Below are 119,787 nucleotides of genomic sequence, written 5' to 3' on the forward strand. Positions count from 1 at the left end.
CAGTGAGCCAATCTGAGGACAGCAACTGAAACTGAAAGGAGCCCCGCCCAGTCCAGGAGCAGATGCATGGAATGGGTACCTTTGAGTTCTGAAGGGAATGGAGCACTTTGAGGCCCATCAGCTCTCAGAGCTAACTAACCCTAACTCCATTCCCAAACTGAAGAGAAAGTGCTGAGAAAATGCAAATAGTGCAGATTAGAAAAAGAGGAAAGAGACGATCCAGAATTGAAGAGAGGAAGGAGCCAGGAGATCTCAGAAAGTAAACCAGGATCCTGGTGAACATAACATTAAGAAAAGAAAAGAATGAGCAGTAAAGCCTGAAGTTGAAAAGGTATCTTAACCCACCCATCCTTCAGCTCCTGATCAAACCTCTAGATTGGGTCCCAAACTAGCAGGGCATAACAGAGGACAGAGAAACATCTCTCATCTCTCATCTCATAATGCAATTTAAGCATTATGGGATGCACTCAACAAAATCCAGACATAAGACAAATGACCTGATTTCTTCAAGATTAAATCACACAGCAAAACAGGGATGGGAAAGGTATGTGGGGGGGATATTTTTAAAGTCTTTAACCTGCAGATTAACATTTCCCTCCAGGAGGAAGAAATCTCTATAGAACCAGGAGCACCAAGGGCAAGAGAAGACTGATACTCAGCTCAAGCAGTCACAAAGAGAGAAAGCAAATTCTTCTTCCCCCATCTTTTTGTTATATTCAGTCCTCAAAAGATTGGATAATGCCCAGCCACATTTCGGGGTTGGGGCAATTCACTTTACTCAGTCTACTGACTTGAATGATAATATCTTCCAAAAACACCCTCGAGATACCCTGAAATAATGTTTTGTTTTGTTTTTTAAGATTTTATTTATTTATTTGACACACAGAGAGAGAACACAAAGAGGTTAAGCATTAGGCAGAGGGAAAGGGAGAAGCAGACTCCCTGCTGAGCAGAAAGCACAACATGGGGCTCCATCCCAGGATCCTGGGTCCAAGGCAGATGCTTAACCAATAATGTTTCAACCAGATAGGTAGACATCTCATGATCCAGCCAAGTCGACACATAAAATTAATAATCACACCATGTGATATAATGAATGCTGTTTTAAATTGTTAAATTGGTTAATTTGTTAAGCAAAGATAACCAATATAGGCCTGCTCCCTTTTAAGAATTTTGTAAAAATATGTATATGTAAATGCTATATGTAAAATGTAATATGTAAATATATTTATATATGTTATATATGTTATATATATATATATATATATATATATACACACACAGACACACACACCCTCTTTTTTGGTGTTGTTTTCTTGCCTATTCTTTGCTGTTTATACTTCCTGACTAGTGATAGAATCACATTGTCAAATTAAAAAAAAAAACCATTGGGATTTTAATCCAAATTGCATCAAACTATTAATTAATTAGTTAATAATTAATTTAAGGAGAAGTTAAAATTTTACATCATTCTCTTCCTAGCCATTCTACAATGATTCAAGGCTTGTATGCCCTTCACTAAGGTCTTGTGATTTTTTTTTAATCATAGGTACATTATTTTATGTATTATTATAATTATTGAAATAAATAAAATATACATTTTGTTTTACTGAATGAAATCTATTTTCTCTTTTTAAAATTTTATTTATTTATTTGACAGAGAGAAAGAGAGCATAAGCAGGCAGAGTAGCAGGCAGAGGGACAGGGAGAAGCAGGCTCCCTGCTGAGTAAGGAGCCTGACATAGGGCTCAATCCCAAGACCCTGGGATCATGACCTGGGCCGAAGGCAGTTGCTTAACCAACTGAGCCACCCAAAGTCTATTTTCTTTTAAGTAATTATTGCTGGCATGTGGGAAAATTACCAAAGCCTTGCATTATACTCAAGTATTTAAGTAACTTTATTATCTGCTTGTGCTATCACTGGAGTTGAACATCCTGCCTTGTGGGCAGATTTATCAATATACAAGACAGAAAAATGAATACTTTAAATATCATGGCAATCATATTTCTTTTCTGTATCCTGTGAATTTTAAGATTATCAATTTTAGGGTCACCTGGGTGGCTCAGTGGGTTAAAGCCTCTGCCTTCAGCTCAGGTCATGATCCCAGGGTCCTGGGATCGAGCCCCACATCAGATTCTCTGCTCAGCGGGGAGCCTGATTCCCCCTCTCTCTCTCTGCTGGCCTCTCTGTCTACTTGTGATCTCTGTCAAATAAATAAATAAATAAAATCTTAAAAAAAAAAAAAGATTATCAAATTTAGTTCTTAAGGTCTACAAGCAGCAGAAATAATGACTACTTTTGTAAAAACTCCATATTTCTTCCCTGACCTAATATCCTTCTCCTTTCACAATCTACAAAACTTACCATGTCAATTCTAAAACATACTTGAGTTAACTTTTGTTTTAAAAATACTTCCTACACTGTTGGTGGGAATGCAAGCTGGTGCAGCCACTCTGGAAAACAGCATGAAATTTCCTCAAAATGTTGAAAATAGAACTACCCTATGACCCAGCAATCACATTACTGAGTATTTACCCTAAAGATACAAATGTAGTGATCCGAAGGGGCACATGCACCCAAATGTTTACAGCAGCAATGTCCACGATAGCCAAACTATGGAAAGAACCTAGATGTCCATCAACAAAGGAGACGGACAAAGAAGATGTGGTATATATATAATACAATGGAATACTATGCAGCCATCAAAAGAAATGAAATCTCGCCATTTGCAATGACGTGGATGGAACTAGAGGGTATTATGCTGAGCAAAATAAGTCAATCAGAGAAAGACAATTATCATATTATCTCTCTGATATGAGAAATTTCAGAGGCAGGGCAGGGGGTTGTGGGGGTAGGGAGGGAAAAAATGAAACAAGATGGGATCGGGAGGGAGACAAACCATAAGAGACTCTTAATCTCACAAAACAAACTGAGGGTTGCTGGGGGGTGAGGGGGTAGGGATAGGGAGGCTGGGTTATGGACATTGGGGAGGGTATGTGCTATGGTGAGTGCTATGAAATGTGTAAGCCTGATGATTCACAGACCTGTACCCCTGGGGCAAATAATATATTATATGTTAATAAAAATTTTTTAAAAATAAAAATAAATAAAAAATAAAAGATTCCCCCATGCTGTAGATCACCTTTATTATTCTTGAGCATTCCATTGTTCAAATGAAATGCAGTGTATTTTCTGTTTTACTGTTGATTACTTTGGTGTGTCTAGCTTTTGAATATTAACATTGCCACTATGAAAAAAAGAAAAAATGAAAATAAAAATAAAAATACCTCTCTAGGGACACCTGCTTAAGCATCTGCCTTCAGCTCACGTCATGATCCCAGGATCCTGGAATCGAATCCTGCATCAGGCTCCCTGCTCAGCGGGGAGTCTTCTTCTACCTCTCCCTCTGCCTGCTGCTCCCCCTGGTTGTGCCCTCTTGTGTGTGTGCTTGCTCTCTCTCTTTGTCAAATAAATAAACAAAATCTTTTAATTAATTAGTTAATTAAAATGCCTTTCTTATTCAGACCAGTTAGTCTCCATCTGTTTCTTTGTCACTGACATCACTAATGTGATCTCAATTTTGCACACCAGTTATGAAAAAACCAAACCATACTTTTTCCTGACCCTTCACCCTTGCAGCCACTATTCTGTTTGGGAAAAATCATTGTGCATCCACATATTCCTATCCGTACCATTTTGTGTATATGCTTATCAATGATATCCAAAATGGCAAGAATGAAAAATTTATTTAATATTAGAAAGGAAGAGCCTATGGGAAATAAGAGCCTACCATGTCAGGCCCTGTACTGGTGGCTTTATGATCCTTACAACAACTCCAGTGAGGTAGGTATTCATTTATCCATTTTATAGATGAGGAAAATGATTCTGAAACCATGGGTTCTAGTTCAAGGTTGTTCAACCTAGATCTCTTGGACCCCAAAGAGGTTTCCACTCAATCAGAGCTCCTCAAACTCTAAATATGCACACAAGTCACATGAAGATCTTGTTCAAATACAGATAAGTTTCTTTAGGTCTGAGATAAGGACTGAGATTCTACATTTCCAACAAGTTCCCAGGTGATGCCAACACTGGTAGTCTCTATATCACACTATGAGTAGCAAAGCATATTGCACAGAATTTAAGACAATCTGACTCATTGGAAGGAGCACAGGCTTTGGAATTTGATCATCTAAATTCAAATTCCAAAGCAGTTACTTAGCAGCCTTCTAGCCTAGCATAGATTCTTTCTGAACCTCAGTTCGTTAGTACGAAATATGGAGGAAAATAAGACCTGCTTCACAGTATTTTCAGGATAAAAAGATACTGTATGTCCAGCATGTGACACATAACAGAGGCTTCTCCTTGATTTGCCTCTTCTTGGGAATTTAGAATACTGCTGTAAAATTTATAGCTGTTCAATATGTGTACTTCTTGGTGGCAATGACAGAGAACAACTAAAAGTGATTTGGGCAGAAGGAATGGAAGGATATTGGGGATTTCCTTGTAGCCCAGCTATGAGAAAGGCAGCTGGACTCCTGGAACCAAGGACTCAGATGCTGCTGGGAATCTCTCTCAAGGACCTGTTTGTCTCCTAGTGCAAATTCGATTCACACTGTTACACTGCAGTCTTGTTTCTCACTGGTAGGAGACTTGGATGCCAGTAGTTCCCAAACATTACAGCTTAAGGTTTCCACCATCAGAGAAAACTGAATCTAGGCTCTATCTTTCTGGTCCAAATTTTAAAACCCTTGAAACAGAATTTTCTTGTCCACCCTTTAATCCAGCATCACTGGTCTGAAGGTCAGGGGCGCAGAGAAAAGGGTACTGCTAGTGAAGTACCAGCTACGTCATTGAGTCAATTGGTAATGACTACAGTGAAAAACCTTAGTGCCAAAGGAAAGAATTGGAAGAAACCTCAGTGCTTGTCCTAGTTGTGACACTAGTTTTCTAAGTGACTGTGGGTGAATCACTTGATTCATCGTCTTCCTTATTTGCATAATAAGTGCTTTGGATTAGAGATCTGAGCTCATATCCAAATATGAAATTTTATGAGCCTATACATATATGTGATAAAAATGTATAATTCCTTCCAGTTTAACTGTTAACTTTTTTGGGGGAAAAAAATCTCTCAAATGGCACCATCTCCCGTTAGCATTTTCCAAACAATTGAAGAATGGCAGGCACACCTGTTGAGGTCCCAGTGCTCCGTTCCAGGGCTAGCGTTCTTTAACATTGGTCAGTGTGGCCCACAAGTCACTTTTTGTAAATTTTTTTTAAAGATTTTATTTATTTCTTTGACAGAGATCACAAGTAGGCACAGAGGCAGGCAGAGAGAGAGAAGAGGAAGCAGGCTCCCTGCTGAGCAGAGAGCCCCATGTGGGGCTCGATCCCAGGACACTGGGACCATGACCTGAGCCGAAGGCAGAGGCTTTAACCCACTGAGCCACCCAGGCACCCCCTGACAACACTCAAAGTTGACAGAACTATTTGTGGTTTGTTATCACCTGTCCCTGGCCTATACTGTAAAATTTGTTTTTATTTTTGAGCAGGACAACCCCACCCTCCCTTTGCTTTAAATCACCACAAGTAATAAAAATATATCCATGGTTGAAGGTTTAGCTGAGAAAGTATGAGTAGAAAAGACCCTCCTGACTAGCTTCCAAGAAAGTTGTTATTACTTTATAGGATTCTGTCACCTCATTCATGTATTCATTCAACAAATATCCATCAAAGTCTGCTACGTTTCAGTTTTGCAGGTGCTGGGGATACAGCAGAGAAGGCAAACAAGATCCCAGAGTTCCTGGTACTTATTTCCTAATTAAGAAGATAAATAATAAATGTAAAATAAAGACATGGATAAAATAATATCAAAGAGCCATAGTGCTATGAGGAAAATTTGTCTTTAAAAAAAGTGACTGGTGGGGCGCCTGGATGGCTTAGTCGTTAAGCATCTGCCTTCGGCTCAGGTCATGATCCTGGGGTCCTGGGATTGAACCCTGTATCAGGCTCCCCACTCAATGAGGAGCCTGCTTCTCCCTCTCCTACTCCCCCTGCTTGTATTCCCTCTCACCGTGTCTCTCTCTCTCTGTCAAATAAATGAAAATCTTAAAAAAAAAAAAAAGTGACAGAGAATGCATAACAGAAGAGACCTGAGAGAAGGGCCAGTAGGGAAGGTATTTCTTTTTTTTTTTTTTAATTATTTTATTTTATTTTTTCAGTGTTCCAAGATTCATTGTTTATGCACCACACCCAGTGCTCCATGAAATACGTGCCCTCCTTAATATCCACCACCAGGTATACCTAACCCCCCACCCCTCCTCTCCAAAACCCTCAGTTTGTTTCAGAGTCCACAGTCTCTCATGTTCGTCTCCCCCTCCAATTTCCCCCAATTCAGTTTTCTTTTCCTTCTCCTAATGTCCTCCATGTTATTCCTTATGCTCCACAAGTAAGTGAAACCACATGATAATTGACCCTCTCTGCTTGAATTATTTCACTCAGCATAATCTCCAGTCCCATCCATATTAATACAAAAGTTGAGTATTCATCCTTTCTGATGGAGGCGTAGTTTTCTGTTGCATATATGGACCATATCTTCTTTATCCATTCGTCCATTTAAGGGCATCTTGGTTCTTTCCACAGTTTGGCAATTGTGGCTATTGCTGCTATGAACATTGGGGTACAGATGGCCCTTCTTTTCACTCCTTCTGTATCTTTGGGGTAAATACCCAGTAGTCTGGATGCAGAGATTTAACTCTTGATCAGCAGGACACTTGAAGACAGAGCCTATGATTAGGAGCGGTCGAGTTGATTCTGCCAGTGGGATGCACTGAGGCCTCTAGATTGCAAACTACTATCTAAATTCAGCAAATGACAATTCTGTGCTTAGCGGGTATAAGGGTGTTGGTGATGATGTCACTCTAAAATAGAGAAGAGCTAAAAAAATATAAGACAAGAGGAGTAAAAGAAAGATGAGATCCCTTCTAAGTTGGGATTTAATATTAAGTGACTTTGACCATCTCTACTGAGCCAACTATCACAGTACAGAAGCCTGAATGAGCAGAAGTCTTTCACCTGAAGATTTAAAAGAAAAACATTAGATGTTCCTGAGGCAGGAATTAGTATTGTGTGGTGGAGAAAAAGAAAAAAGTTCAATATGAGTTAAAAGGGGAGTGATAGAAGATGACGTTGGAAAAAGAGGCAAGACCAGATCATGAAAGCCAGCAAAAGAATTTGAGTTTTATGCTAAGTGCAATAAGAAGGTTGAATTCTTTTGAACATAGAGTAACACGATATGATTCTTACTTTTATGATCACTTTATGAACTGTGTGAAAAATGGCTTGGGGGTGCCTGGCTGGCTCAGTTAGCAGAGCATGTGACTCTTGACCTTAGTATCATGAGTTCAAGCCCCACGTTGGTTGTAGAGATCACTTTAAAAATTAAAAATGAAAAAAAAAGTTCTGCCACATTGGATTGATTCCAAATATATATTACCTTAACTTTAGAAAACCAATTATGTAATTAAGCATGTTAGCAGACTAAAGGAGGAAATCTGTGATCCTTTCAATTAGACGCAGGAAAAGCATTTGATTAAAAATGCAAGATCTGTTAATGATTTTAAAAATTAACACATTCTGTCTGGCACGTAAGAAGCTGGGAAGTCATCACTTCACCCTAACAACAAGTTAAAAACTGATAAACTGAAAAATCAACAACTCTCCTTAGAGTTGAAGATAAATGAGGTCAAGGGTAAATCGCTGTCCCTATAATTAGAGAGGCCAACAAGAGAACATAGAGAATCACAGCTTAGTGGAGATAAAAACCATAATCAGAAACCTCCTTGGGAGCTAGTGGCTGGAGGAAAAACCGAACTGTAATTGACAAATTACTGGAAGTTCACTACAGACCATTCTGAGAGTTAAAAACTTCAGTACATAGTTAATGGGTGGGGGGAGGGTCACACTTTTGTTAGTTTTAGTTCCTGGAGTTCTACCGGGTTCTCAAAGTGAGTATCAGAGAAAAATCTTCTTGCACTTCTATGAGCTGGGAGGTAGAAGGAACTATTTTTGAAATATGCAAGAGCTAGGGCACCTAGGCGGCTCAGTGGGTGAAAGACTCTGCCTTCGGCTCTGGTCATGATCCCGAGGTCCTGGGATCCAGCCCCACATCAGGCTCTCTGCTCAGCAGGGAGCCTGCTTCCCCCTCTCTCTCTGCCTGCCTCTCTGCCTACTTGTGATCTCTGTCTGTCAAATAAATAAATAAAATCTTTAAAAAAAAATAAAAGAAAAGAAATATGCAAGATTATTCTGTTCTTGATAAGATCTGCACTCAGGAGATACTATTTAACCAGAGACTAAGCTGTGAGGGTCTTAACAAAGCCTCACTGACCTGGGAGAAGAGAAGAACCTAACTCCAGCCCACTCTAGCCAACTTGTTCCTTGTAAGAAAGTGGGGGTGACTAAGAAGCATGTGTGAAGTTCACAGTCCAAAGGCACAGGCTCACTAAAAGACTAAGACCTACTCAGAGGGCTATAAAATACTTCCCCTGCAACCTGCACCTTCCACCACATCATTAAAGGCCTACTTATAGCAGTTCACTCTGCCCAGGATATCATGATTGGATATTAAGACAAAAAAATTACAAGGCAAGGCATAAAAAAATTACAAGACAAAAAAACACAATTTGGAGAGAAAGAGCAAGCATCAGAACCAGACTCAGATATGACAGGATGTTGGAATTATCAGACTGGGAACAACTTTGAGTAATGTGCTAAGGGATCTAATGGATCAAAACACTGTAACAGAAATGAAGAATGCCATTATGTGTTTATTAGGAAACTGGACATACCAAAGAAAAGGATGTCTGAGCTTGAGGATATCTCAACTGAAACCTCCAAAACTAAAAAGCAAAGAGAAAAAAAGACTGCAGGGAGAAAAACAAAAATCTGAACAGAATGTCCTAGAACTATAGAACAACAACAAAAGATGTTATAGTCTCATATAACAATGCAGATCTAATAAGTCTCATCATCCAACCCAATGAGAAAGTTGAAGGCAGAGATTGCTCAACACAAGTAGGCAGGACAAAAATCCAACCAGTACCCCCATACACTTAGTCATAGGCTAAAGAGTGTGGCATTGTCTCAAATGCTGGAGTAGATTCCAAAGTTGCTATAGTAGAGGCTGTCAGCTAACGGCACACCTCACAGTTCAATGGCAAGTTCTTTCTTAAAGGGAGATCTGAGTAGCCCAACTCCAAGGCTGCCACAGTCCTCTCTTGCACCAAATATATCCACTATTTCACTCATATAGGGAGTAACTTCTCCTCTCTTGCTAATGGAGAAAATCAGTAGAAGGAAGAAATGACAGCCCCATTCTTTTAGGTGATCTCCAGACTGCAACTTGTCCTCATCCTCTAATCTCTGCTATTCTCCCTCACTCTCAACTGTCATCCCTGCAGGTCTTGATGGCTTACCTTTAGGTGTGAACTACACCTTCATTCCAGAGGGGTCTGAGCCCCAGGTAACCATTCACTTTTCAGGCTATGGTTGCTGTACTTTTCCAGCTACAGCTCCAATTGGGCAAGGGACAACCAAGAAGCACCCAAATTGAGTTGAGTTGAGTTCCACATTGTTCTTCCCATATTGTTCCCCATTATATAACAGTGTCCTACTGGTTTGAGATAATTACGCATGTCAAGATGGTGATTCCTCTTCTCATCTGCAGATTCCTAAGTAAGCATCATCTAAAGTGCCCAGGAAATAGTCATATCTTGTAATTCAATGAGTTTATAGCTGTGTCCCCTGGATAGTGCATCCCCTTTAGGGACCAGGACCTCTATCCCACAGTTGCAGGGGTATTTCAGGGATAGGAAACACTATGTCCTCCAATGGATCATTATGAATAATGATAGGTGAGGCTTAGTCCTATCTCAATCCCTTGGATCCAGGGCCCATGTGTATTTCCAATTGAGAACACAGTGTCCTATGGAGGTATCTAAATCATATGCATCAAGCAAGCTTCAGCATCAAGCAAGATGATGTTTCAATCTCACAAAACACTACATTTGTCCCTAGAGATACCCCTCTATTAACCATCTCCTCAATTCTCTGTAGCTCAAGACTGCTGCTATCAATTGAATGTTTGTGTCCCCCCAAAAGCTATGTGTTGAAAGCCTTAAAACCCAATATGATGGTATTTGGTAGAGCTTTTGAGAGGTAATTAGGTTTAGATGAAGTCATGAGAGAAAGCCCCATAATGGGATTAGTGTTCTTATAAGAAGAGAACACCAGAGCTTCCTCTCTCTACCATGTAAGGATACAGCAAGAAAAAGACTGTCTACAAACCAAAAAAGAGGGCCTCACCAGAAACCACCACCCATACTGAACTGATTGTAGATTTCTAGCCTCCAGAACTGTGAGAAAAAAAATTCTGTTGTTTAAGCCAGTCAATATATGGTATTTGGTATAGTAACCCAAACTGAGCAAGACAGCTGCCATTCAGCCTCTCTGGACAGTACAATAATTGGAACTCCCTGGCTTTTGGCATATAAGCATTACTCCCTGAGCTCTATAGCTTTAAGATCCAATTATCCCCATTGCTACCAAGCCTCTCCTACCATTAGGAGAGCCTCTCCTATATTAATCATAGACTGTAAAGTAGAACCACCACTGACCTAATTAGTGATGTCCCTCTCACTTGTGCATTCAGGATGGCCTTCATAAATAGTATATACTCTGGATCTTGGACCTTAATTCCCTGGTGGGTTTTCTGGCAGCATATAATATGAACATTTTGGCAAACTCCATCTCCAAATCTTTTAATCTCTTCCTCCACCATTAGCCACGGTATTTCAGGCATTTTGATTTCATTCAGCATGGGCACTTGTCTTCTTCAAGCTTTTTAAAGTCACTCTAGCAATGACTTTACATCATGCTCTGGGGTCCTTGTCCTGATGTTAAATCTCATTTTCCAAGACAGTGGTCCCAAGTCAATAACCTCTTCCACATCCAGTCTTAAATTTTAGCCATTTTGATCAAGAACTTTCCCTAGGTCCTGCCAGCACATGCTGACCAATTCTCACAGCTCTTTTGTGGTATGGTCTTTCTTCCCCTTTTTGGTCAAGTCTAGTATGTCATTGGATTGGCTATACTGTGATTTAATCTTTGTTATTGGCCTGAAAGCCAGGAGAGTAAGCAAGGGCACATCTTGAGAGAGCCTCTGCTGCCTTGCAGAGGAGAGGCCATGAGAATAGGAGATGGAAGTGCTAGCTTTTAATAGGGAGGGTGACCCAAGCTCTGAGGGTTCAGAGGAATCTGGGATTCAAAATCTTTGGGCTTATCTACACAAACGTCCCAATCCCATGTGTCAGAGCCCTAAACTTCCCAACCACAGCCCCAATCTTAGCATAGCAGGCCTGTCTTAGCTGAATAGGCAATTATCTTTGTAGCTTGGTGACTCAAAATGTTAAATCCCCAGTATGGGGATTTAATCTCTGCTCTCTCAGTTCAGGAAATAAAGGCCTTTAGGAGTTACCAAAAAGGCCCTATGACCTTCACACCTAGTTTTCAGTTGTTTGTTAAATGCCCTCAACATTCCATTATCCCTCTGTTGTTGGGACATCAGTGCAACTTAATAACAGTCAGCTAGTTTCAGTACACATTTCCACCCAACACCAGGCACTTTTCAAAAGCCTGAATTATTGCACCATTGAAGGTTCTCACCTCCACAAGAACATTTTCCCAAATCACACTGGTGGAAATGTTAGCAATTTGGCTGCCAACTTGAATATACATTCTCTTTGCCTCATATTCCACCTAGGATGGGACTGTCATTGCCAGCCAATTGGTGAATGATCCAATCCCCAGGCTTCACAGCTGGTTCCTTACTGCATTACTTCAGATACTTGAGTAGGTAGGCACAAGGTAATATTAGGAGGTTTACTGGAGGTTAATGTCTACAAAAATTAAAGGGAATGAAACAGGCTGGACAGGCAAGCCTTCAAGAAACAATGCCGATCTGACCATCTTAATCAGCCCAGTGGGGAGTGGCAGGATGAAAAATGCTGTTAGAACTCTTGTATCCTATTTTATAATATGTCTGTCTGAATATAGAAACAATGTTTTATATTAATTACTGCCAGGGGCAAAATGAGTAACAGCATGTCCTGTGGTAAATAGACAAAATGTTATGACACTGAAGGCATCGATTTTATAAAATTGGATTGAAGCCAGCTCCTACCAAACATGTTTTTTATTTCTTGTCAATTTTCTCTTCTTTCTTGAAGTAACGATATTTTGGAGGCCCTAGAATCCCATAAATCTGTGGATAGAGCCTGACAAGATGTTTATTTGTATGTTTGTTTGTTTTCACTACATCACAAGCTATGAAGGGAAATCATCAAAAGAAGAAACTCAGAATGCAGCTACAAAGATAATAGGGTACAAGCAGAAATTCAGGCTAACGTCAGGCCTCCTGTGAGAATGTGTCCCTAGGGACATAAGAAAGACAATCCAGGGTCAGCACCTTTTACAACTTTGGGATTAATTTTCAAAAGACATTTTCAATGAAGAAAGTGAGTTTTACCATTAAGTCTATAGCTTTTATCACATGTAAATTAGAAGTCTCAAATGGGTCATGATCCTCAAGATCAACTTTCTTCACACACCCTCAAAAATCATTTTTCATTGGAGCAATGCTATTGTTTTCGATAAAAAATGTTCACAGCCTGTCATTTCTGCCATCTTGTTAAACATGCTAAGTAGAGAGGCAAATTTTTTCAGATGACATGTTCTCAGTAAAAGATACAGGATTAGTTAATAAATTCAGGAGATAAGCACTCTTACAGCTTTATATGTGATACCCATTTATTCATTTTTTTCAGTTGTTCCTCTGTTCACTTAAAATTCACGTATCTTATTGAAAATATTTTTGTTTGCCCTTGGCAAACAAAGATGATTTCACAAGTATTCTCATGGCAAACAATAGTAAAGAAAAATCAATGAAAAGTAGATCAGTGACTTATCCTCAACATGATAGTGTTATGTTTGTTTGACTACATGTTTTAACCATATCAGAGTGTGTCTTTTGATGGTATAGTTCAAAAAGTTCTATTTTTTCAGCTTGGATACTAATTTTGGAAGCAAAACCTTTTGACCACATATACAGTACCAAATCTTCACCAAATTTTCTTCTATTTGGCAGCTTCACTGCCAACAAGAATTCTGAAACTGATTTTAAATTTTGGTTTTGTTTAACTCTTCTAGTTATTTAGATGCCAACAGGCTCGGTGTGTGGTGAGAGCCCCTTTCCAAGTTGGCAGATAGCCATCTTCTTGTTGTATCCTCACTTGGCTGATAGAGTTCTCTAGTCTCTTCTTATGAGGACACAATTCCCATTGTGAAGGGCTCATCCCTATGATCTTCTCTAAACCTAATTAGTTCCTCAAAACCTCATCTCAATATCATCACATTGAGGGTTAGAATTTCAACATATTCATTTTGGGAGGACACAATCATTCAGTTCCCAACAAGAGGACATATAAAAAACATTCATATGCAACTCATACTAGAGTTCTTTTAGATTGTTGAGACCATCTTTTATAATTTCACCTAACATCCCCCTTATGTTGTTCCATGAAATAAATTTCTTTCATATCTCAGTCCAGGGAGGGGGGGACAACTTTTTCCCACAATACTGTTTTGTTTCTTAAATGAATAACATTGAATCCTTTAATTTGATAATTGTGGAACCAATCACCAAGTTAACCCAATGAGCCCCATCTCCTGATACATTCTTATGTAGCTACATCCACAATGTAATAGAGTTGGTCTGTGTCACCAAAGAAAGTATCATAGAAGTAATAGTATGTTATTTCCAAGATTAAGTCATTAAAGGTAATAGGTCTCCTGACTTTCTTGAATCACTCACTCTGGAAAATCCAGTTCCATGCTGTAATGGCACCTAGGGAACCCTGTGGAGAGACATGGTGAGGAATTAATGCCTTCTGCTACCAGCCATTGAGCAACTAAGACCATCAGTCTCAGCCAATAGCCATGTGTTGAGCTATATTGGAAGAATATCCTGCAGCCCCAGTCAAGCCTTCAACCAACTGCAGCCCCATCTATCATCTTAACTTCAGCCTCATGAAAAAACCAAGCCAACCCTCAAGCTATACCACTCCTGGATTCCAGAGATAACAACAACAAAAAAAAAATTTAAGCAGATAAATTTTGAGGTAATCTGTTATACAATAATAGTTTATCACTCTGCTTCCCTTTTTCTTTTGGCTGTTAGAAATCCTAAATTCAAATATGAGGCTCACCTCTAAAATTTAGGAATTAGACTAAGCATTTTTTTTTTTGACAAAATGAAGAACTATAAGCAGGGTAAGTTAACAGAATAAGGCCAAAAATAAACATTGCAGCTAGACCCAAGCTTGAAGCTTTTTTCAACATGGAAGTGACAAAGTTAATATCCGAGTCTTTCTTAAAGGATTTGAACATAAGGTCTGGGAAAAAATAAAAATATTCACAAAATTATAAGTTACCTAAACAAAGATTATACTTTTATCCTCTGCATAATGATTCCAAACAACCAGTCTATAAGAGATATTTTCACCAGTTCACTAGAAACAAGAAAAATGAGGGTAATGCAGTCATTTTCATTAAATTGAGTTTATTCAATTTAAATTTATTTGTTGATAAGTAGACGTTTTTCCAAAGAAGACATCCAGATGGCCAACAGATACATGAAAAGATGCTCAACATCACTCATCATCAGGGAAATACAACTCAAAACTACAGTGAGCTATCACCTTACACCTGTCAAAAAGGCTAAAATTAACAACACAGGAAACAACAGGTGTTGGCAAGAATGCAGAGGAAAGGGGAACCCTCTTACACTGTTGGTGGGAATGTCAACTGGTGCAGTCACTCTGGAAAATAATATGGAGTTTCCTCAAAAAGTTAAAAATAGAACTACAATCCAGCAATTGCACTACTAGGTATTTACCTAAAAAATACAAAAATACTGATTCAAAGGGGCACATGTTTTTAACATGTTTATAACCCCAATGTTTATAACAGCATTATCAACAATAGCCAAATTATGGAAAGTGCCCAAATGTCCATCGACTGATGAATGGATAAAAAAAAGGTGGTGTGTATGTATGTGTATATGGCAAGAATGAAATCTTGCCATTTACAGTGATGTTGATGGAGCTAGAGAGCACTATGCTAAGCAAATAAATTAGCCAGAGAAAGACAAATACTATATTATTTCACTTATATGTGGAATTTAAGAAATAAAACAGATGAACATAGGGAAAAAGAGAAAGCAAACCAGGAAACAGACTCTTAACTACAGACAATAAACCGATGGTTACTGGAGGGTACATGGGTTGGGGATGGGTTAAATAGGTGATGGGGATTAAGGAGGAAAATCATGATGATCACTGTGTGTTGTATATAAGTGATAAATCATTAAGTTCCACACCTGAAATTAATATTACACTGCTGGTTAACTAGATGAAATTTAAATAAAATCTTGAAAAAAATAAATTTGTTTATGTTGAGATTATGTTCTTTCTTTTTTTTTTTTTAAGACTATATCTATTTGAGAGAGAAGCAGAGATAGTGACAGAGATATCAGAGAGAGCATGAGCAGGGAGAAGAGTGGGCAAAAGGCAGAAGCTTAACCCGGTGAACCACCCAGGTGCCCCAAGGTTATGTTCTGTCTATTCTTGATGCATCTTCTTTTAAAGTATAATAATGATAGTGTATTGTGGTGTGGGGTTTTTTTTTTTATATTCTTAATCATACAATTTTCTCATTTCTCCTAGCATTTATGTGTTTTTGTTTGGTTTTGCCTTATTAAATGTTTTTGGGGTCTGAAACCGCTCTGCAGGAACCTGGGTTACTAGGGATGCTGAGGAAGTTGGAAAAGCAGTGCACAAATCTCAAGGCAGGGGAACATCTGAGAGGGAAGAACATATATACTTTCAATACACGCTTTGTTTTCATAACACTAACTACACAAGCAAAAGCTTAATCAGCTTGCATCTCAGAGCTTCTCCTCCCCAACCTGGTTGAGTTTCATTGTTTCAAAGCAGTAGACAGATTCCTACCTTTGGACCTTAGAGACAGTACAAGAGATTATCTAATCCTTTTGCTCACTTAACATGATCTGTAGTCCGAAGAGTATCTCCAGGTAACATATATACTATGTTTCAAATGTGTAGAATTGGAAGGCACAATTAATCAAATTTCATTAAAGTGGTCTAAATTCATGGCATGTTTTTACACATTGTGTCATCTTCTCATTACTAGACACAAAAATATCATTACTATGAGAGGAACATCCCATATTTGTTTTAGAGGTTTTTTAAAATATTTTATTTATTTATTTGAGAGAGAGAGAGAGAGAGCACAGAGGGAGAGGGAGAAACACACTCCCCGCTGAGCAGAGAGCCCAATTCCGGGCTCTGTCCCAAGACCCTGAGATCGTGACCTGAGCCGAAGGCAGACACTTAACCAAATGAGCTACCCAGGCGCCCCCCCATCTTATAATTGTTCTAATTTTTTTTTAAAGGGGCCCTTGAAATAATGGAGAACCACTTGTACTAAATAAATGTTTTTGGATAGATTATAGAAGCCAGGAAGAAGAAAACAGAAAAGAAAGAGTGAAGGGCTTGTATCTTCTTTTCCATAATACAAACTCCTGAGAAAGGTTCTTAACGGTGATAGACTTTCAGTCGGACACATAATTCTTTATTTTCTTAATAAGGTCAAGTGGCTCCATGCTGCTATCTCCAAATGAAGTAAAATTGCCTCACTTTAAAAGGTAAAATTCCTTCTGTTCTCAGATAATCTGAAGAATGTGTTCATTAAGTCTAATATCCCACTTATGAGTTGATAATAAGTCCAATTTTCATAAACTACTCCAGAAAATTAGTAATTACTTCATAAAAAAGAGCTCCAGTTTCCACAAGTAACGCAAGTACATGGGTACAGCCTGCAACTTATCAGTGAGGAGTCCGGATATTCTGCGTCTCCTGTGGTGTTTTGAATGTTTCAACATGCCTCCAGGACTGTCCAGTGCCTCCCATTCCAGTTTATCTCACCTGAGCGTTGGGCTCCCTGTGATAAACTGCATAGTGTGAACTCACATCTTTCCCAACACTGCGTGTCGTATCCTTTTACTAACAGAAACACATGTACAGACTTCATCCAACCAGCTTTTGAAATTGTGAGATGATCTCTGATACTCTTCTGCTCCATTTTAGCAGATAGACCTGAGAGAGAATGGCAACCAGTTAACTTTCTCCAACAGCTCTTCCACCGCTGATCCCTCCCTCTTCAGGAATTGTTTTCTGATCAAGGTTTGCATTCCTTTCAAATCCAGAAAATATATAAATGGTAAGAAAAATCACTGCATCTTGGGGCACCTGGGTGGCTCAGTCATTAAGCGTCTGCCTTCAGCTCAGGTCATGATCCCAGGGTCCTGGGATTGAGCCCTTCGAGCCCATAGAGCCCCGCATTGGGATCAGCAGGAAGCCTGCTTCCCCCTCTCCCACACCGGTGGCTTGCATTCCCTCTCTTGCTGGGTCTCTCTCTGTCAAATAAATAAGTAAATAAAATCTTTTAAAAAAAGAAAGAAAAAGAAAAATCACTGCATCTTGAAGATGGAAAGGATCCCCCCTGACAAAAAAAAGTCTAAACTAGTGCTCGCTTCGGCAGCACATATACTAAAAAGTCTAAACTAATTGCTTGAATTTCTACAAGAGGAAAGTGGGGCCCAGAGTGGCCTATGTGTCTTAACTAATGTGCTACCACCACTCACTACAGGAGCCAGGATTAGAATTCCAGATCTCCTGGCATCAACTTAAGAGTTTCTCCTGTGTAGAAATCCATGATATTAATGATACAACTGAAGAGAGAATTGGGAAAAAGAAGGAAGATGAAATATTCAAATAAAGCTTTCCCTGTCTAATTTAGTACCTCTCAGGAAACTCTGAGGAGCCCTGAGCCTGGAAGGCAGGAAGTCCTCCTTCCGGAGTCTCTTCCATCACAGCAAATGCTGGCTTCAAAAACAACTTAATTTTACACTTGCCTTGAAAGTCTAGTAATGATGTCATGGCAGACTTACCCAGCCAACATTTCCTTCAGAGCCACAGTTTTCTAAAAGTGAGATAAAAACCAAAACGGTATTTTCATTTGCACAGAATGCAAAAAGAAAGGAGAGGGGATGGAGGCAGAAATAGAAAATGACAGTGTAATAGGTATATGACAATTAAAGCCAGGGAATAAATTAAATTATATTTTCTGACCTTAATTTACTTAGGATTTTTTTCAGTTATTAAAAAAATTATACGATCTACCTAATTTTTAAATATTAAAATAATCGGGCACCTGGGTGGCTCAGTTGGTTCAGCATCCAAGTTTGGATTTCGGCTCAGGTCATGATCTCAGAGTCATGAGTTTGAGCCCTGCCCTGGGCTCTGCACTGAATGTGGAGCCTGCTTGGGATTGTCTCTCCTTCTCCCTCTGCCTCTCCTTGCTCATGCTTTCTCTCTCTAAAAACAAACAAACAAAAACATTTAAAATGATCATTAGGAAAACATTAACAAACTTTGAACAGACAAGGTATGGGAACACAGGGGACAGCAACACAGGACAGAAGGTTACTCCAAATTGCATCAAATTCCATGATATTACTTTAGAGTGTTCTTATTTTTAAATATATTAGTTTTTCTGTACCCACCATCCCTTGAATTTTATATCGAGCTCTTCCACTGACTTTGCTTTAATACAAAGACTCTAATCTGAAAAATCATTACACAGTATTAAATAATACCATCATTTATGATACTTTCCTGCTTTTTTTCAAATTTTAATTATGGCTTAAATTTTTAAATGAATTATGAAGGGTAGTACTTCTCAAAAACCAACAGAGAATCATGTTGATTAAAAACAACATTACAAACAAGATATACAAAGACCAACAGGTACATGAAAAGATGTGCAACATCACTGATTACTAGAGAAATGCAAATTAAAACCACAATGAGATATCACCTCATACCTGCTAGAATGACCACCATCAAAAAGACAAGAAACAACAAGTGTTGGCATGAATATGGAGAAAAGGGAGCCCTTGTGCACTCTTGGTTGGATTGTAAATTAGTGCAGCCACAAAGGAAAACAATATAGAGAATACTCAAAAAATTAAAAATAGAACTACCATATAAGCCAGCAGTTCCACTTCTGAGAATATACCCAAAGGAAACAAAAACACTAATGCAAAAAGATATCTGACATCCATGTTCATAGCAATATTATTTACAATAGCCAAGACATGGAAATAACCTAAGTGTCTACTGATGGATTAATGAAGAAGTTGTACACATACACACACACACACACACACACACACACACGCACACACAGTGAAATACTATGCAGCCATAAAAAATAATGAGGAAATCCTACTATTGGGGACAACATAGGTGGAACTTCTTGAAGGTATCATTCTGAATGAAATAAATCAGACAGAGAAAGACAAATACTGTATAATCTCACTTACGTGTGGAATCTAAAAAAAAAAGTTCATAGAAAAAAATCAGACTTGGGGTTCCCAGAGGCAGAGTGGGGCAAGGGAATGAAGGAAGGTGGTCAAAAGGTACAAACTTATGATTATATGATAAATAAGTACCAGGGATGTAACATACAACATGATTACCATAGCTAACACCGATGCATGTTACATAGAAAAGTCGTTAAAAGAGCAAGTCCTAAGAGTTCTCACCAAAAGGAGAACATATTTTCCCTTTTTTTCTTTTCTTTTTATTGCATCTATATGGGAAGATGGATGTTAGCTGAACCAATGGTAATCATTTCACAATATATGTAAATCAAACTATCTTGCTGTATGCCTTAAACTTATACAATGATGTACGTCAAGTATTTTGCAATAAAACTGGAAAAAATGACAACATCAATTTTATTACACTAGGTGGCAGCAAATAATTAGAAGGACCAAATAAAACATTTGGGTATCACATAAATATTGAAGCACTAGAATGAATAAAGAAATAATGATAATATTTGAGAAAGACAAGTATAGTTTCTACCTGATCCTGAACATTAAGATTTACCCTTTATTTATTCCTTCACTCAACAAACACTAACACATACTTTGACTATTACAAAGGGCAATGGCAGTACTTCATGCTGATTTTATAATCCTCAAACAGCACATGAGGACTTAATCTGATGCTCTTGTACAGGCAAGAACAAGGTTTTGGTCTTTGAATACTCCTTGTTTACTACATAACTGATACATAGTAGGTTCTCAGATTTCACATTCAGTTACTTGCTAATTTCCAATCACAACACTAGAGTTCATACCTCTGTAGTTTGCGTATGAGGTTCTATATCTGGAATTAGGTGCAACTCCCCACACACACACCCCACTCTCACCCCTTTCAAGTGCTCTCTCTTTGCCAAGGCTTCAGTGACCATCAGAAGCAAAGCAGAGCTCCATCTTCTATGTTGTCACAGGCTTCTGAGAATGCCTATGTTATATTTGACTGTCTCCTCCACTAGACTATGAGCAGTGTTTTTATATAGCTGCTATCCAGCACAGTTTCTTTCACAGAGTAGGCCTTCTGTAAAATGTTGTTGAAAGGTTTAAGTGTGTTATAGGAAATCAAGCCTCTATGTTAAAAGTTTGATTATAACTTGCAAATATAGGTACCAATATTTTAAAATGTGATGTGGTAACATATGTATAAGACTTGTGAAAGTGTCCAAAAAGCCAGAAGTGCCTTCAAGACAGATTCAAAGTTCATAATAATACATTGTCTCATAATATTAACACTTAAGAGAAATATGAGGTCAAGGAGGAGAAGGAGAAATGGAGAAGAAGAAAGAATAGGAGGAAAAGAAAGAAGAGAGTAAGGGGAAGCAAAAGGAGAAGAAGAGGGAAACAGACAGGCACAGAACACTGCCAGACACTATTCTAAGGATCTTATTTAATTAAATCTTTATAACACCCCTAAGGTAGATACTATTAATATTCCCATTTTACAAAAGAGGCTCTTAAAATTTAGGAAACTTACTCAAACTCCTAGGCAATGAGTGATTCCACTGACCTTTAGCTTTGTCTGGAAACCACTGTCATACTAATTCAACACTCAATCTATTATACAAATAACATTTAGGTTTTCTTAACACGGCCATATAACTTCTTGGTTTTTCCATCATACAGTTTAGGAACAGGAGAATTCAAGTAAAATAGTGTAAAATCACCATTGAGTACTCTTAACTTATGCTATAATAAAAATCTTTGCCAAAGATGGTGTGGATTATGGAATTTGAAGGCGGTGATAGTTGATAAAATTATGAGCAAAACAAACAGACAAAAAGCTCCTAGAATCTATTCATAGACCTCTTTCTCTTATAGGATATTCAATCTTTTCCTAGAACTTTACTTTCCTCCAAGTTTACATTTACCATTTGCTTGCCTTCTCTCCCCCCCACCCCACTACCTACTTCACTCCCAGAATCTGTATTCCCTTCCATTTCTTTGGCTTTTGTCAACTATCCTGAATTAAAAAAAAAAAAGGCAAAGGAATTAGAGACAATGCAGTTTTCTATACACCAGTAAGGAAGCAGCAGAAAGAGAAATCAAGAAATTGATCCCATTTACAGTTTTGCCAAAAAACATAAGACACGTAGGAATAAACCTAACTAAAGAGGTGAAAGATCTATACTCTGAAAACTGTAAAATACTGATGAAGGAAATTGAAGATGACTCAAAGAAATGGAATTTCTTTCTTTAAAATTTGTATGGAACCACAAAAGACCCTGAATAGCCAAAGCAATTTTGAAAAAGGAAAGCAAGGCTAGAGGCATCACAATTCCAGACTGCAAGCTACAGTACAAAACTGCACGTATCAAGACAGTACAGTACTGGCACAAAAATAGACACATAGATCAATGGAACAGAATAGAAAACCCCAAAATGGACCCACAAGTTTATGGTCAAATAATTTTCGGCAAAACAGAAAAGAATATCCAATGGGTAAAAGACTCTTCAACAAATGATGCTGGGAAAACTGGACAGCAACATGCAAAAGAATTAAACTGTACCACTTTATTATACCATACACAAAAATAAATTCAAAATGGATTAAGGACTTAATGTGAAACAGAAAACCATTAAAATCCTAGAGGAGAACACAGGCAGGTCACCTCTTTGACACAGTTGGAGCAACTTCTTACTAGATATGTCTCCCGAAGCAAGGGAAACAAAAGCAAATATTGGAATTTCACCTAGATAAAAAGCTTCTGCCCAGCAAAGGAAACAATCAACAAAACTAAAAGGCAATCTATGGAATGGGAGATGACATATGCAAATGACATTTTTGCAAATGACATATCCAATAAAGGGTTAGTAACCAAAATACATAAAAGACTTATCAAACTCAGTACCCAAAAAACAAATAATCCAATTAAAAGATGGGAAGAAGACATGAATAGACATTTCTCCAAAGAAGACATCAAGATGGCCAACAGATATACGAAAAGTGCTCAACATCACTCATCTCAGGGAAATACAAATCAAAACTACAATGAAATACACCTCACACCTGTCAGAATGGCCAAAATGAACAACCCAGGAGGGGTGCTAGGTGGCTCAGTCAGTTGAGCCTCGGACTCCTGATTTCAGTTCAGGTCACATTCTCGGGGTCCTGAGATCAAGCCCTGCCTCGGAATCCATCCTCAATGTTTAATCTGCTTAAGATTCTCTTTCCCTCTGCCCCTCCCCCTGTGCTTTCTCTCTCTCTCTCTCTTTAAAATCGTTTAAAAAATAAATAAATAAAATTAACAACACAGGAAATGACAGGTGTTGGCGAGGATGCAGAGAAAGGGGAACCCTCTTTACAGTCAGAGGGAATGCAAACTGGTGCAGCCACTCTGGAAAACAGTATGGAGTGTCCTCAAAAATTTGAAAATAGTACTACCCTACAACCCAGCAATTGTACTACTAGGTAGTTAGCCAAAGGATACAAAAATACTGATCTTGGGGGTGCCTGGGTGGCTCAGTGGGTTAAGCCTCTGCCTTCGGCTCGGGTCATGATCTCAGGGTCCTGGGATCGAGTCCCGCATCGGGCTCTCTGCTCAGCAGGGGGCCTGCTTCCCTCTCTCTCTCTGCCTGCCTCTCTGCCTACTTGTGATCTCTCTCTGTCAAATCAATAAATAAAATCTTTAAAAAAAAAAAATACTGATCTTAACAGATACATGTACCCCAATGTTTAAAGCAGCATTATCAACAATAACAAAATTATGGAAAGAGCCCAAATGTCCATCAACCTATGAATGCATAAAGAAGAGGTGGTATATGTGTGTGTGTAAATATATATAAATATATAAATTTGTATATAAATGAATATATATGCAATGGAATATTAGTCATAAAAAAGAATGAAACCTTGCCATTTGCAACAACATGGATGGAGTTAGAGAGTCTTATGATAAGTGAAATCAGTCAGTCAGAGAAGGCCAAATACTATATGATTTCACTCATATGTGGAATTTAAGAAATAAAACAAATGATTAAAGAGAAAAAGAGGAAAAAGAGAGAAAAAAAAACTGAAGAAATAGACTCTTAATTATAGAGAAGAAACTAATGGTTACCAGAGGGGAGGTGGGTAGGGAGATGGGCTAAATGGGTGATGGGTATTAAGGAGTGCACTTGCCATGATGAGCACTGGGTGATGTATATAAGCATTGAACCAGTAAATTCTTCACCTGAAACTAATATTACACTGTGTGTTAACTAACTGGAATTTAAACAAAAATCTGAAGGAAAAAGCGACAATGAAGTGAGGAAAAGAAATTTAAAATAAACAAATAAAAATTATTAATGTCCTGAAAAATTATAGAAGATAAGAATTTATGAAACAAGAATAGGATGTTATAGAGACAAGGTATGTTATTTATCTATTGCCGCATGACAAATTACTCCAAAACTTAGCAACTTGCAACAAATATTTACTATCTCACACAGTTTCTGTAGGTCAAAAATCTGGAAACAATTTAGCTGGATGGTTCTGGCTCAGGGTTCCATGTGAGAGTGCAGTCAAGCTCAAAGCTGGGACTGCAATTCTCTGAGGACTTGACAAGGGAGAGAGGATCCTCTTTAACATGGCTCACTACATGGCTGTTGGCAGAAGACCTCAGTTTCTCACTATACAGAACTTTCCATAACACTATGTGTGTTCATAGCAACTGGATTCTCCCAGAGCAAGTAATCCAGAGAAAGAACAATAAGAAAACCATAGTATCCTCGTGACCTAGTATCCAAAAGTCACCCACTGTCACTTGTACTTTTTTCCTATTCATCAGAAGCAAGTCACTAAGTGCAGCCCATACTCACAGGTAGTATTATTTGGCTCTACTTTCTGATGGGAGCATCAAAGAATTTATGGAATACTTTAAATCACCACACAAGAAGAATAGCTTTAGGAAATTAAATATGATCAAAGTATGACCATCAAAATAAAAATTCAATAGAAGCATTAGAAGGTAAAGTTGAAAAAAAACTGACAAAAATCAGAGATGGCTACCACATGAAAAATGGAAAGAAAAATAGAGCTTTAATCCAAAAGCTCAAATTCCCAACTTGCTGGAATTTCAGAAAGAGAAAACAAAAAAAAGGGGGGGGGAATAATTAAAGACAAAATTTTTCCAGACCCAAAGGATATAAATCTCCAACTTTGTAAAAAGTCTTCCTTACCGCCTAGTACAAAGTATAAAAAATGACCCAAACCAAAACATGATTACACTAGAAATAAAGAGGAGATCATAAAAGCTTCTAGAGTAGTTTTTTTTTAATTACAAGTTTTTAAGCACCACCCATCTGGTATTCAAATTCAATATGTTTGCAATGGAGACTATAAATCTTTATATCTATTAAGATCTCCAGGCATTTTTAAAGATTAGCCAAGCTTAGAATCATTGGTTTAAAGAGTTCTGAGGAGAATAAGATAAACATCTTCATATTTAAGTATCTCCTTTCTCTAAAATTGTTGGACATATTTTTATAATATCCTGCTATAAATTAATCCATTATTTATTTATTTATTTATTTATTTATTTGACAGACAGAGATCGCAAGAAGGCAGAGAAAGAGGGGGAAGTGGCTCCCCGCTGACAGAGAGCCCGATGCGGGGCTCCATCCCAGGACCCTGAGATCATAACCTGAGCCGAAGTCAGAGGCTTAACCCACTGAGCCACCCAGGTGCCCCTTAAATTAATCCATTTTTTTAAATGTGTGACAGAATTTTCCCAATTTTATAGAATTATGGTAGCGGGAGGAGAAAAGAGTCTTTAAAGCACATCTTAAACTAAATTTTAGTTCCATGTAACATTCTTCTGAGATTTATACACAGGATTGGTAACCTGTTCTCTAACAGCACTAAAGGAAGAATAAAAGGAAATGACTTAAACTACAGCAAAATAGCATTAGGGTAAGGAAATTTCCTGACATTGAGGTTTGTTAAACACTAACATAGGTTCTAGGGATATTATAAAATTTTCACCTTGGAGAGTTTTTAGAAAACATTTCCCATCTGTCTGAGTTTAGAGAATAAGCCTGAAGGAAAGAAAGATGGTTAGGAAGACCAAATACATTCATTTATACAATAAGTTCTTATTGAGCTACTGCTAAGTGCATTGCACTATGCTAGGTGTTGAGTATTTCAAGAAAGTATTTTTCAAATTTATTTGACTACAGATTATTTCTCAAATGAGGGTGTGTTAATATATTTCCATCAAGAGGAACTTCCAACACATAATGCTTATTTTCATAAAAAGGAAATAGAAAAAAAAACTTTCACCGATTAATTGCTCCAAGAAAAAATATTTATTGACAAAATTTATCAAGCCTAGTAAAACAGCTTTTATCTCAAATTTGTGTTGTAAAACATGATACACATTTAAAATTAGGTTTATACACATTAAAATAAAACAATCAACTCTATTTTTTTTAACTTTTCCTAGTGTCACCCACACTCAGTAGAAGGGTATTATGCAAGTCATGTACATCAAGGAGAAGAAATCTTGAGGGCCACCTTAGAATTCTGCCTATCACATCCAATCAAACCTTCATCTCTAGTTTGAGGCAATCTGGTTCTCAACTCTGGTATCACATTAGGATCTCCTTGAAAACTTTAAGATCCTAATATCAGACTCATTTAGTTGGTCTGAGGCAAGGCCCAAGAAGGTTTTTTTTGTTTTGTTGTTGTGGTTGTGGTTGTTTTTAAAGCTCTCCTTTGTAATTCCAATATTCCACCAGGGTTGAAAACCACTGGCACAGAATAAAAATCTTTCAGATATCCAAAATCTCAAAAAATTTACTTCCAATTCACCCTTTCTCAAGAAGCTGCTAGAGGAGTACTCCTCTGAAATGAGGAAGTTTTCCTCTGAAAAGAGGAAAACAGAGCACTCAAGAAATAAGGACAGTAAAATCGGAAATAGCAGTCCCAGATGATAGGCAGGGGGAGCTTAGAAAGTAACTAGTCCAGACTGGAGCAAGAAAGTTGAAGGGTCCAGGGAGAGGTCTCAGACCAACAACTGGAACTGATGGATTATCTGATATATCTGAGCAATGAGGAAGAGAACTAATATTAGGAATATGACATACTGGTTGTGTAAGTGGGGGGCGGGGAGTAAGAATAGTTACATAGGAAAGTTATACATATGATAAATGATGCAAAATTAAAAGCTGCTTATCAAGACAGAAAAACATGTACTATTTAGCTATTAAGTTAATATTAATATAGTCATAGCATAAATATTAATTCTTAACTGAAAATTATAATTATACTGAGAGTATAGAATAAGGGAAGAATGTATTTGTGTCTACCTAAAGGAGCTAAAACAAGAAATTGCAAAGTGGTTCTATAATATGAATTTCTGAAATAACTAAAGAGTTTAATGGGTTTGTCTTCAAAAGTAAAATAGAAGGTGTGGGGAACTGTTTTTTTATGCAATCTTTTTACTATTTATTATATTCTTTTGAACTATGTGCATGTGTTACTGCATTAGAAGTTTTTATAAAAAAGAACAGAAGGAAACTCAACAGCAATAACGTTAAAAGAAAACAAATTGGTGATGGGATGTCAGTTTTCACTTGATAATCAGCAAAAGTTTAAAACTCTAACATTATCAATAATTGGGAAAGATAAGGGGAAATTCACAACTGATAGAAGAGTAAATTTGTGTAGCATTATGGAAAGCAATTTAACAATCTAGTAAAATTGAAAATATGCACACACTGCCACCTAGAAATTTATATTCATACATGAGAAATAGAAGGATAGCTGACATAGCATTGCTTGTATTATGGAAATTTTTAAACAATATGGAAATTGAAAATAACTTAATTGTCTATTGAATGGCATATTACTAAAATTCATTTCTTCATTCAACAAATATTTACGGAATGGCTACTATGCATCAAGTACTGTTCTGAAAGCCGGAAACAACAGTTAATAATACAGACAAAAATCTTTGCCTTTATGTAGCTTACATACTCATGGGAGACATGATAAATTAAGAAGTAAATAATATTGGTAATATAAGGGGATGGTAATATAAGCTATTGAGAAAAACAAGGCTGGGAAGGGATAAAAGGAGCCCTGGGAAAGTGTGTGTACAATTTTTAAAAGGATGGAGAGGAAAATCCATACTGACATTTGGAATAAAGACTTGAAAAAAACAAGTGAGCAAGCCAAGTGAATATAGGAGTTGGGGTGAGAAGGTAAGTGTACCAGGCTTTTAAAAAGGTAAACTAGATCAACATATATGTGAAAAAGATAATGTTGAGTAAAAATGGTTGTAAAAGTAAAAGGATCACATGACATTATTTTAAAAATTAATTTAAAAATGATAATACTGGGGCGCCTGGGTGGCTCATTGGGTTAAAGCCTCTGCCTTCGGCTCAAGTCGTGATCCCAGGGTCCTGGGGTCGAACCCTGCATTGGGCTCTCTGCTCAGCGGGGAGCCTGCCTCTCTTCCTCTCTCTCTGCCTGCCTCTCTGCCTACTTGCATTCTCTGTCTGTCAAATAAATAAATAAAATCTTTAAATAATTAATAATAATACTATTTCTTATTCCTAGGTATAGGTGGGTAAAAGTTGAAAAATACAGGTAAAACTAAGAAAGAAAAATACCAAATTAAAAACAGTGTTTGGTTCTGGGGAAGAGAAATTGGAATGGAACTTGGGTAGGGGTCAAATGGTACTTCAGCTTTACTGCAATGTCTCATTTCTTTGATATAAAACAATAAATTTCACTCAAGTATAACAGACTGTTAAACAATTGTTAGTTCTGAGTAGTAGGAAAATGGGTTTTGTTATATCATTTTTTTTTTGGTACTTTCCTGAATTTAAAATTTCTCAAAAAGGTTAGCCAATACATTTTTAATAGTGAGAACAGACTTGAACTATCAGATATCAAAATGAATAATAAAGCTACCATAATTCAAATACTGCCATACTAGCATAGACAGAGATTAACGGAACAGAGTAAAGTCCAGAAACAGATTCAGCTGTATATAGGAATTTATTACATGAAAAACACAGCACTTCAAATAAATGAGGCAACCAGGAAAATGGCAAAGAGGCACAATAAATCATTTACAAAAGATGAGTATCTGGAGAGTCATCCAAATTGCTGCATGTATCAGTAGTTTGCTCCTCTTTATTGCTGATTACTATTTAAGTTGGTTATAATTTTTGGTTACTTATTTTGTAAAACAATTGTTACATATCTACATTGGGAAATAAAACTAGGAAGATGTACACAAAAGTAAAAATAACCATCTTTTATCTTTTAGGAATACTTTTTCCCCCCTCTAAACATTTCTTTATTGTTATGTATTATTTTTAAAGGAATAAAAATATCATTTGAGTGAGGAAGCTCTTATAAAATTACATTTGTCAAAACCCAACACTTTAATAAGAACAGAGGTTTCTGCCTTATTATCATATAACACCCACTCACCGCCAGGAATGATGTTTGTTGAAGTGGACACTCTCAATTCACTGCAAACTCAAGTCCATCTCTACAATTTGTTTTTATTGTCACACAATATAAAAAATCTGTTTCACATGAGAATATTTCACCAAAGGGAAGAAGAAGAAAAACTGGTGGTTTTTCAATATTCAGGTATTTATGAGTTAGAGAACACTAAAAATTACTTGGCTAAATTAAGATTTGTTTTACCTGACATTGAAATAGCCCTTCTATCAGAACCTCCAAATCCTACCCTTCTCACACAGCTGGTATGACTAACTACAAGGGTAGCACAAATACACATATTCTTCTTGTTTCCTAGGTAGAAATGCTTTAGCAGAGTAGTGTGCAAATCCTTAGACTATACAATGACATTGAAAACATCTTTAGCAACTGAAGAATTAATTTTAACCACAGTTATTGAGTACAAGAAAATTGTTCTCTGTTGTGGTCAAGGTGCAAAACTTGTTCTCTTAGTTATGTTTGCTTTTTTAAAGCAGTGAAATTCACTATTCTTTCTTAAAAGCTGTTTCTCTCACTGAACCTCATAAAAATATCTGCAGTGTTTTACTAACTGTACTCCCTGAGGTAAGGACAAATAAATTTATGAATAGGATACTACAGGTTCTTAGCAGAGATATAGAAACCATAGCCAGTTAGAAAATTAAGAATTGAAAAATATAATATCTGAAATATTAAAATTTCCTGGGTGGGCTCAGTAACAGAAATGGATATAAAAGAGACAAAAGTTAGTGAACTAGAAGGCAGATCAATAGAAATTATCTGGTATGAGAGATAAATAAGATTAAAAACAATGGACAAAGCCTTAAAGACAGGTAGGACAATATCAAAATGTCTGACATTCTTGTCATTGGATTCCCAGAAAAGGAGAAAGAAATTGGGATACAAAAATATTTGAAGAAATAATTGCTGAAAACTTCCCAAACTTAGCAAAATATATACAGTTTCAAATTCAAGAACTCAACATACCTAGGTAGAATAAACTCAGAAAAAATACCTACACACATCATAAATCACTGAAAGAAAAAACGTTAAATATGGAAGTAATCTAGAGAAAAATGACAAATTACATATGGGGGGAATCTATTTGAATGACCATAGGTGGAGCCTAAGGAGAGCAGAAAAGCATCTCTAAAATCATAGTGAAAAAAACTTATTAACCCAGAATTCTGTAACCAGCTAACATATCCCTTAGGAACAAAAACAAAATAAAAATACCCTCAAAGGAAGAGACGCTAAGAGAATCTGTCACCAGCAGACCTGCTCTAAAAGAAATGCTAAAGGAAGTTATAAAGGAAGGATAAAGGGAAATAATACCAGAAGGAAATATGAATTTTTAGGAATGAAAGAAAAGGAATAGAAATGTGTGAGTAAATATAAAAGACTGTTCTTCCACTTAAATTCTCTAAAATACATAGAACGGTTGAAAGCAAATATTAAAAAATTATCTGAAGGGGTTTCCATATATATAAACATAATATATATACCAATTATGACATAAAAGTCAATGAGTGGGGAGAGAGGACCTATATGACTGCAAAGTGTCTTTCTACAATTTACCTGAAGTGATATATTACTAACACTCAGTAGACTGTGAAAGTTTGTGTAGGTATATTATAAGCCATAGAGCAAATACAAAAGAGAGAAAAATGACCAAAAAGACAATATATAAATTAAAATGTAAAATTAAAAATATTCAAATAATTCAAAAGAATGCAGAAAAGTAGAAACAGAAAAAAACATAAAGGAACCAACAGAAAACAATAAAATGGCAGGCCAAATCCAACCATATCTATAATTACATTAAATGTAAATCACCTAAACATAGCAACTGAAAAAAGATATAGTCAGATTGAAACAATTTTAAAAAGAAAAAAAATAGCCCCAACTATGTGTTGTCTACAAATATAACAACATAGATGAATAAAAAGAGAGACCCAACATATATCATGGGAACACTAATGAAAAGAAAGCTGGAGTGACTGTATTAATATCAGACAAAATAGATTTCAGAACAAGGCTATTACGAGGGACAAAGAGACATAGTACATACAGTTAAAAAGAGTCAATTCATCAAAAAAACATAATTCTAATTGTGTGTCCTAACAATTCATCAAAAAAACATAATTCTAATTGTGTGTCCTAACAGCAGAGCTTCAAAATATGCAATATACAGCAAAAATACATAGAAGTGAAAGGAGAAATAGACAAATCCACAATTGTGCCAGGAGACATCAATGCTCCTCTCCCTGGTAGTCAGGATAGAACTGGTAGAGTCAGGATACAGAAGATCTAACAGCATTATAAACCAACCTGATATAATTGATGTTTATAGAACATTCCACCCAATGACACACATAAAATGATCTTTTATAAGTGCAAATGGCACACTCAGTAAGATATTTGAGGGCAAAACAAACTTATCAAATTGAAAAGAACTTAAATTTTGTTTTCTGACCATAATTGAATCAAAAAGTGCTATACAGTAGATCACTTTGTTATCCCTTGGTGTATTTTCACTGTTGAACTTGGCAATTTTATACATTCAGGGTACATTGATGCATGCCAAACTGATTCTTCTTTTCAAGTGACTTCAAAGCTCAGCAATGACTTAAGTGCTGTTAGAGAATATTTTGGTCCACATTGCACATTTGAATATTAGTTATCTTTATTTTCAATGGAAATAAATCCAAAAGGTAAGTAGCTGTTACCATATTTTCAATGTGTTAGGATAGAATAATTGTTTCATCTTGGACATTTCACCTCCTAACTTTGAAAAACTTAGAATACAATTCTTAAATTCTGAAGAATTCCATTTTTCACTTGATTGACAGTCTGAGAACTACTATTTCAACTTTTCCTTTAAAACATTCTTTCTACAGCCACAGGACACTTGAGCAATGAGTTTTGTCATACAGATGTCTAATATACTGTATACACTGAAAAACAATGCAAATGCTTTTAAAAGCAAGATAAAACACATGATAGATCAGTGGTCATCAAATAAATCAAATGCATCAACTGAGAATTGGGCAATAAATGCTACTCCTGCAAAGTGAATAGTCACGCATTCAAGTACCAGGTATGGCATTTTCTGCTATGATACATGATTTCTTAAGTGCCGATCATCACATAAAAATTATACATTGCAATTTACATTTTCTTATTTAAACAAATTTTAGAAGGAAAAATATACCTAGCAAAGATTACCTATTAATATTTCACAAAACTCTGTGTCTGGAAACATAGTTTTGGAAATGCTGCCTTAAGGTTTACTTTGACTCCTGATTCAACGTTGTTTGCTTCCTCTCCCCGTCCCCTTGCCCCCTCCCTTAAATTCCCTGCTCTGGAGTAAATAACATCATGTCCTGAAACTACCGGGAAAAAACCCTGGTTCAAGAGAAATATTTAGAAACATACACCTCTGGAATGTGAGATGAAAACCAGAGCTTAAGAAAAGAGAAAGAAAACAAGAAATAGTCAAATGAAAGTATGAAAACATAAAGGAATGAATCTCATTTACGATTGCGTACGGACGTGTGATGTTAGAGCAAAAATTGGTTATTGGTCAGGTTTTTGCCCTTGGATGACAAATGAGACTATAACCTCTCTAGGGTGGGTCACTTCCAAGACCTAAAAATTCAAGAAAGAACGAATGTTTGAGGGCTTGTATTGCAGACTTCAATGACTTTCCGAGCCTTTTCAATACAATGAAAGACCACCAGGGGGAGAAACGCGAAGAACACTGGACCTTTATAAGAACCGTGATCTCAAAAGGCAACAGATCCCATTATTCTTAAGGAAAGGGGTGGGGGGAGTGGGAGGGTGGATAGCAAACTGCACCAAAGCTTGAATCTCATCTATAGCTAAGAGAGCTTTTCTGAAGTCTCCGTGGGCACCACGCGAAAAAAGGTCTTCTTCTCAAGTCAGAACTGAATCCTACAAGCTGACTCAAATCTGAATTTTAAAACATTGCAAAAGGTCTCCCCGGAGTGAGTCAGGATTGCAGAGGGGGGTGGCAGTGTATTACTCTTCCGATTTGGGATATAACTTAACTTTACATTGGCAGAATGACACGCACCAACGCTTCCTAAAGTGCCTTCTTTCTAGTACCCATAACCATTTCGGGTTCGCCACTGACAACAGCGGTGAACCAAGGCCCCTTCTCTCGCCCCCACACAAGAGGAAATCACATTTCCTCTGTGGGCGTATAAGTGAAAGAACTTACTCGATCCCAATACTCCTGTATCTCTACCCTAGCCGGCTAGTGCCCGTGGAAACAGATACACAACACATATGCCATCCTAGGATGACACAACATCCTCACTGCTGCAAAACACGGAGCATAAACACACCCGCTCCAGAAAAGAACCCCTCCACCACACGAACTTCGGGCGGAAAAACAAGGCGCAAGCGCACTGCCAAACTGTTACCCGATTTGCCCACTTCCCCCTCCCGGTCTCAGCAATTTCACTTCCCCTCCTTTGCGCATCTGCTTCCGGGGTATTGTAGGCTCAGCCCCTCCTCAGTTCTTACCCTCCTCTACCCGAGGAGGGGGGGGGAGTCGAGGGGGTGGGGAAGAGTTCGTTGTTTGTTTACACGATGTGAGCGGAAAAAGAGACCAATAAAGTTTATTCTGGAAACAAAAGGAAAAAAAACAGGGTGACAGAGAAAGGAGACGGGGGCGGGGGCGTGTGGCGAGGGCTAGAGAGAAGAGGGAGCTAGAAGGAGAAAGCGGCAGTTCCGGTGCCGCCGCTGCGGCCGCTGAGGTCTTGGGCTGCTGCTGCCGCGGCCGCTGGGGCTGGGGCCGCCGGCGAGGCAGGGCTCGGGCCCGGCCGGGCAGCTCCGGAGCGGCGGGGGAGAGGGGCCGGGAGGCGGGGGCCGTGCCGCCCGCTCTCCTCTCCCTCGGCGCCGCCGCCGCCGCCGCCGCCGCCCGCGGGGCTGGGACCCGATGCGGTTAGAGCCGCGGAACCTGGAGGAGACCCGAGCGTGAGTAGAGCGCGGACTGGCCGGGAGCGGGCGCGGCCGGGCTGGGAATGGGGTGGGTGTGGGGGCCTCTCCGGCGCGCCCGTGGTTATTGGGCGGGGGCTACCCACGGGTCGTCTCTCAGGGTCGGCCCGCTGCAGACTTCGGCTATGATCGCCGCTCCCTGTTCCCCGCCTGCCGCTGGCCTCACCCAGATGCAGAGGCGAGAGCTAGCCGTTTACTCTCCTTTCCCCCTGGCCGCCGCCTCGCTCCTGGTTTCCTTCCTCTCTCATTTTTGGGGATGGGGTGGCTGGAATCTGAGGAAGTGCACCCAGGGCCGCCGCCCCGGTGGCAGTAGCTCGGTGCCCCGCACCCTTGCACGCCCACCGGGCCCGCGGGTGGCCGGGCTGCCGCGACCACCGCGGCGTGAGGGATCCTGACGGAGCCGCGGGCTGTTCCATAGGGGCTGTCATGCCCCAGGACTCCTGCCCTGCCAGCCCGACGACCCTGCGTTTGTCTCACGCTGAGTTTAAATCGCCCGGCTGGGGCAGGGAAGGAAGACCGCTCCCCCCACCCCGCAGTTCCCCTCCCACCCTTCCTCTCTAGGGTTTTTGTTTTGTTTTGTTTTGTTTTTCCCCTTTTAACCGAGACAGTCAAACATATTGGATCTTTCATTCATAGACCCTAGACATTGTCTCGTGATTTGTGTCTTTACTAAGTCTATTATGTGATGCCCGTTTCCTAGCTCCTAAGTGGTTCAGAAAGGTAGGGTACGCCCAGCATTGGACTATGTAAACACCAGACGTTCAGCCTGTGTTTTGACCGCGGCTTGAGGGGTTTATTTTAGGATGCTAAAGGAATAGTGGTGATGGTGGCTAGTTCCCAGACTTAGGAATCGAAAGCTATTTCTTAGATGAGGAACTGTTTACATAGTTCTACGAAGGGTAAGGGAGCGCAACAAGAGGGGGGCTTTGAGGAAAACAGCTCGTGTATTCTTTAATGAATTAGAGTTGTGATTTCGTTTTAGAAAAAGCTTCCTCATTCCAGCGCCTTTGTGCACATTCGGCACATGAGTTTGCAATATAATGTTTTGAATCTATTTTGTGAGGCCCTGGAGAACCCCTCGAAAACTTGGGTAGATAAACTGCTGGTAACTCAAGTCGGATGATTTCAGTGGCCCCATTTGAACCACTGCAGGCAGTATTGGTCGCAGGCTCTCCTCCTTAGATAATAGATTCTTGGGGGCATTTGCTTACAAATTTGCTTTTATGATGGATTGTGTGATGTTGAGAAGAGAAAAAACCTTAAGATACCATGTTGCTAATTTAAATTGGATAAATCAATATTTTATGTCTTTATTAAGAGGCCCTTGAAGCAACTGCAGTGTAAGAATTTGTTAGTATGTCTGTGTATTCAAGTTTTAAGATTTTTTAACTGAAGTGTTGAATTCTGGTTGACAGCATAGATCTCTAGATAAACATCACATGTTATGGAAAATTTTAATTATCAGATTAACTGTTCTGCAGTGTCATCAACCAAAATTATCTGAGGAGGGCCCAGTAGGGTGTGTGTGTGTGTGTGTGTGTGTGTGTGTTGGTGCTTGTTTTGTTTTTTTTTTTTTTCTTGTCTCATGTTTTGGGATAAAATTAAATAAAATGACATCTATAACTTTTTTCAAAAGTTTCTTGTGCATTTTTCATCTCTGTAAAATAGAGTCCTTTTCTTCACAAACTAGGTGGTTGAAAGAAATGATAGCACATCGTAATAGTAATAACTCCATGGAGGAAATACCAAGAAAGTAAATGAATATTAACTTAATATTCAATTGACTGTGAGAATAAAGTTTGAAAGGCATTTCTGTCAGTTTTAATTGAAGAATTAAAAATGAACCACATGTAAATGCAGAATGTGTTTTATATAAAGTTTTTAAATTTTAAGTAAATTGGATATAGCATGAAAGATGTCACTGGATACAGTACTGTACTTGAACTGAAAGATTACTGCAGGAATGTGTCATGGGGCTGGATATATGTAAAAGGGAGACTAAAAGAACAGTGACTTTGCCTGGCTCTGTGTATGGAACAGTCCTTCTGGAGGCAGAGCTTCCTTCCTGTCAGGATAAGATCCTCTCCATCCCAAATAAGTATTCCCTTTGAAAAAAAAAAAAAAAAAACAAAAAAAAAAAACTAAACTAAACTAAATTTATAAATAAAATACTTGCATAAGAACATAGATCATAATAACTTTTTCCTAAAACAGTTTACCTTGTGTGTAGCTTTCCTGATTAGAGCCCTTTACTGAACAAAGAGTTGTAACATTTGTTGTTACCATTAAAGGGCATTTGCTCTGTTGATCTGTTTATTTGCAAAGAGCTAACTTAATCCCAGTTGATCTCTTTAGTAACCAGAGTAGCATTAAAAAGATCAGTTCTCTATTTTATTATTTTAATATCTTGAATTCCAAGGTAGCTGTGATTCCTTAAGTGAAATGTGTTCCTTAAGCATCATAAAAGATCTCATCTTTGGTAAAAATATTTATGATCCTTAAAATTGTGCAATTTTAGCAGCATAAATCATGGAATATTTTGGTTTATATTTTATTAGCAGAGTTATCAAGCTGTTTTCTTAAGTGTTGTCTTGAGTTACAGCAGTCCTGTAGGCAGGTAGTATTACTGCCTCTGAGAAATGATATTTTAGTCTAAGGTCATACAGGTGTCAGGTAACAGACTCATTGACAAAACCAGTGTTTTCTGACTCATTTTACTATATCAAGCTACCTCTAACCTGCTTCATTCTGCTTTTTAATAGCCAAACTAAGGCCTAGAGAAGTTAATTACTTAAGATCACTTTTTTCTTTATTTCCAGTAAAAATATATATTTTAAATTCCCTATATTGCTTAAACAGTAGTTTTCAATCCTGGCTACACATTAGAATCATCTAGTTAGCTTTTTAAAAAGTACCAGTACCAGGGGCTCATTCCCAGAGATTCCAATTTAATTGGTCTGAGATAGGGCCCAGACATCTGTGATTTGTTTGTTTGTTTTAAAGTTCCCCAGGTAATAGTAATAGACAAGATTATAAAGCCCTTTCTTTCAAGGACCTGTATGATTTGGTCCTTGCTTGTCTCTAGGTTCTTTTCTCTCCCACACCTTCCTTGGCCTTTCCCTGATCTCTTGTGCAAATGCTCTTCCTGAAGTATTTGCGTACTCCATACCTCTTCCTTAACTAGCTGACTCCTACTTGTTTTTCATAACCACCTCCTTTGAAAAGTCTAGTCTGAGTTAAGTATCCCTGCTTCCTGTTCCCATAGCATTTTGTATTCCCACTGTCATAGCATTGATTCACTGCATTATAATTGCCTATTTATTTCTCTGTATCCTCCACCAGGATATAAATTCCATGGGAAGGATAGGGAATCCTTCTATTTTATATACAGTTGTATTCTTATTGCCAAGCACAGTAGCCAGTACATAATAGGCACTTATTAACTAAATAAATAAATATATTGGCATCTTTATAATATATATATTAATACATCTTTACAACATGTATTAATTTACAAACATCAATTAAGTTTTTATTCCTGCCAAAAACATTTAATATATTTGGTCACTAAGAATGTATATCCCTGAACTTGCCACACATATAATTTTATTTGGAGACAGGCAAGACATTATAAATTATATATAAATTATACCAAGCATGACTCAACCCCAAACACACACACAAGCAATAATAAGGATCATTATTATGCACAGAACTGCACTGGAAATCAGGAGACTTGAATTCAAATCCCTGTTTCACCACAAGCATTAGGTCCTTAGGTAAATCTCAATCTTTTAGGGTCTCTGTTTACTCTTCTGCAATACAGAGAGATTGTACAAACTGCTCTACATGCTACTCAGTGGTCTAGCCTTAAAATCTAATGAGTACTAAAAATAATGGCTTTGGAATCTGAGGCTCCTTGGTTCAGTACCTGGCTGTTAAAGTTACTGGCAGGATTACTTTGGACAGATTTCCTAATCTGCATAATGGTAGTAGTTACTATTCAGTGGAGTTGTTATTGTTGAATTAAATGAAATATAGATCCAAGACAGTTTTTGTCCTGTCTCACATTGTATCAAATGTTCATTTCCTTTCCCCTTAGGAGGTGTTAGATCTCACGAGTGGACTTATCTGAGGTAACAGAAAGACATAGTTCATGTAATCCTCTTTGCCACTTTGCTAACTGCTAGCATTACAGGTGTGACTAGGGACCAAAACCAGTGTGGCTTTTAGTTTCATTTTCTTAGAACCACATTGCACTGTCAAACACTCAGGTGTTAGTCCACCTACTTGGGAAGTAATTGTGCCTAGAACTTTCAACCATGACAAGGTATCAATACATCTGTAATAAATAATATGAAGGAAGAGAGAGTCTAGTGACCTTAAACTATCTCCAAAGCTAAGTGAAATCAGACTTGACAATTCCAAAAGAAAGGGACAAATTAAAACTAAGGGTGATTTATAAAAGAAGACCAGAAATTTGGTGAAATTTCTATTCACCAAAGCTAAAATTCAGGGACCATTATTTAGTAATTTCTAGGAGATATAGAAAATATACCTCTGGTCAGGACCAACTCCAGAAGATAAAATTGCTCTTGATGTCAGATTAGCAATTACAGATATCAACAGACCAAAATTATTGATATTTTCCATATTGATATTGATATTTTACTCTATTTAAATATACAGTTATTTTAGTCTCTATTTAGTAATAAAGAGTAACCTTACATGTGGTGTAATAATACCTATTTGCTGAAGTTTCTTGATACCAATTTTATTTTCATATAAATCAAATTGGTGTGCCTGAGTTTTCCCTTAAGTTTATGTTTAAAGCGAATTTTAAGATGCCTGGGTAGCTCAGTCAGTTAAGCATCTGCCTTCAGCTCAGGTCATGATCCCAGGATTCTGGGATTGAGTCCCACATGGGGCTCCCTGCTCAACAGGGAGTCTGCTTCTCCCTCTCCCTTCTCCCCTCCTCCCTGCACATGCTCACTCTTTCTCTATCTTTCCCTCTTTCTCAAAGAAATAAATAAAATCTTTAAAAAAATAAAGTGAATTTTATTGCCAGTTATTTTGGGAAAAATACCATGCTAAAAATTGGAGAGGAAAAGCTAAAATATTAGGGCATAAAAAAGAAATACAGGGGCACCTGGGTGGCTCAGTGGGTTAAAGCCTCTGCCTTCAGCCCAGGTCATGATCCCAGGGTCCTAGGACTGAGCCCCGAGTCGGGCTCTCTGCTCAGCAGGGAACCTGCTTCCCTTCCTCTCTCTCTGCCTGCCTCTTTGCCTACTTGTGATCTCTGTCTGTCAAATAAATAAATTAATTTAAAAAAAATGAAATACGAAGGAACACATAATGAAGTTAGAGGATTCAACTTGAAGACTTGAGATTTCCATCATTGGAAGGGTTATTAAATCTTAAATGTACCAATAATGTTTTATAGGTATATCTTATTCACATTTAATACTTTATTCTGTGAACTAATTGATCCTAGTTAAGGAATTTTTAGGTGCTTTCTCCCTCTTCCCAAATACATAGTTTGGGGAGTTTAAAATGTGCCAATAAAGGATTTGTAAGTTTATAAGAAATGTGATAGCTTAGAGCTTTTTCAAGTTTAATATTTCTTAAGGTAAAGCTGTTTTTAGTGTGGATTATAGAGCTCTGATATAGAGGGCTAAGGGATTAATTCCAGTCCCAAACTGCTACTTTGTGTTTGTGTATGGGGAAGAAGAAGCAGATTATATCAAATTTTTGCCTCTTTTTCTTCATTGATAGGATAGGAATTATATTATGTTGCTTGCTAAGTTACTCTTATAATTAATGAGATAATTTAAGTGATTCCCAAATTACATAAAATTAAGGAAGAATGTATACATACTAATCATTATTCTAAGTTTATATCTACTACAAGAATAACATATTTCATATTTAGCCCAACAATTACTCATTTCTTCTGTATTATTTTAGTAGCTACCTTGGTAATTTATCAAATTGTTATTTATTAGAAATTAAGTTTTAGTAACTTTGAGCATACAATTGCAATTGTTACAGGGTCTTTGTATCAAAGCCAGCATTACCATTTGAAATAAAGGTGGGATTAAAAAAATAGTAAGAATTCTTACAGATCCTACCTATCTGGTACACTTCAGATTTTAAATATTTGTGTAGTGGAAGCCAAAAAAGTCAATGTTGTGATTTGGGAAAACAAAACAAAACAAATGCTGCAACAGGATAGAATCGTATACTCTGATCATAAATCTCTTGCTAAACTCAATACTAACTCAGGAGTTAGTAAGACTCAGTGGAGAGATGCATCTTACAAAGTACTATAGAAATTTAAAGCAATATTATAAAGATAATTTTAAGCATAAATTTTTGAACAGGAAGAAACCCTGTGCATTCTTGTTACCTTCAGCACCTATCATAGTGCCTAAAAATAAGTGGCCAATACGCATTGATATTTTTGCAGTAGGATCAATAATTGAGAATCAAAATAATTTTATCTTTTACCAATTTGTAACTATGTACTTTAAACTATCTGAAAAGTAAATTTCTCTGTGCCAGTCTAGTTGATGATTTATTTAGTATAGACTTGAAGTATATCAGAAACAGTTTTCAGTAAGTTGTTAACTAGTTGCATATTTCTGTTGCTATTTGGAGATATTTTTAACGAAGATTGATAGGTTAAGGAGAGGCTGCGTGCTATGGTGAAAATAATACAAGATTAGGAATCTAAAATCTGGATTCCATATTGAACTATTAACTAATTGTTTGGTTTTAGATCTTCATCTTTTAACACTTGTTCCTTTTACCTACACAATTTCTAATGTTCTTTACAATTCCAAAATTCTGTGAGATTCCTAGTATTTTAAAGTCTATTTTGGAGGCCACCTGAGTGGCTCAGTCTATTTATTTAGCATCTGCCTTGGGCTCAGGTCATGATTCCCAGAGTCCGGGCATTGAGCCCTGCACTGGGCTCCCTGCTCAGAGGGAAGCCTGCCTCTCTCTCTGTCTCCCTCTGCCTCTCCCCCAGCTTGTGTGCATGCGCTTGCTCTCTCTCTCTCTTTCTTTCTCTCTCTGTCACTCTCACTCTCGCTGTCTCTCAAATAAATAAAAAATAAAATCTTTGGGGCACCTGGGTGGCTCAGTGGGTTAAAGCCTCTGCCTTTGGCTCAGGTCATGATCCCAGGGTCCTGGGATCAAGCCCCACATTGGGCTCTCTGCTCAGCAGGGAGCCTGCTCCCTCCTCTCTCTGCCTGCCTCTCTGCCTACTTGTGATCTCTGTCAAAGAAATAAATAAAATCTTTAAAAATAAAATCTTTAAAAAATAAAATAAAAGTAAAGTTTTTTTGATTTCAGGGAAAAGTAAGCCAATCCCTAAAAAGGGAAGACAGTCTATGTCAGTTTGTTATATTTTCAGAAATTAAAATCTTCTGTCTGCCTGTTTATAAATTTGCACTTATTTGAAGGCCCTTGTGTGAAATTCTGTGGCATAAACAAACTGCCATCAGAAAAGAATGGACTGGAAATGTTTTTTTGTTTTTGTTTTTCTTTCTGAAACCATCAGTGACTTTGGAGAATCAAACTACTTCAGGCGTGGCCATTTTGGTTACTGGCACTGAGAGTAGTTGAATGACTGACAGGCATTGAGAATAGGTCATCCATTTGCACACCAGTTGCCAGGGTTATGAAGGCCAGCAAACCTGTCACAGTACCCTGAATAGCCACTGATCACCATCCTTACTTGTTAAAGACTTCTAGGAAACTATGTTCCAGAATTTCCTTTGGTGACCCATCCCACTAGATCGTTTTCAGAAAATGTGTTCTAATTTTAAGAATATAATTCCAGAAGCAGAGTAAGCCTTTTTTTTTTTTAATATATCATTTTTGTGCAGACAAATACAAGGAAAGATGACAAAAATCATTGTTCTTGATTGGAAAACATTGGTGTTTATGCTACTAATTTGTTGTTTCTGTAACTATTCAAATTACCTGTAGGGTTTGAATATTTTTTAACCAGCAAACTGTTCAAGTTATGAGATATTATTTAGGTTTTTTAATTTTTATTTATTTATTTTTTAAGATTTTATTTATTTATTTGTCAGGGACAGAGGGAGAGAGAGCGAGCGAGCACAGGCAGACAGAGGGGCAGGCAGAGGCAGAGGGAGAAGCAGGCTCCCTGCCGAGCAAGGAGCCCGATGTAGGACTCAATCCCAGGACGCCGGGATCATGACCTGAGCCGAAGGCAGCCCCTTAACCAACTGAGCCACCCAGGCGTCTCTACTATTTAGTTTGGTTGTTTTTTTTTTTATATTTTATTTGTTAGAGCATAAGTGGGATGGGGGCGGAGGGAGAGGAAAAAGCAGACTCTCCACTGAGCAGGGAGCCAGATGTGGGGCTCGATCCCAGGACCCCAAAATCATGACCTGAGCTGAAGGCAGACACTTAACCAACTGAGCCCCCAGGTACCCTTATTTAGAGTTATTATGGCTATGTACTCATTTTTCAACAAGCTAAACACATTTCTGTGGCTTATTTTTCTTTGAGAGATCATACTTTTCCAAGTACTTTTCTGATGGACTCATTGCAGGTCTGGGCCTGAAAGAACTATTGCATTTTGAAACAATTGCCTCTAGCTTAAAAGTGAGTGAAATGTGTCTGAGTGTGTATGTGTGTGAGAGAGAGAGAGAGAGTTTTCTTTAGGAGGTTAGCTTCTTGGCAAGTGCAAAAATAAAAATCTTGAAGTTTTTTGCTAAGTAAGCTACTATTCTGTGAATATAGATGTATAGAGCACACCCTCAAATATAAAGCATCATTAGTGGGAAAAATTGTGGAGAAAAAGGTTGAAATTAGAACTATTAAAGTCCAATCTGAAATCAAACCATATATGAAAAAGGGAAAGGAAAAACTGTTTCGTACTGTCATTTTTTCAATTATAAATTGAAAATTTATTCAATTCAATTATAAATTGAAAATTAATAATAACATCATTTTAAAGTTATTTTCCTTATGAAGATTTCCTTAAAATCTGATGGCTCTTATTATTTGCATTTGAGACTCCAGTGGGCAGCATCTTAATATATTTATGAAAGAGATATCTGTATTCCTTTTCTCTAACTATATAGCAGTTGTAAAAGTTGAACATGACTTTTTGAAAGCAGCTTCTGTACTTGATAATTATAATGGTAGTAACACTCAAAGTAGTTTGGAATATTAGTAATTTTATATTGTGGAGACTGGTTGTTTTCTCTTTACTAAAAATGACGAAACTTCAAGTTACTTAGTGATATTATGGGACTCCAGATTTCTTCAAAATCACTTTGAATAATTTTGACTAATTCTGTGGAATAAAAGGCAGCATTTTTTACAGCCATGTTATGTTCATAGGCACTATTAATGTTGCTAAATGTATATGTATATATGCATTTGTATACATGTATGCATGTATAGGTGTGAGTAGCTAAATGTATCTACTAATGTACAACTACTGAAGCACAGCAACCATATCATGCTATGGTCTTTCTTGTTGAGTATAAATATCAGGCATATAAATTAGTACATTTTTCTTGCAAATAATTTTTTACCCAGTCAAAATGAGGGTAAGTAATTTGACAGTAGGACAGAATATTGGAAGTCAGGACAGTCTTAGAATCTCCACAAAATATGGTCAGTGTACTTGGCTTCTTTAATTTTCTTTTCTTTCTTCGAAATATATTATGTCATAATGGTTGAGAACATGTACTCTGGAGCCAGACTATTGAGATTAATAGTTTTGTAGCTTAAGGCAGGCTATATTACCTGTCTGGGTTAAATATTCTCTGGGTTAATACACATTTCCTTGTTTGTGAAAAAGGGATGATAAGAGTACCTACATCATACTATTATAATGAGGATTAAGTGACTAACACGTTAAAGCATTTAGAACAGTGCCTAGCATGTAGTAAGCACTCAATAAATATTTGTAGCCTCCTTGAAAGTACAAACTATGTCATATTCACCAATTTTGCTTTAACATTATGTAGTAAATTGAATTTTGTCCATTCTGAGGATTTACATATGGATCCAGTCTCTGGAGAATAAACAATAAGGTTGCCTTCTAACAAGCTTCTTTATTACTGCTTGCTTTTTGTTCTGTTACAACTGTTAAAATTTCATTCTAGCTCTAGGAAGCTGAATTCTGTTTCATACCTTCATGACTAAGTGAAGTTAGCATGTGGAGATTTAGCTTGATAGGAATGAGGTTTTGATGGCAGAAGATACCAAGTAAATGGATGTACATTTTTCACATCTAGTCTAATTGTATTATGCATTGATTTTTTTTCCCTCATCAATTCCTGGAATCTCAAAATCCCCAGCAGTGTCTTAAAAGCACTCTGTCATTGAAGCAGTACTTGTTTCAAGCTTCTAGGCATTTCTTTTCCCTGTCTTCCATGTCCTAAAGACCATAGTTGTGTCACATTGTCACATAGTCCCTATGTTACATGGCTTTTATAAAATTTGCATGTCATGTTTTAAAGCTGCTTGTATCTCACCCATTATACTTGTTATGAAGTCTTTATTAAATACAATATTTAATTTTATGTACGATTTTGATACACAGTTTACACTCATTGGAAATTGTGTAAAACTTGCAAATCATTTATGTGAAGATAAGGAAAGCAGCCATGTGTTTTTATTTTTCTATGAGTTCAGTCTCTTAATTCTTTGCCTTTAATTACTAAGTTACCTGCATAGCATCACTGATACAAATCTTTGAGTCATCATCTTGTCGGTACCTTACATAAATGAGACAGACTATTAGTTCATATTTAAGTTTTTGATAAATATGTTTGTTTTCTCACCTCCTACTTTTTAGCAATTTAAACTGCTCTTGATGGTCTCACACCAAAACTTACTCTTCTCAAGCTGATGATCCCATTGCCTATGTCTCTCATACCAGATTGATAGTAACAATAAAATCCATGTACTTTTTAAAAACTTTATATATAATTATTATTACTAATTTATATGGAAATTGCTTTAGAAAGGATCTGTAATTCTGGCACAGTTACTCGAAATTTCATTGTTACTTTTAAAGAATCATTAAGCATACTTCCAAACATTTTTTATACATGTAAAACTCTATAGAATTTCATCTCTTTTAAAGGGTGTGTGCACAATGAAAAAAAAATTAAATAAAACATGACAGTGGACTGCCCTAATACTGACCAAGAGTTTATTGCCATACTATGTGGTTATGATTAACCTACGCATTGAAGTGAAGAATTAACTACTTATTTTAAAATGGTATCATGGAGACTTACAGCTGACAACCCATGTGAGAAAATTTCCTTGATTTTCTAAATGTACACATTAGTGTATACTTGGAGTTACCTCAAACCCAAACTTTAATATCATGAATGTGGGAAAGAGGACTATTACAGATTTTGTTTACAAAGTCCATAATAATGTTATCTCCCTTAGTCCTCACATTAGCACTTCCATACATACATAGTCTCTCCACTATACACAGTAGGAAACTAAAGTTACACATCTAATCAGTACAGTGGAGTCTCATCACACTTAATTTACATGAATTCAACTATATACACTAAGCCAAAAGTAAAATCATACAAAAGTAATCATTTAAATACTGCAGTCACATCCCGCTACTGAGCTTTTGTTTCAAAATAGACATGAGATTAAAGGTGTGAATCTCTGTCACCTCAGATGACCTCAGCGTGTAGGTATGAACATCTCAGTGTTGAGTGTAATTCAGTAGTCATATGTAATGTTCATACAACATGACTTATAATGCCAAACCTGAAGCGCTTAACCAAAGAAACAGGAATTTATTCCAATGCTGGAAGAGAAACTGCTGTTTTAGACTTGCTGAGCAATTGTGTTGGTTTCTAAGATGGCCTGCAGCTATTGCCACAACAAACCACCACCTCTACACGTGCATCCTCTCTGGTACATACATGCACATGCATAAACCCACGCCATTTTAAATACATATATTTTATATATTGCACATATAATTTTGTGTGTTCTTATTGGCTGTAAATGTATTCTGTCTTTATGCAGAATGTTTCTGTACAAGGCGGTATGCAAAAAATGTGTACATTATAATTTATGGGTGATTTAAGAGATTTTTCAAGGAAAATGTTGACTCTGTACATCCACAGACTGTATTGTTCGCCACTATATACCCAGAGTCTAGCACATTGCTAAGCACAAAGTTTATTGCATTACTGGGGGAAAAAAATCTTTAATACTTAGGTACTTCTTTTTAAAATATAAATATACATGCAGTGATCTTATTTTCTCAGCTCAAATTTTGAAGCTTTTGAAAAATCTGTTTCATATCCCAGATGAATTAGTCTTAAATCATTTTAGAACAGTACAGAAATAGAATACTAGAAATTACAGCTATCTCATCACATCTGATCCTGATGCGACCACTGGACTCGGTGTTACTTACGTTTCTTTCTCTTGTCTCTTCCTTTTCATATGTATGTGGTTGGATTTGCTAAAAGAAACTCAGCCATACTACACAGAATTATTTTATAAAAACTCCGAGTATGTTTCTGCTAACTCTTCCACCTAGAGAAATGGAAATACTAAAAGGACATACAAATAAGGGGACAGATCTGCATGTTACTCTAACCTCCTTATGTAGTATTCATTCCCTTTGTACAAACACCCACTTTTTGAATCTCCTGTCTGATATGTGCAGGAAGGTAGAACTTCCCCCAGAGTCTTGGAAAGAGAAAAGTATACCCTGTGCTGCCATGTGCCAGTCTTTCTAGCTGGCTAGAAAATAAGACTGCTGGGCCAAGAAGACATGATCTTTCTCACACTGAGGGAGAAGAAAGGGTTTGCACGGTGAAATGGGACATTTGCTTATAATTCTAGATCAGAAACAGAATACTAACCTGCCTGCCAATCCTGTTACCCTAAACAATCCACTTAGGTTTTATGAGCCTGAAAAGATGTCACTAGATGGCTAGTGACTAAAAGAGATATTTCCAAGGTGCTGTGTTCCAGAAATGAGCTTGTGCAAACTTTAAAAATGTAGAACTCCCCTTGGAAGGGGAGGTGAACCATGAGAGACTATGGACTCTGAAAAACAATCTGAGGGTTTTGAAGGGTGGGAGGTTGGGGGATCCAGGTGGTGGGTATTAGAGAGGGCACGGATTGCATGGAGCACTGGGTGTGGTGCAAAATGAATACTGTTACACTGAAAAAATAAAAAAATTAAAAAAAAATGTAGAACTCAAATAGCAGCTATGAATAAGATAGAAATAAAAATAATTCAACAGGGGGTGCCTGGATAGCTTAGTTGTTAAGCGTCTACCTTCTGCCATTTCATGATTCCAGGGTCCTGGATCAAGCCCCAGAGGTCCCTGCTTGGCGAGGAGGCTCCTTCTCTGTCTCCCACTCTCCCTATTTGTGTTCCCTCTCTCACTGTGTGTCTTTCTGTCAAATAAATAAGTAAAATCTTTAAAAAAATAATAATAAAAATAATAATTCAACAATACATTAAGTCTACTTTATGATTATCAAGTATCTAAGAATGCAAAGATGGCTGAATATGAAATTTTATAATGCATAGGTCAATGAATCTGATCAGGAACATGAACATATCAGCAAACATGGAAAAGAAATTAATAATTTCCTTTTGTCTCTTTAAAAGCCAGGAATGAAGAGAAATTTCCTTAACAAAGCATATCAAACTAAAAGCTAAAATAATAATTGATGGTGAAACACTAAAGAAGCAATGACTATTAAAAATTCAGAAACCCATTAACACTGCATTATTATATAACATTCTTCAGGAAGTTCTGACCAGTATAGTAAGATATGAATTAGAACAAAGAGGAGTAAATACTGAAAAACTGCACAATCCCATTTTTGGTGTGGTATGATTACATTCCAGGAAAACCAAGAGTCAACTGAGAAGTTATTAAAACTAATAAGAATGTAGAATAACTAGATTTAAGACAAATACTTTAAATTCAGTAGTTCACCTTTATAATAGCAGTACTTATTTAGAAAGTATGGTAGAGGGGTTGCCTGGGTGGCTCAATTGGTTAAGCATCTGTCTCCAGCTCAGGTAGGTCATGATCCCAGGGTCCTGGGATCCAGCCTGCATCAGGATCCCTGCTCAGAGGGGAGTCTGCTTCTTCCTCTGCCCCTACCCCTACCTACCCCTGCTAGTGTGCTCGCTCGCTCTCTCTCTCTGTCTCTCTCTCTGTCTCAAATAAATAAAATCTTCAAAAAAATGGAAAATGTGGTAGGAAAAAATCACTTATAACAATGATGACAGAAAATATAAAATTATACTAATAAGAAATGTATAAACCCATGTAAAGAAATCTGAAAACTGGAATGTCTGGGTGGCTCAGTTAAGCGTCTGCCTTTCAGCTCAGATCATGATCCCAGAGTCCTGGGATCGAGTCTTGTATCAGGCTCCTTGCTGCGCAGTGAGCCTGATTCTCCCTCTGCCTGCCACTCCCCCTGCTTGTGTTTGTGCGCTCTCGCTCTCTCGCTCTCTTTCTGACAAATAAATAAATAAAATCTTTTAAAAAAAGAAAAAAAGAAATGTGAAAACTACTGAGATACACACAGGGGTCGGGGGGCCAGGGCAGTGCAGGGAGAAGAATATCATGAGAATATCATGTTCCTGAATGGGAAGTCCCAACTATTACAGATATCCATTTTTCTCAACTTAACTTACACCTTTAGAATTCTGATTTTTTAAAAATGTGTTTGAGAAATTAACAAGATGATTCTTAGTTTTGTCCAAAAAACTAAAGAGGTAAAAAGTGAGATAACTTCAGTGAAAAACCAAGAACAGTGACAAAGAACTAACCACTATAGCCCTATCAGATACCAGAATATACTATAAAACTATAGTAAACAAAGGAGTTGGATACTAACATAGCATTGGTGGTAAAATTGGCAAAGGGAACCGAAATCCCAAAAATAAATACTCTAAATATAACAAAGCAATCCTCGGAATTCAGTAGAAAAAGGAAGACATTTAGTACATTTTTTGAGAGTGTTAAATAGTGTTCAAAATAAACTTGAATCTTTATTTCATCTTATATACCAAAATAAACTCCAGGTAAATTGAAGAGTTAAATGAAATAGAGTAAATATTGTTTTACTAGTCTCTCATTTAAGAAAGATATTTATGTGGATGGGGAAATACCTTCCAAACTTTAAAGAACTGGAAGGACTTATGAAGGGAAAGTTCATTAAATTTGACTCAGAACATTGACATTTATTCTGTCCTTTTCTCCCATCTCCCTTCCCCCATACTTATTAACAAATTAAAGATGTGCAGAGCAGGATTTGAAATTTAAAAATATGTAGCAGAGGTTTGTTTCTAGTTTATTTATTTATTGGATAAAACCATTTAATTGGGGGGGGCTTCAGGGAAGGAAAGCTTGAAGAGCTGGGAGACCAATGAGATCCCACAAGTTCGGCCAGCTGAGATATCCGCAACTTCACCATTGCAGAAAACCAAACATTTACTGTTAAATTTTAAGGTCTTTCTACAAATGCTTTCAAAAGCACCAAGTTCAGGTTCATATACTAAAGTGGAAAAAAAAAAAACAAATGGGAAAATGTTTCTCCCTGACACATAAAGAAGTGGAACTTTAAGAAGCAGTGATACATTTTTACTTTTTAAGTTAGCAAGAAATTTTTTTCTAGTGGTTTTGTTGCTGATGAATGTACCATGAAATGTGCTTGTTCATATATTTCTGTTGGCAGTCTAAACTGATTAAACCCTTTGGAAAGCAAGTCAGCAATTTTTGTGCCTTTAAAATTAACATACCTTATGATCCCATAATTTTATTTGCAGCATTATATATAACAATGAAAATTTTAAAACAGTTTAAGTATTCCATAATTCAACTGCTCTATCTCCCATAGAAATAGGTGGTCATAGAACACTATTGTTTTTGAAGAATTTACAATAATTTGAGGAAATGTTTTTGAAGTGAAAATGCAAGATAAAAATCATTATACTATGTAAAAACAATAGTATAAACTGAGAAATAAACTAAAATATTCATAGAAAAAAAAGCCATAAGAGAGAATCTGAAAAAAAAAAGGGTAATAATAGTTGTCTTATACGTGTTTTTCACTCTTTTGTTTTCTTTGTTCATCCATGCACTTGTATTTTAAGTAGGCACAGAGCATCGTCGCGGCTCTTAATAGACACTTCAGTCAGTACTGAAGTGAATGAATTTCTATAATAAGCATGAGTTACTTTTGCATTAAAAGAGATATGAATACAATCCACATCTAAGTTAAGAAAAGGAGAAGTGTGGGAAGTGCTCTAGAAAGGAACCTGATTAATAATATCTTACACTTAGATTTCCAGTTTTCAAAATGTTTTCACAATTCTATTTCATATAATCCTTTTTTGTTAGTATCATTACTTGCTAAGTTAGGAATTTCTGTTAACCTTTACTCTCTCCTGCCTGAACAACGAAATCTAACTACTCACCAAATCTTGGGTATTTCTTTCTTGGAGAAATGTCTTTTGATGTCATTTTCACCTCTTCTCATAGTCACTACCTTATTTTTGTTCTTTCCTATATCACTGAAGTACTCTGACTAGTCTCTCCACTTTTCTTTTACTTTCCACACTGCCGCCAAAATTATCAGACGTGTAAATAGCCAGCAGAATTTCATGAATGTGCTATTATAAATGGGTTCTGGGGAAGAGAGCAGGGGAGAGATTGACACTGCTTCCACACTCTTGCCAAAATATCACTCATCCTAAAATACAAAATTGATCTGCTTAAAGTTTAGTAATTCCTTGTGACCTACATTGTTGCTTCTCAAGCTTTGAGTGTTTAAGAATCACCAGAGAATTTGTTACAATGTAAATTATTTCAGACTCTAAAAAATCTGATTCAATGCATCTGTGGGCCTGGGAACATGCATTTTAACAAGGCTTCCTACTCTTTATCCTATACCTGTGATCCCAGGACAGAATTTTGAAGAACAATGATCTTGGAATAAAGTACAATCTCATTAATTTACTATCATTCTCATAATTTGGCACCAGCCTACTTTTCTGTATGCAGTTTCTATACTTTACCTCTCTGAACATCTTGCAGTCTAGCCATTGTGAACTGCCTCAGGCTCAGCTAGTCCTTTCTGAACTTCTGTTCTCATCAAGCTTGGGCTGTTTCTGCTGCTTAGAACCCCTATTGCTATGGCTGCTCCTACCAAATAACTTGGTGACCTGGCACATAATCTGGAGCTTCTGTGTAATCTATGTTAAGTATTCCTGAACTCATTCTCCTAAACCAGTCAATCTCTCCCTGTTCTGTTTTCCCATAGCCTGTTTCTTAATAAGATATGCTTATTTGCATATCTGCCTTCCTCCATAGATTGTAAGCCTTTTGAAGTCAGGGATGTCATTTTATTTATCTTATACCTTTAGCATAAGCCTGGTCCATAATAACTGCTTAATAAATGTGTGTCATATCATTAAAAATCCAATGAAGAAATGATAGTCCCATTTTTCAGTGAGGAAAATAAGGTCTTAAAAAGTTAAGTATTTGCTTATAGTTACCCAGCTTGTAAGTATAGACTTGAGATTCATACGTCCAAGATACCTGGCTTCTTTTCTGGCTTTGGTCCTTACAGTTAAGGTAAACTGTCCCAGTAAAATTACACACACACATGCCCTTTTTACCCCCCTCCCCCCAACTCATTTATCAGTTGATCATGTTTGGGGCAGAAGGTGTTTCAATAACTTTCTCATCATGTTCACTCTTTATAAAATAAAACAAAGAACTGATTACTAGATATTAAACTGTTTGTCTTTCAGTTTCACATCCAACCTCCTGTGCTCTACTTTGTGACACTTACTTGTATCCCTTGCAGAAACCATATTATGGTACCTAATGGGGTTTCCACAAATGCTGGTTTAATTAAATTCAGCTGACATTTATGTAGGTAACATTTTGTTCTGCAACAATTAAGACAAAAAGCTATATATGTGTAAGTATTCAAGTAGGTCTCCACCATATTTTTTAAAGCTTCATTTTCATAGTTTGAATGTGTTTAGCCTTACTGTAGACTTCAATCTTAAGGTGTTGATGGAAATCAACCACCAGCTGCAAAGTTCAGATCCAGAATGCCATAGAATACATGTAGCTATGGCTTGAACCAAATGTTAGCAATGAAATATTTAGTAGCAACTGTTCTTTTAAAAGAAACATTTTAGATAATTAGAGTCATCTTGTAATATCCTTATACCCAGCTGTCAGCTTTTTACTTTTTCTGCCAATATTTCTGGAACTGAAATCAAGAAAATGGAAATTAGGGTACCGTACTTTGAAATACAGTAAACACTTGAAAAACTGTTATATCTTATAAAGATTTCCAAATAGAGTTCCTCTGTCAGTATCTCAAAGATACTTATAAAAAATAAATTTCTATAATAACCCCAATATTAAGCTGAAATATATGCATTGGTAAATAATAGGAGCATTTGAGAATTTGAAAAACTGCCTCTATGAATAGCCATGGACTTGAAGATTGTTGAAGTAAATTTGAGCATTTTAATTTCTCTTTGAAATTTTGTTTCTTAATTTTGTTACCATATTTAATCAGCATCTCACTATCGATACTTCCATTCTCCCTTCCTTTAGCATTTGTCATCTTTCTACTTTGAACATACTCAGATCTCCATTTTCTATCACATCAGCTTTCAGTAATAGTCCTGTTCCTCACAGTATTAGACAATGACATTACTCCATTTTTCCTTTCAAGTATTCTACCCTTTCACCACATATTAGGTAATTTTTACATTTTCAGGTAATGGTAACATTTACATTCTGTACTGTAACCATGCTTAACCGCTTATGTTTTGAATATAGGTAGATTTTAATAGTTGAAACAAATACTATATACATGAACATGATTATGTAAAAATGTTTTATTTCACAACTAAGTAGAACTCTAGCATTAGATTTCTTTCTCTGTTCAACATCATGAACCATACAAAGAATATTTTTAGCATTTCAGTCACATGGTTCTTCTTTTCATACACTCTATGAATTGCTCAAAATTGTACTGTTTTGTTCATATTTTGAGCATGATTTTATTGTGTATTTGAGCGGGTTTTCCCCTTAAGTTTCCAGTTACCCTTTTTTTCTATTGTGAAAATAATCATGTACATTCTTCATAGACATGTCTCTAATAACTATGTAACTTCTCAATTCCTTTCTCTGCTGCTTAGAGTCAGTTGTATTCTTTGTCCTGAATGTATTTTATTTGGGCCATACAGATTTCATCTGCTAGCTTGAGTTTATTACTTCTTACAGTTGATAAAACTTCATTCTAGGATTGCTTTTTCTTATTTTTTATATTGTTTGGTCACTAGGTCAGTTCCACCATTTCTAGTATAGGATATCTTGACCTCTGTCTTGACCTCCATCTTTGGTTGGCTAGAGTAGTAAATCAGGTACCTCAGAATTGGTTCATGGAAGTAAAACCCATGGAAATACCTTTATTTTTTCTTGATACATGATAATTTGCTGGATATAGAAATCCCAGTCAAATTGTTTCCCAATAGACTTTAATTACTGCATAGTTTTTCATTACTGATTATTTCTTAGTTTAATTCCAGTGTAGTTAACATATAGTGTTATATTAGTTTCAGGTATACAGTATTCACCACTATTATTATTGATGAGAAAAGTGTTGCCAGTCAGATAATTGTTCCTTTACATATTACTTATATTACCTAGTCCCCACCCCCCTACCCCCACCATGAAAGCTTTTAAAGCTTTTATCTTCTATTGTCTGGTATGAAGGAGTTTTGGGGGTTGTTTTTTGTTTTTTTTTTTACACTTACTCTGCTAAGTTGTCTCTTTTAATCTAAATATGAGAGTCTTTCCAGCTCAGATGCTTTTTATTTCTTTAGTTTTCTTTCTCCATTTTTCTTATTTCTTCTGGAATAATAAATATTTGGTTGTTGGACCTCTTTGATTCATCTTATATATCTTTTTACCCCTCATTTTCAATGTATTTCTTTTTGCTCTGTGTTTTAGCAAGTTTTTTTAATTTTGAAAATCCAGTAGGTGAAATTCATCATTTAATTTGCCTTTTATTCTGAATAAAGATGTATAATTATCATATGGTTTTTGATCACCTACATTTCTTTTTCTGTGAACTTCCAGTTAATATCCTTTTGTCCATTTCTTATTGGGTCATTCCTATTTATACCATAGGGATTTCTCCCATCGTCAGTTATATGAGTCGTAGATAATTTTTACTAGTTTATTTTTGTCTTTGCCTATGGTAGTTTTCCACTACATGAAGTAATTTTTGTTTTTTGTGTAGTTGGGTTTATTCACCTTTTTTTTTTTGAGGTTTTATTTTATTTTATTTTTTTTTTTAATTTTATTTCTTATAAACATATATTTTTTTTTCCCCAGGGGTACAGGTCTGTGAATCTCCAGGTTTACACACTTCACAGCACTCACCATAGCACATACCCTACCCAATGTCCATAACCCCACCCCCCCTCTCCCAACCCCCCTCCCCCCAGCAACCCTCAGTTTGTTTTGTGAGATTAAGAGTCACTTCTTCACCTTTTTATGGTGTCTTGATTTCACTCAGGAAAGACTTCCTCACATATATAAAAAAAGATCATCTCATGTTTTCTTATAATACTTTTGTGTTTTATTTTTACATTGTAATTATTATTCTAAGTGGAATTTCTTTTAATGTAAGGTGTAAATAGGGAACCCACACTTCTCTTCAAGTGTTCAGTCTGTTGTTCCAAATGGTCTTTTCCCTATTGATTTGAAATGACACCTATATTATATAGTACATTCCATATCTATTTCTCTGTTTAAATTTTCTGCTCTGTTGATGTTACCTGTCATGAACTATATCTTAACCATTATAATTATTGTGCTTTTATAATATATTTTAGTATCTGGTAGGACTAGACCCTTTTTTCTCCCTTTTCCCCCTCCCCTAATTTCTCCTGGGTTTTCCACTGCTGTTTGTATTTTTTTTTTTTTATCATTAGAGTCAGCATGACAAATTCTGCACACACAAACCATACTAGTATTAATGTTATATAATCTATATATAATCAATATATATATTGATTATATATAATCAATATATATATCAATATAATCAATAATCTATACATGTTAAATATATAGATTATTTAAGGGAGAATGAACATCTTTATGAACTTGAGTCTTCCTGTCAAAGAATATGGTCTGTTTTTCCTTTCCTTTAAGTCATTTATGTTATGCAGGAACATTTTAAAGTTTTCTTTATCTTAAAGCAGTAAAAATTAAACTCCCCCCCCCACCCCCATGTGGCTGGTCACTTCTACCAGGATCATCTATTAAATAATATATCCTATTACCTCACTTAGAGATTCTGGGTTGTTTTCTCCCATACAAAATTGCAGCAACTACTTGGGTTCATTTCTATACGCAGTTCTGTTCCCTGGATCTCTGTCAGCCAATATTATAAATACTGTTTTTTTTAAATGAAGCTTTAATGTCTGTTAAGGTTAGTGTTCCCTCATTATTCTTTTAAACATTCAGTGTTTTAAAAGCTATTATAAAACTTCTTACACTATATTAAAGGCTCTCTCTCTCACACACACAAAGAAAGCTACAGACCTGCCTCACTTCAGGTATTAGTTATATAAAGTATTAACTAATGGATTCCTAGTTTGTGAAAACATACACATGCACACTCCACAATCAAATGGCATTTATGCCAGTAATACAGTGGGTCATTTTAACTTCAGGGTATCGGTAACACACATACACACATACATTCTCTCAATCACTCACACAAAACACACAACCTTAGTAAAATATGAATAGAAAGCTATTTCTTGACATATTAAATAATAAATATCCCAAACCAGAAACTTCAGTCAGGCTTAATAATGAAAGATTCACATTCCATTCATGTTTTCATGTTACGAATAACAAGGAACAATCAATATCTTTTCTCATTTGTGTTGGTGTACAATACTAATGGAGTTAAGGGAAAGAAAATGAGTATAATAATGGAGAAGACAGATTATTAGCAAATTTTGGTTTCCTTTTTGTATATCCATTTCCATCTCCTAACTTCCCAATCATATCCTTCCCTCCAAAGTGCAACCAGGGTTAATAGCATGTGATTAATTCTAGGAGGAAAAATAGAAGAGGAAAAAGGAAAGTATATTTACATATGTTTTTATCCATATTTTATTAGAATAAAATTATAATCAACATTTTCTTTTTAAAATATATTCTGACTGTACCATTGTATTCCCTTTTTAAATCTGTATTTAATTTCCATCATTAAAATAATTGCATCTTCCAGTAATGACAGCATGATGAGTTTGGGTAATTCTCCTCCATAGAAAACAGGCACAAGAATGTTAGAGTAACTATAATAATATCAGTGAAGATATATTGTAAAACAAAGAGTGATACTAGAGACACGGAAGGACATTTCATAATTATAAAGAAATGAACACAGCAGGAATGTATAAAAATTCTAAGTATATATAAATGTAAGAGAAACACAAAATACATGAAGCAAAAGCTAACAAAACTGAAAGGAAAAATACATAATTCTACATTTAGAGTTGGAGATTTTAGCACCCTTCTCTCAACAGTTGTTAGAATAATAGGCAGAAAAACAAGATAAAGAAGACTTGAGTAAGGCAAATCAACCTAACTGACATCTACAAACACACCTACAACTACAACAACACATTCAAAGTGGACTTGAAACTTTCATCAAGATGAGCCATGTACTGACCCACAAACAAAATGTATTAATAAATATGAGAAAACTAAAATTATGCAGTGTGTTCTGCAACCACAAAGAATTAAAAATCAATGCCAGAAAAAAAAATGCAGAAAAAATTAAGGAAAATCCCCAAATATGTAGAAAATAAATAACACGTTTCTCAGTAACCCATAAGTGAAAGAAGAATTCACAGGGTAAATTGGAAAATATTTTTACTGAATGAAAATAATACAACATATGAAAATATTCCTTGTATAGCTAAAATAGTGCTAAGAAAGACATAGCTTTAAAGACCGATTTCTAAGAAGGCCTAAAATCAGTATCTGAGCTGCTGCTTTAAGAAGCTAAAAAAGAGAAAGTAAATTAAATCCAAAGTAAATAAAAGAATCTAAATAATAAAGATCAGAGCAGAAATCAAGGAAATGGAAAATCAGTGAAATGAAAAACTGGTTCTTTAAAACTTTCAGTAAAATTGATAAACTTTTAACTAGAATGATCAAGAAAAAAGATGCTGATTAACAACATTAAGAATGAAAGAATGGGGCCCCTGGGTGGCTCAGTGGGTTAAGCCTCTGCCTTTAGCTCAGGTCTTGATATCAGGGTCCTGGAATTGAGCCCCACATTGGGTTCTCCGCTCAGCAGGAAGCCTACTTCCCCCTTTCTGCGTGCCTCTCTGCCTACTTGTGATCTGTCAAATAAATAAAATCTTTTTTAAAAAAAAGAATGAAAGAATGGATAGTATTAAAGATACTAGAGATACTTATCACAAACAAGTTTATAGTAACCAATTTGACAACTTAGATGAAGTGGACAAATTCCTTGAAAAATACAAATGGCCAAAATGGACTCAGTAAGAAACAGAAAATCTAAGGTACCTGGGGGGTACAGTTGGTTAAGCATCCATCTCTTGGTTTCCGCTTAGGTCGTGATCTGAGGGTCCTGGGATCCAACCCTGCATTGGGCTCTGCACTCAGCATGGAGTCAGCTTGGGATTCTCTTCTCCCTCGGCCCCACCCCCCAACACTCACTTGCATTCTCTGTCTAAAATAAGTAAATCTTTTTTTTTTTTAAGAAAAAAGGGGGGAAATAGACTTATATAAAGAAAGTCTATTAGTAATTTAACACCTTCTAATCCAGCCCCCAAAGGCAAAGCTGGTAATCCTGCAAAAAACGAAAGAATTTAAAATACCAGTCCTACCCAGATTTTCAGAAAATGCAGTAGTAGAAAATGTCACAGTGACATAAAATGTCATTTTATGAGGCCAGTATTACCCAGATGCCACAGCCAAATAAAGACATTGCAAGAAAAACAAAAAACTTGCAGACTGTATTCCTCATGAACATAGACACAAAAACCCTTAACAAAATATTAACATACTAAATCTAGCAATATATAAAAAGGATAATACATCATAGTTACGTGGGATTTATCCTAGCAATGCAAGGTTGCTTAACTTCCAAAAATCGATTCAATGTAATATATACCATGCTACTAAAATAAAGTTGAAAAAATCATATGACCATCTCAGTAGATGCAGAAAAGTATTTGACAAAATTCAATACAAACTCAAACACTCTCAGCAAACTAGGAATTGAAGGCAACTTCCTTAACCTGATAAAGGATCTTTATGAAAAAAAAACAATATACTGGCGTGCCTGGGTGGCTCAGTCAGTTAAGTGTCTGACTCTTGATTTCAGCTCAGGTCATGTTGTTGGTGTTGTGATATCAAACCTCGCGTTGGGCTCTGTGCCCAGTAGGCAATCTGCCTGAGATTTTCTCTTTCCCTCCCTCTCTTCCTCTTTCCCACCCCAACTCTTGTGCATGCTCGCTTACTCTCTCAAATAAAATAAATCTTAAAAAAATTCTCTCTCCCTCTGCCCCTCATGTTCACTCACGCTTGCTTGCTCTCAAAAGAGAGAGAGAGAGACAAAAGAAATGAAAAGAGAAAAGGAAAGAAAGGAAAAGGAAAGAGAAAAGAAAAGAAAGACTTCGTGGTGAATTATTCTATGCATTTCCACTTGAGATCAAGACCAAGGCAGGGATGTTTACTCTCACCACTTTTATTCACCATTATACTGGAGGTCCTAGCTAGTGCATTAAGACAAGAGAAAGAAATGAAAAGACTTACAAAATAGAAAGGATGAAGTAAAACTATTATTGTCAGGTGACATGTATATAGAAAGATGTAAGGAATCTGCAAAAAAAAAAAAAAACAACTAATAGAACTAATGCGAATTTAGCAAGGCTGTAGATGACAAGATAATAAATAAGAACTAATTGTATTTGTATATACTAGCAATGAGCTATCCAAAAATGAAATTAAAAAACAAAAACAAAATCACAGTGGCATTATATAATTACTTAGAAATGAATTTAAAAAAGATATGCAAAACCTGTATACTGAAAACTGCAAAGTATTGCTGGCAAATTAAAGAAGACCTAGATTAATTGAGAGATACACCGTGTTTTTGAATTGGAAGACTAAATGTTTTCAGGATGGCAGTTCTCAAAAAATTTGATCTATAGAGTTAGTACAATCCCAATCAAAATATTGTCAGTCTTTTTCATAGAAATTGACAATATGATTCTAAAATTTATATGGAAATGCAAAGGCATAAAGTAGCAGGAAAAAATTTAAGCACAAAATCTGAGGACTTACTACACCTGGTTTTTAGACTTTCTATGAAGCAACAGTAGTCAAATGTTCAGTATTAGCCTAAGGTTAGACATATAGATGAATGGAAGAAATTTGGAGTCTAGAAATAGAATGATACTTAATAGGATAATTGATTTTTTATAAAGGTGCGAATGTAATTCAAAGGAGAAATAATCTTTTCAAAAAATGGTTCTGGAATACCTAGATGTCCTTGGAGGAATTTTTAAAAAGATCCTTAACACAGTTTTCACCAAACCCCTAAATTGATTCAAAATGGATCCAGACCTAAACATAAATGCTAAAAATGAAAACATCATGACAAGTGAAAGAAGTTAGACACAAAAGATTACATACTGAATTATTTCAGTTATATGAAATTCCAGAATTAGAAAAATCTACAGTGACAGAAACCAGATTAATAGTTTCCTAGGACCTGGGGTAACTGGGGTAAGAATGCAGATTGAGGATTGACCACAAAGGGAGAAAATTTTTAGGGGTAGGTAATTGACTGTTTTTAACTTGATTATGGTGGTAATTTTCACAACTGTTGCACATTTACCAAGACACATTGAACGTAATTTTAAATTACCTCAGATAAACTGAAATACAAATACAATCATGTGATTTTAAATTACTACTGAAAGATTTATTTAAAAGTTTACTACTCCTCCTTCCTCCCATCCTCTCCCCTGAATTTGTCTTGCCTTATATAATTCTTCAGGAAAACCATTTACAACTGTTTCAGCTACTCATATTTTCTAGCTTGTAATAATAGGGTATAGCACTATCCCTTGGCCCACCAATATTTGACATTCATTCATTTCTTCTTGTAATGGGATTTTAACTCTTTTTATGCCTTATTTTGCCTTATCTCACATCCTAATATATTTAGTTATTCCTGGTTAAATACACACTTAGTGTTTTCATTATTATGACCATAAAATTATTATTCAGTAATGAAGCAAATAGTGCATGTGGTTATATCTTTTCTGGGTTTCATTTTTATTAAATAATTACCTCATTTAAAAATTCTGCTTACTTTCCATTGTTATGTGAGTGTCTTCCCATACAGTCCTTCTTTGGAATATCTTTCACCTGTGAGATAATTAGTTTGGTTATTTTCCTAAGATATCCTTCCTAGAGGCTTCAGCTTTTCTGATTTAATTACTGCTCCCTGGGTTTCTTTCACAGCTGTTTTCATAAGACTTCTCTTTGGTATCATCCTGGAAATTTCCTACACCTGCTTCCTGTGTTGGAGCCTTGATTTCCTGTGCCCCATACTTTCATGGTTTATTCCCTCATTTACAGGAGCATATCCTCTAATGGCTTCCTAAAAAGGGATAACTGAGACGTAAATTTTTTGAGATTTTGCGTGCCTGAATGTGTCATTTTCTACTCCTACAATTATGTAATATTTTAGGTGAGTGTAGAATTCTAGATTGAAAATCATTTTTACTCAGAATTTTTGCAGTATTGGTCTACTGCCTTCTATCTTCCAGTTGTGCTATTTAGTGGTCCAGTGCCATTCTGGATCTTCGTCTTTCAGTTATTTTTCTCTTTGGAAGTATTTACTATCTTCTCTTTGTGCCTAGTGTTCTGAAGTTTTAAGGTATTGTATTTTTCATTTATTGTGCTGTGCGCCAATAAGTAGGTCCTTGCTTTCTGCAGACTTAACATCCTTCAATTCTTGGAGATTTGCTTGTCTTACTTTTTTGATATTTTCTCTCCTCTGTTTTTACGGTCTTTCTGGAATTCCTACAAATCAGGTATTAAACCTCCTGGATTTATTTCTCTGTATTTTTGCCCTTCCCTCCTATTACTCATCTTTTTCTTTTTATTCTGCCTTCTAGAAAATTGCCTTGACTATAACTTCAAATTTTTATTGAACTTTTTTTCAGCTTTTCTTGTCTAATTGTTCTTTTCTTATGGTTCTTCATCCCCCTAATGGTATACAATAGTTTCTCTTGGAATATTTTAGTTTCCTTGATATTTTTTCTGTTCCATCATTCTGATTCTCAGCACTCCCATGATGTTTCAGTCTCTGTCCCTAATATTGGAGACTTTCCTGAAATACATAAAATCCTTGACAGTCATTTATATTTAAAGCTGGTAGACAGTGGAGTTTGAGGGCAGAACTCTTGTCTGTTGGTGAACTGTGCTGTAGGAAATCCCTAAATATTATGATCTTTCTCTAGGTTAACCAGTTTTTAATCCTTTTCTGGAGGAAATTTACCACCTCCTATTTAAAGTTTCTTGTGTTCTAGGCTATACTGAAGAAAGGGGCTTTTGAATCTCATTAGACTTCATGTAATCTTCTTGTTTTAGTCACAGCTTTACCCTTATCTACTTCTGTGTCTGTTTAAATCCAAGGTCAGTTGGGTTTAATTTTTCCAGAAACTACACCTTCTGATTTCTAAAGGATTGGAAGTCATTGGCTCTACTAGTTGGAGTTAAAGACCTGAAATACTAGTAGTTCCAGGTATCTCCTAGTCCCAGACCTTTCTGAGATTCTGTGACAGTTGGCTTCCTTCTTATCTATAAGCACTTAAATTTAATATTCCTCATCTCATTTATCATTCTTTTTTTTTATCCTGTCTATATATTATGGTTTAGGGTGACAGTTTTCTAGCTTCATCAAAGAAGGTGTTTGTTTGTTTTTTTACTCTCATTATTTAGGAGTAAGTGGGGGCACAAAGGTCTTTACACCGATATTTTGAAATCAGAAGTTTATTCCCTCCCTTTTTATAAACGCACTGCTCTGTTGCTCTTATTTGACTCCTTATTATATTTTGATGATCATTTCATATCAGTACATACAGTTATATATCATTCATCTTAAGAGCTGTGTAGTATTTCATAAAATGCACTACTATAACTTACATAACCATTCCCCTGTTGATATGAGGTTGTTTCTAGCTTTTGCTTTCATAAACATTGCCTCATTAAATATTCTTTAAACTACTTTTGGTGAATTTTTTATAGACATATCCATATAACAAATTCCTGTTGGGATTGTCTAGTTTAAGAATATGTACATTTTAATTTTTGAATCATATTGTCAAAATTGTCATCTAGAAAGTTTACATTTCTACCAACTTTCTAAGAGTGCTATCTTTATAGTAATTAGTTTCATCTCAAATGTTTTTCTTTTAATTTTATTTATTTATTTGCCAAAAAGAGATGGGGGGAGAGAGAAACTGCACAAGCAGGGGGAGCAGGAGGCAGGGGGAGAAGTTCCCTGTTGAGCAAGGAGCCTAATGCGGGCGGGATTCAATCCCAGTACCCTGGGATCATGACCTGAGCTGAAAGCAGATGTTTAATGCTTAATGTTTTTCAATCTGATAAGTAAAAACTGGAAATATATCGTTTTGTTTGCATTTTTAAATTATTTTCTTAAGCTTATCCCGTTTAAGTTTCCTTTTCTCCAGACTGCATTTGTACTGTTTTCTTACTCATCTTTTTCTTATTGACTTGTCTGAGCTGTTTCTAAATTTCACAGAAAATTAGCCTTTTGTCCTATGTATTAAAAATATATCATTACCAGTTAGCCAGAGGTCTTTTCATTTGTTTTGTGGTACTTTTGCCAAGCCAGATTTTTTTACTTTTACTTAATTGTACTTATCCACCTTTTCCTGTATGTCTTCTTGGTATTATAATCTTAATATATAAATAAACCATAGTTTTCTTTTATATGAACAATGACCAGTTATATAATGAAAGAGAAGAACTCATTTATAAAATTAACAAAAAGATCACTTATCTAAGAAATAAACTTAGTTGGCTGTAGCAGAATTTACATGAAGAAATCTTTTAAAACTATTAAGAAGACAAAGATTTCTTGAACAAGACTTAAGAAGCACTGGTCATAAAAGAAAATGAGATAAATACGACTATCAAAATTAAAAATTTGTGCTCTTCAAAAGACAACATTAAAATGAATAGATATACCACAGAATGGAAAAAAAAATATTCTCAGTACTTGTAAGTGGCAAAAGAACTTAAATCCAGAATATCTAAAGAACCTCTGAAGTCAACATTTTTAAAAAATCAACTACCTGGTATAAAAATGTGTAAAGACTCAGGGCGCCTGGGTGGCTCAGTGGGTTAAAGCCTCTGCCTTCGGCTCAGGTCATGATCCCAGGGTCCTGGGATCGAGCCCCGCATTGGGCTCCCTGCTCGGCGGGGAGCCTGCTTCCTCCTCTCTCTCTGCCTACTTGTGATCTCTGTCTGTCAAATAAATAAATAAAATCTTTAGAAAAAAAATGTGTAAAGACTCAAACAGACATTCCACAGAAGATAAACAAATGGCCAATAAGCACATGAAAAAGTTTCAACATCATTAGTCATCAGTAAATGCAAATTAAAACCATAGTGTTTTTATATACCACTCCATGCCCACTAGAATCTAAGCTAAAATAGAAAAACTGGTACAGCTGACTAGTTATGAGTATATAGAGCAACTGGAATTCTCATTTATTACTGGTGGGAATGCCAGATGGTCAGTCACTTTGGAGAACTGCCTACAAAGTTAAACATAACATTTACCTTATGTATTGGGAGGTCACCAAGACCACCCCCAGGTTCAATGGTTTACTAAGAGAACTCCCAGGACTGTATGTGTAATCGTGCTTATTACCATGGTTTATTACAGTAAAAGGGTACAAACCACAGCCAGCAAAAGGAAAAGGTGCATGGGGAGAAATCCAGGGTAGATTAGGTGCAGGCCTCTGAGGGTCCTCTTGCGATGGAGTCACGTAAGATACATGTAAATTCCCCAGCATTAAGTTGAGACAGCGTAAATTAAATATAGACAACCAGGGAAGCTTGTTAGATTCAGTACATGAATATTTTAAGGCTGATCCCTCTGCCCAGCACATACCCAAATTCCAGAAGGCAAGCAGGTATTTAGAATAAAATACTGTTTTCGTAAACAATTTAGGCACAGTGAGCCACTTTTATCACTTAGGGGGTGGAAATCCTTTCCGAATCCATGATCCAAGTTCCCAGACCTTGCAAGCAGGCCTTCTTAAGAATAAGTAGTCAGTCTGCATACCATACAACCGAGCATTTTACTCCTAAGTATTTGCCAAAAGAGATGAAAGTTCCCTAAAACAAAAACAAAAAAATTATATAAGAATGTTTATGGCCATGTGATAATTGACTTTCTCTGCTTGACTTATTACACTCAGCATAATCTCTTCCAGTCCCGTCCATGTTGCTACAAAAGTTGGGTATTCATCCTTTCTGATGGAGGCATCATACTCCATAGTGTATATGGACCACATCTTCCTTATCCATTCGTCCATTGAAGGGCATCTTGATTCTTTCCACAGTTTGGCAACCGTGGCCATTGCTGCTATAAACATTGGGGTACAGATGGGCCTTCTTTTCACTACATCTGTATCTTTGGGGTAAATACCCAGTAGTGCAATTGCAGGGTCATAGGGAAGTTCTATGTTTAATTTCTTGAGGAATCTCCACACTGTTCTCCAAAGAGGCTGCACCAACTTGCATTCCCACCAACAGTGTAAGAGGTTTCCCCTTCCTCCACATCCCCTCCAACACATGTTGTTCCCTGTCTTGCTAATTTTGGCCATTCTAACTGGTGTAAGGTGATATCTCAATGTGGTTTTAATATGAATCTCCCTGATGGCTAGTGATGATGAACATTTTTTCATGTGTCTGATAGCCATTTGTATGTCTTCATTGGAGAAGTGTTTGTTCATATCTTCTGCCCATTTTTTGATATGATTATCTGTTTTGTGTGTGTTGAGTTTGAGTTCTTTATAGATCCTTGATATCAACCTTTTGTACTGTCATTTGCAAATATCTTCTCCCATTCCGTGGGTGGCCTCTTTGTTTTCTTGACTGTTTCCTTTGCTGTGCAGAAGCTTTTGATTTTGATGAAGTCCCAAAAGTTTATTTTGGCTTTTGTTTCCTTTGCCTTTGGAGACATATCTTGAAAGCTGTGGCTTTCAAGAGATTACTGCCTATGATCTCCTCGAGGATTCTGATGGATTCCTGTCTCACGTTGTGGTCTTTTGTCCATTTTGACATGGGGAGTTAGTAGAAGGCATTTGGGGGAAATTGGAAGGGGTGGTGAACAATGAGAGACTATGGACTCTGAAAAACAATCTGAAGGGTTTGAAGAGGTGGGGGGGGTGGGAGGTTGGGGGAACCAGGTGGTGGGTATTAGAGAGGGCACGGACTGCATGGAGCACTGGGTGTGGTACAAAAACAATGAATACTGTTAGGCTGAAAATAAATAAAAAAAAAAAAACCTCAAAAAAAAAAAGAATGTTTATGGCCAAAGCCATAACAGCCCATATATTCAACAACTGGAGAGTGGATAAACAAGTTGAAATATATTTTGGACTGCTACCTGACAATTTAAAAGAATTGATTACTGATACATTAACAACATGGATAAATCTCAGATATGATATGTTAAGCAAAAGAAGCCAAACACAAGAGAGTATACACTGTATGATTCGATTTATATGAAGTCAAGAACCTGTAAAAGTAACTTATGATTACAGAAATGAAAATGCAATAATCTAGGGTCAGAGAGAGAAATGAATTGGAAAAGAACGTGAGGTAATGTTCCAGGTAATAGATATGTCCTATATCTTGTTTTGTATGGTGGTTACATGGTTATAAAAAGTTGTCAAAAGTTATCAAACTTAACACTTAAGATATGTGCAGTTCACTGTATGTTAATTATAGTACAATTAAAAAGTACTAAAGAACATTGAAAAACAAACTTAGATAACTGTAAGTACATCCTTGGATAGGAAAGATATCTTGTAAAAATGTCAGTTCTCCCTAAATTAGTACAAATCAAGTTTCTCAATCAAAGTACAAGTTTTGCTTTGATCTTTGTTTTGAATTTCACAAAATGATTCTAAAGTTAATCTGGAATTATAAACCAAGTTTAGTGAGACTGTGAAAGGACACAAGGGAAAGCATTGGGCTGAATTTATGGGAAAGGTATGATTGAAATGGCAATGAATGAGAATAGATATGGGAGAAAGATCGTGGACTCTTAGAACGCAAAGAAAACTAAAAGAAAAAGATTGATTGAGAAAGGTTAGAGCTTGGAGTGTGGGGCGAAAGCGTGAGCACAGAGCATAGTTGTAATGGTTGGTGAGGCTTTGAGTTTGAAGTATATTCTAGATAGCAGAAATTCACTATATTATTTTAATTGAGTAGTGATGGGATTAGATATATGTTTTAGGTAGCCAGTTTTAGTGACACTGGATAGAAAATTGGGGGAAGGGATTGAGTACTGTGTTTTCAGGGCTTTTTACCTTAGTTCTTACTGTACACTTAAACGTCTCCTCATTTTGTAGCTGTCAGAAATCCTATCAGTCCTACCAGATCCTACCAGCATCTTTCCCGTAAGCAAGTACATACTTAGACTTTCTCCTATAATTACTATATTCTGCATTGTAGATTGTAAGGTAATAAAGGTTAAAACTCTGCCCTTTTCATCTTCTCTTCTATGCACATGTGAATCGTTTTTTCCCCCTCTTTACTTTGTCAGTGTCTTGTAGATAGCAATGGCTTTATGAATGCTTGTTGAATTAGAGACCTATCCTCGTTTCATATGAGAACTCCTTAGGGTTTAGTAGTGAAAGAGAAGATACTCCCCCCAAAAGTGATGAATTTTGGGGTGATTTAATGGGTAGAAGTGATATCATACAAAAGGAATTGAGAACTCCAAAGTGTCCAACCTTAGAGATTGAGAGAGTGGTGATGAATAAAGAGAGTTAAGAGGTACTAAAAAAAGAAACAAAGGAGACCAGAAAAATATCCTAGCAAGATTATTTTGACTTGATTTTAGAAAATTTGGGGGGAAAACTTTAAATCATTTAAAACATCATTAGTTCCTTATCTTTTCTTAAAAAGACTTTGAGAAAGAGAGAGAGAGAGTGAGAGAGCACAAGCAGGGGGAGTGGCAGAAAGAGGGAAAAGCAGAGTCTCTGCCAAGCTGGGAGCCCAAGCTGGGCTCAATCCCAGGACCACAGGAACATGGCCTGAGCCAAAGGCAGATGCTTAACCTACTGAGCTACCCACGCACCCCAGTAGTTCCTTATCTTTGTAACTTTTACCTTTTAACAATGAAGATATTTTAAGATGAGATATAAAATATGAACCTGAGAACATTCGAACATTTAACATTATGGAAATAAATATCCACTTTTAGAATGTCCTCTACACATTTTACAGTGACTTTGTAATAGATTACCCAAATAGTGAGGGAGGGTGTATGTGTGTGTGTGTGTGTGTGTCTGCCTGCCTGTCTGTCTGTCTCTGTATTTTGTCCTGGGAAGATGATATTCTGACAGGGCAGAACAAAAGAGCAGTACTGAAAATAGTTAGACTAAAGGTTGTTTTTCTGTCACCACACACCAGATATGTAGAGTAGTAAAAGCAGACAGATGGACAGTTCTGTCTAGTTTTGGAGTGTTCGAATAGAGAAAAGAAACATTCTGTTCCATTTATTCAGAAAAGGAATTTCTAGGCTAAATTACTGGTTTCAGTAATAAGTTTCATATTCTGACCAAAGAAACATTATTTTTTTACCCTGGGGATAATGACTCATGCTCTTCTCAGAATTTTGCTTTTGTGTAAACTAAAGTGCAGTCATAAATACAGCACTGTTATTTGGATCTTAGTGCTAATGATACCATTGTGAGTAGACTAGTAATGGGTAAGAACACTAGTATTGTAAAGCCAGTTGGAACAAAGGAGCCAAGCACAGGTTTTAATTAGCTGATTCCTAGAGATGTGAAAGTAGATTTTTTTTAAACTAATAAGCTAATTATTGTGGTTTTGTTAATTATGCTATAAAAGTAGAACCCATACTTTTATCTTTGTGAAAATCTTTGAGACAAAAGGTGAATTTCTGACTTGCAGTATTGACAGTGGGAATACTTTAAGGAATTTTTTTCTGTGCCTTTTTTTCTTATGCCCCACCAAATTGGTGTGAGACTAACAAATTGTGACCACTTAGACCATTAGGCAACTATCAAATAGTAGAAATTATTAGTATCGACTAGATGAAGTTAAAAGTTTGTGGCCCAGGGGCGCCTGGGTGGCTCAGTCAGTTAAGAAGAATCTGCCTTCAACTCAGGTTATGATCTTAGGGTCCTGGGGTTGAGCCCCATGTCCGGCTCCCTACTCAGGAGAGCCTGCTTCTCCCTCTCCCTCTCCCACTCCCCCTGCTTTTGTCCCCTCTCTAGCTGTTTCTCTCTGTGTGTCAAATAAATAAACAAAATCTTAAAAATAAGTAAATCTTTTTAAAAATAAGTAAATAAAAGTTAATGGTCTAGTTTTGTTTAACCTTAATCTTGCAGTTAAGAAATAGAGGTTTGAATGTGCTTTTTATGTACCATAATAAATGTTTTCCACATTTTCATATCAGCCTTCTCCATCATGTATCCATCTCGATAATAACCATTACTGAGCACAGACTCAAAAGTCTCTGTTCTTGTCCTCCACGGTATCTCTCTCCAACTCCAGAACTCCCTTCTCTCTTCACTTTAGTATTTGCATTCATTCCCTTTCTTGAGTTATTACTCCCTAGTGAATGTTTAGAACTTTAGCTCCTTTATCTGTTTCAAACTTCTTACATCTCACTCTGTGCCTTTATTTTACTTTCAGCAAGATTACCTAATAAATTGTAATGTGTGAAGCAGTTGTTGGGATAATAGTTTAATGACTTAGATTAAATAACTGGTTTACAACTTTTTGTCAGTTGATACATTTTCCAAGGAAACACTTTAACTTACTGAATTATTATAAGTAATGTATTGTTTAATAATTGCCTTAGGTGGTCAACAGATGACATATTGAACATCAGTGAATAAAATAGAAATATTCTACTTACTGGTCACTTATGTTGCTATTTTTACAGTGACACCCATTTCAAATTGTCATTCACATTGCTTTCATTTTAAAGTATAATAACTATAGCTTTTCAGATATGTGGTGTATTACACCATATTAACTATAAGTGAACAATAAATGTTTAAAAAGGCAAAGTAAAGACCATCTACTAATACTTCTCTCTTATCAAGTGGATTCTGAGGTACTGTGCCCATATTGTATTGGCTTAAAAAAATAGATTTTTAAAATATTTGTGCTTACGTGCCTCGACATTGCCATGCTATTATTCATAGAACTTTCCTGTTCACATCTTGGCTAGGTGGTGCTTGTGCTGAAATTAAGCTCCTCTCTCTCTCTCTGATTGCGCTTCTGAGAGATCTGCGTCCTTTGCTTGCCAAATAGCTATTTCAGCATTGCTTCAAATTTTGCTTTAGTGAAATAACCCCTTTATCATAGGTCAAATATTGAAGGATGATAAATCACTATTAAAGTTGGTCAATTATTACTTGCAGTGGAGTTTTTTCCCCATTACTATTAAATACTAAACTATTCTGTCATTGTCAGAAAATGGAGCAGATGGCATTTTGAATTTAGAATGTTGAGTTGGTAAAAAAATGAAAACAATACTCCAAAGCAAAGAGACCCTCTATGAAATATGTCTGGATTCTATTAGGTGACTATATTGTGTCTGCCAGTACCTCCAATCAAAGGTAGCTCTCTTTATTGGAGTGGACTAGATTGAACAATTACTATTTTATCATTTTGGGATTCTTTTCTCTTTGTGGACACAAACTACCTGTTCTGTACAAGGAAGAAAGAACAACTGGGTCTACTGAGAGATCTGTATTAACCCAAGTTTCACTTTATAATGGCAGTATAAGGTTGGTGTGCAAGACTCATCTTTTCATAATCAAGAAAGGGTTAACCAGTGGAGTACAAACAAGTTTTAATGCATCTAGACACTAGAGAGCTACCACCAGAAGGAATTATACCTGACTAGAATCCCCAGAAGTAATTAAACTATGTCTTCATCTCATGATATAAAGAAATAAGGTAGCTGTTCATGCTTGATGAGTAAAGAAAACAAAAAGAAACAGTGTGAAGCAAGTGTTTTCCAGAAGTTCATCCACCCTTACCCATAGCGTCAGGAAGACTTGGAAGAAGATTCTTGAGGTATTCAAAGATATGGAAAGGCTTACAAAGGCATTATACTATACTAGAAAAAAAAAAAAAAGAAAGAAAAAGTCATTTGATAAACTTGAAGTAAATTCTTACTCCTGATGGCTTATGAAAACCTCTTGCCTTCAATTTGTTACAGGTCTTTAAAAGAATAGTTAAGGGAGCTGGAAGACACATTGCTACAGTCACCTCTTTCTAGATGTTCTTATTTAAGATATTTAATCTAGATATTCTTGGGCTTCCCAGTGAATTTATCTAGCTAGGATCTGGATGATGTACTCTTTTTGTCTCTTCTTTCTCCATCATTAGCAGCCAGGAAATAACAATTTTACAAATCAACCAAGTCTAGGATGGTATTAGATTCTTTAGGGCAAGAAAGAATGAAGTTACTTTTTGTAAAACCTCCAGGCTTTTGAAAAAAAACAGGGGAGAGTTAGTTTTCATACTGATTTTAAGCTGAAAGTAGAACCCTTTTATTCTTTTTTCTTAACCCATAAATCATGAAACAATGTGTGGATGGCAATATCTGTGCAATACCAAATAATAAATTGCTTTTGTTCCTGAAGTCCATGAGTCTCATTTGTAAAGGGAAATTACTGCGGACTACGAGCCCCATATTTTAGTTATCATCAGTAATAAGTTTGGTTGTAAACTTACTTGTAAAAGGTTAAACATTAAGGTCCTTTTCTCTTTATGTTCCCTTGCAGCCTGAAATGTTTGCTTAACAGAAAATAGGAGTAACATTTCAAGAGCACTGCCATATTTTGCATTTCCTTCCTTCCTTCCTTCCTTGCTGGGCTGGTCTCTTCATTGATCTCATATTGGTTAAGTTTTCATGGACACAACCAGGCACATAATTGGGGTTCTCTTTTCCCTATCTTGTTGAAGTATACTTTTGGCCCTTGAAGATGTAGATACACCTATACAATTTAAATATTTGAGGATTATTTCTCTCTTTATATGAAAGAGACTAGTTTGTAACAATTTATAAGGAAAGTTTTTTCTCTCGTACAAAGTTACTCTCCACATTATACCAAATTTCCTTTAAGTATTGCTTCAGTGAACCAGATAGTATATTATTTAATGTAGGAGATGAGCTGTGTTTTTGGTTTTTAGCCCAAAAAGATCATTCCTGCTTATTTTCAATCAAACCAAATATGATTAAAAGCCTTTTTCTAAAATATGAAAAGAAAATCAGTGGTACGGTCTATATAATACCCTTTTACTTCTCTCTTTTCTTAACTGGTCATTATTTTTTTCAGTCCAAGAACCAAAAATATTTGTTACTATGACTTTGCATTTTCATCTCTATCACTCATTGCATTTTCTCTTTTTCTTTAAATAAGAAAACCAATATAATTTCATATATACATAAAAAGAAGTAGATTTTACCAATTATATATGATTCTAAAATAAGAATTTTTTTTTAAGATTTTATTTATTTGACAGAGAGAGAGAGGTCACAAGTAGGCAGAGAGGCAGGCAGAGAGAGGGGGGAAGCAGGTTCCCTGCTGAGCAGTGAGCCCAATGCAGGGCTCCATCCCAGGACCTAAGATCATGACCTAAGCCAAAGGCAGAGGCTTAACCCACTGAGCCACCCAGGTGCCCCTAAAATAAGAATTTTTGTATATATTTCTTCTGCCATTTTCTTATGTCTCTTGTTGACTTGTATTTGATTGTTTTTATGTTTTATCATTATTGAAATATATCAAATGTCCATTTGATGCTTATGCTCTACTGAGTGTATAAACTGAGTTCAACAGAGATAGGCCTCAGGATACCTGGGTGGCTCAGTAAGTTTAACATCTGACTTCAACTCAGGTCATGATATCAGGATCCTGGGATCAAGCCCCATACAGCTTCATGCTCAGTAAGGAGTCTGCTTTCCCTTTCCCTCTGCCCATCTCCCTACTCATGTGCTCGCTCTCACAAATAAATGAATAAAATCTTAAAAAAAAAAAAAAAAACACAGGTACAGGCTTCATCCTTTAAGAATTTTGCAGTTCAATAAGAATACAGAAACAAATATAAAGATGAGGACAGAGACATTTATACAGATTTCAAATACATAAGTAAAATATTCTGCATCAAAATATTTTTTAATAATTATAAAATAAGCTGAAACACTTAAGTTCTGGCTCCTTTCTGGACCCATGGATCTAGATAGCATGGATCCAATAGATAAGAGAAGGAAACTTCTTTGAATTTCCATGCACCAAGCACTATGCTAGGATTTTACATATATTGTTTCATTTAACTCTTATCAATCATTGTGCGATAATAACTATTTTTATTCACTTTGTGCAAATAAGGAAACTCCTGGAGAAGTCTAAAGAATTGCAGAGTTCTCTTGGGGCAACTGCGTGGCAGTCAGGCAACAGATTCTTGGTTTCTGCGCAGGTTGTGATGTCAGGGTTGTGAGATCGAGCCGCATGTCGGGCTCTGCACTCTCGGCAGAGTCTGCTTAGGACTCTTTCTTACTATCCTTATGCCCCTTCCCCCCTCACCTTGCTTGCTCTCAAATAATAAATAAAATCTTTAAAAAACAAAAAAAAAAAAGAATTGCAGATTTCTCCATAAGGTTGGTAGAGCTGAGGATGATAGAGCAATGATCTCAACAAAAGCAAAAACCCTGCTTAGACCATTTCTCTTCTACCCCTAGAACTAGACTGGGTTCATGTATGTTGTTTTTTTTGCTACTCAACAGTGAATAATACCATAGCTGAAAAAAATGTAGAGGTTTCCAAAATGTTTTCGGCTCCATTGATTATTTGTTCCAGGTATTAAGATGTTAAAGCTCAAGTCACTGGTTAGATTTTCTTTATGGAATCATTAGCTTTGTCCTTTGGGCAGAAAGAGGCATCCATGATTCTGTCCACCTGCCTTATCAGTACATGCCATCAGTCACAAGGTGGGCTGGTTAATAAGGAGAAATCAAAGAATTAGAGCAAAAGTATTCTACTACTAGAAAAATAAGGCAAAATGTTAATGTGTTTTTCATTTGAAGTATTAGTCATTCTTTCAGTTCTATATTTTGGAATCATAGCTTACCAACTACTGCCATCTGGATCTAAAAACATAAATGGGGTTTCTAGAGTTGCCTAATTTACTGTTGACTTTTGACTGCCTGCTGCTTGTTTTATGTGAAACTATGATAATCTGCCTTGACTCCCTCACAAAGAGAAAATAAATATTTCCTGGAAAACTCTATGTCACTGAAGAGTCATTTGTCTTTTTAAATTGTATGATATTGTGAAATATCTTTTTTTGTATTTTGTACCTTAGCTATGTTTACTTTTCCTCATAATCCTGTCTATATGTCTACCTATCACCTCTATCTACTAATATTTAGTCTCTTTTTGATCTTAAATTTTAAGAAATTTTATCACACACTAAAATTTGAATTTTCGGAGTTCAAATTGGGAAAATTAGTGACTCCGTATTTTGAGGTTTAGTGAGGTTTCTTTATATAAAATATAGAATTCAAGTTCCTTTTTTAATAATCTAAGATCAAGTATTAATCTATACTGAATTAGTAACTCTGATGCTTGTTTACCCTCAGTTCTGCTAGTCATACTAGATTCTTTTAACCCACCTAATAAAAAGTCCTTGTTCACATTTATTGATAATCAAAAGTCTACAGGGGCACCAGGGTGGCTTAGTCAGTTAACCATCTGCTTTCAGCTCAGGTCATGATCTCGGGGTCCCTGCTTAGCCAGGAGTCTACTTCACCCTCTTCCTCTGCCCCTCTCCCCACTCATGCTCTCTCTTTCTCTCTCTCAAAATAAATAAATAAAATCTTAAAAAAAAAAAAAAAGTCTACATTGACATAGACATTACTTAGAACTTAATTATTTGTCATTATTTTTTTTTTTAATCGATTAGCACAGACCCTTCCTAAGCCCACCTATGAACCTCATATTTGGGAACTCTTGTTTTAAATAAATCATTAAATCTCTGAAATGTATTTTTAAATCTCTGAAGTGTATTTCACAGTATTGTGAATTTAATAGTGAAAATGAATTATATTCCCTTCTAAAGGAATTTAAATTTTCTACATACCGGTCATGAGAACTCGATTTTTCACCCTGAAATTGTTAAGCTCTCTCTCTGAATAACTAAGAGAATGAGTTAAATCTGTTTTCTCATGGTCAGCTTGTAAAGGTCAGTGAAGGACAGCATTTTGAAAGAAGTGGATAAAATGCATCCCTCCAGCACTAGTGTATATTACAGCTGTCCCTTTGGACTCACTCCAACAACAGCTCAGTGACTCTTAGAGGAAGAGAATTTTAGAGGCCTCTACTGGGGCTCCTGGAAAATCATGCTGAAAAACACTTGTTTCCCATGCATTTCCACTACAGTAAAATTTGTTTAAAATTATGCTTCTTACTTTCAAATCCAGTTAGTCTCTCAGTGTTTTTGATTTCCCTTTATGTTTTCATCCATCTCTTTCTTCTATTAACTATTGCTACTTCTCTTTATTTCAGGCCCTGGGACTTCCCTTGGCCTAACTTTAACAATTTAGTTTTCCTACTTCTTATGCTCTAGGACTGTAGTGACCCCAAAAAAGATCCTATCCTAAAAAAGTTCATAGTCTAGTAGAAAGTCAAATATGGATATAGATAACTTTAATAAGAATGTATTAAGGTACAATTATAGACATATATGTAAGAGTCTGGGTAACATTAAGAAAAGGGAGTAAGTAATGAAGTATTTAAAGTAACTTTTAAGGAGAGTAATCAGATCTTAGAATTATTAATCCAGATTTTAATCATGTTATTTCTGTAGCAAGTATAGAGGCAAGTTTTTATTTTGTCCTGATCAGACTAAAGTAAGGATCCATTTGGTAATGTAAAAAAACAGGGAAGTATATTTTCTAGTTAATGAGTAAATAAAGAGATGCAACTGAGTTAGCAGCAAAACTACATGTTAATGTTTTCTTGTTGAGCTCTCTGAGAATGAGGGTGGAAAATATCTTGTCAATATATATCTAAATATACTCATATATGTCCATTAAATCAAATAACATTGGTTAAAAGTATCAGTTAAATAAGAAATAAGTATTTGTAAAACTTTTGTTCATTCAGTAAATACTTAGGAAGCTTCTGTATTTGTGGAACATAGATATCTAGAAAACACAAGCTACTTATTTTAACAGATTATGGCTGTTTGAGGTGATTAAGCTGCCAGTGGAGTCAGTATAGCTATCCCCCTAAATTTCCAAGCATACATTTCAAAATAGCTTTCTTATCTTAATTTCTTTCTGATGCAGATGTGATAATATACTTTAAAAACAAATAACTTTTAAATATAATACACTTTTGAAATTGAAGCCTGAATTAAAATATCTAATGTATACATTTTATTTTAAAGTAATCAAGTCAGAAAAAGTCTATGCAGTCTTAGAATGTATTTATAGAGACTCATAATTCATACATACATACTAGATTTTGGTTGCTGCATTTTGAGATGAATATTAATTAGCAAAAGGACACTTTAAGCAATGACAAAGATGAAGATAAACTATCTCTTGAATCCTTGTTAAAGGAATTGGGGGTAAAAAGACCCAGAGAAAATTCTAATAGCTGACAGGCATGTGAAGAGATAGAAAAGGCAAAAATGATGGAATGAATTTTAGAAATAATAACGTTTAGAGTTAACTTTAGAAGTGCTCCACAAAAATTTCTGTATCAGATAATGATCTCCCAACACTGAAAATACTCAATTTAGTGACTTCTGAGATACTTTCCTATTTCAGGATCTTAACTTCACTGGCTTAAAATTAATGCCTCCTTTCCACCTCAGCCCCGAAGGACTTCAAGTGAAATTGTAGAATTGTGGTCCAAAAGGCAGGGTTAAGGATGATTTATTACGTGATGTCCATTTAGAAATTCTCCAGTTGAGGGCACCTGGGTGGCTTAGTTGTTAAGCATCTGACTCTTAATTTCAGCTCAGGTCATCGTCTCCGGGTCCTGAGATTGAGGCCCACATTGGGCTCCATGCTCAGCAGGGAGTCTGCTTGAGACTCTCCTCCTCAGTCCCTCACCTCACTAACACTCATACTCTTTCTCTGTCAAATAAATAAATAAATCTGTAAAAAAAGAAAGAAAATTCTCAGATTGATTTATTGGGTAATTCTGATGCCTTATTAGAAGCCAGCAAAGTTTTTTCTGTAAAGGACCAGATATTAAGTATTTTAAGCTCTGTCGTCTCTATAGCATCTGCTCAACTCTGGTGTTGTAGTGGGAAAACATCATTGACAATATACAAACACAGTTTATTGGCTGGGTTCCCATTTAAATTTATTTACAAAAGCAGATGTTGAGCTGGATTTGGCATGTGGGTCATAGTTTGACAATCTTTGCTTAAAACAATGAAACCTGAAAATACTGTTATATTAATATAAGCAAAGAAAGGCTTTGAATTAAAAAACAAATTGTTAAAATGTCATTGTCTTCTTGGGCTGAAAGAGAGCACATTAGATGTTTAAATTGTCCAATGAATTAAGAACCCCTCAACTAATAAAAGTCAAGTGACAGTGGAGACTCTGAGACTGTTTTTATTGTTCATTTCTCCTGTCTATTTTGTGCTTAAAGTTGTCTTTACTCCAGCTGAGCAATACCATTGCCCTCATTTGCCCTAACCAAGAAACAAATGTGGGTTCAGGCCTTCTAAGAACCAAAGACTTTAAGTGCTTCCTGCCCAAACACAGTGAGTAACTGAAGAAGAGGAGGCTACTGTCACAGGCTGGCTGGTAAACAAGGAGATGGGGGCCACTAAAAAGCATCATCTCCAATCTGGGGTCTTTGGGGGTAGGGCCAAAAATACACTCAGACTCTTCAATAATACTGAAGTGCTTTGCTGTATTGTGTTTCAGAATAGCACAGTAATTGGTTTTATAATAAGGATGTAATGCATCAAGAAAAGGGTAAATTGTGAGTTATATCTACTTTTTTAAGAAAGCAGGAGCACCCCAATTGAAATAGCTTATCATTAGATATATAGAAAGTTAGGAAAAGTAAAACCAACTTATTTCCTAAGAGTCCTGAATAGTTCTGACTTTTCAGTATTAGAATATTTCGTTCTGACATACTGAATTCAAACGCTCAGTAGTGTTAAGGCTGAGGTCCAGTGCAGAGCCCCTTGTTCCAGGAAATGGGTCACACCAAAAAAAGGGTTACCCCTCACGGGTCACTCAGTATACATTGATTGGGAACCTGGTGCTAAACCATTGGCAGACCCTACTTCTGGGTCAGGGTTTCCCACATAGTGGAATAAAGTTCATAGCAATCTATGGAAAGTCAGCACTCAACACAAGGGTTTGTAAAGAAAAGGAAAAAAACCAATAAAGTAGTTCTTTACTCTTAAAATATTTTATTTTTAGTGAATACATGTTGTGACTTCAAACTGCCAAATTATAGAGATTAAATTGAATATTAACTTTATAGTGATTTATCCCACTCTATTGCTTTTCAAATAAGTTCCTTTGTAAATAGATTATGCACTTGCATTAGATAATTCCACCTTCTTTATCAGCATTTAATTTATGATTTAATTAATCAGCATTTAATTTCTTCTATAGTTAAAGGACCTTTTATTTAATTACATATGCATATTTAGTTTCATATGCTGATTTCTTAACTCTAGGGATTTTTTTCCCCCAAAATTAGAGGAATTGAGAAGATACCATTTTTACACCTTGGTTTAATGCTTATTTGATTATATCCTGTTATTTGAAGAGAAGCTTTTTTTTAGAAATCTGAAATTTAAAATCATGAAAAAAATGAAATATTCTTTTGCTCAAAATACTTTAGAAGACTCCCTTTACTTACAGCATACTACATAAAATTCAAACTCCTTAACAAGGAATCTGCGCACCTTTCTGGCCCCTGCCTACTTCTCCTCTCTCCCTCCTTGCTACAAACCCTACTTATTCCCATGCACTTCAAACTCAAGTAATAAAAAACAACTTGTATTGCTGGTAACAGGATGTGTTTTTTCATGGTCTGTGATTTTGCACACATACTCTTGTGGCAATCTAAAACACTTTCCTCATGTCCAAGCTGCCCGTACCTTTCCTGCGATCCCTAATAATATATAATATTCTACTTAAATTTTACCTTTCTGATGCCTTCCCTAACCTCCTCAAGCAGTTGGAGATTTCCCATGACTTAAATTCATATTCTGTCCTACAACAATTTTTCATTGTCAACGTTGTTCTTATCTTTCATTCCCCAGTGAACTCTGAGTCCCTCAACAACCGAAGTGAAAACATTTATTTACCTTAGTTTTCATAGCACATTTAGCTTAGAGCCCAGAACAAGTAGATATCCCTCCAAAAAAAGGCAGAGGGGGTTAGCAAGGGATTTCTTACTTAAGCTGTAGATAACTGTACTATTTCAATAGGAATATTAGGAGTCCAGGAAACTAGAGACAGCTATGAAAGTACCAGCCTCTGAGCCACTCAGTACTATTCCAGTCCTGTAGGTGAGCATGGCATTACCAGTGCTACCTTCAAGGTTCAGCTCTTGAAACTAGCACTCCTTTATAAGGCTCCTTATTACTTGCCTCCCACTGTAAAAGAACTCAAGCTCCTTTTTCCAATCCCTATCTGGCGCCAGCCCTGGATAATTCATAAGCTTGAAAAGGTAGTGTGGGTGTACTTTGCAGGTTTATTAATAGTTAACATTTATTGAATGCTTACTGTATGCCAGTCTCTTTGCTTACATGTTTTTCATATATTATCTCATACAACAATCTGATGAATTTTCTGCCATTATCCCAACTTAACAAAACAGGATGGGGAAAATGAAGTTCAGTGAGATGAATTAAACCGAAGCAAAGCAGCTATTTACTAAGGCAGTGAGAATTTGAATCCAGTGTAACTTTAGAGCCCATTTTCTTATTTACCACCAATGAGTATTACCTGGTCATAACTGAAAACCAAATAGCAGCATGGTTACAGTGTGTACTTTGAAATCATCTAGACCTGGATTCAAAATCTGTATCTAACATTTGTGAGCTCTGAGCTAATGATTTGTACAGAGTAAGGCCTGACATCAGAAGACAAATATCCTCTCTCTTCTATTTAGTACTACCACAGTGCCAGCCATTGCCTGCCTTCCAGAATCTCCAAGTGTGTTTTATGGCTATGATCACATTTATTCTCTTAATGAGAAGGGTGTATCTTGGATATTCAATAATCGTTAACTGACCATAAATATACTATAGTAGGATAAAGATTAGAACCAGTAATCTCTCTGCTATACTAGCCTTCTCTTTTGCTAATTTTTAGGGAACATATGAGACTCAGATGTTATTTATTATATAAAATAGTTGCCCTTGTGATTCCATAATGTGGACCTATTAGCACCATTCAACAAAGAAAACTATAAACACAGCTGCTGTTTTGGTGTGGCTTGTGGTTTGGTTTTGTTGTTATTTGAACTTTTTGTGCAGGCAGGTCATCATTTAAAAGTAGTCATTTGGCATTTCCCTTGCATTCTTCAAATTTTTTTGTATGTTTTAAAAAGCTTAGCTTCAGTCACTTCTATAATTATGCCCACAGATTGGTCCATCTGGTCTTTTTACTAACCAATGAATTTTCATTTAGAAATGTAAGAAATAGAATAATTATGTTTTAAATCCTATAACTTCAGTGGGTCTCTTATAAGTTTGAAGAAACATTTTCAACTATTAAAAATCGTTTTTACATTCTCTATTGTCTTCCAGCTGATTTCTATATTTCTAGAGATGGGGAGGGTTTGAAATTTTTGTTGTTTCTATTTCTCACCTCCTTCATGTATTGGAACTTTGAAGCATACTATAAGTACTTGTTTGCAACCTAGAGACAGCAAAAAAGTCTGCTCAAAGTAGACCCTGTTGCCCTTTCTGGCTCACACTGGCTGTAAGGTGAAAGATGGATTGTAGGGGGCAATCCTAGATCCAGGGACACCATTTAGGCCTAAGTAGTGGTCCAGACAAGAAATATTGTGGCCTTACCGAAGATACTAAGAGTAGTAGTGGAGTATGCAGATTCTGGAGATAGAATTAACGGTTTGTTGATGTTGAGGGCATGACATACAGGAGTCAGAAAAGACAAGTTTCTGGATTTAATTATCTGTGTATTTAATTATCCTATACCCAACAAACCCATAATCTTCATACTTTTGACTTTGCCTTGGAAGGGCAAGGGCCCTGTCTGTCATCTTCAAATTATCATATTCCCAGGACCTAACATGGTCCTGTGGAAAAGCCCCAGTACTTTTTTTTTTTTTAGCTCCAATACATTTTTAGTGAATAAACAAAGTATCATGTATGACTGTTGTCCATGGTGCCCGATAGAATAATCAAATATAGTAAGTTAATCTGGGACCTTTTGATTCATTTCTCTAGCTTTCATTTCTTTTTTATAGTCTCTCAGTTTACCTTTTCCTGTGCCTTTATAGTATAGCTTGCTCAATAAAAGAAAATATGAACAACAAAAAATAAACTTGTGGCTTTGTGGATTTTGTAGTATCTTCTAAAGAATCCCAGAGATTTTTGACATATTTAAAAATGAGGACTTCAAATCCTAATAATACTTTGTATTTTTTAAAAATATAACAAGTACTTAACACTGTTAAAACATTTTACTAACAAAGAGAGTCAGTGGATCTCATTTGTGTGTAGATCAGTTCATTTCAATCAGAAGTATTAGGGCTGGGTTATTTGATAAAGTAGATGGATCATTCAAATTTATCATCGTATCTCAAGGAAAATGCATTGATGACACTTTATATTATAGTGAATATATACACAAATTAGACTCTAAAAGCAGAATGGTCTAAGATGTCACTTGACAATAATACAAAGAAGGAGATCACAAAGGTTAATTTAAGAAAAAGACTAGCCATGTAATTTCTCATTACCATAGGGTAGAGAGATAGGGAGTGAAAAGGAAGATTTGACTTCTCTCATCTTTACTCGCCTTTAAAATGAGAGCAGTGGACCCATGATCTTTCCAGTCCAAATTCTGTTGCTCCATAAAATAGAATGATAAAAGTGATATGTGATGGGAATTTTAGTTTCAATGTTCTTCCCATAGGGTCGGCTCTGTCTTGGTAAGACCTGACCTTAAAAAATCTATTAAAATAATACGTTTTTAACTAAATGATTTTATTAAATAATTAAATACAAGTGCTTTTTCTAATTCCTCCTTTGGAATCCATTCTTTCAGCCTAATTTGGAGCAAGAGTCCTTGTCAAAATATTTAAGATGCATTATTAATACCCTAATCAATTCAAACTACAGAAAATGAGTTTTTACATTTAGTAATGCCATAAATATATTTTCCTGTAGTTTTTCTTTTAACATATTTTTTTTCCCCCTTTGGTTTAGATTTCTGCTTTGGGACAGCCACTCATCTAATTCCTTAAAATAGTTTTATATGTAAAACTTGGAAAGGATCAGAACAATGCCTCCAAGACCATCATCAGGTGAACTGTGGGGCATCCACTTGATGCCCCCAAGAATCCTAGTAGAATGTTTACTACCAAATGGAATGATAGTGACGTTAGAATGCCTCCGTGAGGCTACATTAATAACTATAAAGCATGAATTATTTAAAGAAGCAAGAAAGTACCCTCTCCATCAACTTCTTCAAGATGAATCTTCTTACATTTTCGTAAGTGTTACCCAAGAAGCAGAAAGGGAAGAATTTTTTGATGAAACAAGACGACTTTGTGACCTTCGGCTTTTTCAACCCTTTTTAAAAGTAATTGAGCCAGTAGGCAACCGAGAAGAAAAGATCCTCAATCGAGAAATTGGTATGACAGTTTTTGTCTCAATGGCATTGTTGTCCTATTCTAAAAGCAAATAACTATGAAACTTAACTATTTTCTCATTACTAAAATATTTGTCTGAATCTGTTAACTGCCTTTGTAACCTTAAATAAATAGATTTTGAAATAAAAACCATTACAAATCAAAAGTATTTTTTGACTACTTGGCCAAGGAACTATTTTTAATAATATCCTATAAATTTTTCTTTAAGAAAGTTGTTATATCCCAGTTTGGTTTTGTTACTCTTTTTAAAAATTACATGGATGTCTGCTTCCTTTTCTCCAAGCTGCGGGAATATATTATGTGTTATATGTTAAAAATATTTGAGTCTTTGTCAACTCTTACTTTATGTGTTCATCAAAATTTCTTTAAACCCAGAGAGACTTCTTTATTGTAATCTTCCAAATGTGTCAAGTACCCCATTTGTAAGAAACATGTTTGTACTGTATGTTTAAGAGAATGTTATATTCTTTATATAATTTTTTTAAGGTTTTGCTATTGGCATGCCAGTGTGTGAATTTGATATGGTTAAAGATCCAGAAGTACAGGACTTCCGAAGAAATATTCTGAATGTTTGTAAAGAAGCTGTGGATCTTCGGGATCTTAATTCACCTCATAGTAGAGCAATGTATGTCTATCCTCCAAATGTAGAATCTTCACCAGAACTGCCAAAGCACATATATAATAAGTTAGATAAAGGTAAGAAACTTGTCAATCTACCATAATTGGTCACTATAGTAAAAATTTCTATCTCCTTTTATCTCACCTAGGTGAGAAGCTTCTTGAAGACAGGGACTGTTTATACTGACAAGATATGGCTGAGTGCCAAATATATATGCATGTAATAAATATTTATTGACTGAATTGTGAACGTACAGTGCTGATCCTGGTGAATTATATATCTTAACAATAAACCTAAAGAACTTTGCGTTTGAAATTCATTGTTACACAGTTACAACTGATTATCTTTTTACAAATAAAAAATGTAAATAGAAATACTTTATGAAATTTTGGGAAAACTTTGCATATAAATAAATTTCTTGATATTAAATGCAATAATTAAATCTGATCGAGTGATAATATATAGATTGACTTTTGACATTTAATATATCAATTTCTAGAATTAAGTGAACATGGAAATTTATACACTCTGGGGAAATGGAAATGTCCTTTGTATCAGATAAACATTCTGTATTTTTCAAGATAACAAAGTGAAGTTTTCAATTTGAAGTTTTAGAGTAAGTTAGCTTTCACACACTATTAAATACAAAATTCTGTTGGTAGATGAGTTAAGACATCTTATTACTATTTCACTCTTATTATTCAAAATAGTTTAAAGCAGTATAATGTAAAAATCTTCATTTGAAATTCTTTTCTACTTTAGCATACCTTCTAAAGTGAAAGTCTCTCTTCATTTTCCACCAACATTCTTTATGAAACTTTTCCTACAGAAAAGTTGAAAATTATACTGTGAACACCTGGACCACTCTACCGTAGTTTTAATCTTTCCATTTTCATCATCTTCGCTCCTTCCTCCCAGCTTAATTGATCTTAAAAGGAAAACATTTAAAAATTCATATTCTTTCCCTTCTTCCACCACCTTTTCTCTCCTTCTGATTCAGAATTTGCATTAAGTCTCCATGATTCTTTCCCATAGTTGCCAAAAACTCTTCTACTTTAGGTACTGTTGAACCTTTGATACCATCATGAGTCACCCTTCACAGGGGTTGTACTCAGGAAGTATGTGATGCAGCTTAGAATGGAAATTAGCTTGACCTCAGGTATTGTGACAGTTCTGCATACTTGTCATGAAACATGAGATTTGGGCATGGCCGGGCAGCCCTGTCATATTTGAAAGATTTGTGATTTCTGCCTGATATTTACCTGTATTTAATTAGATTGATTATAAGTCATTTCTGATTATGGTTAGAATAATGGTAGTACAGAGTACATACTTTTTAAAATTTGTCTCTTGAAAAATGAAATATATATGGTGATTGCATCTAATAATGTTTCCCTGTTATAGGGCAAATAATAGTGGTGATTTGGGTAATAGTTTCTCCAAATAATGACAAGCAGAAGTATACTCTGAAAATCAACCATGACTGTGTGCCAGAACAAGTAATTGCTGAAGCAATCAGGAAAAAAACCAGAAGTATGTTGCTATCATCTGAACAACTCAAACTCTGTGTTTTAGAATATCAGGGCAAGTATATTTTAAAAGTGTGTGGATGTGATGAATACTTCCTTGAGAAATATCCTCTAAGTCAGTATAAGGTGAGTAACAAGCTTCAAAAATATTAATGTGAAATGTAAAAGTTGGGGACAAGTATCTGTATTTTTAGGACATTTTGAAAATTCAATGATTAGTATTAGTGAATAGCTTCATAAGTTTATTTTTAATACTCTAGTTATTTTGGGCAGCTGGGTGGCTCAGTCAGTTTAGCGTCTGCTTCAGTTCAGGTCATCATCTTGGGGTCTTAGGAGCAAGCCCCACATCAGGCTTCCTGCTCAGTGGGGTTCCTGCTTCTCCCTCTCCTTCTGCTTGTGCTTTTTCTCTTTCTCTCACTCTCTCTCAAAGAAATAAATAAATAAAATTTTTTTAAGTTAAAAAAAAATGCTGTATTTAATTTGAGAGATTGATGATGAATTTGAGAGAACAGATGCTTTTTTTTCTTTAGATTTTATATATTGATATTTCGAGTCCGACTATAGATACATGGATAAGCTGATTAACATTGTTCAGATATAAACAGTGTTTTCATAATGAGTATCCTCTGGTCATTGTTTTTAATTCTTTTTTTCTTTCTTTCTTTCTTTCTGATTTATTTATTTATTTATTTTTGCTTACATGTTTGTTGCTTTTAAAATGAAACACCTTTTAAGAAATGGCTTTTTCCCTCCCCTCTTAATCTTTTACAGTACATAAGAAGCTGTATAATGCTGGGGAGGATGCCCAATTTGATGCTGATGGCTAAAGAAAGCCTTTATTCCCAACTGCCAATGGACTGTTTCACAATGCCTTCATATTCCAGACGCATCTCCACAGCTACACCATATATGAATGGAGAAACATCTACAAAATCCCTTTGGGTTATAAATAGTGCACTCAGAATAAAAATCCTTTGTGCAACCTATGTGAATGTAAATATTCGAGACATTGACAAGGTAAAGTCAAGGGTTGATGCTTATTATATAAATTACATAAACTTTTTTACTGAACTATGTATAATAATCTGTTGGCCTGCGCTGTTTTCAGATAGCTAGAAAACCACTCCTCTCCCTTAGCTGTGTACCATTTACAGTCCTTTGTCTGTAATGCTAATATCCATAATTCTAATATTCTAATCATTTTAATTTCCATAATCTAAGTCCTTAAAACCATGAGTTTTATAGAATTCATTTGGCAGCAAAACCTGACCTAACCTGAAGCAAGAATTTTTATAGCTTTTATATATCCCATTTAGTGTAAATATGCATATGTTTTGTTGCAGAAATATTAATGTCTTTATGGAGTACTGTTGCAACTGCTAAGAATATGCAGTGATATTTAGTATATGTACCAATTTATCTTTCTATAATATGAAAAACTCTGAATTATATACCTGGCCTAAAGGGATTGTGTAATAATATTGGTTCTGCAATGTGTGTATATATTATGTTTGTATGTATTTTTATACACATCCTCTTTTTTTTCTTTTTTAAGATCTATGTTCGAACAGGTATCTATCATGGAGGAGAACCCTTATGCGATAATGTGAACACTCAAAGAGTACCTTGTTCCAATCCCAGGTAAGGAAGTATATGGGTTTGTATTTCCAAAAGCCATGTTAGTATTTAGCAGTGTAATGAATAAAAGTAGTAGAATTTTTTTGCATCATTAGTTTTATAACAAGTCATTTAAATTAACCAGACATTTACACATAGACCATAAGAACTTTCAGTCAAAAGAATATCTTTCACAGGTTCATTTTGTCAGTTCTTCATAAAATGTTATCTGAAGGGTTTTTCTGATTTTCTCTTCCCATTATATCAAGTAGAGAACAGAATATGGTTACATTTTGTGCTGATGATTCCCCACATTAGATCCATAAACCTAGTATTTTATTCTTAACCTCCACGTACATTTACATTAGAAGAAATGAGAGTTGGCAAACAACTTCAGAGCCAGACTACTGTGAGGCACTCATATCACTCAGAAGAGTAGATCTTTATGACATTTAAATAAAGAGTCTTTGGGAACAAATCCATTTCTGAGAGGGAGTTTGGAGGAACATTTTAAATGATTACTGCCTAGAAATGCAATGAAGAAATAAAAGGTAATATAATCCAACAGTTTGCCATCCTTCTATTTCTTTGGCTCTTTATAGAATCATTTGGGAATTAAGAGTCTACCCTGAATATAATAGAAACATTTTAAGAGCACTCAAATTGTTACTAAAGATTAAAGGTGAATTTTGTAGACTAGCAATAGAGACAACTAGTAAAACCTCCAGAAGTAAATTTTGTAATGAATTTAGACTGAGTTTAAGAGAATCAAGAAAAAGTTCTGGTCTTGTAATTAAGTTGCTAGAGATGGCCACCATTCTAGAGCCTAGGTGAAGTTCAAAGAGGTGATAGCTTTCTCTGCTAGGAGGAAGTAAAATAGTTCCTTACCCTACCTGAAATATTGTCAGTCAGAAGTACATCATTTAGTTAGAAGTTACACTGTGAAACAACTACAGGATCTTTTAAAATTTTTGTTGTAGCAGGAAAAGTTTCCCACCCATACTGCATGTATTTCACAGGTTGGGTGGGGTGTCTGTGTGAGGAACAGAAAAACAGTATTTGAAGAAATACTGGACAAAAATTTTCCAAACTTGTTGAAAACTATAAGCATTCTAAGAAGTTCAGCAAGCTCCAACCAAAGACCCCAAAATAATATTGGGTAGATATATCCTATTTATTTCAAGTACTTAAAGTAAACTAGTTTTATAAAAGTAAAAGGTAAATTTGTTTAATAATAAGAGATTAAAAGCTCAAAATTTTAGTAAATTAGCTATTTAGATAGGACTTAAATTTGATTATCTTTTCTTCAAGAATTCTCTAGTTTAGAACTTCAGGCCAGTATCTCTGTAGAGCATAGATGGAAAAATCCTCAACAAAATATTAACAAACTAAATCCAACAATACGTTAAAAAAATCATTCACCACAATCAAGTGGGATTTATTCCTGGTTTAGTAGTACAGATCGGTCAACATGATACCATACATCAATAAGAGAAAGAATAAAAACCATATGATCTTTTCAATAGATGCAGAAAAATCCCTTGACAAAGTATGATAAAACTTTCAACACAGTATGGTAGTGGGAATATACCTCAACATAATAAAGTTCATCTATTTAAAACCTACAGCTAACATCATACTCAGTGTTGAAAAATTGGGGTCTTTCTCCTTAAGATCAGGTACAGGACAAGGATGTCCACTCTTACCACTTTTACTCAGCATAGTACTAGAAATCCTAGCCACAGCAATCAGACAAGAAAAAGGAATAAAAGGCATCCAGATTGGTGAGGAAGAAGTGAAACTTCCACCATTTGCAGATGACATGATACACTATATAGAAAATCCTAAAGACTCAATGTTGAAAAAGAAAACCAAAGCTGGAGGCATCACAATTCCAGACCTTAAGCTGTAATCATCAAAACACTATGGTAATGGCACAAAAACAGACACATCGATAAATGGGACAGAATAGAGAACCCAGAAATGGACGCTCAACTCTTTGGTCAGCTAATCTTCAACCAAGCAGGAAAGACTATCCAGTGGAAAAAGACAGTCTCTTCAACAGATGGTTTTGGGAAAATTGGACAGCCACATGCAGAAAAATGAAACTGGATCATTTTTTACACTATACACAAAAATAAACTCAAAGTGGATGAAAGACCTAATGTGAGACAGGAATCCATCAAAATCCTTGAAGAGAATACAGACAGCAACTTCTTGCTAGACGCATCTTTAAAGGTAAGGGAAACAGAAGCAAAAACGAACTATTGGGACTATATTAAAATAAAAAACTTCTGCATGAAAAAGGAAACAATCAACAAGGGGCGCCTGGGTGGCTCAGTGGGTTAAAGCCTCTGCCTTCAGCTCAGGTCATGGTCTCAGGGTCCTGGGATCGAGTGTCAGGCTTTCTGCTCAGCAGGGAGCCTGCATCCTCCTCTCTCTCCGCCTGCCTCTCCACCTACTTGTGATCTCTATCAAATAAATAAAAATCTTTAAAAAAAAAAAAAAAGAAAAGAAAACAATCAACAAAACTAAAAGACAGCCTCTGAAGGTCAACAAATGACAATAAAGGGTTAGTATCCAAAATATATAAAGGACTTATAAAACTCAACACCCAAACACCAAATAACCCAATTAAAACATGGGCAGAAGAATGAACAGACATCTCCAAAGAAGTCAGACATCCGGGTGGCCAATAGACACATGAAAAGATGGTCAGTATTACTCATCATCAGGGAAATGCAAATCAAAAGTACAAAGAGATACTACCTCATTCCTGTCAGGGTGACTAAAATAAAAAACACAAGAAACAACAGTGTTGGAGAGTTTGTGGAGAAAAAGGAACACTTGTGCCCTATTGCTGGGAATGTAAACTGGTGCAGTCACTGTGGAAAACAGTAAGGAGGTTCCTCCAAAAAATAAAAAAGGACCACCCTATGAACCAGTAATCTCACTACTAGATGTACCGGAAGAATATGGAAACACTAATTTGAAAAGCTGTGTGCCCTCCTATATTTATAGCACTGTTATTTAACAATAGCCAAATTATGGAAGCAGCCCAAGTGTTCATTGATGGATGGATGGCTAAAGAGCTGTACATACACACAAACACACAGGAATATTATTCAGCCATTTAAAAAAATGTTGCCATTTGCAGCAACATGAATGAAGCTAAAGAGTATAATGCTAAGCAAAATGAGTCAGAGAAAGACAAAATACCATACCATATGATTTCAGTCATGTGGAATTTAAGAAACAAAACAAATGAGCAAAGTGGGAAGAAGGAGACAAACCAAGAAACAGACTTTTAACTATAGAGAACAAACAGAGGGTTACCAGAGGGGAGGTTATGGGGGGATGGGGAAAACAGGTGATGGGGATTAGGAGTACACTTATGATGAGTACTGTATAGAAGTATTGAATCACTGCATTGTACACCTGAAACTAATATAACAGTGTATACTTAGCTATATTGGAATTAAAATTAAAACATTTAATAAAAAAGAATTCTTTAGTTAATACCACCTCACACCAGTCAGAATGGCTAAAATTAACAAGTCAGGAAATGACAGATGCTGGCGAGGATGTGGAGAAAGGGGAACCCTCCTACACTGTTGGTGGGAATGCAAGCTGGTGCAGCCACTCTGGAATACAGCATGGAGGTTCCTCAAAGAGCTGAAAATAGAGCTACCTTATGACCAAACGAGTGCACTGCTGGGTATATACCCTAAAGATACAAACGTGGTGCTCCGAAGGGGCACATGCACCCGAATGTTTATAGCAGCAATGTCCACAATAGCCAAACTGTGGAAAGAACCTAGATGCCCATCAATAGATGAATGGATAAAGAAGGTATGGTGTATATATATACAATGGAATACTATGCAGCCATCAAAAGAAATGAAATCTTGCCATTTGCAACGACATGGATGGAACCAAAGTGTATTATGCTTAGCGAAATAAGTCAATCGGAGTAAGACAACTATCATATGATCTCCCTAATATGAGGAAGTGGAGATGCAGTGTGGGGGTTTGGGGGTAGGAAAAGAAAAAAATGAAAGAAGATGGGATTGGGAGGGAGACAAACCATAAAAGACTCAATCTCACAAAACAGGCTGAGGGTTGCTGGGGGTCAGGGAGTTGGGGGAGGGTGGTGGGGATATGGACATTGGGGAGGGTATGTGCTATGGTGAGTGCTGTGAAATGTGTAAACCCGGCAATTCACAGACCTGTACCCCTGGGGATAAAAATACATTACATGTTTATAAAAAATTTTTAAATTAATTTAAAAAAAAAAGAATTCTCTAGTTAAAGGGTAAAATCCCTATGGTAATAGTATTAGGATTTAAGTAGATTTCTAACTTTTCTGTATTCACAAAATTAAAATCAAGGATAAAGAATATGAAGTTATTAGAAGGGTAGAAAAGTTGATTTTTAAAAAATTCTTACTGAGATTGATTATTCTAAATCCATACTTCCATATGCTAAATAAAGTAGAAACTTAATGATTTCTTCATAGATGTTACCAGTCCTCTCCCAAAATCAAAATAAATTTGGACTATAAATCAAACCATTGCCTAAAAATAAAGAATTTAATTGATATGTGTGTATGCACGTGTCTGTATGGACTTTAGAGGAAGAGAGAAACATGTTTTTGTCAATTAGCATAGTATTGAACAGCTACATTTATGGGACATAGCTCTTTTAGAAAGTGTGTAGGATATTTTTCATTAATTATGAGCAATTCGAAAGATTCATAAGTAATAAAAACTCCTAGGAACATTGAAGTACATGTATCTTTAATTTTTCTTAAATTATTGTGGACTTATCAGATCCAACAGTATTTCTTCTACTTGCATTTATTTCTTTTCCCTTTAGAATTTCTTATTACTAACTTCACCCATTTAAACATAAGTCTTCTCTGCATCAAAGGACCATATTTTTTTTTATCTTTGTCCATAAGTAGAACTTATTTTACTGATAAAGCTTATAACCTAGTTTGCCTAATTAAAAATAGAATTTTTACCATTAAATTGTTAAGTTTTATTTTATTTATAATAAAAAAACAGAATTATGAAGAAGTCCTTTGAAGAAATGTTCTAGATTAATATCTAGCACTTGAACTTTTACTGTGGACCAGTTACTATTCTTTTCACTTTACTTGTGTTACCTGACCAAGCCAGCCACGCACCCTTTTACTTGTGTTATCTCATTTAATCTTCACAACAATCTTAGGGAGTAAGTACTATTATTAGTCTCATTTCACAGATGAGAAAACAGACAAAAACAAGGGTCACACTTTTTTTTATTTAAATTCAACATGTAGTATGTTACTAGTTTTTGATGTAATGTTCAGTGATTCATTAGTTGTGTATAACACCCAGTGCTCATCACATCACAGAGGGTCACACATTTAATAAAATAGTGAACAGGAGTCTACTCAAGGTAGTCTGACCTGAGTTTATACTGGTAACTGTTGTTTCAAAACAAGACAAAACAAAGTGTTTTGGGGCATCTGGGTGGCTCAGTCAGTTAAGCAACTGCCTTCAGCTCAGGTCATGATCTCAGGTCCTGGGATGGAGCCCCACATTGGGCTCCCTGCTCATTAGGAAGCCTGCTTCTCTCTCTCCACGTCTACCCCTGCCCCTGCTTGTGTTCTCTCTCTCTCTCTCTCTCTCTCTGTCAAATAAATAAATAAAATGTTTTGTTTTGTTTTTTAAAGTGTTGTTACTTGGCTCTTTACAGATCTGTCCACCAAATATAGACGTAATTTCACATATAATATCCAGTAAATTAAAAAGAATTTATCATAAATATTTGAATAATTTTTGTCATCACTTTGTATAGCAACTTTTTATTCTTTATTATGAATGTTAACTGTTACCTCTTGTCAAGTAATTATTCTCAACTTCAGATACTTTCTGCTTTACATATCCTTCATTTTATTTGCATAGTGACTGACTTAACGGGTTCTTCTGAATAAAATTACATCATGTGTAAAAGTAAATATAATTGTAATCATAATAGAAAATCTCACTCTTCTTGTTTAGTTTCCCTCTTTCAAATGCCTTTTCTATAAGCTAGTTTTTTTTTTTACTGCAGTATAGCACAAATGTATAAAAGTATATAAATGATAATCATAAAGTTAAGTGAATTATCAGAGTTAGTACCTATATAACTACTATGCTGGTTAAGAAATAGAACATTTACCAGGAATATGACATTGCCCCTTCCATTAACCTTCTCACCTCTCCAAAGGCAACAGCTATCCTGACATCTAACATTATTTTTCAGTTTGAACTGTTTTTGAATTTTATATAAATATACTCAAGAAATAGATACTCTCTTACATGTAGCTTCTTTCACTCATGTTTGTAAGATTTCATCCGTATTGCAAGTAACGTGTTTATTTCCATTGCTGTATGGTATTCCATTATATGAATATACTGCAGTTTGTTCTACTTTTGGACATTTGGATTGTTAACACTTGGGGGATATTTGCAAATACCGGTTACTAGCAATGTGTGAGATTTCCTGTTACTACACCTCCTTACCCTCCCTTGGTAACATCATTGGTATCATCAGCCTTTATAGTTTTAGCCAATCTCTTATATAGTGATATCTCTATGAGATTTTATTTTGCATTTTCTGGTTGACAAATAATATTGACTACTTTTTTATATTTATTGGCCATTTGGATATGATCTTGTGAAGTATGTCTATACCAGTTGATTTCTGACCTGTTTTTATTTGATTTTTTGTTTTCTTGATGATTTGTAGGAGTTGTTTATATACTCTGGATAAAGCTTTTTTTTTTTTTTTTGGTAAATTCTTTTTTTCTTTAAAATTTTACATAGGTGGAATGAATGGCTAAATTATGATATATACATTCCTGATCTTCCTCGTGCTGCTCGACTTTGCCTTTCCATTTGTTCTGTTAAAGGCCGAAAGGGTGCTAAAGAGGTAAAGTATTTCAGAAGGAATAATTATTTTTACCTCTAAAAAACTCCTCCAATTATACTGCTTTGAATTTTTATCAAGAAGTGAATTTTTTTCTTTATCTAAAAAAATTAGTCAAATATTTTTAAATTTTTAATAAATAAATGTGTCATAGAAGAATACCTCAGGAGACCTTCCTGAGTTTATTTACAAGTATGTCCTGAGTTCACATGTACAAAATTTTTTATACATGCAGTGACTACCCACAAATATCTGTTAGGTGACTACATGCCACTATCTGCCTGGCTTGCTTTGGTTCATATTTCCTATTTATAATTAAAGAAAAATTTCTGTTATTTCAAATAGGAAAACAGAAAGTGCTTGTACTTTCAAAAAAAATTGATGTGACTTATTAAAGCTATCATTGTAGCGATAGCTATTGAATTCTTTCTGTGGAAGAAAAGTGTTTTGAAATGCATTTTGTAGGGGCACCTCGGTGGCTCAGTCGTTAAGCATTTGCATTCGGCTCACATCATGATCCCAGGGTCCTGGGATAGAGCCCCACATTGAGCCCCACATCAGGCTCCCTGCTCAGCAGGAAGCCTGCTTCTACCTCTCCCACTCCTCCTGCTTATGTTCCCTCTCTCTCTCTCTGTCTCTCTCTCTGTCAAATAAATAAATAATCTTTTTAAAAATGCATTTTATAATTTAATCCACAGAGTAGTAAATATCTTTCTGTTTGTTTTTGAAGGAGCACTGTCCATTGGCCTGGGGAAATATAAACTTGTTTGATTATACAGATACTCTAGTATCTGGAAAAATGGCTCTGAATCTGTGGCCAGTACCTCATGGATTAGAAGATTTGCTGAACCCTATTGGTGTTACTGGGTCAAATCCAAATAAAGTAAGCTTTTTATTATCATAAATTAGAATTTTTTCCTTTCTTATGACGGTTAAGCACAATATTTATGATAACTTTTATTCCATCTCTTAGGAAACACCATGCTTAGAGTTGGAGTTTGACTGGTTCAGCAGTGTGGTAAAGTTCCCAGATATGTCAGTGATTGAAGAGCATGCCAACTGGTCGGTGTCTCGAGAAGCAGGATTTAGTTATTCCCATGCAGGACTGGTAAGGCAGATCACTGAGTTTTCTTAAGTATCAGTCATAATCAGTGGATTTGGGTTTATCCTCTTTGTTTGGAGCAGGGTTCGTGGGGTTTAGTTACACTGGCATAGCTCCTATAGGCTCTGGACAGAGTTGCAGTAATTAGTATAATCACATTCTCTATATGCTAATACTGTTACTGAAGTTCTGTCTCTTCTTAGTTTAGTCAGAGCCCTAGCCTACCTTCATTTAACAAATAGTTATTGAATGCCAACTATATGTTTACATTCATTGTGTGAGAGGTAATAAAGTTTTGACCTAAAGAGACCTCCATTGCATATACAGTCTAATGGTGAAAATAGACGTTGAAGTGGTAAAAGAAATGTGTAAGATTATAAATCATGGTAGGTGATATGATAGAAAAACCAATAGTATCCCAAGAATGACTACAGAGGGTTGGGAGGAAAAGCCAATATGTATTGGGTTCAAGAAAGAACTTTTTACTTCTCTGATATAATAACCTGAAAGTTGAAACAAAAGTATGAGTATATTGTTAGTTAAGCTTGGAAGCAGAGGAGAGCTTTGTTACCACCATACTCCAGGATCCCCTAGAAAAGATTACATATAAAAGGAAGTTTAAGTATGAATCAAGTTGTCTGATCTTGGCCATTAATTTGGAACCACAGTATAACTGGGTTCAAAGACCATTAACTCTTATTTCTGAAGGGCAAAGGTGTCAGTGCTAAGAGAAGATACTTTTGTTCTTTGTTGTCTCTTTCCCTGGTTTTCAAATTTATCACTTTTTCTTTGGCCTGGTGATACATTATCACTAGACCAACCAATGAGTATGGGGCCAAGAGGTCCTGAAATAGGCCTACCTGAGTAATAGCAATGCCCAGGGGCAGTTGGAATCCTGCATTGAGGAACTTTATTAGTTCACAGTTGTGTTCTCAGTAAGGAGTTTACAAACCCTTTTGTAAACTGATTAGTAATAATCATAACCTTCCTGCCAATATACTTTCAGAGATATGTAGCAGGTATTTAGAGAGGTACAAATTAATTTTAAATTATTACTGAATTCTTTCAGATACTAAAAGTACAAAGGAATTCTTTTTCTTGAAAAATGTAGCCTCTATTTTGTAACTTTGATTTCTTGTTGATAATTCTAACATTTATCAAGTGCTTACTGTGTACCAAACGCAATGCCAGTCACTTTTCACGGTTTATCTCATTTAATCTTAAAAGCAATTTCTATGAGGGTAGTATGTGTATAATCCCTATATTGCCAGTAAGGAAATAGGCTTAAGGAGTTTAAATAACTTATCCAGTATCACTGTTTAATAAGTATTGAGCTTCTGGGATACCAGGGTGGGTCAGTGGGTTAAAGCCTCTGCCTTCGGCTCAGGTCATGATCCCAGGGTGCTGGGATCCAGCCGGCATCCAGCTCTCTGCTCAGCAGGAAGCCTGCTTCCGCTTATCTCTCTCTTTCTGCCTGCCACTCTACCTACTTGTGATCTCTGTCCGTCAAATAAATAAATAAATAAAATCTAAAAAATAAGTATTAAGCTACTGACAACTATTTTGCTGTAACTGAACAGAAACTCCTTAATTTTGAAATTGGGATTGAAATATTGATGAGCTAAAAATAAATAAATAGATAAGTAGAAATAATAAAATTTTAAAAATTTTAAAAAAGAAATATTGATGAGCATTCCCATGAATTGTCCATAGTGCTATACCATTAGTTATACCTGTAAACCAAAGGAATTGTGAGAGTCAAGTCACTTTAAGACTCATTTATCTCTATTTTTATTCATACATTCACTTTATCATCAGAGTCTGTCTCAATTAGCTTTTGAGTTTCTTTTTGAGCAGTCCTAACTCTTAGAGATTACACTGAGTGAAATAAGTCAAGCAGAGAGAGTCAAGTATATGGTTTCACTTACTTGTGTAGCTTACTTGTGTAAGGAATAACACAGAAGACATTGAGAGATGGAGAGGAGAAGCGAGTTGGGGGAAATCAGAGGGGGAGACAAACCATGAGAGACTGTGGATTCTGAGAAACAAACTGAGGGTTTTGGAGGGGAGAGGGGTGGGGGGTTGGGTGAGCCTGGTAGTGGGTATTATGGAGGGCATGTATTGCATGGAGCACTGGGTGTGGTGCATAAACAATGAATTTTAGAATACTGGAAAAAAAAACAAATTTTAAAAAAAGGATTGATATTTTATGACTTTTTTTCTTTCTGAGAAGAATTTTTTCTTTACAGAAAAAAGTTGTTTTTAGTAGAATAAAACTGGGTCAGTTTTTCAGTTATGATCGGGTCTATTGAAAACTTCTATAAACCTAAGATAGAAACTATATCAAAGGTCCTGGAGGTAGAGGGAACAAAATTACACCACTTGAGAGTCATTACTTCAGATTCTAATGATGATGGTAAAATTGATCATATAGGTAAAACATTAAATAATATCCTAGATGAATTTTCTCGAACTCAAGATATGATGAGTGAACAATATATTTCCAAGAACAAAAAGGAAATATTGTATTCAGTTAGTCATTCAACAGGAATAACTTCATCACACACTATTTTTTATGAGAACCTGGACCACACCTCATCTTTCTTTCCAGTTTTAATGCTGCTATACACCAGAATTTATTTGATACACTTTTTAAGTGAATAAACATCATAGGCAGGTGTGTATGCAAAGATGAGTGGAAGGAAAAAAGTGATGTAGAAATATAAAATTGCTTGGATTACTATAAAAATTCTCAAAAGTATTATATTTTGACAATTGAAGTATAAGAAGAAAAATCAGGAGTGATGATAAGCTAGGACTTATTAGATATGCATTTGAAGTGTGGAGTCACAATCTGTAAGATGTGTATGTTCCAGGCTCATGCAGGACAGTTGATGAGCAAGCAGTTAATGGCATTCAAAGGAGGTTGCCCATTTTGATTATGAATTTGGTTCTGCTGTGTTTAAATTTTTTTTAATTAATTATTTTTATTAACATATAATGTATTATTTGCCCCAAGGATACAGGTCTTCACACTTCATAGCACACCGTATCACACCTGTGTTTAAATTCTTAGTAAGATGTCAAATAAAGTTTTTCACAATTGCTTTTCACAAAATTTTTTCCTAGTTAAGTTATTTTATATTAAAAATGAAAACAACTAAAAAATAAGCCAATAATATTAAGAGTCGCTTAGACCAAGATGATAAATGATAATGACTACTTTTCCTGTGAATCAAGGGTTAAGTATTTGTTATCTCTTACCTTGAGTATTACAATAGCCTCCTAAATGGTCTTCCTCAGTCTACAAAACAGCTAAAATAATATCTGTAAAACATGAATCAGGGGTGCCTGGGTGGCTCAGTGGGTTAAAGGGTCCTGGGATTGAGCCCTGGCATCGCGCTCTCTGTTCAGCAGGGAGCCTGCTTCCCTCTCTCTCTCTCTTTCTCTGCCTGCTTCTCTGCCTACTTGTGATCTCTGTCTGTCAAATAAATAAATAAAATCTTTTAAGAAAAGAAACATAAATCATGATATTCATCCTTTAAATAGCTTTCACTAAAAATAAAATCCAAACCTTTTACCCTGACTTGCAAATTTTATGTGGTCTGAACATATCCTCCCATCACTCTCCCCTTGTCTCCTGGGCTTCAGGCTCACAGGTGTTGTTCCTTTTCCTCCCTAATACCAAACTCATTCTCTTCTTGGGTCACCTTCACTGTTTCCTCCACCTGCAGTATTTTCCCTGATCTTAGTGTGGGTGCTTCTTTCTTATCATTTGGACCACAAATTAAATATTCCCTTCTCAGAGGTTACTTCCAGATACCCAGTGTAAAGTAGCCACTCAGTCATCTTCATTATATCACCCAAAGTGTTTATATCAGCTTGCCAATTTTTTTTAATTTGTTCATTTAATTTTTCACTATAATGGGGATCTTATTAGTGCAGGTTCTTTTACTATTTAAGACCCTCAGCAGTAAGAACAAAACAAGGCACACGGTACATGTTTTAATAAATATTTGTTGATGGACATGTGCCAATAATATTTCTTTATACTATTGGATAAATTAATATTTAAGTGTTGTTAATAAAATGTTAACAAATGTTAATAAAAACCAAGTGGCATGAATACCTGCTTTCATTTTTAGCCATTGGGAATATGTGTAATCCATTCCAAGGGGATGTGTACTTGTTTTCATAATATATTATATACATTCATAATTATTCATTATGCAGTTAATATATCTGTATTTAAAGGGAATAAATATGTTACTTGGACTCTTGGCATTATACCAAAGGTTATGGTGTTTTTAATTTATTTTCCAAACTTTAACATCCAGTGTTTTAACAAGGGTATTTCTTTTCCTTTTTTCTCTTATTTTTACTTTTTTTTTTTTTTAAGATTTTATTTATTTGAGAGAGAGAGAGAGCATGAAAGGGGTGAGGGGCAGAGGGAGAAGCCAGCTCCCTGATGAGCAGAGGGCCTGATGTGGGACTTGATCCTGGGACTCCAGGATCATGACCTGAGCCGAAGGCAGTTGCTTAGCCTACTGAGCCACCCAGGTGCCCTTATTTTTACTTTTTAAATTTGAGAGTCTTACAGTGATTATAAGGATGAATTTGAGCAAAGATTATGAAAGAATTTACATTTGTATTTTATTATTTTACTATTTCTTATTCCAGAAACATGAGCAGAATAGTTAATAGAATACTAGGAAGGGGCCTTATCAGGAAGAGAAGTCAGTTACTTACTTCTACCCCAAGTACCCCAGTCTGGTCTTATCCCTGACTCACTTTGGCAGTGACTGTTCTGTGACTGATGGTAATGTTAACTAAGATACTGGATTTGTTCCACAAATACTGCCTTAAGCTGATTCTCCCCATCCCTGAAAATAAAGGCTTGTGATGAGAATAAACTGTATCACAATGATTAATAAGCAGTGTAAAGTTGTTGGCCATTGTCTGTTTTTGTAGATCACTCATGAATCCAGGGGAAAATATAGCAAAGGAAATCATATAAGATATTACTTTATTTTGCAGAGTAACAGACTAGCTAGAGACAACGAATTAAGAGAAAACGATAAAGAACAGCTCCGAGCAATTTGTACCCGAGATCCTCTATCTGAAATCACTGAGCAAGAGAAAGATTTTCTGTGGAGCCACAGGTAAATGTTAAGATGAATATTCCCTGAAACAACTGATTTTGGCTTATCTTGCGGGTTCTTCAATACCTGTTAAAGTATATAAAGCATAATTTACATGACTTTTTTGTCATAATATTCTTTTTTAAACTGTGGATAAAGATCAGTATTTCTAGAAAATCATGCTGCATTGGTACTAACCTTCCACCTTCAAGCCTTGAAGGCTTTTTTAAAATTCTAAATCCCTGGTATGACTTTTTTTAGGGTTTGTTTTGGGAGCTTTTTTAAATGAAATTCAAGATAAAAAAAAAAATACCCATAGCTTTAGATCAATTTAGTTGGGATGTAGTTGGTCTAGATATTTCAATTTTTAGGCATTTTTTCCATTTTTTTCCTTATACTTCCTCAAAGTAATAGTGCAGTGCTTTATTTTTACTTATGAAGAAATTACCCCACTACTTAGGAGTTATACACTGGTTTATTTAAATAAAGCAGTTGCAGTGCCTTTCTGCAGAAAGTCCATTGAAACATAAGTTTTGTCCAGTGACTACAGTAGAAGTGGCAACTCTCCTCATGGTTTCTGTTGGGTGAGTGGGTAAAAAAGGAGCTATGTAGTGTTGTGAAATAAATTCATACTTTTTTCCAAAGCATCTGTCTTCCATTTGGATTATTCTTTTGTCTTTCATGACATTGTAACTGTCTTAAGTATTATGTGTGCATAAATATGCAATTATAGTGTTAAATGCTGATTTCTTTTGATTTTAAAGTAGGCTAGTAATGGTAAGTTTTCAGTGTGTTTGGAAAGATTACATAGTTTAAAATTTAGATATCTAGGCCTTTTGATTAACATGCAAGAATGTTTTTTGTTTTGTTTTGTCTTTTCCACACAGACACTATTGTGTAACTATCCCTGAAATTCTACCCAAACTGCTTCTGTCTGTTAAATGGAATTCTAGAGATGAAGTAGCTCAGGTAAATGCATGTTTGAGATTACAGAATAACTATTGTATAAAATTCATGTGTCACTCAAATTGTTTTCTCTCAGAAAGTCTGCATAAGAGGTGAAATAGACTGTTTTATATTAATATAATAATATAGTGGGAAAAAATACCATTCACACCACTAATAAAATTAGTTAGAATTTTACATTTTAAACACCAAATTCATAAGGAGAGTTCTTGACTAATTTTAAGAGAAGAAATTAAGACATTGTCTTAGAGGGTTCACTCACAATTGTCTTTCCTTTTTAAATGTGATTTATTGTTTTTGCCATAACAGATGTACTGCTTAGTAAAAGATTGGCCTCCAATCAAACCTGAACAGGCTATGGAGCTTCTGGACTGTAATTACCCAGATCCTATGGTTCGAGGTTTTGCTGTTCGGTGCTTAGAAAAATACTTAACAGATGACAAGCTTTCTCAGTACCTAATTCAGCTAGTACAGGTAAAATAATGTAAAATAGAAAAATAATGTTTTATTCTAAATCCATGCACCTTTATCCAGACTATGGATCTTTATCTATACTAGTTTTATGCTTTTTTTAAAAATAGGTTTTATTACCAATAGTACCTACTTAATTTCTAAAAAATTTTCTTTAAATCCAGCCATGCAGAAACTGACCCTGATTGATGCAATGTTGTTTTTATGCTTGTGTTTAATTACATAGGTCCTAAAATATGAACAGTATTTGGATAACCTGCTTGTGAGATTTTTACTCAAGAAAGCATTGACTAATCAAAGGATTGGGCACTTTTTCTTTTGGCATTTAAAGTAAGTCACATTATTTTCCCATTAAATTCTTTAGATATATGTTACTTGCTTTCTTAATAGATCTATAAATATTACTTAGATACTGTTGTTTTTGTCTGAAAGAGTTTTCCATAATGAAAGTATATTGTACCAGTCGTAAGCTTCCCTTCAAGTTTTTCTCTTTAGTATTAAATAAGCAGGAAAATTCAAAACTGAATTTTATATAGAAATGAGACCTGAAATATTTTTAAAGGCTTTGATTTTACTTTAACCGAAGTAAAATTTGCTAGGTTAATATTGGTTAATATTGCAGTTGATTTTCACTGTATGTGTGGATTAAAATATCCAAAATAAAAGAAAAAGAAATCCTGCCTTGGAATTCAGAACAATAATGACAGAAATCCCAAGTTTCTTACCAGAAAAAAAGCTAATTAAGAATTAAAAGTATTTGGGTGCCTGGGTGGCTCAGTTGGTTAAGCGACTGTCTTTGGCTCAGGTCATGATCTCCAGGTCCCACAGTGGGCTCCCAGCTCAGCAGGGAGTCTGCTTCTCCCTCTGACCTTCTCCCCTATCATGCTTTCTCTTTCAGTCTCTCTCTCTCTCTCTCTCAAATAAATAAATAAATAAAAGAATTAAAAGCATTTTGTAGAATATGATCTAATACTCCCAAGTAAGATCATAAGCCATACACTTCTCCTAAATTTAGATTTATAATTAACTTGATTTTTTTAACAATTAACTTGATTTTTTTAAATGTTAAAATAAATCAAAATGGAATCCTGAAGCTAAGTTTAAAATAATTAAGTTCAAAGACTGTGTAGAAAGAGGATATGTATGCCACAAGAGTCAAATAGTATTCACTTGCTCTTCACTCCCTCCCTATTCATTTTATTACTTTTTTCCTGAATTTACTTGTTTCATGTTTGTATATCTTTCGAGTTGTTTTTAAATTCCAGTTAGTTAACATGCAATATAATATTAGTATTACATATTAGTATTATAATATATACAGTATAATGATTAAACGCTTCCCATACAACACCTGGTTCTCATCATTAAAGCAAGTGCATGCCTTAATCCCTGCCACCTATTTCACCCAGCCCCCAGCCACCTCCCCTTCAGTAACCATCAGTTCGTTCTCTATGGTTAATACATCTCATGCTAAGATTAGTAAATGAAAAGTAGTTGAAGTAGGCCTAAAGTCTAGTTTATTAAATTTATATTGCCAGGAACTATCTTAAATTCTTGATTATTTTGCTTCCAAATGATAGATTTTACATAAGTTTATTGTTAGTATGATGATAACATTTGTTGGATTTCAAAAATGGTTTTCATATTTTCTTTAAAAAAACTATATACATATGTACTTATTTAGGACCATATATATAACGCAGTGTGTGTGTGCATACATGTGTGTATTTCAGTCTTTTTTTTCTTTTGTTTTGTTTTAATTCTGTGCTCTTTTAGATCTGAGATGCACAATAAAACGGTTAGTCAGAGGTTTGGTCTTCTTTTGGAGTCCTATTGTCGTGCATGTGGGATGTATTTGAAGCACCTAAATAGGCAAGTTGAGGCTATGGAAAAGCTCATTAACTTAACTGATATCCTCAAACAAGAGAAGAAGGATGAAACACAAAAGGTACGTGAATCTTTAGTCTGTTTTTGAGACTCTGCATTGCAGTGGGGCAGGGTAATTTGAGAGCCCGGTGTAGAGGCAGATTGTAGGTGTTAGAATCAAGCATATCAAGATTTGGATCCAAGTTTCATTGCCTCTCAGCTATGTAATGTTAGACACATTATTTAGACTTTGAGATCTTTTCTCATTTATAAATGGCAATGATACTTTCTGCATAGTGTAGTGAGAATTAAATTACATGAGATGCACTGAAGCACATATCACAGTGCCCAGAAAGCAGGCGGTGCCCAGTAAATGTTAGTCCTTTCTTCTTCCCCTTCTTCCTTCTCTTTCACACAGCCCTAACTTTTAAAATTATTATTCCTTATTTTGTGTCATTTTTATCTTTTAGTAATGACCCTGAAAATAAGTGTAAAGAAATTAATTTGTACATTGTTAAGTTTAAGGTGGACTCTTAGTCATTTTTTGAACATTATCACACACGCTGGTGATCTGTAATCTAGCCTAGTGTAACTGAAGAATATGAAATGTAAGGATTTTTCATGACCTTTTCCTCCTATCATTTTTTCAGTCTACCCACATCCTGTAGTAAAAAGTAAGATCATTCCTCACCTCTAATGAAATGGGGGAAAAAAAAAAATCCCAGTATATTAGTCCCCAAGCACAAAGAATGTAAATTAGCAATACCAAATGAATTTTTCCAAGTTCTTCATTGATACTGCATGAAAAAAAAATTTTTAAGAAAGTTACTGTATTAATCTAAATGTCGTTGAGTGAGTGACTAAGCCGATTTTATTGAAGGTGAAATAAATGATATTAGAAAATAATGGTGGGAGGCACCTGCGTGGCTTAGTTAAGCATCTAACTCTTGATTTGGGCTCAGGTCACGACCTCAGGGTCATGAGATCAAGCCCAGCATCCGGCTTCATTCTGGGCATGGAGCCTGCTTAAGATTCTCTTTCTGGGGGCGCCTGGGTGGCTCAGTGGGTTAAGCCTCTGCCTTCGGCTAAGGTCATGATTCCAGGGTTCTGGGATCAAGCCCCACATCAGGCTCTCTGCTCAGCAGGGATCCTGCTTCCCCCCTCACTTTCTCTGCCTGCCTTTCTGCCTACTTGTGATTATAAAATCTTTAAAAAAAAAAAAAAAAAAAAAGACTCTCTCTCTGCCCCCACTCCTTGTCGCACTTGCTCTCTAAAAAAAAAAAAAGATTTTTTTTTTAAATAATTGTACTGTTTCTGATGCTGGAATCATGAGCTAGAGGGGACTAGCCTGCTTTGAAAGAATAAAAGTTATAATATTTATATTGTAACAGGTAAGAAAAAAGAAACTAGATATTAGTTAAATTTGCAAATATAGTCATTTCTTTTAGCTGGAATTTTCATATCACGGGTTGGCCTTGATACAGTGAGTTAAATAGGAAGGTGAAAGTCATTACTCACTTTACTATTGGCTTAAATGGGATTGTGATAGGGGAGTGAAAATGCCATAGGAACAAAAGCAGTTTCTTTGAGTGGTTTCCTGCTTTAGTACAATGATAAAGCATTGGAAGCAGTGTGCTAACATTAGGGTTGATAGTGCTAGAAAAAGAAATGCCTTTACATGTGCCAGAGCTGCCGTAGTCAGTGATGACTGTATTTTCCAGCTACTTCCTTCTCCATAGTGAAAACAAAAAAAAAACAAAAACAAACAAAACTTTATTACTAAAGTTACATTATGAAAATTAATTTATTATGAATTCCTAGCTTCTAACCTCTTTTTGTCCCCTACTTACCTTTTATATTTTTGATAAGTAACGATTTCCTAAAATAAAATGGCAGTCATTGCATGATATAGCTCAGCAGTCTGGGCTCTGGTTTCAGGTGATTTAAAAGATAGTTTCTGCATACATACTGGAACCTGAGTACAGTGTGCGACTCAGCCTAACAAATGTTTTTATAAGCCCTTTTCCAAACAATTTCCTTTAACCTCACTAGACTCTTTTTACTAAACAGAGAGAAAATGAATACGGTTTTTTTTCTGCAAAGCTTAAAAGTAAAGTTACTAAACTAACCTGATATCTTCATAGTTTTTCCTCCATAGGTCAACAAACTTTTGTGAAAGGCCAAATAGTAAATATTTTAGACTTCACAGACCATGCAGTCTCTGTTGTAACTATTCAACTCTGCTCCTCTGCTGTGAAAGCAGCCAGTATCTAAAGGAAAGGGCATGGCTATATCCAGTGCAGTTTGATTTACAAAAACTGCCATAGTTGACCAAGCCCTGCTCTAGAGCCAAAACATTGCCTGTGTCAGCATGCAGTGTTCTTACAGGAGAGTACACAGTGCTGCCCCTCCTGCCTCTGCCTGAAGTGTGTTGCTCTGTGTGATAGAAACCTTTCTAATCAGAAACATGATATGGATTCATAGACTATACAATACTGTGGTTACAACATATAAAAGAGATTAGTGGTTAGTTTTACCTTTCATGAAATCAGTTTCTAAACATGATTATGCTCATTTATCAGGTACAGATGAAGTTTTTAGTTGAGCAGATGCGGCGACCAGATTTCATGGATGCTCTCCAAGGTTTTCTATCTCCTCTTAATCCTGCTCATCAACTAGGAAATCTCAGGTAATGTACCTTATTGGAAGGTTTATTGATATATTGAAACAAGTAACCTTCCTGGAAAAAATCTTAAGAAAAGTTAAAAATTATAATTAGAATGTTCAGTTACATATGCTTCCCTCTCCCGTTATCCTACCTAGTAGAATAGTTTGTTCAGTTTTCTTAAGTTCAGAACTGCATTTATTCAGAATGTGTTTTTATTACTTTAATAATAGAGTTTAAAACTTTTTCTGGCCAGAATTTCTGGTTTCATTTCAAAAATGAAATGTAATATCTGTAAAATGAATGGCATATCCCTATATTTGTTGAAAATTCATATGCTATTATGTAAGAAAGTTTTAAGCATAATTTTTTTCTTTATACTCCCTTGAATAAATGAATTCATAAATTAAATGGAGAAGGTTTTAAATTTTTATAACACTTCAAAAAACTATATTGCCTGTGTATTTTAAAATAAATTTGAGGGTAGAAGAATTTTAAAAATAAGGTGCCTAGTGACGTTTTTAACTATTTTAAAGGCTTGAAGAGTGTCGAATTATGTCCTCTGCAAAAAGGCCACTGTGGTTGAATTGGGAGAACCCAGACATCATGTCAGAGTTACTCTTTCAGAACAATGAGATCATCTTTAAAAATGGGGATGGTAAGGAAGAGTATTAATGAGCTTATGATGCATGAATTTAGCTATCTTTTTATAAACAGGATATTTATGAAGCATGAAGACTATTGAAAGCCATTTAAGGAATATGTGTGTGGTAAAATATATAATATTAAACAAATGTCTTAACCTTTAGAAAATGTATCTATAATTGTTAAAAGTAAAGAATTACTAAAGTTAGAATTGAAAGGCCTGAAATAAGTTTCTATTATTTACTTAGCTGTGTGAGTATCCATTCTTTCTGTAAGTATTTGATGTACTAGGCCGTCAAATTGTAAGAATAAACAAAACAGAGTCCCTGCCTCTTAAAGTTTATGGTCTAGCAGGGAGAAGAGAGACTTTAAAAAAATAATTACAAAAATAAAATTACAATATGGTACAAAAGAAAGGTGTAGTCTGCTAAGAAATCATATAAAAGAAGGTCCTAATATACTTGGAAAACAGGTTGCGGCAGGAAGCAGTGGGAGGATCATAGATGAATTTCCCCTGGGAAACAACATTTCAGCACTGAATTCTGTTAACCCCAATATTTATAAACAGGTTCAAATTTAAGGATTCAAAAAAATAAGTACTTTAAATATTTTATTTAAAATTTTTGTGAAATACATTGTTATACAGATGGGTTTATGCAGGTACTTTAGAAATGGGTTAAGAATCAAAATATTGCTTCCTTATAGATTAATCTGAAAAGTAAATATAGCTGTATTTATTTTCTGTTTGAAAGCAACATGATGACATGACACCAGGTTTGCATTCATGGAATTAAACAGTGATACATATTATTTGAATTGCAGATTTACGTCAAGATATGCTAACACTTCAAATAATTCGCATTATGGAAAATATCTGGCAAAATCAAGGTCTTGATCTCCGGTAAGTAACCAGTAAAGGCAACATATATGTTGAAAGTTATCCTGAAAAAGTAAACTATTAGTAAACATCAGTTATAAAGCGTAAAGGGGCATGTATCTATGAAAAAATGTAGGGATTAGTAATTAATACTAGTTGATTACACGTTCATTCGTCTTCCTCTTCCTTGGCGCAGAATAGCAAAGAGATTCAGCAAGGCAAAAAGAGGTATCTCTAAGTTGGCAAAGACTGCAACTGTGTCTGGAATGTGTCTAGAACTTTTTAAGACAGAACATAGGAGACACAAAAGCCCCCTGTTTTCAGTCAGAAGTTAAGAGGTTAAAAGAAAGTTTCTTTTGTGATGTAAATTTTCTAATTTTAAAACTTTATATAGCCTCTAATCTTAAATCAGTTTGACAGCAAAATTTATGAAAAGAACTTGTCTTAAAGCTTTTGCTATTGTCTCTGCCCAACCTTCTACAATTATGTCTGAGTTTTCTGTCGTGCTTCATCTTGTCCTAATTCGTTTCTGTTTCTCACAGTGTTCCCTTCTCTTTCTCGTCTCTTTGCAAATCTAGAGTCATTCCAGCAAAGGCCACTCTCTCCAAAAGAATTTTTGTCCATAAGTGGGCATAGGAGTCAACTCCAGCTGCAGCAGCAGAGCAGATTAGGGTTTATTTGTATGCCTCCTAAAGATTGATACGTAGTATGTAAAAATACATCAGTGACACATAGTAGAAAGAATCATCTTGTTGCAAAGAAGAAAAATGGACATGTCAAGTAATTTGCTAAAGCACAAAATTAGGTCATCAACTTCAAATTTTTAACTCCTGATGCTGTGCTTAATCCCTTCTGCTTTCCAAAAAGAGTGTTATATGAATCAAGCTTCCTCTTTTGGTATAATTTCTGCGTCTGAGAGATACACATGCCATTACTACCACTGCCCCAGGAAAGTACAAAACAAAAGAGAATGCAGAACTAGACAGTCAAGGATTTAACTATATAACTCTGGTATTTAACTGTAAATGAGTGAGTGTGCTAAAAACCATTTAGAGTTAAGCTAGATCATTGGAAAGTAAGTTGGATCTTCAAAAAGTTTTTAAGTCTTAGAATATTTTCTAAATTTTTTTAAGTAATTAAAGTAAAAATTTTTATTTAAAGATTGATTTTAAATAAAATTATTTTCAAGAAGTCAGAGCATTTTTATATATTCTTGCCAAAACTTGGATTCTCTGCTTGTTGTTTTGGGTTTTATGTCACAAGCCTTATAAGACTCTGTCTGACTCCTTAAACTGTGAGCATGTTCAGCAGGAATAAAATTAAAAGGTAAAGTAAGAGAGAATAAGCAGGAGTACAACCTTAAGAAATTCCCACATTTACCAGGACAGATAGAAGGAAAGATTCCATAAAAGAAATCATCAAAGGCATAGGTAGGCCAGAGGAAGTAATTCACAGAACCCAAAAGAGGGGAGAGATTGACAGTATCAGGTGCTTCAAGGGATGTAAGATCATAAGGACTACGAAAAAGCCTTTAGATTTGATGACTCATGATTAACTCTAAGAAGAATTAAGTCAGTAGAGTGGTAGGCATAGAAGTTATGCTACATGGAATTGAGAAAATGAAAATAAGTGTAGACTGTTGCTTTTTTAGGAACTTAAGAAGTAAAAGAAAGATGAAAAGCGAGGACAGTAGCTTATGAGAACAACAGAGCAAGAAAAACTAGACTTTAGTACTTATGTGCTAACTGGAATGTTTTTCTCATTGTCTCTTTAACTGCTCACACCTCCCTTGAATACATGTCCTTTTTTCTGCACTGTGATGAGTGGGAATTACCCATATAGCACTTCTGCTGCATACCCAAATATGGTTTATCAAGAAAAGGTATTTGTGGGTTATTAGAGTTTCAAGCCATACTAACTGCTTTTTTCATGGAACACTATTTTTACTTAAAGAATAATAAGGCACCTGAATGGCTCAATCAATTAGGCATCTGCCTTCAGCTCAGGTCATGATCCCAGGGTCCTGGGATCGAGTTCTGCATCAGACTCCCTGCTCAGTGGGGAGCTTGCTTCTCCCTCTACCCTTTCCCCCTGCTCGTGATCTCTCTCTCTCTCCCTCTCTCTCTCTCTCTTTCTCTCTCTCTCTCTCTCTCTCAGAGATAAATAAATAAAATCTTAAAAAAAAAAAAAAAGAATGGGGGGGGGGTCCCTGCTCAGCAGGGAGTCTGCGTCTCCCTCTCTGTCTCTGCCCCTCCCCCTGCTTTGCTCTCTCTCTCGCTCTCAAATAAATAAATAAAATATTTTTTTAAATAATAGAAGCCAAAAATAATAATAATAATAATAATAATAGATAAGCTTTGGTTTTTTGAGACATGGGTATTTGGTAGACATTTTCTTGAAAATGAATGATATGAGCCTATCTCTTCAAGGTGAACAACTGACAGGATTTGTTGTCAAAGATCAAATTTGAGCTTTCAAACAAAAATGAGAATTTGGAAAAACTTGTATATACTACCATAAGCCATAAGAGTGCTCTCAAAGTAAAGACTTTTCTGATGATATCAGTGGTAATATTAACAATTGTGATTTTTTTTTTTAGTTGATATAATGAAAAGTATCACCATCTGAAAGATCTTTGTAACTCAGTGAACTAATATCTTCCAAATGACCAATGCAGGATATATAAAGTCATAGATGAGTAAAAGTTCCATTCAGAGGCAAGGTAGACTAATAGATTTTAATGTAACAGTATGACAAGTTTATTGATATGATTTCACATTCCATATTACAACTTGAGAAACTACCTTTTGTCAAATTTTGGAATAATATCAAAGAAAAATATCTACAATTATCTGAAAAGGCTATTACAGTACTCCTTTTTCTACCTACTTAATGATACAAGGCCAGATTTTCTTCATATGCTTCAATTAAAATATTGCTTTAGATTGAATACAGAAGTATATAGGAGAATCCAGCTCAGTACCATGAAGCCAGACATTAAAGAAATTTGAAAATATGGGAAAGTGTCATTCTTCTTACTAAGAATTTATTTTTTAAAGATTTTATTTATTTATTTAAGAGTGAGAGAGAGTGCAATAGCAGAAGAGGGAGAATGAGACAGAATCTGAAGCAGACTCTGTGCTGAGCACGGAACCCCATGACCACGAGATCATGACCTGACCTGAAACCAGGAGTCAGATGCTTAACCAACTGAGCCACCCAGGGGCCCCAAGAATTTTTTTTTTAACATAAGGTTCTTTGTTTCATAAAAGATGTTATTTATGTTACCACATAGTACTTTGTTATTTTTAAATGAATTAATACTTTAATCTTTTCCTCTATTTTAATTGCTAACATCAGTAGATATGACCCACATAAATAAAAGCTCTTTGGGACTTCAGTAATTTTTAAGAGTATAGAGGAGTCCTGAGACCAAAAACTTGAGAACTGCCCCCAAAGTATTATTTAGATTTCAGCTAAACAAGCTGAAATTCACCCATATTTTTAAAGTCATAAATGTTTATAAAATTTTTATTGCCACAATAATCTTAATGCTTTTTTCGTATTCAATTAGGTGCTCTCTCAATTGAAGCTTATAACAAATGATGGCAGATAATTTTGAGGATTTTTCTAATTTTAAAAGAAAACCAAAGTTAAAGGAGTAAAGGTCATGAGACCTTTATAAGTAAAAGTCATGAGACCATGACAAATTTGCACAAAGGATATTCCTGCATTAGCCTATTAAAATATTTGCTGTTTTAATATTCCATCACTTAATTGCAAATGTCTTGATCCTTTTCAGAATGTTACCTTATGGTTGTCTGTCAATTGGTGACTGTGTGGGACTTATTGAGGTGGTGCGAAATTCTCACACGATTATGCAGATTCAGTGCAAAGGTGGCCTGAAAGGCGCTCTGCAGTTTAACAGCCACACACTCCACCAGTGGCTCAAAGACAAGAACAAAGGAGAAATGTGAGTCTGTTGTTCTTTTCTTCCTATGTCAATTTAAGGTTTTGTTAGACGAGTCTTTTAATGGTTGTGTACATTTCTCTGAGACCAGAGAAAACATGTACTTATTTTGGGAAAAAAATATGCTCACCTTTTGAAATATTTGATGAGATTTTGTCTTTGAATGATCAGAATTACTTCAATTTTGGTGAATCCCTATATACCCAACTTTATACATCCAATTTTAGGTATCTAATGTGTTTTCTTGCTTATTCTTTTTTTTTCAAGGTCAACGTTGAACATCTCAAAATTTACTTTTAGTTCATTGTTAAAATGATTAGAAGAATTTTTTTTTTCATGACACCTTCACTATTTTTTTCACCATAAGACTTACGCTTTAGTCAGAGGAAGAAATGTCCTTTCTACCTCAAATCTTTGGACATAATTACTTCCTCCTCTTAACGTCAGGGATTGTTTTCACTCTTCAGTACAGACTTTGACCATCTTTTTCCAATTTGGACCGGATTACTCTGTTAACACACTACTCATCAGGGGTTTATTTTTTCTCTGTAGATATGATGCAGCCATTGACCTGTTCACACGTTCATGTGCTGGATATTGTGTTGCTACCTTCATTCTGGGCATTGGAGATCGTCACAATAGTAACATCATGGTTAAAGATGATGGACAAGTAATAGCTTTCTCTTTTTAAAATGTTTTGGCATTCTTAAATTTATTAATTCAGGATATTGCATTTCTGATTTTGTCAAGCTATAATATAATTCTTTATTTTTGAAAGCTGTTTCATATAGATTTTGGACACTTTTTGGATCACAAGAAGAAAAAATTTGGTTATAAACGGGAACGTGTGCCATTTGTTTTGACACAAGATTTCTTAATAGTGATTAGTAAAGGAGCCCAAGAATGCACAAAGACAAGAGAATTTGAGAGGTAAGTTCAAGAAATCAAAAATACAAAGTACAGAATTCTTTCTGCTCTCTCAAAAATAATTGATATTTTTCAAGCAATTTAAAGTATGTTTTATTAACATTCTGGCCTGAGTATTTTAATGTATTTATTTATTGTACAATGCTATGAAGAAAAATGGAAAGAAAAACCAATTTATTAATTAGTGAAGGCCTGAAATTAATTATTTAGTTAATTAAGGCCTAAGAAAGTGATTCTTAAACTTTTTAATATATTAAAGGTTTTTATTTACTGTTGCTTAAATAATTGGACTGTATCTTCTCTATACTGATGATGCTTAGTGCTTAAGACATTTTTTAGTCTTACAATTTGATGAAATCAGTAAACTATAATTACCGCATTTATTTATGATTTTTCTGATCGCCTTCTGGTGTATCATCAGTCTATCTTAAACCTGAAAGTACTTTCAAAAACCTTGTATAAAATTCCATTTTATCTGCAATTCTGTCCTGGTCCTAGGCTAAATCCTAAAGGCTTTGGTATGGACCAGTTCTTACATTTAATAAATCCTTAGTAAACTGCTGATGTACCAGGTACTATTCTAAGGTGCTGGTGATAAGCAGTAAACAGAATCCTCATGGACTCACGGAGGTTACATCCTAGCATGGGGTGAAGAGAACAGAAAGTGTTGGTAAGGGGAGTGGGGAGAGGAATGCTATTTTTTATAGATTTGCTCAAGAAGGCCTCTCTAATGATGTGACATTTGAGCAGACACCTGAAGGTATTAACCCCATTCGCTCCATATTGATTACACTCTGCTTATCACTTGTAGGTTTCAGGAGATGTGCTACAAGGCTTATCTGGCTATCCGGCAGCACGCCAATCTCTTCATAAATCTTTTCTCAATGATGCTTGGCTCTGGAATGCCAGAACTACAATCTTTTGATGATATTGCATACATTCGAAAGACCCTAGCTTTAGATAAAACCGAACAAGAGGCTTTGGAATATTTCATGAAACAAATGAATGACGCACATCATGGTGGCTGGACAACAAAAATGGATTGGATCTTCCACACAATTAAGCAGCATGCTTTGAACTGAAATGATAACTGAGAAACCGAAAGCTCATTATCTGGATACTATCCTGCACTGTTAATAACTGTCAACAGGCAAAGACCGATTGCATAGGAATTGCACAATCCATGAACAGCATTAGAATTTACACAAGAACAGAAATAAAATACTATATAATTTAAATAATGTAAACGCAAACAGGGTTTGAGAGCACTAAACTAGTTCATTTCAAAATTAAGCTTTAGAATAATGCGCAATTTCATGTTATGCCTTAAGTCCAAAAAGGTAAACTTTGAAGATTGTTTGTATCTTTTTTTAAAAAAGAAAACAAAACAAAAAAACCCCAAAATATATAGAAATGATGGAGAAGGTAAAAGAATGATGTTCTTTTTTTGTCTTGCAAATGTTCTATGTTTTGAAATTGTGGACACAACACAGTCTATTATTGCATTAGGTCCAAGGAAACTGAAGCTTGGTGTTAAATTACATTGAGATTAGAAAATAATGAAGATTTCTTATTTTTCCATTGCTGTTCAATTTATAGTTTGAGGTGGGTTTTTTGACTCCTTGTTTAATGAAGAGAAAAATGCTTGGGGTGGAAGGGGCTCTTGAGATTTCATCAGAGACTTTTCCTTTTTAATAAATCAAACCTTTTGATGATTTGGGGTCTTTATCTGCAAAGTTTTGGAAGCAGTCACAAGTGAGACCTGTTATAAGGTGGTGTTTTTGGGTTTTTTTCTGGACAGTATTTACAAGAATCTGATTCTTATCTCCCAGGGAAATTCTGGGCTCCCACAAAGTACAATAATCATCAGAGAGAAAGAATGAGCAGGACTAGTTCTTGCTTCAGAATTGTACAGTATTCACCGTAGGTTGATTTTTTTTTTCCTTTTGCAATTGAATTGAATACATTTTTCATGCATGTTTCCAGAAAATAGAAGTGAGTATTAATGTTATTAAAAAGATTATTTTTTTTATTAAAGGCTATTTATATTATAGAAACTATCATTAATATATATTCTTTATTTACATGATCTGTCCCATACTCATGCATTGTTTTGCACCCCAAATTTTTTATTGTTCATAGCAACATGGTCAGCTTTCCTCTTGGTCTGTGGGTGAGGCTCAGGCACTATCCCATTTATACCAATGACTAGTGTATAACTACATAAGGAAAACAGATTAAAGTTCATCTTCTTTTGTTTTCTTTCTGTTTTCATATGACTCCCCCATTCTCCATCTTCCTTTATAGTTGATAATGCCTCAGTCATGAAACTAGTTACCAAAATTAACACAATATACAGTATCTTCTTGATTGCTTCAACCTCTCTACTGAGGTATACTCATGAATAATACTTTATAATATGGGGGAATAGAAACCATGAACTTTTTACCTTTTTAGACTATTTATGCAATATCTGGATAATAAAAGTAGGACCTTAAACCATTTTAAGATCATGTCCCATCTCCACGCAATTAGGGCTCACTGTCCAACTTTATAAATTGCATTTGAGTGCAGGATACATTCTTAAACACTTGGGGAAACATTAACCCAAGGTGTAGGGGCTAATGCTAGTCATCACTCTAGAATCTGATATTTTACTCAGTATTTGAAATGAATGATTAATGCCCTAGGAAATAGCTTTAGCAAATGTCCAGGTGCCACACCAGAAAAAGTGCAATAATTTACTGACAGTTTTCTAGATTAGGCATATTATTGGAATACAACTTTATAAAAAGTGTGCATTATATACTCTATTAAAACAACATCACTTAAATGATACTCATTTATGAAATCAGTTACCTAGAATAGAAGTCTTGAATAGTAAACAAGGGACTCTAATTCAAATACTCTTAATATTTGGCTATTTTAGAGCCCTTAAAGGGCCTAATTATTGGAGACTTAGGTACTTCACTAAAGCATGTATATAATATTGCCAACAAGAAAAATAAATTTGAAGATTTAGGGGAACTTATTTCTGTAAACTGTCTTGGAATAGTTAAGAAGAATTTAAACTCCCATTTTAAGCAGGAAGCCAAATAGATTCTTTTGCAGATGTAGATTTCATAACTTATTAAAACTTCTTTAACATTTTGTGCCTTTTATATATATTCAGTTAATACATACTAACTTCCCCGTCTTTTCTGTATCAGGGATTAATTACAGGAAAATTCAATGAAATGGTACAAATCTGAAACTCTGATGGTGGAAACTGAAGATTTAACAGAACAGCGTTTTACCTGAGTGCCAAAAAGCTTTGAGCTTCCTTGCACAAAATTTACATAATTTTTGCATGTCTCACATCAGTCCAGCTACTCCCCTTCCCCTGGGACCTCTCCATTAAAACACAGCCACAGAGCTTATTTCATCATTTACATTTATTTTCAGTTACTGCAACCAAGTTAATTCTGTTTCAAGAAGTGTAGACAAATTTTACAAAGAATGTAGGTTAAGCGATCTAGCTAAAAGCAAAGCAAATTTTTAATGAGTCCAAGCAGAGTTAAAGCAAACAACATTAAAAATAAGAAAAAAGGGTCAGGTAGAGCTCAGAAGGCAAAAAACCAAAAATTGAATTGAATGCTACATGGGGTGACTAGGCTGTCAAGTCAGTGGTAAGCCATTTCCAGGTACTTCAGTGTCCGATCACTTCCCATGGATTGGTCAATTCCTGTGGCCAGCCATCCTTGTCATTGAATGCGGTATATCTAACTATTGACTTTACAGTTTCATTTGGTCACTTGAGAAACAATTCCTTCAATGACTATTTTTGGGGGGGGGGGGAGCAGATTTAAAGAAAATAAAACCTAATTTTAAACATATTCTAGTAAGGTATAATCTGAAAATCATGTTTTAACTTTTTATCATATTCTCAGTATACAAAATCATTTATTTTGAAGATTTTTAGACTGCTGTTAATTTGAAATCTGTTAATCATATTGTAGAATTTGGTTTTTAAAAAAGATGTTTTTAATTGGATTTTTTAAAGAATGGAATTTGGTCACTATTTTATGATAGAACCTAAGCTTTTTGTGGTTCTTAGTGTCCTCTGTAAAACTCACTGTCAAAGTAATCAACTTTGAGGTTTTCCCTTCTAATCTGCTTTATATTAGGAAATGGGAACCTGGTGAATATACAATGAATTGTAAAATATTTTAATGTGTAATTTTTTCAACTGTGAAACTATGAATATTGGTTTTTTTGATGAAAACAGCTGCTGACAAAGTATTTTGTGTAAAGTGTAGTTCTTATTAATCAGGAAAATAATCAATGACTTGATTAGAATGTATATACCCTCTTGGATTTTATTTTCAATGGATTGGTGATTTTCATATAGGTAAAACACAGTCCATCTGTATTCTTTTTCCATCAAAAATTGAGTGATTTAGCATTATAAAAAAATTATGATTAGCCTATCTATTTTAAAAGAACCATGGAAATTTCACAGCACATAAACTTGGATTTGTTTCTTAATGATTTTGTAAATCCATCTAATTCATATTCTGAGCAATAGCCCATGCTTGCCAATTCTTTGAAAAATTTTGATTTCCAGCATTATTTTAAAAGCGAGCGGTTGACTTTTTCTGAATGTTTTAACTTTCTTTTGTTTCTATGTCTGCACAAACTGCAGACCTGGGCTGGACCCACACACTCGGAATCCACCTTAAAAAATCAATTTGATGTCCAAGACATCACTAAAATATTTCAGTTTAAAGACTATATGTGGTGTTAATGGATTTTGGTGCTTCTGCTATTTAAAAACAACTTTAATACTTCAGATGTTTCTGAGAAGAGGGGAATGTTGAAGGAGAGGGTAGAACAGGGAGGAGTTATTTGAATGAATCACATTCTTCATATCCATCCTGCTCAGAAGAGGCACTTCTAAGGGAAGCCTTAGATGGAGCCTTCTAAGAGAAGGCAGAAAGTTGAGAGTATATTTGCATACCATGAGGGAACTAACTCTTCATCAAGGCTGACCTATAAAACTCAGCACTGACGGGATCTTCAAATAACAATTCTTGGTGACAGAGTAATACAGCTGGGCTGTTTTTTAAAATATAAACCCAAACCATTTTTATTTTTTAATTATTACATTAAAATTATAAGTGTATCTTATGTGCCGTGGCCTGAGAAGCCTTTTTTTCTTTTCTTTCAAAAGTTAACTTTCACTTTCTGAAAAGATCGTGGGGTTTAGCTCAAGATAACTATGGTCCTGAAGAAATTGGTTTGGTAACTACCTCAGAGGGTTAATAAGAAAAAAATAATAATAAATGAGTCACAATTCAATACTTAAGGCTCTGATGTTACAGAAATTTCCAGAGCACTGTAGTTTAGATTTATAAAAGTCAAGAGTTGGCATGCCATATTTTTAATGGCATTGGAGACTTGAGAAAAATTTTTGGTTAAAATGTGATCATTACTCCAGCCATGGAAAAGACTGTAGCTCCAGGAGGCTTATGGTACTGGATTCTTGAATTTGGCATTCAAAATTAGTTATGTTCTCTTTTCTTATTAGTGAAATTGGTGTGTGTATATTTGCACACATTTCTACTTGTGTACACACTGCTTGCTAGCCCTAGTCAAGAGGCATCTTTTATAAAAGGTGTAAACATCAGGTTCTAAAGTTTAGAAGTGTTTAGAATCTATTAGAAGTTTCCCAGGTTGGGATGTTAGTTTCTAAATAAGCTTATTTTGTCCAAGTATTCCACTGATAAAAGTTTCACACTTCCTTTTTATTCATGAAGCGCCATTCCTTTTCCTTAGTTTTAGACATGTTAATACTACAGTCATGCTAGTTAGCATAAAATGACAGTTATGAGCCATAAGGAAATTTTCTGACTTAATTTTTACACAACTACATAATGAGTTTTAGTGGGCGGGTTGGGGGGGTTGGAGGGGTGGGAATCAGTCTATTGTACGTTTAGGTAGTTTAGGTAACTGATTTTTACTACCAACAGTAGACCCAACAGTAGACACCATTCTTCATGTTGGTAAGTATGGAAAGGTTTTTTTAATGCATTTTGTAAGCCAATTAAGTCTATAAATCTATCTGAAACCTTGTTTAATCTGTCACTACAATAATTTTGTGGTTATGCTAAGAGCCATGTATATTTTTAGGTGATTCTTATTTTTGTTCCTCCTTTTAGGTAAACAAGGAAGCAGAAAAGTTTCATTGTTTTATATTTTCTCGAAGTATCTTTAATAAGACTAAACTTCTTCATTCTAGTATGAATTTCCAAATGTAGTCATCATGATCTACCAATTTCATAAGAAAAAGCCCCTTATCAGTTTTAATTTTTGTTCCAAAGAGTGGTTGGACAGCTTGAACTTCATGTGGTTTCTAGAAATGTTTTTGGCTATGGAACCTAAGTTTCAAATACAATTAATAGTTTCAATGTGACTTAGTCCTTGGGCTTAATTGGGTTGAATAAAATCTAAATATATCCTTCTGGAACAGAGCACTTTAATATTTTGGGGAATGTGGCACTACCAAAAGAAGACTACTAACACATCAAATGTTGACTTTGTTCTGGAAGAAGCCCCCACCACCCTTTTTTGGCCCCTTTTGTTGTACCAAATCTATTTCTCTATATTTTGTCATTCAGTGAATTGAAATCCTATGGTATAATGCATTCATTAGGAGAAGAATGTTTTTAAATGTTCTTTTAATGATGGCCCAAATAGGATTTGACACAGCAAGATGCATGTGTTACTATACTGAGAATATAGAATAATAGTGTCACTAAATTTAAGACCTCTTCCCAGTCTTGCTGTTCCTAGCAAGAAGTTTGGCCTGTGACTGCACTTACTGTTTGTGCTCATCAGAAACTGTCAATGTCTGCTTTTCTTTTAACTTTGCAGTCTGTAACATCACGCTGTTTATTAAAAAAAAGAAAAAGAAAAAATGACTTGTGTCCAAACAATCCTTAGTGTACTATGTACTTTAAACAACAACAACAAAAAAAAAAAACTGTGATAATTATATTTTGCCTTTTTTTTTTGAATACTTAAAAGCGAACCGGTGTTCCTAATACTCAAAATTTGGCTGAACTTGAGTTCTTACCAATAATGACTAAGAATAGTTGATTGAAAACCTGAAACTATTGTGTCTTAAAAGGCAACTTTTCTGCCCCAGTAAATTGATGAATATTGAGAGACATATCTGTTTGAATATTAACTACTTTTAAGCATAAGGCATTATGTGTTTCAAGCAGAAATATATGTATATACCTACATGTATGAATGTGTTTGTATATGCAGACAGATTTTTTTTCAAATCAGTTAAAGACCAGAACCTAAAAAGTGAGGTTAGGGTGGAAGCAAACTGGTTTTGCTTGCAGTTTTCATAAACTTTGCAAAGGGGAAGTCTGGGCTTTCCTTGGACTAGTAATACATGTGGGCATTGATACTTTGTACTTCTAAGCAATTAACAAGTAATTGCTTAAATTTTCTTTGCCAAATGGTTTGCATGACTTTGAATTAACATTGTTCTAAATTGACTTTGTTCTCCAAGCATAATGTCTCTCTTTCCTGAGATGAGATCAGGAGATGAACCAGGTAGCTGCAGTCTGTGAGTGGAAAACTGTAGTAATTGAAACACTTCAGGTTTCCCACTTTCACTTTTTAGGTTTTAAATCAGTGGTTTTGAATTTGTTAGGAGAAAAATCCCAAGAATTGCATTTTGTTAGATGCATGTCAAACTAAGAAATGACTAGAGAGGTGCCCTTAAGAAATCTATAAACTCTCAATTTGCAAAACGATTTAAAAGATGTGTGCATACATTTGTTTTATTTCAGGAAAGTCTGGTATACAAAATAATTTACCACAACCTCTTAAATGGCATGTTCTCGACCTTAAATATGTATTACATTTAGCCAAGAGAAGGTGGGAAG

The 119,787-nt window shown here is 35.5% G+C and overlaps 1 protein-coding gene across 1 annotated transcript; it reads left to right on the forward strand.

Annotated features, from left to right (window-relative positions):
• The first annotated feature begins 33,649 nt into the window (after nt 1–33,649).
• PIK3CA (phosphatidylinositol-4,5-bisphosphate 3-kinase catalytic subunit alpha) lies at nt 33,650–115,672 on the forward strand. The gene is made up of 21 exons (XM_032875389.1): nt 33,650–34,095; nt 82,041–82,468; nt 82,973–83,182; nt 84,510–84,760; nt 85,406–85,651; nt 86,190–86,275; nt 93,109–93,214; nt 93,942–94,094; nt 94,185–94,319; nt 99,351–99,475; nt 100,342–100,423; nt 100,730–100,894; nt 101,118–101,221; nt 102,668–102,839; nt 105,340–105,446; nt 105,959–106,080; nt 106,890–106,968; nt 110,747–110,917; nt 111,467–111,584; nt 111,693–111,844; nt 112,653–115,672. Exons 2-21 carry the CDS (start codon nt 82,117–82,119, stop codon nt 112,921–112,923), a joined length of 3,207 nt encoding a protein of 1,068 aa, XP_032731280.1. The 5' UTR covers nt 33,650–34,095; nt 82,041–82,116; the 3' UTR covers nt 112,924–115,672.
• The last annotated feature ends 4,115 nt before the right edge of the window (nt 115,673–119,787 follow it).

This window comes from Lontra canadensis, unplaced genomic scaffold, assembly GCF_010015895.1.
Source record: "Lontra canadensis isolate GAN:19392208 unplaced genomic scaffold, GSC_riverotter_1.0 scaffold56, whole genome shotgun sequence".
In the NCBI taxonomy this organism is placed as follows: Eukaryota; Metazoa; Chordata; class Mammalia; order Carnivora; family Mustelidae; genus Lontra; species Lontra canadensis.

What these genes read in the sequence shown, in the direction of transcription:
- PIK3CA (XM_032875389.1), top strand. Translation starts at nt 82,117, where the DNA reads ATGCCTCCAAGACCATCATCAGGTGAACTGTGGGGCATCCACTTGATG. An exon ending in CTGGGTCAAATCCAAATAAA is followed by an intron (nt 94,095 to 94,184) that starts GTAAGCTTTTTA and finishes TCCATCTCTTAG; the next exon opens with GAAACACCATGCTTAGAGTT. An exon ending in CATCAACTAGGAAATCTCAG is followed by an intron (nt 105,447 to 105,958) that starts GTAATGTACCTT and finishes ACTATTTTAAAG; the next exon opens with GCTTGAAGAGTGTCGAATTA.